The sequence below is a fragment of the Seriola aureovittata genome, chromosome 8 (assembly GCF_021018895.1).
Source record: "Seriola aureovittata isolate HTS-2021-v1 ecotype China chromosome 8, ASM2101889v1, whole genome shotgun sequence".
Taxonomy (NCBI): domain Eukaryota; kingdom Metazoa; phylum Chordata; class Actinopteri; order Carangiformes; family Carangidae; genus Seriola; species Seriola aureovittata.
This window is the reverse complement of record NC_079371.1, coordinates 4,774,106-4,918,284: the sequence shown is the minus strand read 5'-3', so window position 1 is coordinate 4,918,284 and position 144,179 is coordinate 4,774,106. Positions and strand designations below refer to the sequence as shown.

The 144,179-nt window shown below is 42.6% G+C and overlaps 1 protein-coding gene across 2 annotated transcripts; it reads right to left on the bottom strand.

Annotated features, from left to right (window-relative positions):
* Positions 1-34,829: 34,829 nt before the first annotated feature.
* On the bottom strand, positions 34,830-142,040 carry fat4 (FAT atypical cadherin 4). 2 transcript variants are annotated; one of them, XM_056382337.1, is made up of 17 exons: positions 136,482-142,040; positions 86,017-86,148; positions 79,215-79,476; positions 78,138-78,488; positions 75,120-76,042; positions 73,470-73,644; positions 61,104-61,284; positions 57,991-58,241; positions 53,303-57,652; positions 51,587-51,691; positions 50,915-51,222; positions 46,833-46,918; positions 45,212-45,391; positions 44,600-44,724; positions 43,147-43,364; positions 39,448-39,709; positions 34,830-37,651 (listed from the first exon to the last, which is right to left on the bottom strand). In XM_056382337.1, exons 1-17 carry the CDS (start codon positions 141,582-141,584, stop codon positions 35,742-35,744), a joined length of 14,922 nt encoding a protein of 4,973 aa, XP_056238312.1. In that variant the 5' UTR covers positions 141,585-142,040; the 3' UTR covers positions 34,830-35,741. The 2 variants fall into 2 exon arrangements, with proteins under 2 accessions (XP_056238312.1, XP_056238313.1); XM_056382338.1 differs by lacking the exon at positions 51,587-51,691.
* Between the last annotated feature and the right edge of the window lie 2,139 nt (positions 142,041-144,179).

Here is a 144,179-nt window from a genome sequence, read left to right as displayed (position 1 = left end):
GTAAACTAGTTAGCCAGTTTGTCATATGTCAGTTTATCTGCTAAAGTTCCCTTTTGCATTTCTAAATGATTCAGCGACAGTTTTGGGCTGTGATCTAATGGTGACATAAAACAAAGTCTGGGTTCAATGATGTGGGAAGGTTTTGCCAGGAAAGGGAAAATAGCAGCCATTGTAAGGTGTGAGTTGAAGCAGATGGAATGAAAATGCATATTAATTTCATTTTGATAAGTTTCTGGAACACATTAGTAACACTGAGAGTAAAAAAAACAAAAAAACAAAACAATATAGAGCAAATACTCAATTTCACAGACTTTGTATTCAAACTGAAATAACAGCCTTTGTTTCAGGGGCCAAGTAGCCAAAATAGGTTATTACTCAGTGATTCGGATGGGGCTGGGAAACGACTGTGTTGCAGTCAACTTGCCATGATGAACATCACACAGATGAAAGAGGAGGGGGTGGGGAAGGGGGGCGGGGGGGCTGTTTTTGTCCTGAAACGAACAGGTGGAAACATTAACTGCAGTTGGCAGGTTGTGCTAACAAGCTGGAGGGTGTTTGGAGGCTCTCTGGGATGTGTGTGTCTGCACTGTGGCTAATTAATCACAGAGCACTGACACAGTTAAAATGAGGCAAATGACTGCGCTTCTCCAGGAACACAGAAATAAATGGGTGTGCGCTCGGTAATTGATTCCTCATTTTCACAGACTTCAAAAGCAAACCGAGAGTTTTAATCAGATTACAACTTCTGGATGATTCCAAATTTATCAGCCAAATTAAGAAATGTTAAATTTACTCCTGGAGTAGGAACGCAGATCCGCCTCTTGACAATGTTGGGAATATAATGACCCTATGCTAATAATGCCCATAAAAAACAACTGATAAACCCCCCCCCCCCTCGGGGTTTCGAGAAACGCTGTTTTGGGTTAGATGGTCTTTTCATGTCTTTGGGTTTGTCTTACGTTCATTCAAAAGAAAGCAAACTTTTTAAAAAGTGGAAAAGTCACCGAAATTGTTCAGCAAAAAGTCAAAGAGAGGATGGTCTCACAGCACTTATTGAATTCCCACTTTATTACTTAGTTTACATAGCTTTAAATGTCCGCCATGGCAAACATCTGACATCCATTCAAACTATTTAGTTAACTGTGATTTAAGGCTAAACAAAAGCTGAGAAGGGGATTGGATGTCAGTTGGTCTTGGATGTATGAGGCACATGTCATGAGTAAGTACTTTTATTTAGATAGCAGATATATTTTGAAAAAGTGACCAGATGTTGCATGATGATATGAGATGGAGCTTGTTTGCTACAGTTACAGTGTTTATACGATCTTTAATATCCAAACATTTTGTTTATAGCGATTGGGATTCAATTACCTTGCTGAGTTTTCACAAATCAACCCGTCTGCTGATGCTGGACTACGATCAGTGTCCACTTTATTTTTTTGGAAATCCCACTGGGGGGGCTGGCCTAGATGGATCTACTTTATTATCCTTATTATTATTAAGAAACCTTTTTTTTTTTTTTGCATTTCAGTTGAGAATCTCTTTCTCGCTTCAAGGGCATGATTAATGATTAAGAAGAAGAACTTCTCATCTTTGAAGCTCTTAGAGACATCAAAGCTCCACAGCTTATTGTTAAACTTAGCTGTGCTTTAGGACATGAACTAACACTTGACTGCATTAAAACGAGAGTCTCATTGAATGTGAGGAGTGAAGAAAACTGGCAAGTGAACTGTAAGCTGTCAAGAATGTATTTCATTCAGTATATTTACACCATGTTTATTCAGTTGGGGGTTTAATGTAGTGTAATACTGATATGACCACATAAATGTTTATAGTCACATATACAGTGCTCCAGTAGGTGGTTAATGTTTAAGACCATTCTTAACATAAAATACAAGTCAGAAAAGACACATACAACATAGTCATGAAGTACATGTATAAAGTACCAAAAGACGGGTGCAATGTAGCGCAGTGGAAACCGCTTATAGTGATCAAAAACCGTGGGACAGAATCATTTCTACACTGCTGTTTACAGTAATCAAGTACTCTGCTTTGTGTTCATTCTGGGTCTTTTTATACATGAAGACAAATGGAAAAAGTACATTTTGCTGCATTCGTACATAAAAGGTGAACAAGTAAAGAGTATTCACTGACGAAGCTTAAAGGCTCCATATTGTATAGAGTCAGATTTCCATGTCTTTTTCGATTATAGATCAGGTCTAGGTTCTATATTAATACTGTGAAAGTATCAAAGCCTCAGTCCACAGAGAAATGCACACAGCCTGTATTCAGAAACTGATCCTTAAAACAAGCCGTCAGAACTTATTGTAACTTTGTGATGACACAACAAAGCAGTCACCGCCCTCAAGACCCCAAGGCCCGGCCCACCATCCAACCTTGCAGGATTTGGTGGCCCACCAATGCAGCAGCCTACCCGGATTTGTCCCAGTAGTCCCAATGGATCAGTCTGAGAGCTTTTTTTTTTTTTTTTTTTTTTTTTTTTTTTTTTTAAATCAAAGAGCCACATATTTTCTGATGCAGTTGCTCATCTTTTGTACTGATGAATTCAACAGACAGAGTTTCATGCCCACCCGAGCCTTGAACTGCATCAACTGCTATAGTCACCTTTAGTTATGCAGAAAATTAATGGGACTTTTATTTCCGGACCTCTGTTCACTCCAAAAAAAAAAGAGGAGTCATATGAGAGCTGAAAAACAAAGACGACCACAGTAAATAGAGACAGTTCCCTCATGGGGTCAACAGTTTGACATTTTTGTGGTAACTGCCCACAAGTAACCTTCAAGTTGGTCACAGCAACAAAGAAGCTGCAAACAAAAGTCAGACTTTTTTTTTGTTTTGTGAAAAACTTGAACACTTGAATTACTTATTGAGGAAAGTATTTTTTTTTTTTTTAAATCATTTTAGTTTTTAATCCATTTATTTGGAACTCTTTTAGCTCAAGGCTAGTCTCCCCGGAGGCCATATTAAAATCTCAATAAAAACTATCAGAAATGACAAACTTTTGCTCAGATATGCATCATATATTCAGATTATTATTAATACTTGCACACACACATCCACACGCTGTCAATCTTAAACCACACATAGCAACATAAAGGGTACATGCACTAACATGTCTGTATATAAGTGATTCACACTTTCTGAAAGTGCAATGACACAAAGTACGTTAAAGAACAACATAATGTGATATTAGTTAGGCTGTTATTGTACTGGGTTCCATTGTTTAATTGTTCTGCAAATAAAGGTTTACCTGTCCATTTCAGTTTTTATCCTCGGTAATGATTTTTATCTGGATTTCTTATATTGTTTTTGTGTTTATCTCACACATTTGTCCTGAATACTGAGTTGTCTCACCAACCCAAGGATTTATTGTTTGTACCTGAAGAAGTGAAATTGAGAAGCAGCTTTTTAGTAATATGATAATTGGTAATTAGTAAATAAGTTAATAGTAATACAGCATCGTGTAATATTACAGGATGTAATGTAAGTTTAAAGGATTTACACAAAGACCTTTTGCAGCCTGTTATCTTCAGGTGTATTTACCAGTGTGGTTTAATTATCTGTAGGAGCATCATTTTCCCTTTGCCGCCACCTATGTTGAACCCCACAGTTTGATCATCATGGCTGACCCGAGCTCAGCGTTCACTGCCGGCCTTTGGGGACGGAGACAATTCAAACCTCCTGAACTCTTGGACCCTTAACATCCATCCCCTCTTCTCTTGTTTAGTCTCTTACACAGACAGTTGGTTTGAGCCCAAACCCACGATAACTAACAACAGACTCCATTAAGTGTTTCTCTTGTATGCACATGGTGCCCACAAGCATCTGCACTCACACTGGAATGTGTTTTTAATCCAAAATAAAGAGTCAAACAAAGGTCTCTGTCTGATAAAAACTGACATTCAAAATAAGAGGCTTGATGGTCGCCTGAAGGTTAGAGAGGCGAGATTGTTGACTCAGAGGCCAGAGGTTTGAATCGTCAGAGGAAACAGTATGAGATGAATCTGACTCCGTAAAGAACGATGAACGAGGAAAGGGCCCTTGAACGATGTGTACTTAAAGGAATAGTTCACCCCACAATGAAAATTCATGCCTCACAGTATGTGGATTTATCTCATCACTCATGCCTGTGGTAAGTCTGAACAGGCACCAAGCCGAAAGCAATTTAGATACCTTTTTTTTTTGCCAAGTCTTCTCTCAAACATTAAAGTGATTGAGATCTGAATGTGAGCATAAAATAACCATCAAATATCTTTTAACAACAACAACTGCATGACAATCCAAGTGTTTTGAATCCAAGCGATTCACTTCGAGTCCAGGGGGCCGAGATTTACTGCAGCATCTCCTATTACTCTTGGAAACAGAGAGTTCAGTGTGTCCACAATAAGTCAAATACTTGGAGCAGTTGAAACAAGCACAATAACCTCTCTAATGGCAGATGAGCGTCTCTGTATTTTCTTTTTATTAAAATAACCCTGTATTCAGTATTAGTACAAGGTAATTCTGGGCTTTTGGGATTGTTTATTCACTATGAGCGATCTGGAAAAAAAATGAATGGACACCTTCATGTTCTTTGAAAAGAACTGAAACTATTTAAAATCATTTGTATAACAAATTTGTTGACGGGATGTATTCGGTTTGAAGAATATATTGGAGTCCGACCGAATGAAGCTATGATGGCCGATAATTAAAGGATTCCCATTACAACTCATTTTGGCCTCTCGGATAAATCCATCAAACTGCTTATTGGCGACCATCTGTAGCCTGAATCATAGTGAGTTACCATTTGTTTCATTCAGTCAGTCTAACATCATGTTCATATTACCTGATTTCTATTTGGGAAAATTAGTAGCAAGTGATGTGAAACTGAAGCTGGAGCAGCGTTTGCTAACAACCATTAAGTTGCTGTTTTTCCCAACAATCAAAGAAGTATGTGTTATGTCTGAGGTTTACACGCCCTGTCCAGCTACAGTTCCCATAGATGTAGCTACGGTATGATAGCTAGACGATGGCGATGTTGGGAGTGATTTACAGGTCTAGAAGCGCACTATTATGTCTGGTAGTCCATCATATGAACCTTTGGAAGTTTTGTACATAATTATGTTGTTGTTCATTAGCACCTGGTATAACTGTGTGAGCATGCCCTGGGTTATATGTACGGTGGCCCTGAGACCTCGACACATTGCAGCTTAAGAAAACTACTTTTAACTTCAAAAGTCACAAAGCATTGAACAACATGTTCATCATTTTTTTCAGTCCCCTGGAAACACTTCCGTTGTGTTGTCAGTATTAGCAGCTCATGTTGCTGTCAAATTGATGAAGATGTTTTCTGAATTTCTTTGTGTTTTGTCTATTTGCATGTGTTTCCTTAAGCTGAAGTGTGTTCTCAGGGCCACTGTACATATGTCTACAAAGTGGAAAGTGGTCAACATGTTAAAATCTCACTGGAATATTTCACTATTCGCAAAAGGACTGTTTGGAAATCTAAGATATGATATTTCTTACTGTCACAACAATGCAAGAGATATAAAATAACCATCTTAGAGAACTGTTTTTGTACAAGAGCTAAAGAGTACAAAACAGTGCTGATGGGAATGGACATAAAAAGGGCTAAATTCATAACAATAAAGCAGTGCGTTTTATCATACAAGCCTAATTTGCATGGTTGAGTTTATGAGCTGACATCATCTATGTCGTCATCACCATCATCAATAAACAAAACGGCCTCACTATGCACATTTGCTCCTCACACAAACACACACTGCCCGTGCATCCTTCATCCCCTCTAATCCTGCCAAGCGATACCACGTTCGGGTCAAAACTTCACCCCTAAACTAAGGAGCAGTTTCCCCAGGGCCGGAGCTAATAATAGCCCAGCTCGAGATCACTTACTTCCACATCTAACATAAAATGTGGCTGCGGCCCGGTTACGATCATATCTTCCCCATTTTTTCCACTATTTTTTTTTGCCATCATGAACCAATCTAAACCAAGCTGGGGAATGTTCCCTGGAATGACAATTAAACGAACAAAGACCAACCTGTGCAGTGAACCAAAACAAATGGGAAGAGCAGGTCGTTGCCAAAATCTATAACTGTGCGGTAACATTTTATGCACAGTTAAAAAAAAAAAAAATGTTTTCATCTAACATCATAGTAAGAGTGTGTTTCATCTCAAATGGTGCAGTCTGAAACGATACACTGGTGATGAACACACTGTGTCCCTCCCCACAGGTCGCTCAGCGATGGGACAACTCAGGTCTTTTTTGTCTCTAATATTCCTGAGTCCTTAATTAAATAATCCAAATAGGATTAGGATGGTGGTCTTTGAAGTCCCGTGTTCTTTGCCTCTGCTGAAATATCGAGACCCGGTGCTTCTTTTGATCAGTGCAATCAAAATCAACTTTGGACTGGTCCCCGCTGAGTTGGATCCAGTCAAGGAACAGAAGCTTCCGCATGGCTTCATCTCCGCCGCGGAGGCAGAGGGATTCCCTGATTTGCCACAAAACGTGTTATGAGCTCATAATTGTAAACTGTTCAGCTGTTGTTTCATGTGTATGAGGTAATACGTCTTTTTAATGACTAGATTTAGGTAAATTCATTTAACTGAGGTAAGCTTGTTCTTGCACTAAATTGGATGCGACACTTAACGTCTTTCTCTCTCAGATCTTTAAGAACAACAACATGTTATTTCCACTCGTCTCCCGGGGTGCATCAGGGTGTGTATTCGCCTGGACATCTGAGCTAATTAGCGCTTTCTTCCGGGGTGGGGGGAGGTTCGGGTTCTCGATCTATAGCTCGATTCACAAGCTTCACCTCTGGGGCTGTCGTGTGTGAGAACCGGCGTTTCAAACTTGTTTTGAGGCAAGTTCAAAGTTATTGAGAGAAGACGGAGCTTTGTGCTCCCTTTCATCGCGCTGAGGAGACTGAAAGGAGTGAAAAGCATCACCATGACGAGCTCAGTCATCTGTGAAAATAAGTGCACAGCATTTTCACTATAATTAACACGTAGTCACATGTTATGATGCAGGAAGATGTTTACATAGTGGAGGATGATGGTTTGATTTTGTTAATTTAGTCATTTTATTAAAGGTCCCATATTGTATAAAGAGAGATTTCCATGTATTTTTTCATTACAAAGAAGGTCTAGGTTCTATATTAATACTGTGAAAGTATCAAAGCGCTCAGTCCACAGAGTAATGCACACAGCCTGCATTCAGAAACTGAGCCTCAAAACGAGCCGTCAGGACTTCTGGAACTTTGTGATGTTACAACAAAGCAGTCATTGCGCCCAGCCATGGCCCAAGCCCCGCCCACCTGGACCCACCATCCAGCCTTGCAGGATTTAGTTTCTTCGTGTAAAGGTGTTTACCTGAAATATGCTATATTTTTATTCAATCACTCAGAAAACATCAACCTGTTGTTACTAGAGCTCCAGAGAGAAGCCTGAGAGAGGAGACTACACTAACTACACTGAGATGGTTTTTGCTTTTTGAAACCACAAATATATCTTCTTACGGATCAAGGCTTCAAATAAAACACAAAAAAGAATGTTGAAAAAGTCAATTTATTGCTATTCCTGAGGAATACAATGAACACTTATCGTAATTACCAATTATCCTGCTGAATATTTTTTAGGACTAATGGATAAATTGTAAGTTAAAAAAAATCCAAAGTGACACCTTCAAATGTTTTATTTTGTCCAACCAACAGTCAGAAACCAAGAGACGTTCTGTTAATGATAAAAAAAAAACAGGGAGAAGCACCGAATCGACTCATTAAAGAAGCTGATGAATTAGAGTAGCATACATGTTTAAATTTTTTGCTTTAATTTTTTTTGCTCTCTGTCAACTGATTAATTACCTTATTGTTTTGGCTCTGGTCTTTCTACAGCAGAGGAGATGTGGGTAAGTTTGACAGCTGCTGATTTAAGGTGTTAATGTGCCATCTTATTGGATATTGCACGACAGGATATTCAGATTAACGCCTTGGTCTTTAGCTGTGTCAAACTCTTTCCACTTGTTTAATTTCAGTACTTAAAAAAAAAAGGAAAAACTGAGAATTCAGAACAGATTTGGACTAAAAGTACAGAGGAGCGTAACATTTTCTCATTTCAGTTTTATTATAGAAACGTTTGGCACAAAATGAAACAAAGAAATGACATAATGAACTTGGGCATAAGGAAACGCTGCGGGCCCAATCAAGTTTTATACAAGCGAAAGCCCAGGTTAAGTAATGTGTGATGCATCAAAATCAGGCGAGAGTGCTCGCACATGGTGGAGTAACTGTGGTAGCTTTTGATGTCCAGAGCGCATTTGCAAGCTGATTAAACACAAGGTTTACAAGGTCTGTGAAACACTGGAGATGTCTCTCCGCAAACCGAGTGGCATGTGGTGTTGCAGTAATTAAGTTATTAAGTCCTTAGTTGAATGTCCATCCTCTGTGCAAGCTGTTGCGAGGCAAATTTATGGCTCAAATTAGATCCACAGCTTATTACAGCCCGAGTGGTATGGAGCAAATTTAGCATGGCGAGTAAGAAGTCGACCGAAATCTTCTCAACAAGTTGTATTTGTCCATATGGAGCTGTTTAAGGCTGAAATGTGCTCCTTACATAGCGCGGCGCTCAAAGAGTTATGAATTACCCTGTGACATGCAAACAGGTGCACACGGCCAGAAATATCCAGGAACTAAGCTAATGTTTACTCTGAGTGACTCACAGCAGGCAAAATGATTATCATTCCACAACCTGTCCAAGATTCCTCGCACTGTATTAGCAACATTACCAATCACAGTGTCATGCTTTGTGTTGATATCCAATCAGCTCGTTTGAATGGTATCAAGATGTGTTGTTCCCAGATACTCAAAGGGGAAAAGAAGGTGAGGGGGCCCGGTACGCAACGTGTACTGAAATCTGAACTTTCAGAATTTACCTCATCTTCAATTTGGCTCCTTCCCCTCATAGTAAAATGAAGAACAGTTTCTTACATTTTTTTTTTTTTTTTTTTTTTTTATCATTTGATGAGTTCATTTCTAATCTTTATGGTTTTGGAAATTTGGGTCAGAACCTGTTTCATAATCAAAAACAGGTGGTTGTTCGCTAAATTAAACAACAGCATTTGCAGCAGAACTCGGTTTGTTTATGTAAAGGAAACTCATCCTGTCATGCTTCACTATCCGTACGTCATTTCTTTGCACTGTGGAGAACTGGAAGGTTTTATTTCAATATCTCCAAATGTCAGTCTTTAAAAAGGAAAAAGCTGCATGAAATTCCTCCGTCAACATTTTGACATAAGTAGCCGTTTTTAAATGAAATGCAGACTAATAATCAATATTCCATCTGTAATGATCTGTCCAATAGGCTGTGCCTTGTGCTCCAGTTGGGTGCATTCACAAAACACACAGTCACTCTGACCCATGCATGGCCCCTTAAAATAGGAGAAACTGGTGAGCTGCTCTGGATTTGGCACCACTAATGGACTTATAGATAAACGTAGCTCTATTTGCTGCCTTTTAAAAATAGAGCCACCAGTAACATTACCACAACAACAAATCTGAGGGTCTAATGTCACTCATTTCAGACACCGCACATGAATGAAACGACATCAGCCCAGGATTAGTTTTGGATTGCAGTTCTTTCAAAATGTGACAGCCCTGATGAGTAGAGCTGGTTTAGTATCTCTTCTATTGTTTTACATCACTAAACTTTAGACTTTATTTCGACAAAGATTTAGATGAAGAACATTTCAGTTGCTACTCTTTGAAGAGTATTTTGATTTAATACCCAGTCCTACCTATAAATTGGGAAAAACATTTTTTTTTTTTTACATGTCTCAAATCCTGATCAGTACCATCAGGCTCTTAGCGAGAGTTGATCCATTCAGACATCAGAGGAAGTGAAGATTAATAGACGACACTTCCTGATTCTGATGGGTACTTTTCTCTCTTGGCTGCTCACTCTTTCCTGCTGCTACGATACAGCGTAGACATCACAAAAGTTTATTTTATACACAGGGAGTATCAGAGTTTCCTGCTCTCTGTTAGGTCCAGTGTTACCATTAGCATTCTCATGTGTTGACATTATCTCAGAGCAGGCTGACATGCCAGCCGAGCCGCCGCTTGGCAAGGCTGACCCAATAACCCAGACCCGCCCTTGGCTCGACGCTCGGCTACTGGTGAGCCTTTCGGTTTGAAGCAGAGATCACATCTCTGGTGAGTAGATACATGTCTCTGAGTTACAGCCAAAAGATAAGCACGTGAAAAAAGTTTTTGTATTTTTTGAAATCATACATGGTCACATTGATATTTTAAGAGGGTTTGAATGCCCCCAGGGTCACTGCATATTCAAGAAAAAAACCACAGAAACTTAAGTCAGTATTTCTAGACAAAGCACACTGCCAACATAATGTATGGATGCCTGGATGTAAAGGGTGCTGGGTGCAGAAGAATGCCGGCATGTGTCCATCTATTTGCTTTCGACCTTATCTGTCATGCCAACATCTAAATTCACTTCTGCACAGCTGGAGTAACTGTTTTTACTGCATGATGTTGCACAGCCTCCCTTGGAGATCCAGTCCAGTATAATTTTTTCATCTGAAGTGAGAAAAGCTGACTTAAGGGTTTAGTTTTTAATTCAAATTTACTCGGTTGTCTCACAGCAGTTTGACAAAATATGCTTCTGCTGTAGAGGAATGCAAAAAGCAGCACTTTCACAACTACATTGTGAAAGTCTCCTGGCGAAGCTGCGATCGTTTGGTATCACAAACGTGCTATTTAACTTCACGGGGGAGAGAGGAGCGAATTATGAAACACGCGAAATTTGGGAAGTAACAGTGATTTATCGTGACATAGAGCCTGAGGTGGAGCCATCACGGAGGAATGTGAAAGAAATACTGAGGTCGGTGTCAAAAACACGTCCAAGTTTTGAAGGCAGAGACTGCGTTGTAAATGATCTATTATCTCTGCAGTCTGGTTTACAGAGGGCAGGAGGTTAATCCACATGATGGAGTTTTAAAGATTGCTGTCCAAACATTAGACTCTTAAACTCCAGGTATCTCTGCCCACATGCTCTGAGCCTCCAAGAAAATCTGCAGCTGAAAATAAATATAAATGTATTGTGCAAACATGTGCTACAATGTGATTTTTTCATTTTAAATCAAGTAGAATTGCAAACCACATACTTTATAAGCCACAAACTTAAGGAAGGATACCGCTACCTGCATCTCAACCTGATCACTAAACATTTCTGCAGAGAAGTTTCGTCTCCATGTCCTCTTGCCTCCTGCCTGCTCTTCTCACTAAGGTTACCCTTGACATTTGGGGGGCGGGGGGGTTGTGAAGTTTTTCATGGACTCCTGGGAAAGAGCCACACAGCCCTGGACAGGGAGGGCTCCTCCAAGGTGAGGGATGTAATGCGTTTTCCAGAAGTGATGAACTTTAAACTCTAAAACAGAGACGCTGACATGCGTAAGACAGAGCTACAGCACGGTAAATAGATTATACCTTTGTTGTCTCTTGTTTTCACAGCGTTAAAGCATTAAAGTGACATTGTACCTGCACCGTCTTTGATCTTTACAGTGTTGTATTTGAGGTTTTCTTATACATATTTTTGTCTGCTGCTTTTTCACTCTTATAACGTAATTTCAAACCCACATTTTTACTTCAACCGTCCATTGATCCCTTAACTGGATATTCACATGTTTAATGTTAATGTGGTTTAAGATCTTAACAGTTTTGCAAAAAGGAGCATTTTCTGCAACTTGTGGAGCCTTGCTGTGCAGATATTTTAACTTCTGCAATGGTGATTTGTCCTTCAATCCACCAGCGCCCATATGGAAGAAATTCTTCAGCCATCTGAGAGAGTGAACACACAACGCTTTTTATTGTTAAGTTCCCTAATAGTCCTCGGTGGAATCAAACCACGGTTGAGGCAGCATGTTTAGTATTATGCCATTCTCACACAACACAGCAGATCGGTCGCTGTTGTGTGGTTTATGAACACGCATGCGATTATAGTTTAAAAAGTGAGTCAACTCACATGGAATAAATTATTATGTGAATGTAGAATATGTACGGCATCAACATTTGACATCCAGGCCCCCGTCCTCGACAGCCTCCACAAAGAAGCACCACCTCGAGGGAACGGAGAGCGTGAAGGTGGATGCAGGGGCTGCGGTTTGACATCAGTGAGTGACACCACAGCTTTCAGTAAAGTGGGAGCAGGTATGGCAGAAGAAGAGTGAGGAGAGTATTGATGGATCAAGTGCAGTGGCACTGGCAATGGGTGCATTGAATATAAAGTAGGCTATGATATCATTTTGGAGAAAGATTTGGGCTGTTTTAATGTTCAGTTTTTGTTAAAACTGTCTCAAAGAGGCATTGATTAAACTCTATGATGTTGCAGGATGTAGTTTGTGGTGCTGTTAATCTGTATTGCATTGCACAGAGAGCCGTTTCCGTTTTCTTCAGCCTTCACTCATTGATATAAATGTGAAGGACAAAATAATAAAAACACCTGTCTGTAAAAAACATTACACACAGTTTCAACGAAAACCGAACCTTCATGAAGGGAGGATTTATTACAAGACCGTCGTATTAGATTGAAAGGTAGGTGTTCCTAATAAACTGCCAACTGAGTACTAGTAGTGTAGCCTTCTGCTTTTCAACGCTTTGGCTATTTTCCACCGCCAAAATCTAAGTACAGGGTTATTTAGTGGTTTCCTATAGGCAATAAATTGGCAATCCTTCCTTTGCACTTTGTTCTGGGCTGACTTGGTGAACTGGACTTTAATGAAACAAGAACACAGTGGCAGATGTGATCTTTACAAAAGCTTTGGTGGTTTGTGACATATTACTCAGGATTAGACTGGTGCTGGTGCGCCAATGCTGACCAAAGTAGATCTCAGCAAATACAACCACCAATATTACAGAGGTACAGATGAGAATTTACTTTATGGGATTTAATTTTTATAGTTTTTTTTTTTGCCAGTTTGTAAAGCCAACAGTGCAGCCCTGCCTTGAGAAGCTGTTAGCCCACATAAAAAAAATCATTAGTTTAGTTTTAATAACTTTTCCACCCTCCAATGAATAAAAATCTAGAGAAAAACAATGGATCCCCAGAACTTTTTTTGAAAGTTTATGGCATAAAGTGGTCAGGTTTATACTAGATTTTGGCACCAATTATCAGCTTCTGGCAGCTTCAATCTTAAACTATCACTGTCAGTATCAACTTTCAAAAGCTATTGGTTGAATAATTACTGAGCCTGGCCTTGAATGTACAACTTTCCTGGTAGTCCTTTCTATTGAGTTCCATTATCACAGTTTTGGAAGTTGGAAAAAGAGTAGAGAAGCACATAAATCCTATTGGCTGGTGGCAGAAAGGCCTTGCTGACTGTGTTTTGCCACTATTTCAGCTTCCATTTATAGTGTGGCAGCACTTCCTGCTATTGTGTGCCAGGAAAACCCAGGTCCTCTTGGCTGCTCTCTCTAATGTCCTGCCTCTCTTATAGGGCCTGAAACTCCACATAGACGTAGAAGAAAAAAAGAAAAAGAAATCACACATGCACACATTGAGCTCTCTTGGTGGAGTGCCTCTCACCACTAAACAGATTTGTGAAGAGGGCTCTTGCTTGGGCACAGCTAACAAAGTGCTTTCTCAAGTTGATAAAAACTGATGTTGAACTACTCAGTGTCAAACCAGCATCCAAAGGTCCTCGACCAGGAAAGGTTCTGGATCCCCAAAGTCACTTGAGACTATAATTGAGATTGGAAACTTTTTTTCATTTGGGGAAAACTCCCGGCTTTGGATATCACAAACAGGCAGCGCTGTCAGACACACTATAGAGGAAGCATTTCATTGCTGCACCTCATCAATGAGCTGCAGAGAGCGTGGATTACAGATTTAGACTCCAGGCTTCGCTCCTTTTCAGCTTCGTTCATGTCTCATCCATCTGAGCGAATGGCAGCACAGGCTCCCATTGTCTCTGACGCCAAGGTCCCAGAGTAGGGAAAACCATCAGGACACTGTAAATCATCTTGGGGGCTGAGTGTCAGCCAAAGTATTCTCAATTACTGGACCGCATCTCTGTGGATCACAGTTGTGGTCGACTTCTAACTGTACATGTCTTTTAACATCTCTCTTGTCTTTAAGTGGAAGGTTGGCCCTCTCAGCTTGAAAATGTGTTTTTGGAGATGATCTAATTACTGTCTGAGACAGCTGATACTGACTGCAGAGTGATGAGGTGCAGCGGCTGAGATGACCGTGGAGAGAGGCTCGGGTTATGTTGCTTGACAGTATATAAAAGGTGAGAAAAGAGTGGCCGAAATTCTAAATAAATTCATTGATTAGTTGATCGAAATAAAAATAAAAAGCCACTCTTTAGATAAAACTAGTATACAAAGGCTAATTGCAGTCATTATGCATGTTTAAAATGAGTTACAATCGGAAACTCCACACAAAGTCCTCGATTAACTGCCTGTGGAGAAGGGATGGGAAGTTGTGTGTGCCGAATATAAGTAAGACAGCTGTTTTGTACAAATTTAACAAACACTTTGCAGAAAACTAAGAAACACTGTTTCTCACATGCTTTGATGATGGGTCCTGATTGTCCGCTCAGGACGTCTTTGCTCACTAGTGTCCTCCATTTTCGCAGGAAACACCATAACTGTACTAGGTCAAGCTGATAGTGAAGTTTTACAGCGCTGTTTACTGGATCACAAGGCCGACTACTTCAAACGGTCTGTTGCACTTATAGACTGTACATATTGAATTCAGACGGGACATATTAACCTTTTCCCACGTGTTCAAACAAATGTTCCAATTTTGTAGAAGAAGAGACAGCACTATGATGAGTACTTAAAAATGTATCTGTTCTACATTTGCATCAACTCTCATATGCACAGACACTATTTGAGCAATAGCAATAAAAGGTATGTGCCTGAAAGTGTTAAGGCCCAAAGGAAGGAAAAGAAAAACTGTGCAATGTCAGGCGCAAAAGTGAGCGACCATGAGGGGTAAGACGATCTCACAAGACAAGGAAATTGCGGTGAAGAGATGTAACACAACAGAGATTCAGAAAAGATAGCTTGATATTGTCTGCATGATATATGCAGGCGACCTGTGCCGAAAAGGACGGGAAAAACATTACATCCGACCAAGTATACAGATGATAATACTCTTAGCCAAATGGCCCTTCTCTATAGTCTTATCTTCATTTTTGTCTCCTCAGATACTATCAGGATACCATTGTGACCTGCTAGAGCAGCCAAACATCTTTACTTTGCTATCAGAAACCCACAGAATGCAGGAATGTAAAGTATAAGCAGCAACTTGGTTTATCTCTGTGTATGTTTTCCAAAAAGATGGTCATGCTTAAAATCAGTCACTGATCTTGATCTGATATTTTCTTTTGGTTACGCTGATGGAAAAGAAAATCTTAATGGAGATAAACAATGTCATGTTTAAGGAGTCAAACATAGAGAAGCTCCAGAGTCTTTGTAGAAGCAATACAATAAAGTATTATCAGTTATTCCAGTGAGCCAACCCAAATGAAAGATGAGAGAAATTCAAAAAGTTCATATTTTGTGTCTGGGCTCTGACATCGTCATTTCACACAAGCACATATCAAGCTGCAGCACAGCGGAGATCGGAGAAAATAAATTTCTCACCCCAAAACCCCAACACATACCAAGCCAGACACCAGCTATTATGTACAATATACTACTGTACGTGTTGGCCGGCAGCACCAACCACAATATGGCCATTCCCCTGGTAGCCATCCCAGACCACAATGCAGCATTATAATGTGAGCGCCTCCCATGTGAGAGTCAAGCCACCATGTGGTGGAATACCCCAACAACTGCAAGACATACAGCATGTTATCCAGTTAACTGAAATGGATAGATAAATATGATCTTTAAATGATGATCTCTTTTAAGAAAGTGATGTTTAGCACTGATAAGTAGGAGAAGATTGATTGAATTGAATTGATTTACAGTAAGCTGATGAGTAGAGTGCAGTTTAGATGTGATTATGACATGAACAGTAACACAAAGTGACACATCAAACCACTGAAACATTGAGCATGAACTGAGAGGGAAAATAATCAGCTGATGTGTTTATAGCCATGTTGAGTTTTCCAAAAAGCAAGTGGGCTGTGTGAAACACAACAGTCCCACTCCTAGAAACCTGCTTTGCATTCAGCCAGCATGAATGCTACCAAAACAACAGCAACAACCAAAACACAGCATCGGGACCAGACACAACACACAATAATATCACAGTAGCATAAGAGCAGAAATTAGCAGCCAACAGAGCAACAGTTTCAGCAGCAGTTTCATTGATAAAACCAACTGAACAAGCATGTTAGCATAAAGTAGCTAGCTTACCTTGATGAAGTGAAGCTGTAGCATCTCAGGAAATAGTCATTCCTTCAGGAGGACAAATTAAAGTCCCAACTTTCCAACAAGTCCACCGGAAACTCTTTGTCCTGAGGTGAAAGGTGAGTCTGAGGTCGACAGGTGAGCCCAAAACTGTTTATTCCTCCACAAAGCTGTCCTGAAGCAACATGACTAGCTTGTTTATGAAATGCTACAAAGCAGGCTAAAGCACAGTGGTGGCTAACATTAGCGGCAGGAAATGAACAGAACAGGCAAAACTGAGGGCAGGGCACTGACAATTTAAACAGTCCACCTGACTGAAAGGGTGCGTTGGATTTATGTTGCAGCCAGTAAAGTCTGTCATGTGTTGGTAGGTGGCTCAGGTGGAGCAGGCAGCCTAAGATTTCTGTCTGACCCATGGCCTAGCTGTCTGTCTTTAATTCACAGCTTTCAAGGAAAAGAGCAAATACAGGCTGTAATAGTGAAGACGTTTTATTCAAACTTTTTTTATTTATATATATATTTTTTTTTTTACATTTTTAGACTTCTTCTCTCAATACCCATTTATTGAATTTATCAATGATTGCACAGTGTGATCATTATAGAATTGTAAGTTTTTAAATGTGATTTTGGATACTTTTGTCAAATCATGATACATATTAATTTTAGAAAGAATTTGGGGATACACAGTATCATGACTATTATGCAGAACAAACTGGTGACAGCAGTTGATGGTATCAGTTATCATTCAGACATGCTGTAATTCTCAAAGTGGAGTCTCATTTATTGTCGAATAGAGTCCTCGAGTTTGGAAAGCTACAGCTGATAAAATGTCTACCAACAATGAAATGATCCGAGCAGACCTTTACTGATTGTTCCCTGGTTTAATGGCTTTGTGTATGATTGAGAATGTGAATGTTTTCCATTTTTCTTGATGTTCTTCTTTGATTTTCCACTAAAATTATTTCTTATCCACTGTTGTTCCTGCCTTGTAAAGACGGTAAAGTTTACCAAGGCTGGTTTGATGGAAACTGGAAATGGATGGCGTCAGACTTCTTGGTTAATAAAGGTCATGCATGTTAAGTAAAACCCTTTTTGGATCAATGCAGATTATGGCAGAAAAACACTTCATTCAGCTTTTTCTGAATGTTCTGTAAAACTTGAAGCAGTAATGCTGACATCAGCATCTTCTGTCTCCAACTTTGATTACTTGAATATCTACATGTCTCTGATGAATTATTTTGTTTTTGCCAGCAAAAGTAGCTTTCCATACTTATAGCCAGAGAGGACTTTGGAGGACCAGTAAACCTATCACAGTCCATTATATGTGCCCTTACTCAAGATAATGGCATGAAGCACAGGAATTTACTGCTATCTGTTAACCTCAGAGCCACCTCCATTTGCTATGTAGTAAAAACCTAAATGTAGACCATCCTGACTGTGGCACAGATGAAAATTCGGGGCCTGTCCATCTGATCAGATGATGTGTTTGCGGACACTGTTCAGCAAAGACAGGAACCATGTGAAGAAAATTTGGTGCCATGAGTCCTTTGAACCGTCTCATAAAAATACCTGAACTGAATCCAAGATTGACTTGTTCAAGTGGTGGGTACAAAAAAAAGCATTAATAGATCCCATAATTGTTGCTATATAGACTGTATGGCTTTCCGTCTCATTCAGAACTCCTTCTACAGTCCACACCCTGCTGCCAAATCTCAATAAATCTTTTTTCCAAATGGCTCCGAGGGCCCCGTCTCTCCACCTCGGCTCACCATCCCCAAAGACAGTTTTTAAGTATCAGCGTGTATTTTATATCTCAAAGAGCTGAAATCAAATAAGGAGGAAGATGCAATGTCCAAAGAAAGCAGATTGTGAGGATGGAATACGAACCAGGTGCAGAGTTTGGAGGGTCTTCACAAGACTCTCACCACTGAATTTAATTGCCTGGAAATATTCAGGCAAAGCCTTCTTAGCCGACCTGCTGAACTCTCAGATGCTGCTCTATTCTCAGAGCACTTATGAGTCAATTTGACATACATTTTGTACAGTAGGATATAATGATGCCATTACTACGGCTGCATACTTGTGCAGATAATTTAAAATCAATCATGGAACACATATGTTCAGCTGCTGTGAAAGAAACAATGTTCAGTGTCTTGTTTTGAGCTGTTAATAACTACCTATCATAGGAGCTGCAGCTGGAAATTACCTTTAGCTATGCACACATGTACAGTGCATTTGCAGTATTACACAAGTTGGCAATTTTCACATTTGACTGTCTCCAAAAATTCCTAGTGTTTTGATTTATTACCATTGTTGTAGCACACCTGCCTCTGTTGGGATTGTCAGACTTGTAAGCTAACTTAACCTTTTTCCAACTTGGACCTTGGACATTTCTGAATGGCTCACAAGGTCGGGTGAGCTTGCTACCATTTAGGAAAACTTTTCTTTGGTGCTACTTGCCAGTGAAGAAGCCAAAGTTCCACTAACAAAAGTAAGGAACTGTCAAATATTTATGTTACCAGGGAAAATACAAGCAGCATGAGAGCAGTGTTGTTCTCAGAGGGTAGTCATCGTGACATTGTGCTGACCCCATAGGAGATTCTGGATATATTCTGCAGAAAAACAAGATAAATCATACTTGTTTTATTAGATGGATAAAATCCAGTTTCATGTATTTATTGTCATTGTGCCATTTAAGTAATACATTCTGACATAACAGTACTGAGCTGTGTAGGAAAGTGGGGTTGTATTATTTGGGAGGATTTCACAGTCTGATTTAATTGTGTGGAATTAGATTAAATGTCCCATATTGTATAAAGGTAGATTTCCAGTCTAGGCTCTATATTAATACTGTGAAAGTATCAAAGCGCTCAGTCCACAGGGAAACACACACGACCTGTATTCAGAAACTGAGCCGTCAGGACTTCTGTAACTTTGTGATGTCACAACAAAGCAGTCCCCTCCCTCAGCCCTGCCCCAGACCCTGCCCACCCGGACCCACCATCCAACCTTGTAGGATTTAGTTTCTACAGGTGTTTACCTGAAGTCTTCTATATTTTTATTTGATCACTCAGAAAAAGAGGCAGCCAATCAGGAGAGAGGCTGTGTGCCTTTCTGACCCGTTGTTACTAGAGTTTCAGAGAGAAGCCTGAGAGAGGAGATGTAAAACTACAATCAGATGGTTTTTGCTTCTTAAAACCACAAATATATTTTCTTATGGATATCAACACTTCAAATAAAACACCGGATGGTCAAAACAAAGGTCAATGTACCATTAAAAAAAGAATAAAACTACTCAATAAATAGACTAAAAACCCATAAAAAAAGAATAAATTGGATTTAAAAAACATAAAACACATAACCTTGACTAATAAAACTTTAATTTTATTCAGTCCAGCTGAAATAAAAGTCTAGAAACATTCACACACACACCCCAAATAATAAGAAATGGTTTGACAAGCATTAAAAGAGATGAGTTCCTTAACTTTTATGTAAAACAAAATAAATAAATCACGCAACGTAACACTACATTACTGTGCAGCATTTAATGTAATATATTGAATGGTGAATGGACTTCATTTATTATGTTTTATATGTTTTTTATCCAATTATATAGAGTTTGGTATCTTGCTAAGGGACATTTGACATGTGGACAGAAGGATCTCTGTGACTAAAGGACGATCCTTTAGGTTTTATCACACTTTAGAAACTCCCCTCAACTCTGCTGAGGGCAAGAGCTTCAGAGCTCAGTTTAACATGGGCGTCTATGGGAGCTTTAGACAGCCCTCTCTGCACTTAGGGGGGATTTCCTCAAAAACCATAAAAAATATCAAAATGAGACCAAACCTGCGTGATACAAGACAAAATTTTCTACAATTTTTAAATAAAAATTGTCAATGAAGGTTGGGAATTGTGGGATTTAAAAGAGTTTGTCTGATTTTTTTTTTCAAGAAGATTTTCAGGGATGGCAGTTAGAGTGCATGTGATGTCATTCCGTGCAATACACACTGATTATACAATCTGAAACTGTCTAAAAGTGACACAAAACGTAAACTGCGATTTTGTGAAAACCGTAATAGTTGTCAAAATAATGATTTAACCCAAAAGAGTGTCAAGTCTTGTGACCCGTTCAAGGTTTCAACCATTCTTCTACGATGAAGTATGACGCAGCAGTAGAGCTTTGCATTGCAGGTACATAATTACCAGCTTGTGAATGAACCTGTTTCTTTCTCACCTGCTAAGAGATCCAGCCATGCGATGCTGAACAGCATGTTTCAAGAGAACATTTCAGAGCTCATCAAATATTTCATATGTTAAACTCGCATTCACTCTTACTGCACTGTATCACATATCCTGATTTTGTTTATCCTTCATATGAATGACTGTGATGATTCTCAAACTGTGGCCGTATCCTTTGATTACTCTGAAGTACAACTTTTGATTTATGGGTTGCTGAACTTCAGCGGATGAAAAGTATCCAGTTGCAGGTCTTACAAGAGACTGATACCTTCTTTCAAACTGTAAAACCCTGCATTATGGAGCCATGGAGGGAGAGAGGGAGAGTCAGGGAGGGAGGTTTTTATTCTGGATGTCATTTTATAGATCTTTCCAAAAGCTTCCCCGCTCATGGAGTTTTAGAGGAGTGAGCTTTCCCAGCTGGAGATATAAAAGGGCTCAATCCAGCAGGACCTGCAGTAATTGAGCTAAAGCTGTTGTGGCAAACTGTGTGGGCTCCGAGTCGATGCTCAGCAGAGGTGAGTGTATCAGCAGAAAACCTGGGTGGTTCACTAAGAGGGAAGAGGAGTGCTTGTTTAGCATGAATTCCATTAGTTATTGACTCTTCCCTCTCTTAAGTATCACATGCAGGATAGCATTATCATCCCATGCATAAATAAGAGACTAAAAGCGAACCCTGAAGAGGCATCTGCTTACATTGGCAGTGACTACTAGACAGAGTGGAGAGGTTCAGTGGCGGGTCAGCCATGATAGGAGCTTTGAAAAAGAAGGCTGAACTTCAGCATCTGCAGAGAGCAGGGAATCTTTTTTCCTCTTTATGCATGATTTCATGGTGGCTGATGAGAAAAAGAGAACAATGTTTGGTTTGCTTTGATTGATCAACACGGAGAGGTGGTCTGGATTCAGTGTCCTAGACGAAGACACAGCTGACCTCCGCACAAACTCCCACATGCACTGACTTCAGCTTCAGGAGGCAGACAACTTTCTGCCATGTATTTCCACCACACACTATGAAGAGGAAGAGTTCCCAAAATGGTTCTTTAATGATCTAATGATGTGAAGAGCTTTTGGTTTTAATTACTGCTAAAACCCTTCTGATTAAAGACACAAAGCTTTAAATAGATGTTTTGTCTGTTTTAAATCTCTTTCCAAGCTAACAGTAATATAGTTCTATTCTCAAATATAATAGCTAAAGCTGCTAAATAATCCACAACTAGATGCTAACTTTGCTGTTTGCCACTGAGTGCTGGACAGGTAGTGCACATTTGGTTTGTAACCTTCGACCTGGAAATGGTGTGGTGAGATTAAACTGAAACATATAATGATATAAAATCAAAAATGAGCTGAGAGTGGCTAAAATGCTCTGTAAAGCTAAAGGTAGCAGCAGTCGCGTGCTAATTCTCTGTGGGTTTTTCACTACGGGTGACACCTTTCATATTACATGTAGTCATTTGAAATATTATTCATAGAAAAAAAGTGATTAGTGCAGCTTTAAAGTCTACAACAGTATAAACAACAACAATAACTTTTTGTGTTTACACTGTTTATTACAGTCCAATTTTTTGTGCATCTTAAAAAACATTGTTGGAATTTTCAATTTGCAATACTTGAAATCCAAGAGTAAAACTTTCACAACTAAACAAAAAGTTTAAACTGTACAGAGTCAAGACCGGTTTTAACAAAAGGACCTTTACTTTTACTTTTTTGTAACCACACAACCTGCACCGACCAAAACAACCCCATGCACTAATCTATAGGGACACTTATTGGAAATCAGTGTGCTTTCCCTCCACAACTTGGATGGAAATTACAATTAAGTCATTTTTTGGCATTTTAATGGCCGAATGACATCAACAGTGACCAAGGAAAATATTCAAACTGGAGAGGAGTTGTGGCTTATTATTGTAACCTTCCACGCCTGAGACTTGCAATTATAAATTGGAATTAGATGAATCGGAGCATGTAATAAAAGCTAAACTAAAAACCACAAGAGAACAAAAGATGCCTCAAAGTCAAATGGCAGGCCGAACCTCTGGCCAGACGTGTTGAAAGTGTGTGGGAAAAGACAGTGGAGAATCACTGGGTGTTGAGGTTTTTAACCCTGAGGCGGCAAAGAAGGAAAGCTAGTTTTCAGGTTGCATGGGAATGTCATCTTTAAACCTCATTATAATCATGATGCACTGGTCAGGGACATGAAACTATAACTGGTGCAGGTTTGATTTCTGGCGGGCATTACACTGAAGCCTTAGATACACAGATGCAGTCTCAGTGTCCCTTAAGGGTTAATGGGGAAAAGCAGTGGTGAGATATTGTTTCCATTTCTGGAGATCCTGGTTTGTCTGATCAAAAACAATGTTTCAGAAGATGCTGGGAAAGAACCGTGATCCAACCTGATCCTCGTCTGCTTGTCTGTGTATTCAAAAGTGACTTCATAACCCAAACCAGACAGAGCAGACTGTCTGCCCTCTATGAGCACCATCATGCAGGATGACTGGAAAACAAAACCTTTCAGGACGACGTGTGAAACTAATTCTGGCCACAGTGCTGCAGCACTTTCCCCTCTCCCTCTGTTCCTAAATTTAGAATAAAAGCAAAAAATCAGTCCAGCTTTAATTTAATTGGCAACTGCAAGTCAAAAGAAACATTTCGTGGCTAAATAACTGCTGAAGTTGATGATCGTGACCGCAGAGGTAAACCAAAGTCATTAGTTTGACGTGTCACAGACGCTGCGTTGACAGTTTTGTGATATGGATCAAAATGATGCTGTAATGATATCACGATCAACTCGTTTCTGAGAGAACAGAAAATGCTGTTTTGTGTTTCCAAATAAAAACATGTGGATTCTGCACAGAAAAAAAAAAAAAAGCAAATATTTATGCACCAGTTTTAATTAGCAAAGCAATTTCACTATGAAATTAAGCATCTCCATCATAACTCAAGCCCTTACGCAGAAGCCTGTACACACAATACACCAACAAAATCCACTAAAACGGAAAAAAGAAATGATGTAAAAATAGCAACAATGTGGAAGCGATTTATGCTAATTAGACTTTTATTTATGGTCCAATAATTGGGTGCATTTGAATTGTTGATGATTCTTTTTCCTCCTTATTTTTCTCCCCGTGTTCCCCCATCGCTCTCCCTCTCAGAGAAGATCAAAGCCCGGTGCACTTGAATAGATGTTAATGGTGCATGGCTGTCGTCTTAGTCCTGAGTGGCTGAGATCTCCCCTAGTGAAAGAAAAATAGCCAATTTGGGGTCTACGAGGACACAATTAGCACAATTTATGTGCACCTTTCACGACGGCACTCACCGTTTAACCCACTGGAGGGGCTCAGCATTCATGTCGTAACTTTGATTTTCATAACCTTCACCTCCTGTTTTGTTTTTTTTTTTGCCTTTTTCACTGCATCTGAGAACTATAGATCAAACTGCTGGCAGATTCAGCAAGAAGCACTCGAATTGGAAGGGAAGCTAATTCAAAAATAACATGTACAATTTCGGTAGCGCTGCTGCGTGACATGATGAACTGCGTGATGAATGTTGGCATGGAGAGAAGTTGCAGCTGAGAAATGAACACAACAGCAATCACATGCAACTCATCCTTCAAAACGTCCCACCGGTCGGCCCACCCACAGAAGTTTTAGTCCAAAAATAGGGAAGCAACTCATTTTTTTTCTTCTTCTTCTTCTTCTTCTTTTTCCTTTTTGATAGTAGCATTGCTTTGCATCGCCTTACCCGCAGGCATTGCTTTTACAGTCCTTCTCCCTCCTGAATTTGAATGAGCCGAAATGGTGCAGCCCAGACTGAGCCGAGGAAACAAGGTGCATTATGTAGGTGGGAGGTAACCGTGCCATTGAGAGACAATTAGCATGAAGCCCAGACCTTTGGAAATGGCGCAGAGGCTGCCGAGAGCGGGCCTGACAGAATGAAAAGATTAAGACTTGAGAAAAGATAGCAGGGCATGGGAAAATCCAAAGAGAACCGGGCGACTGAAGTAGCCAATGAGCGAAGGAGGGACAATGAGGCAATGAACGTTTTTTTTTTTTCTTTCTCTGTGAAAATTAATGTGCTCCTATCAGCTGCCAAGTGTGTGCGCATTCCTCCATACCTAAAAAGTGCCATTTGTTTGTACGTGACTTTTGTTTCCCGCTGCATATACATGCGAGGCTGTCAGGAGGGTGAAAGACGGTGAAGTGGAGGCTATTGCAAACTATTCAACTACGAAAATTCCACCAGGTGTTTAGCAAAACTGGGGAATCTGTTATTGGATTGTGGCTAAATGGCTGTCATATATCAATGGGAAGCCCGTAGTGTGTTAATGGTTTTAATGAGCCGTCTTTTCACATGTTGCTGCATTTTCTCTTTCCTGGAATTCCAGTTTGGTGGGGCAGATAAATTCAATCTGTATAGCTCTGTAGCATAATAACGGGCGCAGCTCCAATCGAAACGCTGCCAACTCCCAAGCCACCCAGCGCAGCCAATTTGAAATTTAGGAAACAGATTATCCACGCTCGTGTTGTGGATTGTGACATTTAGACTTTGCCATTTCCTACAGGCATCACAACTAATAACCATCCAGGGTTACAGCCTGGAAACAGGCGCATGAGAAGCAACAGAGAGGTCAAAAGGAGCAGTTACAGCTGTTTTTGTGTACAGTCTGCGAGCTGTTTACTGTACTTATGCACCTCTGAGTGTGAGAGTTTATGTACGTGCTTCACACACAGTCACACTCCGGGAGAAACACTCGGGTTCCATAAACATCACAACAGCAGGCTGCAGCAAAATATGTGGTAATTATATAAAGTGTAGAGCAGCTGTTTCTGCGTTTCATAACGTGCTGTCACTGAGAGAAGACCATCGCAGCGCGTGGGCCGTCGTGCCCTGGCTGTGGGATAAATGCAGAAACACAAAGCGTGCTCAACATGGAGTAGATGTATAGCCCTGTTTCCTCAGAGAGAGCGAGAGAGAGAGAGAGAGAGAGAGAGGAGAGAGAGAGAGAGAGAGAGAGAGAGAGAGAGAGAGAGAGAGAGAGAGAGAGAGAGAGAGAGAGAGACCTTTTGTTTTGGCTGTTTATTTGCTTTTCTCATCTATCAAAGAAAATTTAAGTTATTTCGCTTTGATTTCAGACTTGATTTCAGGCAAAGAGGCCATTCAGTAAAGGGTGCAGGTTATATTCTTGTACCCATTATCATCATGGTATAAGAAAAGGTGTTTGCTTGTGACCCCTCAATACAAACAAATGTCTGGTTGTAAGTTCTTCAAAAAAAAAAGTGATTTTTCCTTCTCAGAGTGTTTCATTTGAAAAGGTTTAGAGGCATGAAGAGAGTAAATTGTACCATGTTTCATGAGAAAAACAAAGAGTAGAGAAAAATCTGCAAAGTCTGCATAATTTCATCTCGCAGAATTCTGTTTTAACTCACTTCCTGACCTTTCCGGCCCTCTGTGGAACTCCCGACCACCAGATTCTGTTGAATGTGTCGCTGTATTATTTGTAATGTGAACTACATCTATCCATAAGCCTGGTAATCAAGGAAAATGGAGGAAAAGCTTGTTCTGGCCGAGCTGCTGTGTGATACGATAAAAAAAAAAGCACACAACAACAGTGTATGTTGTCAAGATATTGTCATAGAAACAAAAACCTGTGTTGATGAAGTTCTGGGACGAAGAGAGAAACGCTGTGTGGACACACACCATGTAGCATGCTAAGACTTGTGAGTAAGTTTTTTCCAGGAACCTCATTGGTCAGTAGTTGGGCTGTTGACTGTTGTTCCGATCCTCTGAAGTTAACCTGCAGGTGTGCCAGTAGGAAGCGAACCACGGTCGTAACCCTGAAAACCCAGAGTGAAACCTGAAGTTGCCTCTCTAAGCTCAAATCCTTCTTCTTGTACAGGCTTCAGGTATGAATCACATCCAACATGTTTGTTCAACCTGAAGGAGGCACACAGTGTGTTTTGGTGGGAAACTCTCAGAGTTGTTTGTTTACAATGAAATCTCCGCTGGGTACCTTCAACAAGCCGCTGAGTCCCTGCTCGCCGCTGCTGCTGGAGTCTATGCTCTGATCCTCTCAATTTCAGTTCATCTTTATCATCCCCGCGGGGAAACTCTCCTTGTAGCCAGATGCATAAAAGCATAGAACACAAATACAAAGCAGTAACACAAGAGTAATAAATTGTATTCATCATCCATCATAAAGCAGCATTACAATAGAAAAGTTAACACTGTCCTTGATAGAAGCCCTGGTATTGTTTATGTGCACAAGGATACATATTCTCATTTACAGTGTGAGAAACACGGCAGTTGAACTGTTTGAGGTGAACTGCATTGCTACACAAAAAATAAACTCTTGTCCTCCCTCTTCTGCAGATGGGTTTCTGATTGTGGTTTGGACTGAACAACAACAGCAGCCCTCCCTCGGTTCATCGTGGATGTTTGTTTTGCTGAAGTAAGATTTTTGGCAGCAGAACCAGCATTGTTTAAGGTTCTCAGTAATCTTCTCCCTAACTCAGCACAATAAAAGAAACGCTACTGTCCCGACCAAACCTGTGGCACACACTCGCACACACGCACGCACACATGCACGCATACACACGCACACACACACACACACACACACACACACACACACACACACACACACACACACACAACTCCACAGGAAGCCTCAAAAATCCACAAGAAATGTGCCAAATGCAAGACAGAACACACAACTTACCTTTAAGGTAGAGAAGTAGAGGAGGATTTTATGACAGTTATTTGTTGTCAATAAAAGTTACGAAATTGCAATATTGAAGCATTTGGTTTCATTTCCTGTTGAGAAAAAACATAAATGATGTCGATGAAAGTTGCAGGAGTGCAATTAAATAATCCATTTCCTCAATGAAAGACCAACGCAACTAATCATGATTGAGATTCGTTGCACTGCGATGAGGATTTCAAGACACAATCATGCATCTTAAAGCTTTTATGATCTCCATCAAACTACAGCTGAGGCTTTCAAAGTGGGTGTCGGGACGAGGCAGTGGCTGGAGGAACAGTAAACATTTAGATAGCCGGTCCACCCACACCAGGCATATTCGGCCACATGGAGACTTCTATGTGTGTGTTATGTTATATTCTGGTCTTGAGGTTTGGGCCCTGCCTGTGTGATTTGCTTGTTGACCATCATCTATGCAGTGTTTTTTTATCTGTAAGCCACAGATCATGAGTGATTCGTAGCAGACCCCTCACATCAATTGTTAGCTGGAGCTGTGGTCTGAACTCCAGCGTGATTAAAGAGCAGCAGCCACACAATTTAAAACCTTGATGAAGGCTAAAAATCGAAGCGTCCACCCTCATGGACGTGGCCATACAATATGTAATGTGACGCGCCGGATCGTTATGTCAGGGCTGCGAGTGGAAACACTGACTCAGACGGGGCAGAAGAACTTGGTCGTTTCCAAGGATATAATAATAAGACTAATCTTTATTTTTCAAAATAAAATTGCACAGCGCTTTGCAGAAGAAGGGACAAAAACCACATGCTAAAACGATTAAATAACAGAAACGACTGGTTCAATTTGACAAATGCTAAAATCTTGATCCTGTAATGCATCTCAGACTCTTTTTCTGAACAGTAAAAAAAAACAAAAAAAAAAAACAATATGGTACAAATGTTTCTATCATAAGCAACAGAAACTACAGTCAGTGTCGTTAGAGTTCATTGCGGACATGCTGCATTGTGGATTTGGACAGGCCCCAGCTCTTATGGGTGTGGCACCCGTTTAGTTTGCAACTAAAGACAGGAAGATTCAGCTGAGGTTTCCGGGTCTTTTTCTACAGGTATTCACGCAGGACTGTGTGCGTAGTACAGAAAAGACACAGACTCACAATTTACAATTTACTTGATCGTATCTGCAGGGAAACGAAAAAACATGTCTGGAAATCTCAAGCAAGAAGCAGCAGCACAGACAACCAGGCAAAGGAGTGCATGGTGGCCGGGGGAGTGAATATACCAGGGCTAATGACTAATGGGAAGCAGCTGTGTGGACAGGTGGCTCGTCAGGTGATGTGTTAGTGATAAAAACACCCCGAGGACAACTGGTGGCCAGGTGAGGAATAGCTGGGGGGGTTCAGTGCTCAATAACACGCAGAGTGATGATGTGCTTTTATCCCTGTGTCATCAACAATGTCACAGAAACAGAAATAAAAAGCAGAGGGGCGATGCTAGTCTCTCATACAAGAGCGTGTATCGTTGTCATAGATGTAAATGAATCTGATGACGTAATGACACGAGAGATTTCATCAACCGTGATCATCATTTCAAAATAAGATTAGGGTCGATTACAATACAGCTGGTTGAGTTTAATATTATGAAACCAGATATGAATTTAGTCCCATTTCATTACACAATAAAATTGAGTTAGATTATGTAAATGTTGGCTGAATATTAGTAAGAACACCATACTGATGCTGTGTAGGTCTGAATGGAGCTTTAGAGCTCCAGATTCTTCTCTGCCTCATTGATCTAATCTGATTCCTCTATGAACTGCAGCACCTTCAAATTTCATCAACTTAAAATCCACCTACTTACTTGTCCTAGAGCTTTCCACCATGTCACACAGTCCTGTTATTGGACTGAGTTTGCTCAGTTGTCATGCAAATGTTCCGTTTAAAAGTTTTCACTTTCTAATGTAAAGTTTCCATTTTTGCTTTTACTTTCCTGACTCAAGTCAACTGTGTAGTAAACTGCAGTAAACTTAATGTTCTGATGAGGACTGTGTGACATGGTCAAAAACTCCTGAACATGCTGGTAAGTGGACCTTGAGTTGAGATGTTTCCAAGGTTGAGAATTAACTGAGATAAACTAAGATGGCCTCCTCGTGTGTTTTCTGGGTTTAGGACTTAAAATGAAGTCTGAAGTTCTGGTGCGACAAAAGTGCAAGATCAAACATGACTCCATCCAAAGTTGAAGTTAATGTTGCCTGGTGCAATCTACAGGGTGGACTTCTGCAAACAGTGTGTGTTAGTCACCAAAGTAACCCCTCTGTGTTCATTTTAACCAAAGTCAATGTAAACAATATCAACATCTGCTTTGTCAAAGCAAAGAGAAAACTGGTGGGACCAGCTGGGAGAATCCACTCTTTCCCGAAAGGAGTGACAGCTGTGCTTGCTGCCAAACACACAGTGAGTTAACCAGCACTTAAGTCAGCAGCATCTCCCCGAATTAGAAAACAAAACAAAACCCAGAAATCGCTGAGGCAGCAGAATGTCACACGGGGGATCAGAAACAGATGTGTTGCTCTCTGCGGAGCCTGACAGAGCGGCTCCCTGACAGCACAGTGACACCCGAGCCAGGCCTCTCATGATGACGATGCTCTCTGTTTAGCATCCATCATACACTTCTATAAATGTTCTCAAGCTGGTGGCAACCAGAGCCTCGGCTAATCCAGGCCCCTCAATGCTGGAGCGAAACCGCAGAGTTTTACAGTGATAGAGGAAGAAAGGCACTTTTCCAAAGATGGGACAGTCATCGTCTTCCTCACACACACACACACAAACACACACACGCAAAACACCCTCACACACAAACACACACACACATCTTTCCCTTTCATTTCCCAACAGCTCCGGCTGCTCGTTGAAGCTTTCATGTGTGTTGAAAGGCACCGGCTGGCTGGAGTACACACGGCATTAAAGAACACTTATCGAAGACGAGCCTCGCAGCTTTGATACAGATGTGGAGCAGAGAGCGCCCCCAAAGACTGGGTGATAATTAAGTGGAGCGTTAATGTTGTTTCAAGCCTTTCAGAGGATGAACCGGTGATTTGTCCATCAAGTTGCACAGACGTATAAAGACTCTGCTAATGAAGGGAGACATGTCGAGTGGTGCGGTGGGAGCTGAGGATGTGGGTATATACACTGTGCCGGGGCAGGAGGTGTGAGTACTGTAAACCCTCACATCTGTAAAAGTGACAAAGGCCGTTTGGTGGTCACATCTGGCTTTTAATAAAGGGTATATGCACGTGTTTTTATGCCTGAAAAAGTGATAAGAAGCATCTGCATGTCGGGTCTTTGACCTTGATTAAGGCTTTGTTGAAAAGCTAAGGCCCAAGAGGACAGTGTTGGTAAACTTTAGACACTAAATGACGGCCGTTAGATCATTTTTAAAGGGGTTCATCGCCAATTTTACACATACATTTCACTTTACTCAAGATTTATTAGGTCTGAGAAAATAACCCTGATGATGTCATCAGGGTTGTCTTTAGTTATAATTCATTTTTGATGAACAAATGTATGATAAACTAGGTGTATGGAGTTTGCAAGATAAAGGCACTCAACTGCATTGTGGGAAACTGAAAACCCAACGTTTGTGAGCTCGACTTATATCATACCCAGATAGCAAAATAAATCTGGCCCATACTTGGGCCACATGCTTGTTTTCCATGGCCCAAATCTGGCCCATACACAACATGATTGTCAGATACTACTTCCACATCTGGGCCAATTCTGACACACACAGAGAAAATCTTCTGGCTGTCAGTTAATATTGGAGGATAACAGCCGGAATCTACTCAGATGTGGAAGTTTGTGGGCCAGACTTGGGCTGAGGACCCAGGTATATGTTGGGCAGAAGTTTCATTTCACAATCTGGGTAGGGATTGAAAGTCAGGATGTCTCAGTCTCTGCTCCATTGATTTTGACTATTGTATTCTTCCTTTACGTCATAAGTACGGGAGTCAGTTGCTGGAGTATCTGCTAATGATGCACTTGTTGATATTATTAAGCAAGAAAAAGATCCTGTTTGCTGAAATAAAATTCTGGATTAATACATTTTCCCACTCAAAGGATGTGACAATGAGATGAGCAAGTAAACAGTTGACTAAACCATCTCAACTAAAGTTGCTGCTTTTTTATCAGTATTTATAATGTTTGAGTCAACATGGGTGGGAAGTGCCAGATGTGCTCTGAATCATGGGAAGTTTAAACATCCACAGTCCTGTGACAACGGAGCGAACTCAATCTGCTAATAAAAACCATGTAATACAGTCAAAAGCTCCAGAACAAGTGAACAAGTGGACCTACAGTTGAGAATGTTTTGTCAGCTGCTTCCAGAGATTTAAAAAAGAACGAACCGTTAAGCTCAATCAATAAATAATTTAAGTCATTTATCAAGCAAAAATGCCAAACATTTACTGGCTCTAGCTTCTGTAATGTGGAGATTTGCTCCTTTTTATCCGTTTTATGTGAGTTTACTTTGGGTTTTGTTCTGTTAGTCGGACAAAAGAAGCAGTTTGAGGGAATTTATCTCAAATATTAAAGATTAACAATTAATAGAAATTAAAAAAAATACTTATTGGTAATCACAAAAATGATTAGTTGTTGATTTATCTTTAAAGCAAATGAACTGTGTCCCGCAGTGAGAACATGGTCTAGAGCAGTGGTTCTCAAAGTCGGGTCCTGGGACCCCCAGGGGTCCTTGAGGGGGTCCCTGGGGGTTTCCAGAAAAAAGGGGAATGATTTATTTTCACTATAATTCCACCTGTAAGTGATACAATGAAAGTATGTATGACTATTTGGTCATGGGTTTCAAATACTCTGTAATAAAACATCTAAAAGCAGAAACCATATGGGATGGGGGTTCGTGGTCTAATTTGTGTCAGTTTAGGGGTCCTCAATGTGAAAAAGTTTGAGAACCACAGGTTTAAACGAGTCAGTCCGACTGTAACTACCATGTTTTTCCATTGATAAACAGGCCTGATGTGGTTGGTGAGCTGCCATGAAGATTTTCTGGAGCTCTTCTGTCTTGATTTGGATAGAAACAGTAGGAAATGAGGAGAGAAGAGGGATGACAGGAGTCAAACTGGCGATCTGGTGATTACATGGACACATCAGCTGCCATGATACATAAATCAGGAGTTAGTACCAGTGAAAAAGGACCCGGGTTTTGTGTCACATATCTGACTTTTAGACTGATTTTTGAACTATTAGTACCAACCAATGAGAGAAGGAGTGAAATGTGTTTTTTGTTCCAGCGATCAATGTGCTTTTAATCACGAGTCATTTACGTTGAAACTCAGAGAGGCGCTGTAGCTGTGTGATTGCGCCGAGGCTCAGAATAATCAATCTCTATAAACAAGCTTTTCGGGGGAGGAACTCTCTGTTTCGAGGAAGTCGATCACAGCTCGGTGCCACATCCTTTCATAAATAGTGGGGAAACTCTTAAGTCAACATGGAAATCATCTTAATGGGAATTATGTTTTGATGACATTTGTGGATTCAGCAGAGAAAGAAAAAAGTCATGACTCTCATGTGTCTGCGGGAGCTCCATGGGAAATCGAATGGCGCCTCTTTTGCACCTTCATTCAAGATGAATATGTTCAGTGTGCAGATCTGCAAAACACATTATGGCTGACGCTGGAAATCACTTTGTTCCAATCTGGACTTCATGATTTTATGAGGCACACACATGATTACTTTGCTCCAAAATGAGAACCATAATCATGCTTGCGTGTTCCTTGTTGTATTATTGTGTCATTGCTAACACAACCAGACTATTGCCTACTGAAATAACAACCATGTTGATTCGGCAGGGGTAACACATGTTGTATTTTTTGTGCATGGGTCCTATAACGTAACACGCGATGTTCGCACTTATAGGATATATATTGCAATTAATCCTTAAACACATCATAAGCTCCTCTGTCATTCGGTGAAGTCCAGCAACCATCTGGATATCATCCAAAAACAGCAGCAGCCCCCCTCCAACACTACCACCCTGCCCCCAAGAAAATCAGGAAGACAGATTCATGTCAGTCCTCATGAGTGTTTTACATCCGACCATACTGTAGAACAATGTGCCCTTTGTGTATACAAGCTTGTCCTGCTCACCTATAGGGAGGAGGGGGTGCTGGTGGTGGTGGTGGTGGTGGTGGTGGTGGGGGGTTTGTTCCTGAAGTTGTCTCTGCCTGGTATCTTTCAGACCCTGCCATGTGACACCAGAGGGGACGCTGTGAAGTTTATTTGAATTCATCTCCTATTTACTCGGCCCACCACCCACACACACACGCACACACACACACTCATTATCATTGCGAGTGTTATTATTATCTCAGCATCAGCGTGGTACAGCCTTCCCAAAGAGGCTTCGGTCAACAGGGGCCTCTCCGCAGGCCCACGAGCTCGTAGTAAGTTGCCCAGATTCGGGCTGTCACTCTTCGCCGGGTTCACGGCTCCCTGCGTTTTCTCTCGTGGCCTCTCTCCCCTCGATGACGGAGAAGATAAGCATGTTGCATACCGAATCACTGAGCTATGACAAAAAAAAAAAAAAAAAAGAAAGGGTTCTGCTCAATAAGCCAGATGTAAATAATTGCTGAAAGCAATATAGGGCCCTGCATCGCGGACTCCGCTTGATGTTTTGCTTGGCTGTGATGGAGGTGGCTCCATTTCACTCGGGTCCCGAAATGCCTTTTTAAATGTTTTGTTCAGACTCAGTATTATTTAAAGGCTGCACAGAGTGAGGCCTGAATATAGAACAACACCTTACCACCCAAATGATTTGGGAAAGTTGGTAATCTGAGCTCCAAGGTGGATATTTAAAAAAAAAAAATTGCCAATGCTTACATGCATCTAGATGAGTTGCTCAGTCCTGCAGGAAAAAAAAAGTTTCTGAAGCAGCTTTTAAATAAATACTTTTTTTATTCTGTTATTGGCTTTTTACAGGTACAAAGCATACAGCATGTTATAGTTTTATCAAAAGTGGAAAATACTGATGTTACATATGTAACAAATGTAAAAAATAAGTCTTCAATCTTACTTTCCCCGAAAGTAAGAAACATACATTTCAGCATATGAAAATATCCATAAAAACACAGCTTAAGTAATTTAAGTTAATAAACAGTACAAAAATGTAGAAACCATACATGTCAAAATAATGGACAAGGACACCAATGACAAATGACTCCATGATTTCTCATGAATTAAAAAAATGTACACAAGTTCATAGTGTTTTTAGTTGGGGTCATGTTTATAAGATCATCATCATCATCATACATCATCAACATCAACATTATCATCATCATCATCATTATCATCATCATCATCATCATCATCATCATCTTCGTTGCCTGAAAAACACTTGGCTGGTCAGAAAATGCAAATTTGTGACAGACAACACTAACCCTCCCCCACCCTCTCCCTCCCTCCCTCCATCCCAAAAAAAAAACAAAAAAAAAACACCTCCCCTCCAACTGAACTTAGGCCAGAAAAACAGAAGAGGAAAAAGTTCTCCCCCGTACTGAAATCCTCAAATGTCTGTAAGGCAGGAGACTCGATTAATCCTCACTCTTGGAGCATTTAGCCAGTCTTCTGTGAGAAAACACACCGGGGCAGAGACAGTCAGAGTGAAAAGGGATTATAACGTTGGTGGGGTCTACGATACCGTGCGAGCTGAAAAGCGGTGTTCTTAACTTTCACACCGAGGGGGCTGTATCCTGTCAGCTACAGGTGCAGTCAGATCAAACACACATGCTTCCTTTCAAGCAAATTAAAAAAAAAATTGACCCCTAAAAAGACGGAGACGGGGAGAGTTTTCTTTTGCTTCGCGGCCCATTGGAATTCTCTTCCTGTGAGTGTTAATGTTATCTTCCATCTTATCTCTCAGCTGTGAATGTGACAGAAGTTTCTGGAAAGGAGAGGCAATATCGGTAATACAAAACAGAAATGTTTGATCAAGATAATGTGAATGGAGCTTTGCAGTCACTAAATTGATTTCAGACAAGGACCTTTTTTTTTTTTTTTTTTTTTTTTTTTTTCATTTTTCGAGCCATTCAGCGTCAATGGATACGTGGTAATGAGGCCTCAGAGAGATGAACGCACAATTGTACAGTTAAGTTTGGACCTAGAAAAGACTGGTAAACTATTCCAAGGTGGCTAATGACAAAAATCATGTCATGTTACAGGTGCCATTTTTCTGCCTTACTGCATTGAAAGTCGTCTTATTATTTTGAATAATGTAAAAAAAACAAACAAACATGGAGTCCAATGCTCTCTCGAAATATACAGTCTTCCTTTTTTTTTTTTTTTTTTAAATGGAGAACATCACCATATTCTACAACATAATAAATAGTCTCATACATATTGCTCAGCTTCTCCTTCGTTTAGAATGGTGACCGAACCATCCCCACTGTTCATTTCAATGTCTTTTGCCGCTGCGTTCTCGGGAAGTAAGGCTAAGTCCTTGAACACGTCTACATAATGTCCAAAGCCGGGGCCCCAGTTCAAGAGATTGTCCCAGTTAAAGCCCCCGGCTTGCTGGCCCAGCTTGTGGGGCAGGGTGTAGTGCTGGTCACTAGGGGGCATCTGGGCAACGCCAGGCCCTCCTTCTGCCCTCCGGCTCGAGTAACGCCTCTGCTTGAGCCTCCCGCCGTACTCCTCGTCGTCAGCGTCTGACTCGTTGACTTGCGAGAGCTTGGGAACGCGGGAGCTGTAAGAAACCGGCTTGTCCCGGTCGTACTCCATCTCCGAGCAGGTGAAGGAGTCATGTGAGTCGCTTTCTGAAGAGGACTCTGGGGCCGGGATACCATCAGCAGGGTTGCGGACCCTTGACAGCGGCCTGCGGCAGTCCTCCTCTGAGCTGGACCGCCCGTGGTCAGCGCTGCAGATGCTGGGGTTGCGTGGGCGTGGAGTGTTCAGCCGCTCCACCTCCTCAATGGACAGCCCCACAGGAGGCCCCGTCTCCAGGGGGATCTGCTCGATCGGCTGCTTCAGCCGACTGCTGGGCCTGGAGGTGTGGCCGTGGCTGGCCATGGTCTGAGGACTCTTGCTGCGCCTCCCCAGCCGGGTGGCGTAGTTGAACATGGGCGGCGGCTGGCACATTTCGTTGTGCAGGTCCAGCGGGCTGCCCTCACGGCGAGCCAGGTTGAGTTCTCTGGTTGGAGTGTTTCGGTAAAAGGATGAGGGCTTGGTGAACGGGGCTGGGGAGTGTCTGGACAGAGGGTTCGGGGTGGGGCAGGCTGAGTGGGAGTGGCTGAGCGGGGTGGACCTCAGTGCTTGGGTGTACTGAGGCTGGTAGGTGTAGCTTGTTGCTCCGAGGGGTAAGGGCGACTGTCTGGCGAAGCCCAGAGGGCTGTGTCTCTGGATGGAGAACTTGGGCGTGTGGCTACGGAACTGCTTGTAGTGCTGGATGATGTCTGCATCTGAAGGAGCGATACTGCTGGCATTGTCTATGTCGTAGTGTTCAATATCCGCCTCTGGACCGGTGCAGGGGGCACAGGGAGCGCTGGGGACAGTCTCATTGTTGTGGGGAATGTCCGTCTCATCATAGATCAGGTAAGGGTTCTCCCTCTCAATGATGTCCGGTTTGGGGTTCCCTTCTGGTTGTTTCCGTACCGTCATGTCATCTCCATAAGGCGGGATGTTATCTGGGTCATCGAATGCTACGTTCTCGCTACCCTTCTTCTTTTTCTTCTTCTTCTTCTCCTTGGGTTTCTTTTCCTTGGGTTCTTTTGGCACTTTGGTCTTGTTGCGGTCCTTGCAGTGGTTGCACAGGATCAGGCTGAGGACCACCAAGGCGAGGACAGTGGCACAGCTGCCGACTATAGCGGGCACCGCCCAGATGGGGAGGACCATCGTCTCCGCCGTGGGGCTGGGACTGCAGACAAACCCACCGTTGTTGGCTGTTTTGCAGACGGTACCCTGAGGACACTGGACACCCAAACAGGCCACCAAGGTCTCACAAGTCTTTCCTGTGTAGAACTCAGAGCAGACGCAGGTGAAACCTGAGCGGGGGTCCGGCACACAGCTGCCATGGTTCTGGCAGGGATTAGAGGCGCAGTCGCCGGGCGGGACACACTGGTACGTGTACCACTGGTTGACGCACATCAGACCGTCCCAGCATGGACTGCTCTCACAAAGGTTGGGACCTCTGCAGCCGATCTTGACGGATGAGCTGGTCTTCGTTAAGGTGACGAGGCTGTGTTCTCCGGTGAACGGCATGTTCTCCCCGTTGTACTTCACGTACGCCAAGCAGCCATCGAAACCTGAAAATGAATAAGAGCAAAAACTGGATCAGATAAAAGGACAAACAGCCAACAGCAGCTAACAAGGACATGACAGCGGCCTGGAGGGGAATCGTTTCCGATTGCCACCAGACTGATGGGTTTTCAAAATGTCTACCGACGCTGGATCGACTCCTTGTAAATAACAAGAACTGGGAGCTGTAATCAGAGCTAAAGGAATTTTGTTTAGACGGGTAATTGGTTCAAGCTTAGTACAAAAAAAACAAGAGAAATTTCCTTGTGGAAAGCACCTCCTCAAAAAAAAATCCATATTTTAAAAATGGGCCAAATCAATCACTGGCCAATTTGAGAGGAGAAATATGATTTTTTTTTTTTCTAAAGCAGAGAATCCTTCGTCGGAGCCATTATAGCTTCAAGACATACATCTGGGTTGGATGAATGTCTCTGTGCCTAATTCAATCTTTTGCATTGTGTATTGCCTAACAGCACTGCCTCGCTAATGTAAATAGATTTTTATTGAATTTATCCCAGTGCAGATTAAATCCATTTGTGTCGTTTCATTAGCTCTTGAAAAGTGAGTACACAAGAGAGCACAACTGTTCAGACACACATTGAGGTACGAGTTGGTTAACAGGCAGCCTGCCACAGATCTGCGTGCTCAGCATATGTTTGTTTTGAAATATGCCCCGGTCCCTGTGTAAAAGAGGTCAACAAATCATCCAAATTGCTCATTTTTACCATATTAGTCCATAGTATTAGGTTAGTTTTTCCCTCCCCTGAAATTCTTAAATTTACTGTGTTGTATTACCTCCCTGTGGAAAGCCTCTCTTTCACCTTTTCCAAGCTGTTCTCAACTCGTGTTTCAGGACATCTCATCAGTGATTTAAGCCTAAACTATGATGAGAGATCCATGGAAATAAGACAAAAAACACTAAATGTCCTCAAAGGCAGGCACTCCAAGACTAAGTCAAATTAAATTAATATTTGTTTTTTTTGCCCATAAATGATGCTCTGATAAAGAAACATTTATTCAACTACTGTAAATTCATAGCAGGTAAATCTCTGCAGTGTCAAATAGAAACAGATTTCAGGCCAGTTCCATAGAGTCTTGTTGGACGGCCACCAAATATGGTCAGCAGTTTGAGCAGCAGACTATTAATTCATTTGGGGGGGGGGGGGGGGGGTTGTACTGGATTTATAACGACCCACAAGCTCATGAGTGCTGTGTCACACATATGTGCTGTAGGTGCATGTGCACACACACACACACACACACACACATACACACACACACACACACACACACACACACACACTCACACACACTCAGAATATGTGGAGGAGGTTTCCATAACATGTGAAAACGCTGCTGCATCAGTAATTTACAGTGGGTAAAGAGTGGGTGAGTTTCTTGGTCAAATGCCAGTTTTTGAGAGCTTCAGCATGTGTGTTTGACACAGCATGAAATACGCATGTAGATTCACACACACACACACACACACACACACACACACACACACACACACACACACACTCACACGTAACTATAGTGTACATACAACAAGGGTTTGACCTTAACTAAGATTTTAGATTTCTACTTCTTTGGACAGTGCAAAAATCTCTCTTATCAAATCATTGTGTCTAGAGCAGTTGGATGGTTAAGGGGCTCAAAGGTACCTCAGTTGTGGTAAAAGGGGAAAACTGCTCTTTCACTTCCCCTGCCCAGATTAATCCACCAATCAGGGATCAAATCAGCAAATTTCCAATCACAAGACAGAAAATATTTTTTTTAGCACAGAAACACTTTCCAGTCTCACCTGCTGCGGTTTTCTGCTGAGCGGGTCCAGGTGGGATCCCTCCCAGCGAAAAGGTTAAGACACTGAGACCTCCAAAGTCCTGCGTGGCGTGCTGGATGACCCTGGGGTGGCCGCCGTCCACCTGCAGCACAGTGTCTGAGCCGTTCTTCACCAGCTGGAGCGTGTGCCACTGACCGTCTGACAGCACTGCATCCCCCACGGTGCGTTCCACCTTCCCCCCGACGCCCGCATCCGAGATGTAGTGGACGTTGCCGTTCCTCAGCTGAGAGAGAGGGAACACAGATGGAGGTGCATCAGTCACACATACTCCACTCAGGCTGAGTTAAAGATGGGTTCATGGGTAATTGGTTACACAAGAAGAAAATATCAAAGCAGCCCAGTCGACTTTAGGTGCTTTGATTTTGTTGGCCAGGGTAAAAGCATATTTTACTGGGTGAAAGACAAACAGAAGCAGTTTTGAATCAGTGTCGAAATGCATGAAAAATGATTTAATCCCATTTATGGATGGGCTTTTTTTATATCACATTACCAAAGCATTAAAATCAGATGGAAAAAAGTTAAACCAGCCATGCTAGCAGTTCTGTGAAGCTGTATCAAAACACAGCGCCGCTTTGAGCTAAATGCTAATGTCCACATGCTAATATGCTCACAATGCTAACATGCTCATGTTTAGCAAGTATAATGCTTACCATATTCTGCATAGGACAATAGCTTGGTAGCATGCCAACATGTGCTAATTAGCACCAATGAAAAAAAATACACCTGCCATTAGTTTTTTGCAGGTTTTGTACATAAACAAAAGTATGGGACAAATGAATTGACCAAATTTCAATCCATCCATCAGTTTTTGAGATATTTCACCCAGAACCACAAAGGTTGCACCGCAAAGGTCACAGCTTCTTCTTTGACAGTCTTTCTGACACTTTGGGCTGTCAGAGCATGGATATGGAGAATCTGGATGACACCGCAGATTTCACGGTAGAGTCTTTGGTTACTTCAACGCCAGTGACTACCTGTCAAGCGTTTCACATCAACACTGAACATGAGGAGGCCAAAACCATGGGGGCACAGAAAAAAACAGTACAGGGATGGATGGAAGGTGCATAATACGCACCTTCAAGAGCATATCATAGATCAGAACTGACTACACAGACTGGATAAGATACTAAATAAATGGCTCACTCTCTGAATCTGTATTCTGGTATAATTCTTAATTTCATGCATATGATAAATAATGTTTTCTGTGGCGAAGTCTACATAAACTAGGGTTAAAAAGGCATTTTTTCTGATTAATGCAATGACTTATCATGTCAGCGTCAATCACAAGCGTCGAGAGGAAGTCTTCTCTCAGCCTCCACAAAACTACCACCACGCTGCTTTTCCGAATCTGCTGTTGAGGTCAGAGATTGAAAACAAAAATGCAGCTTGACGCTCGTAAATCTTTTCCCCCAGCGGGACACACCACAGTTAATCATGTTCTCACGACTTGTGTGTGTATGCGTGTGTCTGTGTGTCTGTGTTTCTGTGTGTAGCTCATGTTATTCAGTTATTCAGACAGATGACGGTCAGAGGCCTGCTTATAACAAATTCAGAGAAAACACGCTCATTCAAACACCAACTGGAGGAGACCCTTTTCCAGAAAGGAAAGGACAGAGTGTGTCTTTAAAAGAAATGAATCAAGCTCACTTTGGCATGGGCAACAAATTTGCGGCTTACACTACGTATGATAATCTCATATGTGCATTTCCCACTTCCATGGAAAAGTAATCCCGTTCTCCTCCCTTTTCAAAGACCCCAAAAATCAGCAATGATAAGTAGCTTCCGGAAGAATTGATTTAAAATGGGAAAAGCAGAAAGTCCCCCAAGCCAAAGAATACTGAGTGCTCTAAACCTGGAAAAGTAATCAAGAAGTTTATCTATTAAACATCTTGTTTTTTTTATATCTCAGTATATATAGTTCTCCCTCTCAACATATGTACATATAGTGTATGTATTCCCCTGCCGATCAACCTTTTTTTTTAAGCACTTATAATACTTTTCTTGACTGTTTAGGAAGCTGTGATGGTGATTCGATGAGCACCAGAAGCTGCTCAGAGCCGGAAAACAAAATCATAAGAGAGAAAGTCTGATACTAAAAAAAAAAAAAGTGGGGAAGGGGTTGGTGGTGGCGAGGGTGGAGGGAAGGGTCTAAAAAGGAAAACTGAAGAGGATGAATGAGCCCTCAGGCCTCTTTGGGCAGCTGCCCAGGATCAGTCAGGGGGAGGAGGGGGTGTGGGGTTGTGTGTGTGTGTGTGTGTTTGTGTGTGTGTGTGTGTGTGTGTGTTGGGGGTGGGGGGGTGCTGAACAGGATGAGAGGAGAAGAAAGAGGAATGGGACTAAAGGGAGGTGGCTGGAGAAGGACCCATGTAGTTTGCTTATAGTTTGTACAGACAGAGTGTGTGGGGTGATGATTTGTGGTGTAAGGGTTAAAACAAAGTAGGCAGACGGCGTACAGATATGTAGACATGTTTGTACTCCATCTATTACGACTTACATTCTGTACGTACAATATCAAACTGATGTTGGGATCCTGGGGTCCAAATATTCGAGGGGACCTTTCAGTAACGGAGCAACACATGCTCATGACTGCAGATGCTTTTGGTGATGCAACATATCATCTGGCAGCCACATTGTACGACTTGAGTTCTGTCATCTCCAATAAATAGATGAGCCAAGGCTGATTTATGTGCTGGCACTGACCGGGAACTGATCATGATCACGCACGCCTTAAATGTCCGCACTGTGGCTAGCAGCTGATGCTAACACTAACACTGGTTGCTTTGCAAAGTAGCTGGCTAGTTGGTTAAAGAATTATAAGCATGTCACGTAGGTGTGAGGTTATTTAAAAAGCAGTATCAGTAAAAAAAAAAAAAAAAAAAAAAAAAGGAGGAATGCCTGTGAACTGACTCCAAACCACAAAGTTTATAAAAAAAAACTCATTTTGATCCAAGTTGGATCTTCATCAGGCCAAAATGCTGATCCTGACAAAGATCTGATTTGGATCGATGGCTTGGCATCAGTGTGCAGGCGTTGTGTTTTTCATTAGCCAGCTAAATAACAAAGCCAAATATGTGATACTCGTTGTATTTTGAACTTGTGATTTGGGACAGAGCCACTATGTCGACATGGCAACATTTACTGTGTGACAGTTTTCTAAATTTACCGTAACACACAAATCACTTCACATTATTTGCACAGAGCTAATTCACCAAACTACATATGAGTGACTTGTACTTGAGTTCAATTTCAATACTTTCTCAGATCGGTGCCAAGATGTTTATTAACCTCAACTGAAAGGTCTTTCTCTGTGACACAGTATTACAGATCATGTATTAACTATGTTTAATAGGTGTTTTTTTTTAAATCTGTATTGACCATGTTGACTTTGTGTTGCTGTTGTGTGCTGATAATGCCACACGTGTACACCTGCAACAGCTCAGGGGCATTAAGCTGAGGCTTTTATTGTGAAATCACTACCTGAAGAGCTGTGCTTCGTTATTCAGAAGTAGTCTGTGCATGAGAACAGTATTTTGGTTAAAAACATACATTGAAATGCACATTATGAATTTACCATGTGAGCCATTAAAGTACACTCTGTGCATTGTAGGCACAGATAGCATTTTAAAATACAGATACGCAATCTACTCTCTTCTCTCTCACCTTCACTGTAGTGTAGTTGCTGCTCTCCTGCACATGCAGCAGGGTGCCGGTCTTGCTGCGTGTCCTGAACTTGACCTCCAGGCTGCTGGGACCTGCGAGGTCAGAGGACACGCCCTGCAGCGACTGTGCAAGCAGGACGTCACGTTTAGGGCCCGGCTTCAGGGAGTAATCCAGGCGGCCGGTACCATCCAGAGACAGAGCAGTGTCAGCTGTCATGTCTGTGGGAGAAAGACAGAGAGAAAATCCTCAGTCCAGTCTGTCTTCACACACGCTTCACAGGCAACTTAAAAATATTAAAATATCAAATATATTTCCACTCCGCTGCTGGCGGACAGACGGGTCCAAATGATTTTCCTAATCCGACTGCCATAACCACAAATTGGTCCTCACATTCTCACCAGTGGTTGCAAATATCTTCCTATAACTGCAAGATGGAAGCCAATCCTCAGAACAGACAACGTGCCATTGAGCAAGACACTAAATCAAAACCAATGCTGTCATATAGAACGTGGGCTAGGAACTTTAAACGCTTTACCTTAATCCCTGATTTGTCATTGTATTCACCAATCATCTTCAAATTTGTTTCACATCACAAAAATCAGGTTATTAGTGGAAAGGAGTCCAAAACAGACAAAGCTATCGTGGATTATTAGCTATTATTGCACCATTCCTCTTTTATGTAAAGTATAAACTGCACCACAGTTTGTCGACAGTAATGCGACAGGAGTTGTTGGTAGAAATATATCTTTGGAAAATATAATATAGTGACCAAACTACCCTGCTTGCTAACTGACAGTTAGGAAGCTCTTACAACAACACTATTAAAACATCAGTAACAAATTATTGTGATGCTTTCCAAAATGACTGTAACCAAAAAGATGACTGAGCTTCTACCTGTTAATACAGGACCTGGACTCTTTCAACTATGCTTCTTTTTTCTATTTGTTTCCTGGAGTTGATGCACATGACTCTGACAGAGTGCGCTACATTAGTATTAGAGGAAAACAGCGCTCTGATCATGTTTCGTGCCACAAAGGAAACCAGCAGATCTCCACAAAATCAAACCTGATGGCAAACAGAGAAAAATCCAGTGTGGTTTCGTTGTGGAAACCCCCATTTTTTCTCAGTATTGATCTTGTTTGTTTCTAATAACATGAACTTTGCTAAACATGGTCCTGCGCCTTAGACAGAAGCAAGGCTACAAGTTTCTGGCCGGATTTATGAGCCTCAAAGGTTCCTTCAGTCTGTTTTAGTCCTCTGGTGTCGAGTCTTTATATATTTAAATACACAATTACTTTGAAATAAAGCTCAGAATGCAGCAATGTGGCCTATATTAAGCTACATGGTGCAGTTTGATGACTCATGAGGGGAGGATCATAAATAATCATGATAGAATATTCCTTAGTAAGTGCAAGCTCAGCAATTAAAAGACACTTCAAAGGCATATACTTACATTTCTCACAGAATTTGCCTGTGAAGCCATCCACGCACTGGCACTGCTGCCAAGACCAGTGGTCCAAACAGGTGCCCCCGTGTCTGCAGGGGCTGGCGGTGCAGGCTCCTTCCAGTCTTGGACATCTACAGACACAAACCATACACAAAGTGACAATCAGACAGTCAGTTTGACAAGTCAGCCGCACAGTCAGCAGCCGGGGGGTCCGCCGAGAAAGAAACTCCAAAAAAAAAAAAGAAAAAGAGGGGAGCAGATGAGCTGTGATTTCTCTCTATGTGCGGCAATACAAAACACCCATAATGAACCCCAGAGAATTAGCATATTAAAAGATCTGTCCTCGCCTCACTATTCACTAGTAAGACAGAAAAGTAAAAGAAAAAAAATTCTCTGGAATTCTGCAGTTGCTTTCCCCCTGTCAAAAAATCTGCCATTTGTATTAAAAAAAAAACATCTTTTTAAAAACTCTCGAGAGGGTCTGAGAGTGTGAACAGATGTCCCACAGCGAGAGTCGAGGAGGTTAGAGAAGACGGACAGATGAGAAGAAGAGGGAGAAGATGGAAGAGAGGGAGAAAGCGGGAGCAGACGGGGTGGGGTTAGGTAGGGGGTGCGGACCTGTCAAGGATGCCACGCGATGCCAGCGCCTGACTGGGCTCCAGTGGGCGGCCATTGACGGCAAACTCCATGATGCAGCCGACAAAGTCGTGGGTGGCGACCTGACCGCGCCGATGAAGGACAGGTTCTATTGACCTGACGCCTCCCACCGAGAGCCTGTTGGGCTGCACGTCCAGGATCCTGCACACACACACGCGCACACACACACACACACACACACACACACACACACACACACACACGCACACACACACACACACACGAACAAAAAGCACACAAAGACTTTAATGCACAGAAATCCAAAAGCTCACAAATGCATTCATGTAGTCAGAGGTATGCTCATACATACACACTCACACACACACACTCTCACACACACTTACAACAGAAAGACACTGCGGGTCAGTGAGTTTCACAACAACATGGTCCCGAGAACCCTTACAAAATAAACCTTCTGCAGACCTTTCTGGCCACTTCCTCATCTGCCAAATCGATCTCTCTCTTTCACTCTCACTCTCACTCACATAGTTTAACACACACAAAAACACTCATGCGTAGTCTCAAGTTTTTACCCCACAAGGCCTGGCTCGGAGCTGTCTGTGTGTTCAGGCTGTGATCATCCGGTAATTTAATGAAGGTTTACGTCATATATTGTATATTTACAACAGATGACTTCATCTTTTTTTTTTTTCATTGTAAAATTATGTTGGAGAATTGCATATAACATTTTAGGCAATTTGCTTTCATCCAGATACTTTCACAATAAGGCAGCAAAAAAAAGCAAGACTAGAAGCTTTAATTTTCTATACATCTGCATCAGATTCGGTCATTTTTCCTTTATTCTATATATAATTTCATATTTTTAAAAAAACACTCACTGTAGAAAAGAAATTCGAATTTATTACACTACAAAATTTAAAGAAACAGAGAGAGCGATTCATTGGATGAGATGGAAAAAGTGGGAGGCGCCATTATACACTGATTCCCAACCTGGGAACTCAGACAACAGATCATGAGAGGAATCTGAAGGGTTGCCAGATGATCAACAGGCCAGGAAAGGAGAGACAAATGCTTTTTTTTCCCTTGTGAACTGCTACATCATTTTACTTCCAAACACCTTTAAAAAAATATCTAAATTGAACAGTTTGGTTTAAGCTGCCAAACACAGTAGACGTGCACCCAGTGATGACAGGTCAGAAGTAGACGCTGCTCTGTTTTAAGCTATCACAAGCCAAAATGGTTTTAAAGTTTTCATCCACTAATGAGAAATAGTGGATTCTGTGTTAAATTACATCTCCACACTGCTGACTGTATGGTGCTGATTCACTGCACAAAGGGATTGTTGTCAGTTCAGAGTGCAGAGCAACAGCTGTACAAAATTAGTCAAGTATGTTCAGACCAGGTACATAAAAACCTCATTGGTTCTCTATGATTTTCCATTATTTTGCAGGACATGGAAAATTTCATTATTCATTTAGTTTTCCAGACGTTGGAAGTGAAACTATCAACAGTATTTTTAACATGTACAGTTGGATGACAGAGGCAGAACAGTGTGTGTGTGTGTGTGTGTGTGTGTGTGTGTGTGTGTCTGTGTGTGTCTGTGTGTGTGTGATTGTCTTACCAGTCAGTGTGTACTGCCACGTTGCTCACAGCACAGTAGCCTGGGTCCTGGTCATCACCACACAGGTCCACGGTCAGGGATGCAGCCTGCATGATGAAAGGAACACACACACACACACACACACACACACACACACACGCATGTTACATGTGTTTTTCTTCAAGAATAACAGCTGTAAAGTCACAAAAATAACCATTTTTTGGACAACATTTCTGGTAGACTGCGGTTGACATGGCTGCTTGCAGAGCATGAACACCAACAATGCGTGTCGGTCACTGTTGTTTTGTGGCAGATGGTGACCCATCAAACACTCAATCAATATCAGTGACTCTGTTTCTCCCTCTTTATAATCGGTGCCATGTGAGAGCGTGTCTCTCGCTTGTAGTGGTTCAGTACGAACTCTGCTGTTGATCAGCTAACTTCAGTTTTAGTTTAGAAATATTCATCGTTCTCATACTCAACTTATTGGTTTGTGTCAGTGGGTGGAGCCAAAAAACGCTTATGGTGGACCTACACGCTTTCCACCAACTAAAGAAGCACAGGATAGCAGCATAGCTGAGCTAGTCCAGTCAGCATATAAACTCTGGTAACCCAGATTAGATGTAGACTAGATGTCTCCTATGCAGGATATGTTGCTCGGTACAATTTACTGATGTTTCCTGAATACCTCATGTGCAGACTATCAACCCCTTTTCTTCTTGGGGGCTTGGTTCGTCTCTCTTGACGGGGCCTCTCTGAGCTAGTCTATAAAATAATCAAAAAAATTAAACATTATTTTAATTATTGGATCTATTTAGATGTTTTTTGAGTGTGGGGGAACTCATTCGTTAAGCCTGGAGTGTAAAAAGGTATTTTAGTGACTTATTCCTCATATCAGTGCAGTAAATATGAAGCTATAGCCAGCAACCAGCCAGCTTAGCTTAGCATGAAGACTGGGAAATGCAGATAAGAAGCTAACATGGGTCTGTCATTAAGTAACACATGATATCTGGTTTGTTTAATCCAAACAAAAAAAGAAAGTGTGAAAGAAACGATTTGCCTTTAAAGCCTGTTAAAGAGCTAATAAAGATGGAAATGCATGTGATAAACCCCATTCTGTGATTCTCTCAATGAATGATAGTGAGAAAGCAGTTCAGCGTAGGTTCATCATGTGACTAGATTTAAAAAATCCTCAAAAGCCTCTTGTTTGATTCCGTGTCTAAACACAACTTTTATTGTGTGCACATCTTTAGCACTAAAAACCCTTGAGAGCGTGTCAGACTAAATATCTTCTCAGGGATTGTGGCCATAAACCTTCTTCACTCCAGGGTTCTGGTTCCACCCATTCATTTCTCACCGAGTATTTGTGTAACTAAGTCATGTTCAATGGTTAGTGTGAAGCTTTGTCCACCGCAAGGCATGCAGGCCAATTATTTTTCATCATTCCGTTACAGAGGCTGATGGGAGAATGGCACAAAAAAAGCCATACATTACAGCAAACATTTCCTATTTCCCGTTAATGGCACTAAATCTTTTGCCCAGATGTGGGATATTCTCTCTCTCTCTCTCTCTCTCTCTCCCTCTCTCTTTGCCCTGAGAGGGAGCGACCTTACTAGGAAGAAAAGAAATGGGCTGGTGAGGAAACTGTCCGGAAAAGTGTGTGAAAGTGTTGAAAAACCGGGGCAATCACGCTCCACCTCTCCTGGATCTTAAGTAAACACGGACCACACCGGCCCGGATCTCTGACACAAATCATCCGGGAGAGCACGACCCCACCAAGCGCGCACACACACACACACACACACACACACACACAACCACACTTTCTCTTTAGCACACTTGAGTCAGACACATGGACACATATGCACGCCAACATAGCGACAACAGCGAGGAACAATAGGACGTTCGTGACTCCCTCTGATGCGCCATAAAGAACCACATGAACATTTTATTAATGTCTTTTGCTGTGATCAAAGGCAGCACAGTCATGACTTACACACACTGTACTTACTGTCAAGTGTCTTACACTGTGGTGGAGAAAAAATTCAAAAATATTTTTCTCAAGAAGCCCCCCCCCCTGTTGGAAATTAATGCCGAATGTAACACGAAAAGGACGAGTGGTGTTTTTTTTGTTTGGCTAACACTGAAGGAAGTGAAGAAAACACCACTGGAGATGTTGTTTTAACTGTGACTAATATAATGGAGGGACCATAGCGTTGCTCTCTGTTGTGGTGCAGGCGCTGAGTAACCGCTGTTACGCATTTATTTTGCGCTTGTTTCTAGGGACAAATAATTCCAGCTAATCAAAAGCTCGATGATTCGCCGCTGGTGCTCATCAGGTGCAGCGAATCCTGGTCTGTCAAACTGCATTTGGGGAACCTCGTTCACAGAAGATTTGGCTGTTTGATCTGACTTATAAATCTGATTTAAAACAAACTGGGCCGAGCTCTTGCTCAGATGTTCCCAGATGTGATCTTTTATCCAGACAGTCAGCTGCTGTCACACGGTCACGCTCGTAGATATCAACGTGTCATTTCACCTCAATTATTTCTTTATTCTCCTGCTCACCCCTGGAGGCACCAGGCCATGCAGTTCTAGTTTTATTTTCATCTATCCAGCTTTAAAGATTTCTGCCTCCACCCTAATACAAGAGGTGAATGGGATTTAAATTTGTGATGCTCCAAACATTGGAAAATTACATTTGGAAAAACTCACTAGCAACCAAACTACTGGGCATGAAACAGCGAATTTAAAAAGGGAAATATCAATATATTTTTTGGGAAAAATAATTTTTCCTCATTATAGCCATTGTATTGAAAAAACTATTCAAAAAGCAAAGGGACACTGGTCAACGTCCAGTTTGAGTCCTTGAAATTTGACAGTGATGCTTTGTCTGATTTGAAGCTGGGATCGATTACATCCCAACATCCTGCTTAGCATAAAAAAAAAAAAAAAAAACATTTCTAAAACTCTCCACTCAAACATTTTCCTTGTGTGCAATCAAATCAAAGTGGTAACTGTTTTACTTCAGTCTATATTCAACCCATTACTTGTCAAATATTGGCATTTAGAAGCGCTGGTGTGTCTCAAACACGAGGTTCCGTTGTTGACAATTTGTGTTACATTTACTGTTTTGGACAATTAAAGCGATTCAGACTGTGACGTTGTGAGTCTGTGAACTTTCTGTTCCCTCTGATTACTTGGACCTCTCACGACGGAACAGTGCATGACCGTGTCTGCGGTTTCTCTCTGTGCTTTTTTTGATGCTGGCTCCGGATTTCAGGCTCAGGAACCGAGAGCGGACCTCAGCTCCGACCACCGAAAATGACCCGCAGCACCTTTCTGCGAACACAGTGATCGGGTTCGCTTTTACGCCGCCTGAGGGAGTTGGCACTTCAGGCACCATTCTTCTAAGAGATCCTAACACGACCACCTCCTCGTAACATTCACAGGGCACTACATGCAGACAGAATCACGGCTCTCAACGTGTGCTGTATTCCTTTTCCATCCCGTCACTCTGCACCATCTCAAAACTGACAATTTAACGATTTTACCAGCTTCCTATGAAACTCCCAGCGCACGGTGAGAAATGACAGATTTGAAGTCCAGCAGGAGAGCTACATTATAGAAGGTCTGACAAGGCCTGGTTGGGTTTTTTTTTTTTCCCCTGTTTCCCTGCCACTGCACTGCTGGCAGGGAGAAGCCTCTCATTCAGAGCATAGGAGACAGAATTCCAACTTTCAGGGCCATTTTGGATCCACGTATTGTAAATCACAACGGGCAATAAAATATAATTACAAACCATGAAAACCATCAAGCTGAGCTACCCGTGGTTTGGGGGGAGTTTAATTATCATCTGATGGTGCAAAAAAGAAAATATGGCCAAATTTGGATGCAGCTTTCTGGTGTAAAAGGCCAAGACATAAATGCTATTGAATGTGCAGTGCACCGTCTGAGTCCATAACATGTGGCATTTCTCAGAGTTTCCCCAATGTTTTTGCTACTAGACCCATAAGAATTACAGAGTCACTCAATGAAAAGTTTTATAAGAAAAACCACTTCGAATATGAGCTAATTTCTACCACATAAATAGGCGTCCTTACCATCCCAGCTCTCCTGGCGATGACTGTGTGGAACTGCCCGTCTGCGACTTTTATCATGGTCATCAGTTTATAAGTTCCACTCCCCAGGTTGAAGGAGAAGCGCATCCGTCCCTCGATGATCTCCAGGGCCAGGAACTCCGCCTTGTCTCCGGTCTGGTTGTCGTGGTTGTACATGAGCAGCGCGTTGCTCTTCAGGGTAGCAAACTTAATGTATATGTAGTTGTTGTTGGGATCCAGAGACGGAAACTCCATGTAGGAGAGCTCCTCAAAGCCATAGCTGTTGAGTTCGCAGTGTTTGCCGAAAACCCCTGAGGACAAAAACAGACCAGGAGAGGAGGTAATCAGGGAGGAAGCCAATGAATGATTCACAGAGATTAAAATATCTGCAGATAAAATGGAATCTTTACTGTATTGCAGATATCCCTGCTTTTTTAATTCTGCCAGATCATAATCTTGCATCTTCAAAAAAGTTTTGGGAGGCTAATTAAAGACAGAAGCAACACAGTGCATGGAGAATGGAGACACAAAATGAAATGACAGTGTCCACATTTGCTTAAGAAATCAAGAACTTTTCTTTTCTTTAGGGAGGTTTCACATCTGAAATTGTCCATCTTGCTTTTCAATTTACCAGAGCTCACTAATGCCCTGAAAAAGTTTCCTACTATTACTTACCGAACGGACAATGACAGTAATATCCATCCACCCGATTCTGACAGGACCCGCCATTAAAACACGGGTTACACTCACAGTGATTGATGATGGAATCACACGTTTTGCCTGGGTTCACAGAACAACACAAATTAAAATGGATGGGGTGGCAGACAACACAGGAAAAACCCCCGAGGGGAACACAGTTCACTCTCCCCACAGGCCAAGTCATGCAGGCCTTTCATCACCTCGCAGCTGAGAAACTGCACTGCAAAAAAAAAAAAAAAAATCTGGGCTCGAACAAATCTTTGAACCTTGTAGTCAGCCTTTCAGTCTTATTTTTTTCATCAAACAACAATAAAATATAAAATTTGAAGTTGTAATTTCACCTGTTTTAATGCGGTTAATGCACTTATAAAAATTCCTTGAAATAAGCGATGCTATTTTTGAAGACTTTGGACCAGTTTGTCAGAAGATGACATCATTTGATCCAAAACAGCGTCTTGAAACTTTCATAGGAAAAAAAAAAAAGAAATGACCTCACTCCATTGGCAGATTCTTCCCACTAAGAATAATCAGATTTTCAAAACCATTTCAAAATCAAATTACATTTGGATAAGGCTGTTTCTTCTTTTTTTTTTTTTTTTGTGCAGTGCAGCAAGACAAACAGGTGCAATGTACATGAATCGTCGCCACATATGCAGGTGAACGATTTAACGTCATGATAAGGAATGTGACACTCATAATAAAATAATGGACTTGGGGAAAAAAACAATCAGTGATTTGGTCATGGCACAATGCAAAAAAGACTGACAATGAGCAAATACATCTTAGGCTGTAAATCCTGAGACAAGTTGCTTAATGGAGATAGATTCCACCGGCAAAAACCAGGCGGGGAAAACAGGAAGTTGAGAGTTCAGCCTGAGGGCATGCAAACTACTGTAAGTCAATAGGTGCATTTCTCCAACAGGGTCATTCATCTTGATGAAACCTAAAGATCTGCGGTCATTTTTTATCGTCATAATAAAAAGGGACAGTAATGACTTGACTTGAGGCAAATCGCCTGCTTTGAAAATGTCTTTCAGATGCTGCAGTCGGCAGCTGGACAACATGCAGGGTTTAAATGACTGCTCTAAGTAATTCCACTTAAAATCCACTCCCCTTTTATCAAGGGTAATAATGCAGTGTATTAATTACATTTCCAAACTAAAAGGCCTGACTGGAGCTTTTATAAAGCTGCTCATTTGTCATACAACTCATAACAAGAGCCAAATGAGAAAATCCTTGATTAAGAAATCCTTCTGTATACAGTTGGATTAGAAATGTATCTGTGTGTGGTCAGAGCTGCATGCACATGAAGGCGTACAGAGAAATGTGATACTGGTGAACTGTGTGTGGAGTCTACACTCAAGTCCTGACTGGGGTCAGCTTCGCATCATCCTTTTTATTAAAGCAAACATGGCAGGCTGATATGCATCACAGCTGATACCCCCCCCCCCAACTAGTAATCCGAAAACCAAACTGTTTCTGGCATCCATGCTTGTATGCTATGGCTACAACACCTCCTGGAAACATTCAGAGGCAAATATTTTCCTTGGACCTAAAGCTGTGTCTGTGAGTACATTATTGTGTGTGTATGTGTGTGTGTATGTGGGTCCCCATGTGTTTTTTTTTTCTCGAAGCCTAACATGAGTGACTGTGCGGTCAGACATAAAATGTGACTCCTGCATTGTGTATTACCTGCAAAACCTGATTTGCAGAGGCAGTTGAAGCCGCCGGGGAAGTTCTGGCACAGCGCCCCGTTCTTGCAGGGATTGGAAAGGCATTCGTTGATATCTCTCTCGCAGGCCATCCCGGTGAAACCTTCGGGACAGGTGCAGGAGAAACCTCCCACCAAATTGTGGCAGGTGCCGCCATTGTGGCACGGCGACGGCTGGCACTCGTCGATGTCCGTCTCACACAGAGCTCCTGTGTATCCTGGCCTGCAGCTGCAGGCGTAGGGCTGCAGGGGGTGGTTGGAAACAAGGATCACTGGGACACTTTCCTCTGTCTTCATATCAGGCCCGACACTGAGACGCCTCTTGCAGCTGCCCCCATTCTGGCACGGGTTGTGTGTGCAAGGATCATGGTCCACCGCATCTATTTGCACCCCGCTCTGTCTATATAAAATGTCTTTGATACTCTGGAAGAATGTGGCCACGCCGCTGGGGTTGACATATTGTCCGTGGCCCCGTTTCACAGCTGCCATCAGGAAGGTCTGATTGTTGAGCTCAAATGCCCCGTAAAGCAGCACCCCTGTGCCCAGTCCTGCGAGCTGAGAGTTGGCAATGCGTAAGAAGCTGAGGTAGTGGTTCGTAAGGAAGTTTCTGACTCCTTGAGAGTTGAGTCGGATGAGTATGCTGTTGTCCACTGTGGCATTGGTGAAGCCCATGAAGAGGACTCTGGCTGTATTGCTGACTGAACCGTGGACGCCGTCGCTGCTACGGACGGTCAGTTCGAACGTTCCGTCTGTTGAGCGGGCTTTGGAGTTGAGGTTGCACGTTCCAGTCGGGATACTAAACAGACCGGAGGATGGAGGGATAAGGGAGCAATGGAACCTGTCCTGAATGTCAGGGTCCTGTGGTTTGACATCTCCCAAAGAACCTCCAGGAAACATGTTCCCAAAGTAGTGGACAAAGATTTCCATGGACCTCGGCTCTGAAGGGTTGTCATTCTGATCGTTTATTTTCACGTGGATTGTTCCTGTGGAAGACATCTGAGGCACACCAGAGTCCTTGATCACAACAGAGAGGTAAAAGTCGCTAATCTGTTCTCTGTCGATCTCCCGACTTGTCGTTAACACTCCAGCTGGACTAAGGCTGAAGTAGCTGTTGGCAGAGCCAGAACTGAGGAGGCTGTATAAGAAAGGGCCTTGGTTGGGTGGTAAATCTGGGTCAGACGCTGTTAGTGTTGTAACTGCAGTGCCAGCTCTCTGGTTCTCCATTACTTCAGCGTAAGCGGTTGTCAGAGTTGGACCGTTATCGTTGATATCTTCCAGATTCACAATCACGGTGGCGCTTCCGGTTGCAGGAGGTGTGCCAGTATCCACAGCTAGAACAGTTAGGTTATACACAGGAGTGGTTTCTCTGTCCAGCTCCGCAGCCACAGACACTTGGCCGGTTTTCGGGTTGATAGTAAAAACATTCTTATCAAACTCAGGAGCGATGGAGTAAGAAAATCTGCTCCAGCTCGGGACTGAGTCCGAGTCCTCAGCGCTCACAAAGGTAACCAGACCACCCGGTGAGAGACCTTCGCTAACCTGCACGTCATACAGCTCCTGGGTAAAAACAGGGGGGTCGTTGGCATCCAGAATTGTGATATTCACAAACACTTCGTCAATGTCTGCCCCACGGATGCTTCCTGCGTTCTTGGCCAGCACCCTCAGTGAAATCTTTTCCTCTTTCTCACGGTCTAGAGTACCTGTGACATAAATCTGGCCCGTTCTCCTGTTGATGCCGAAGCCTTTCCTTCTGCTCTTCCCGAAAATGAGGTAGTAAACCACTCCATCTTCTCCTTGGTCTCGATCACTGGCGAACACTTCCCCGACCACTGTGCCTTTTGGAGCAGCTTCAGAGATTTCAAAGTAGTACTGTTTGGAGACAAAGCGGGGTACGTATTCATTGGCTCCCTTCAGCTGAATGTTGACATTGGCGAAGCTGCAGCGCTCCTCGTCTGGGACATTGAAGGCCTTTACTGTTAAATGGTAGACCTGCTTCGCCTCGTAATCCAAGAAGCCCTGGGTGGTGATGGTGCCCGTGTTTGGGTCAATAACAAAGAGGTCGCTGTCTGATGACTGTATCACGTAAGCCATGACGGCGTTAGCACCCGAGTCGCGGTCTGTGGCGTTCATTTTGACCACAGTGGTGCCACTGGGAACGTTCTCCTGCACGATGGGGAAGAACTCGTCGGGGTCAAACACAGGGGGGTTGTCGTTCACATCGGTTACATGTACTGTGACGGAGACGTAGCTTGTTTTTGCGATCCAGCCGCCGTCAGTGGCTGAAACTCGTAGCTCATGTTGCTGCTTTTCTTCAAAGTCCAGAGACTGAGCGAGAGATAACACACCAGTTTTACTATTGAGCGCAAACAGACCCTTGTCGTTGCCTGAAGTAATATTATAAGTAATAAGGCCATTCATTTCTTTATCTTTGTCTCTGGCAGACAGGGTCCTTATTGCCGTTCCCACAGCAAGGCTTTCAGGTACGGTAGCTGAGATTTGGCTTTGCGAGAACTCAGGCGTGTGGTGGTTTTCCTCCGTCACTGCGATTCGCACTGACGTTCGCGACGACAAAGGAGGATTTCCTTTGTCGCTCGCCGTGATGCCGATGAGGAATATTTTTTTCATATCAGATGTAAGAGAGGAGGCAACAGTAATCCATCCACTTGTTTTATCTAGCTTGAATTTACTGGAGCTGTTTCCGCTTGTTATTACATACTCAACCTCTGAATTAAGGCCAAAGTCCTTTTTGTCTTGAGCCACGACCCTGATCAGTTTGGTGCCGACCTTGACGCTTTTGGTGACGGGGGTAAAGTAGTCAGGTGGATCAAACTCAGGAGGGTTATCATTACTGTCTACAATGTTTACAATTACTGTTGTCTCGCTCATCATAGGCTTGACTGCCCGGTCCGAGGCTGTCACTATGAAGCTGTGGCGGTTTATATTTATGCTACTGGCACCTGTTGAGTTCTGATACTTTAGCTGCTGCTTCACAAATATCTCTCCGGTGCTGGCGTTAATTCTGAAATACTCCGACTGGGACCGAATGAAATAGAAAATTTTTCCGTTGAAACCCTCGTCGGGATCCGTGGCAGACACCTGCGTCACCATGGAGCCCACCTCTGTGAGCTCGGGGTAGTCCAGATAGTAAGAGGGACGACTGAATCTGGGGGCGTTGTCATTGATATCCGTTATGAATATGGTGACGTCTGTGCTTACTGTCCAACCAGAGTCGTGGGCTGACACTTTGACGATGTAATGATCGGTGTCTTCTCTGTTGAGCGGCCTACTTATTGTTATGTCTCCTGTGTTTGAATTAATATTGAATGGAAGGCTCGTGTCTGTGATTGAATATCGGCTGATGGCGTTCGAACCAGCGTCCTCATCTGTGGTGGTGACTCTGGTGACAGTGTAACCCACCGGGGCATTTTCAGCCACTGTAGCACTGAAGATTTTGGAAAACCTGGGGGCATTGTCGTTCACATCCAGTACATTGATCAGCACCTTGACTGCTGTGTTTTTAGGTGGCAACCCCCGGTCAGTGGCTTTGACTTTCAGGGTGTACTGAGCCGCCTTCTCTCTGTCCAGCGGCCTGGTGGTTCGTATTTCACCAGTTGCCCGGTTGATGCTGAAGCTGTTCTCCTTGTTGCCGTCGATGAAGGCGTATTCCAGCTGCCCATTAGGTCCACTGTCCAGATCCACAGCGGAGACCATCAGCACCCGCTGAGGCGAGAGGTTCTCCAGTATTTCAGCGTGGAAAGGATCCTTATCAAACACCGGGTGATTGTCATTCACGTCCAGCACAGTTATTTCCACTTTCTCATAAGAGGAATAAGGCGGGAAGCCCTGGTCTCTGGCCTCAATCCAGAGAACATACTTCTGAATGTGCTCATAGTCCAGCGAGTGTCTGATTGACAGTTCCCCTGACAGCTGGTCAATGTGAAAAGCATTATCCAGGTTGCCGCTGGCGATGTAATATGACAGCGGTCCGCCCCTCATAGAAGACCCGGTCACCGTGGTAACAACGTGGTTTGTCGGCTGGCTCTCGGGGAAGGTGAACACGTGCTCCTTCACCTTGATGAGAGGGAAGTTTCCACCGGTGACGAAGCGGACGGTCACAGTGGTCGTATCCGTTTTGGGATTAGCGCCGCCGTCTTTTACCCGGACGGTGAGGGTAACTTCTGAGCTTCCTGTCAGCCTCTCGTTTGCAGTGATGGCGCCTCTGACGGGGTCGATCTTGAATTTCTCAGAGTTGCGCCCCATCAGGGAGTAGTGCAGCTGGGCGTTGGAACCAGAGTCCTCGTCAGTGACAGTAACAGCAAAGACCAAGGAGCCTGAGGACAAAAATAAGAATAAATTTGTTTTACTACAGATAATAAAAGCCACCATCTGTAATCTTGCACATGAATGTACTTATCACGTGCAAAAGCCCCTATTATTAATCACAATTTGTAGCTTTGCTTTATTTCGTGAGGATATAAAAACTTCCATTTGTTTAAAACTAAAGTAAAATTCTTGTGTGCTGTTTCATCAAAACATGGCAACCACATGGTCAAATTAAGCAGAAGCACAGCCCAACACTGACATTTTAATTAAACCCAGTATAAGAGCACAGTGAGAACAGGTGCAAACCATGACATTTCCGAGTGCCCTTTTTAGGGCATGTACCAACCTGCTGTGGTAGAGGCCGGGATGTGGGTGACGTAGGGGTGGTGGTGGAAGCGCGGAGGGTTATCGTTGATGTCCGCCACCGTCACGGACACGGTGGCGGAGCTGGAAAGGCCCTCGGGCTGCCCTCCATCGGTTGCCACGACCAGCAGCTGGTAATTAGCCCTGTCTTCACGGTCCAGCAGGGAGCTGGTAATAATCTGTCCCGTTGCGGGGTTGATGGAGAACTGGCCGTGTCCTCCGGTCAGGCTGTAGCTGTAGGACGGATAAGAAAAGGACATGGTGCAGTGAGAACTTTGTGAAGTTTGATGAATAAGGGAAGAAATGAATTTGTGTTGGGTTATTTGTGATCACATTAATTAACTCTTGTCTTATTATTTCTCATGAATATCCTGAACTACAAAAAACAGGTCTGACAACATGCAAAGACACTAATTTCCGATCCTGCAAATCAGTATTCTGTCCTCTGTCTTTGCAAAGGTGAATTTCAGTTTGTGTTAGTGAAACCAGCTGTAAGCAGAAGTGCATGAGAAGTGCTTATAGGAAAAGTTTTATTTTACTGCACCTTTATATATTGGGAAGTTTTTTGTGTTTCAAAGAAGTTTTTAAATTGTGAGAGGACGCTGAAAAGGGTGAAATAACACACTCTTAACACTTTTTCTTCTAGTTACATTCACTCAGTTCCTATGGAGCTACTTCAGTTCCTGCATTATGAGAACATCGTACATTACAATGAGGTAAATGTGTTATTATAGCTGTTTCTAATGTCAATACTGGCTGTCAGGTGATGCATGAGTCATTCCCCTGCAACAGTTTCTACATGATGTGTTCTGTCACTGACTGAAGGCTCTTGTTCAGTGCTGTCACAGTCTGGTCCATAGAGGGCACTGTTTCAAGCTGCTCCACAGAAAACAGATTTAATACAAAAACATGCAGAAATATGCTCAATAATGGTCACCATATTGTGCTGGCATGACATCAAATCAGCCAGTTAACTGATTGAGGATTGATCCAGCTTCATATTGTATTAAATGCAGCCACTGTTTTCTGCTTCAGTGCTCACAGAGAGACCCTGTGGTTCAGACTGCCCTCTCTGCTGAAGCTGGAGAACTCCAGTGTCCTTTATTTGATTTATCCTTTTCAGTTGAATTCACATTATTGTGGAACTACTGCTACGTATAAAAGAAAAAAAAAATCAAAAGCCATAAAAATATATATATATCACATACAATACAAATAAACAAAACATTAGGCACATACATACATAACATCACACAACATAAAACTCATCAGGACTGAGGGGCCACAGTCTCTGGCTTTCAAACAAATATCATGTTTCAGCCAGTATCTCACAAGTCTCCAGCAGGACCAGACATAAATGTAAACTGACACATACACGTACACACCAGTGCATATTTTGAAAAGGCCTCTTGAAAAAGCATCCCCCTCCAGAGATGGGACGACAAATTACAGAACAACGTGTGAACGCAGTTTGGATGCAAAGCTTTGGGACGAGTGTTTGGACCACATCATAAACATAAACTGTCCACAGATGCTTGTGTTCTGAACACCAGTCCAGAGACAAGTCCAGGATTAGGACTCGCATTTAATGGGCTGTGAGAATCAAAACTAATAACTGAAGGTAACCTGGTTCTGGTCTCCATTAAGGGCCTCGAACCCCCAGGAACCCCTGATGGGCACAACTCGTACTGTCATAGACAATTAACATCCTCATTATCGTGTTTTGGGAAACTGGAGCGCGCTGCGGTACCCCCCAATGTGTACCCAGTGGGGTTACTGAGGAGAGAGGAGGGGTCGCACTTGAGTCAGCGTCCGGCTTGAGAGAGACCGACCAGAAGCTCTTACAAGCTCCCCCGCGGAGGGGGCTGGGGGGCTGCTGCGAGTGTGAAAAAGCCGTGTCGTCCAGCCTTGAGTATAGCAACCCAAACAATGACTTCGGGGTGTTGACTACAACTCTACACTCTCGGCCTAAACTCCTGTCGTCAGTTGCAACATCGGCCTGGAATTTAAAGCCAGTGATGAGGTTTCAGGGAAGCTGCGAGTCAGGCCAAAACCTGGTCCTGCGTAGTCCTGAAAGGGTATTTTTTTCTCACAGCAAAGCAAACTAAAACTGACCTGATTTAACACAGATTGTAAAACACGGCTTAATTAGTCTTATGTGCACAAAGGATCTTATTCCAGCATTAATCTGTTATTAAGTAACATTTGAAATAAACCTTTATTTAAAATATCTTCTGTTCCCTACAGAGGTCCCTGGAAAAAGTGAATCAGTGTATGAGGTAATTTCTGTAATTTGTTATTGATGTATGATTTCTTTTTTTCTTTTTTTTTTTAAGTGGAGGCAATAATCAACCCAAAAGAGGAGATTTGAATTTAATCTCAGTAAAAACGTTTGATTTTAACTGTCTGTTCAGGAAATTAAATAAAATCTAAATCAATTCTAGGGCGTCCCGGTGGCTCACCTGGTAGAGCGTGCACCACAGAGGCTCAACCCTAACTGCAGCGGCCTGGGTTCAAGTCCGACCTGTGGCCCTTTGCTGCATGACTAAAATTCTGATTATTTTCAGATTTTATTTTTGGTGATTTGAGGAAATTATCATCTGTATAAACATTTTTGTTGATCATTATTTCATTATGAGGGTCCCCCTTATAGAACAAAACCCTTGCAAACACTTTTCCCATCACTTTTCCAACTTGAATGGTCAGAATAACAAGATCACAGTCAAACCTCTGTTTGATAGTTGATACAGAAGTTGGATTAAACGGGCAGCAAAGTTCGACAAACATGTAAACAGGGACATTTGTTGTGTGTCGCCACATCTCTGTCTCAACTCTGTAATTAAAGCATAAAAAAAGCCCCTCCACAAGAAAATATATGTATATACAAAAAACCCCACATAACGAGGTGAAAAGAAAGATACAATAAACAGAGATTTTAAGAAATGAATCATGTCTTTTATGAGGATCAAAAGAAAAACCCTCTGAAGTGAGGACATGTTGACTAACCACTGGTTCTCACAAGTAGAATGCAAAAAGGCGTTCCCTAGAAATAAAGTAAATGATCCACAGAAGTTGGAAAGGCTTCTTCATCGCTACCTTATGACGCCATTGACGCCCACGTCTGCATCCGAGCTGTTGACCAGCAGCACGTCCGTCCCCGTCGGGGCGTCCTCCATGATGGTGGTGTGGAAGGTGGAGGAGGTGAAAACGGGGACGTTGTCGTTCACGTCGTCCACCAGAACCGTCACCGTCCCCGTTCCGCTCAGAGACGGAGAACCTGAGAGGTGGAGGGAGGAAAAGGAAAAGAAAGAAAAAAAAAATTAACTACAGTACAAGTGACAATGGCAGTTTAGTTTTTCCTTCAGGAAAGCACGCTAAAAAGAAGTGAAGGAGAAATTGCCTCAGTCGCCAGGACAGAAGCGATTCATTACACTTTCCATTCACATGACAGACCTGACCATGGGAGAATTTTCTAACTGACAGGATCAGAGACTCCTTTCTCTCCACAGTGAGCTGGTAAAGGGGAGACAGTGACACGTGAGCGCCATTAAGACACATGGAGACTTATTGTACATGACGTGTCATTTGCAGCGAGATCCACACCGAACCAATTCATATTCCCTGGGAAGGTTCAGTCACAATATTCCTGCTGCATTTAACTTCGAGCAAATGTCTCTGGCCACTGGTTTGGGTTTCCATCTGTCTTACTGCCACATCAACACGCATCAGTGCAGAACACATCAAAAGGGCTCAATGTCCCTGAAACCAAATCTTTTAGGCGTCCTTCCTGGGGTCTCGGACACACGCAGATTTAATCTCCGCAGAAGAGGTATCTATTTTAAGGTGCAGCTAGACTGTGGAATCTGAGCGAGAGAGAAGTTCTATTTTCAGCAAAAATCTAACCGTTTTTTTTTTTGTTTTTTTTTCTCTCTCCCAGAGCGGGTGACGAAACGGGACTCGCCGAGGCCCCCCCCCCCCCACCCCCGGGGGGGATGGATTTAAATCAATAGCAGATGAAAACATGCCGCAATGCAGAAAAACCTGAAGAGGAAAAAAAAGACATTCAGACATTGCTCGAGCTGCCCTTTATAATCCTTCCTTAAATGGCACGTTGAACTGCCGGATCTATTCTCCAAACATAAACACGAGTTCAGCCTCATTACTGGAAGTCACAATATGGGATCTGGGGACATCTTTAAAGGCTTGGAGGTATTTTGAGCTCTTATTGATTTGCATGTGTTTTTATTGTTTATAAGGACAACAGAGAGCACCTGAGGACTGGGACTCTTCCCTACCTCTTACATGCACTCGTTCCCTCCCACAGCTCTCCCCGGGAATCTGTGTGAATGTGTCAGCTATAATACACACCAAAATAAAAACACAATCCTGAGCTTGTGTCTCCTGCGCCTGTGTACTCAGCTGTTGAAAACATTAGATGCTTGAACTCGTGTACCATGGGGGGTGGGTGGGGGGCCTGGATTAATAAAAGATAATAAAAAACATTTGGACGGTGGCCACCAGAATTCTCTCTTAATGCGGAGCTGCGCAAAATCAAAACATAAAGAATCTGAGAGGAGAGAGTGTTGAGGGGTGGAGGGGTCAGAAAGGAGAAGCTTCAGGGACGCCGAGGCTCTGTAGCTCAGCCAGCAAGGATTATCTTATAAATGGGAGAAAATCAGAACAATATGCTCATTATATTTGGTGCCAATTATTCTCATTTGAAAGTCAGATGAATGATCTTTCCCCCAGTGTAGTCTCCTGAGATGATACAAGAGTAGTGCTGATGAAATGACTCCTCTCTATCATACTGGATGTCACTAAAAGTTGGTGCAGGAGGACACACAGGTTACAGGTTCTGCACTGGGACCAGTACAGCTCTTTTAAGACCATTTAAAGGTCCCATATTGTATAAAGTGAGATTCCTGTGTCTTTTTTGATCATAAAGCAGATCCAGGTTCTATATTAACACTGTGAAAGTATCAAAGCCTCAGTCCACAGAGAAATGCACACAGCATGTGTTCACTGAGCCTTAAAATGAGCCGTCAGTACTTTTGTAACTTTGTGATGTTTATTTGTAAATGACAAGTACAGGAAAACAATGACAGCTGCAGAGGCAGTGTCTCGTGTACTGTACATGTGTATATAGCCAAAGATAATTTCCAACACCAGTCCACTTGATGGGTAAAGCAATCATTTAACTTGGTGCTAAAAAAGTACTGAGGTATACAGATGTGGAAACAGGAATTAAACCCCCTCAAACAGCGTCCCACCTGCTGAAGTGTCCTTGAGCAAGAAAAGAAATCTCCTAAAAGATCTGCAGCTGCTGTTAAAAATCGCTGACGCTAAACTATGACCTCCCCGTCGAGCAGAGAGGAGAGAGAGAGAGAGAGAGAGAGAGAGAGAGAGAGAATTTCCTCACGAAGATCAACAAATTTGAACATTATTGCGGGGGGTTTGGAGACCACCGCAGCCTCTTTAAGGAGGGCAGGGGATTCCTCACAAAATGAGATTTGAGATCGTTTACTGTAACATCACTTCACTGCCCCGGCTTTATGATGATAAACAGCAGGCATCCAGCCTTAAGCTTGTCATGTATGCAGCTTTTTTTCTGGTCAGAACAGAAGTGGCTAACATGTGCGTTCAGGATAAACACAGCTGAATTCCAGAAGCAAAATAAATGATACAAACAGAGGTAACAGTAAACAATGTTTTATCCTGGAAAGAGGTCGAGAAGCCATGCAACACTGATCTTTAGTGACTCATTACCAAAATGAGTCATGTCCTCTGCAGTTCTAGCTGAGGCTTTATAACCAAATATAGGCAATGTTGCATTTTTAGGCGATTATGCATTTCCACCTTTACAAATATTTGTGATTGAGAGAATACTGCTTATAAACAAAATACTCCAGAATCATTGGCGATTCATACAGGGAGGTCCAACTACAGGTTTGGTGTCAAATACAAAGAATTAACAGCAGGAGAAACACAATCCGGGCAGAAAATGTAAATTGTGGTATGCAATTAAGGTAGCATGCAGTCTATACAGTGTCATCACAGGGCTGTTATGTAATCAAAGGACCACAACATGTGGCTAAGATCCCAAACAAATGTATTCAGCAGGATTACTTAATCAAAATCATACTTGATTGCGGCTTTCTAATCCGCCCATGCTCTGTGGTGTTGCGTTCGAATTGACATGAATCATCATTCAGAGGGGTTGTCATAGCAACAGATTAGGACGGCTCCTCCTCCTTTAGTGGTCCTCTTAATTGAGGGGCCATCCGAGTCAGTAAGGTGTCGTTATCACGTTAAGTCAACGGGCGCGGAGCCTCTGCTGCCGCGCAGAGTGTGTTTGACAAGCAAAGATGTTCTGTTCTGCCGAGCCGATCAGTGGCTCTGAGAGCTAAGTGGCTTTGTCTACAACAGACTTCAGCTCCAAACAGGAGAATGAGTGAGTGAGTGAGTGAGTGAGTGAGTGAGTGAGTGAGTGAGTGAGTGAGTGAGTGAGTGAGTGAGTGAGTGAGTGAGTGAAGAAAATATTTGTTTTTGAATATGAAGCCAGCAGCTTTATTATGTCTGAACTCAAAGTGCCTTCTGTTACAAAGTGAGTGCGGCTGTTGCTTTTCAATAGCATTGTTTCCCCCACTAAGAGCGGAAGCAGCTACAAGGCTAGTTCAGTGTGTGTGTGTGTGTGTGAGTGTGTGTGTGTGTGTGTGTGTGTGTGTGTGTGTGTGTGTGTGTTTGGAGCACACAACTGCCTTCCTTCCAGGCGTTTCACTTTTGGACAGGATGTGATGTCACAACCTGTTTACTGCCTCGGGAGAACGAACGAACAGCCTCCCTCCGCCGCCACCATTTGTGTGACCTTTGACCTGCAGTGCCTCTGTCACCAAACGCACCACAGAATCTGAGGCGCAGGACACCATTACCCCAGCTAATCCTTAGTAAGACACCCTACCCATCCCACTTCAGTGAAGACCTACTGAGCTCAAAGCCCCTGTGATGCTCCTCCTCTGAACCTGTGCTGACCCTGCCGTTGTCGACGCGGCGTGCGCTCAATCAGGGCTTTTCTCACATCTTTTTTGCCGTATCGCTTCTCACAGCATCATGCGTGCGCCTATGTGCAGCCGTGGGACGTGCCGTGCCTTCTTAGCCCCCCGGGGTTCACTGATATCACATAACCCCTGGCAGCTGTCCGCCACCCCCCCCACCCCCCCTCCCAAAAAAAAAGAAAAAAAAAAACCTGCTGTCCAATGTGTAAATAGTCCAGATCTATCTTGTTACATCGCGTGGGCTGACAGATTTAGTCATCAAGGAACACTATATCTTCGGAGGTATGCAAATGTATGTAAATGACAGTTGTTTCAAATAGCTATGGTTAGGGTGAGACATTCTTAAGATGATTCGATGGCGGCTGTTAAATAACAGGGTCAACATCGCAGCCGAGTCCGTCGTCTGTTTCCGATTCTTATATTACTGCTGAATGCCATACCTGTAATAGAAAGAAAAACAATCCCAGAGCACTTTTTATGTACAAAATAACCTCCATCTCCTCTTTTTTTCTTTTTTTTTGCAGGGAGTGACTCAACAGGAGAGGAATGCTCTCCAAGACTGCTGAGAAATGCCAGCATCTCCTCCAAACAGTCTTTGCTGGAATCTGGCAAAGCCAAGGGAAGAGTGTCAGGGTCAATGATTTAGACGACTGCAGCCGAGGCGAGTGTCACCCCTCGTGCACTGCGGCTCAAGCCGAGGAAGGCGGGGGGGTTTAAATCTGGCAGCACACGATCTGGCGCACCACTATATGACAAAAATGACATCATTTTGCCATGGAAAGAGAGCTGGTGGAAACTTGCAGCAGGAAGTCAGCTGCCTACCAGTGGCTGCCATGTGCTGTGGTTAGCAAAGTATTTTTTCCATTGGCAAATCCTGCCCCCAGACCCTTTATTCTTTTTTTCTTCCTGCACTAGTTCTGTAAATTTTACACTTTTTTTTATAAGGTTCCATACAACCACAGCCCAGTTTTTTAATCCCTGTTTTCATCTTGTATCCAATGACATTTTTAAGGGCACAGCCCTAATGTCATTAGTCACAGCCATGCAGGTAAATGTCCATCACTGAATAAAAACATATTCCACTCGCTGCTCGTGCGTGTTCCTCAGAGAAAGAAGCGGAGAAATTTAAAATGTTTGCATTCTTATTACCATTATGCCTAAAAGAGCTGTAGTTTGTAGGTGACTCGTTGGCCAAAACAGATAAGGCAATCAAGGCACTACCTCACCTCTGTCTGAAGTTTGTGCCACGAGCATAATCTTATTTCGGGGGTTAATCTCGGGTCAGTTAGGAAAGCAAACCGCCGTGACCTGACACTAACTCTCCTGCTGATTACAGCCTCACATCATCGGTTTTTACCTCACACCGAGAACTTATCAACATCGTTGTTTAAAACTCAAGATAAACTATGTCGTTTTTTACAACAGCAATTCTGCTGTGGCTAAAAAAAAAAAAAAGTTTTGGAAGCAAGTGCCACTCATCGCTTACACTCCAGTGTGTGTATCCAAATTCATCTTATAATTGCACACAAGGAAATGGGGTTTGGGTCCAGAGGAGCATGCTCCCTCAATCAGTTAAGAAAATAGTGGACCTTGTGGTACCATGTTTCCATGAGGTGGTTTTTTTTACCCCAGAGAGCTGTGCTGGAGTCACTGAGCTCTGAAGTGGTATGGATACCATAAAGAATAAGTCCGAGCTAAGTCCCGGTGATAACCCTGTCTCCCAGACTGACATGCTTTCTCCATGGGAAGACATCAGGCTGATGGTATTCAGATAACTGTTTTTATTATCCTCCGAGCAGCCGCTACACTACGGGATGAAGCAGAAAGACGCTGGCGTCAGTTGCACCTCATTTCACACGAATCAACTCGGAGCTCAAAGCACTTGAGCCGTGCGAGGATTCCTCCCTGCCTTAATTGAATCTTGAAACACCATTACCATTTAATTAAACACAGCACAGTCCCTTCAGATCTGGGGGGGGGGGGGGGTGCACATTTGAGGCAGAGACAACCAAAACAGAGCCCTCTGCTTGATATTTCACAATAATCCCAGAAGAAGAACTTAAAGTGGTTGTTAAACTGGCGGTCGGGAGTGACATTCAATTCTGTCTGCTAATGTTTCATCGCTGAATCTGAGCTCAGATCTAAGCGGGTTGTTGTTTCAGCGTGGATCATGTTGTGGAGAAAATGGGAGAACCCAGGATAACCCCGAAAGAATCTGCATCCAAAACAACAAGCTTTCAGGACCAAACTTGACCAGCTGACCATCTGCCGCATCCTCTTCCCTCCTAAAGACCCACAGACAGTTTTTCTCTGTAAGCCTCTCAAAGCATTGTCTAGCATAAACATATGGTGGGGTCTAAGCACCTTATTAGTGTATATTACCACCGGACAAATCACATTAACCTCCAAGAAGGTGCTGTGGCCATACTTCCTGAACCGGAGGGGGTTCAAATACATGTGTTAATGACAATTAAGCTATCTGTTTTCTGACCGCTGCAGCTGCTACAAGGGCGCTCACTTGCTGTGAGAGCCTCGCAGGGGGGGGTTGGTCTGAAGGCAACAGCAGCACCCCACCTCCTGGGAAAGGCTGCGAGTTGCTCAGTCTAAGCCGTGCTAAGAAGCAGGTTAGAGTGTGAGATAATCTCTCTCTTCAATATATGATTGACTGATGTTTTATCAAAAACAAGAACAAGAGTCGAGCCGCACACAGGAAGGATAAAGCCGGGATGTCCAAACAACTGGGTTCATTAAACCAGGAAGTCCAGGACAGGTTGACTTAAGGGAAGACGGATGAATGTGTAAATTTATGAGACAGCCCATCTGTAGCCCGAAGCTTAAGGCTAAACGGTTAATTACGGTTTATGGACTGCAGCTAGATTGTGCTCTTAAGAGACAGCGTAAATAAAACATCATTACTCAGAGGGGGGAGGGGGGGAGGTGTGTGAATTGGCCCGACATCGAGGCAAAATTGACATTTTTCTGCCTCTGAGAACCTGTTGCTTTGCGACAAAGCTCCTTTTAATGCGACCCCGTCCGGCACCCATGAAAGGCCTCGGTGGAGCCGGGTGTAGGGTGCGAGCTGTCCCACTGCACCGTTTGCCAAACATAACAGAGTAAACAGAGGTTTTCTCACAGTTAACAAGCGAGAGAGTGAAAGGGATATCTCAGCAGAACACTCCAAGCTGCTATATACCCAGTGTAAAGGGGGTGGGGGGGTGGTGGTGGTGGTGGTGGGGGGGGGGAGAATATTTCTAATAATACAGAAATCTCAGAGGCATTCGTCAAATTAAACCTAAAATGTTATACAGCTTGCAAAGTTATTTATGGAGTGCTACATCTGAATGCTTTTGCATAATTTCTTCCCCATATGTTACGGATAGGATTTGGCGGTTTGAAGGCGAGCAAGGAAAGCATATTGACAGTCAAAAAGTACAGCTTTTTTTTTTTTTTCTCATACTTTAGAGCCTGTGGTGAAACTTAATGAAGTGACTTGCCTTTTGTGTTTTTATTACAATGGTGCTTTTATTTGCCGTATTGTTGAATATTTGGAAATCCCTGTTTAGCAGTGCATCTGTCGACCATTCAGCGACTGTTTTCTATTTTACGGTGACAGAGCAGCAACATCGACGGATCATAACCAGCGCGAGAGGTGGAAAACACACACTGGCAGTGTTACCCCGCTCATAACACAACTCTATAATGTTCATACATGGGTCATATAAATCTGAATATGACTTTGGAGAAGTGTTTAAGAGTGAGCGCATTGCGTACTAACACACACACACACACACACACACACACACACACACACACACACACACACGCTAGAAGAGCAAGTTAGGAGCAGCTACAACTAGTTCTGATAAAATTAGCTTTGTGGGAACATGCTGTGCTAACCAGGGTCCTAAGAGAAACAGAGCAAATAAACATCATTAAAACCTGGATCTTGCCAGTACTGAAGCTCTAATCATCCAACCCACACCACCTTTTCTTTTTTTTTTTTTTTTTTTAAACCCCCCATTACTTACCAAAGCTATTTACACAAACATTCAGATCCAGCAATTGTTAAAGGGTGTACCAGGGAGTGGAAAAGAGAAAACAGGCGATAGGAAAAAACTCTGCAAGACCACATTGTTACTGCAGCGTTTTTTAAGAGCTGATCCAGAATGTTACTGCTCTGTTAAAGTTCATTTGAGGAACCTGATATTTTATTTGGCGAAGTCCTGTGTTGCCACTAGACTGCAGACTGGCTTGAACCTTCAGAAATGGACCCCATTAAAGATTTATCGTGACAAGCGCTGGACAGTGATGTAGCGACGTTTCAACGCGGCGTTATCAGTGTTCATACAGGACTTCATTTGCTCTACGGGACGGAGGTGGGTAGATATATCCTGAGGTTAAATTGTCTTTGTTGTTCTTGTACAAAACCAGATGACAGACCGGAGATTGACAGATCATTATTCAACTAAAGCAAGACGGAAGGGTTTACACACCAGATTCATGGGCGCCATTTAAGAGAATAAAAGATCCTGCTTTTAAATAGGGATGGTCATTAAAATTCTTTATCTGCTAAGCGGTCGTTTAGCCCCCCCACCCCCAATACTTCCCCTCACCCACCAGCCAAAAGACCATATACAAACAGCGCGGCACTATGGAGCGATGTGCTGGAGGGATGTGAAAGACATGGGATTTCTATGCGACCGTATCCGCTGTAATAGACATGGGCCAAGGGATTTACTGTGCCTCCTCTTTAATAAATGTGACCAAACGCGGTGCATGTCAATGCGGCCCCCGAGGACGCTCTCACCACCACATGCAGACTCGCACAAACTCGGAGGCAGCACATGATTACACACACAAAAACAAATGCACAAAGCACAAACACAAGTGCATAAACACACAGGAAAAGAAAAAGAAAATGTGTGTGTTAATGCATTAATGCACAGACAGAAGCATGTACATACTTGCAACCTCACACGCATTACAGAAAGTAGTTTATCTCTTCAGTTTAGTCTAAACTTTCCATCAGTTCTGGTCAATTTGAACTAAATTCTCCGACATAACTTATCCCAGTCTCCTTAAACTTAACTTAAATACTTTCATTCTAATTTGAGTTATTTAAGGATTTACAAAAAGAGGGAAGTTAATGTGAGAGCATTTACTTCCAACGTGATCCAAGATGTTAAAAACCGAGACACACAAAGAACTTTCAACACGAAATTAAAGGTCCCATATTGTATAAAGTGAGATTTCCATGTCTTTTTTTAATTATAAAGCAGGTCTAGGTTCTTTATTAATACTGTGAAAGTATCAAAGCCTCAGTCCACAGAGAAATACAAACAACCTCTGTTCAGACACTGAGTCTTAAAACTTCTGTAACTTTGTGATGTCACAACAAAGCAGTCACCGCTCTCAGCTGTGCCCCAAGCCCCGCCCACCTGGTCCCACCGTCCAGTCTTGCAGGATTTGGTTTCTCTGAGTGTTTACCTGAAATCTACTCAGAGCCTCCTCTCTTCTGATTGGCTGACGGGCCTGTTGTTACAAGAGCTCCAGAGGAGAAGCCTGAGATGAGGAGATGTAAAACTACACTGAGATGGTTATTGGTTTCTTAAAACCACAAATATATCTTCTCATGGATATCAGCACAAATAAAACACTGGAAATATGGACCTTTAATGAATAAAAATCCTGTGCAAACTAACCCAGAGATTAATATCCATATCAAAATGCGTAAATATAAATACAGCAAATTGATCTGCTTGTTGACTGTTTCAAAACTGCACATAAGTCTTGACCTTACACCTAAAAATCCAAAGTGGAATAGACTTTTCCACATGAGGACACCAGTATAAAAACATGGCTCCTGGCTACATTCATTTTAAAACAGAAAGGAGATGGACCCTGTCTTTTCATATAATGTAAAGTTGTTACGGTTATCAGGACTGAAGAGACTTCTTTAGAGAACAGAAAGAATGCTAACAAAGTTTTTTTGTTCCTTTTTTTTTAAAAAAAAGAGAGAATCAGCTGCAAGAACCCACAACTGAGCAGCTGCAATGTGTATAAAAATATGTTTTCTACAACCACGGATGCCTACTTAAAGCCATTCCAGCAACATGGCTTGGCAAAAGTATTTTACTGTGCGACTCTGTTGGAGATCTCATTGTTTTACATTCTTCCGAGCAGGCATAACTTGTATGTTGCTAAGCAGTGGCTTAAAAATCTGATTTGCCTGCAGCTGATCCAGATGTTGGCTGAACGGTAAGATCAGCCAGGGACCCTGCAGAACCTCCTGAATATCTGCCTCTATCTGCACAACTGGTTTACTCAGAAATGCTGCAAACAACTTTCCATAAACAAAAGAGAGACAGAGGGGGAAAAAAAAAAGAAATATCCCAGGTCTGATCTTCAAGTTTCCTCTCAACAAGACGCCTTGTAAAACACCTTTATACAGGTTGTATGGATTTCAGAGAGGCTGTGCTGGGATTTTCAAATAATGGCAGAAGTTTGCCAAATTCGCCCAAGCCAGAGCCCATTAACGAGAACCAGCACCCGGTGAGCTCTTTTGTTTCCATCCATTTCATGACAGATTTCAGTCCACGCCACAGAGAGGCTCCCGAAAGCTCAGCTCAGGCCACGATTAATGAGTTTACCTTCACTGAAACTACCGCAAATGTCCCAGGAGGACGGGCCGCTGTGGCGCTACACACAGGCACACAAGGCCCGCCCCCAAAATGTGGAATAAGTTTTAAAAAAAAAAAAGGAAAAAGAAGCTGAGCTGAGGAGTTACAGCACATTTATCTGATCAAAAGTCTCGTTGCACTTGTGTTAAAACACAGAATTATCTCTTGTGGTCATGATGAAGTGTTTGCAGGGCACAGTGGCTGCTGCAGGACACCGCCTCGGCTTTTACATAAACACAAATCATGACAATACAACATATTTGAGAGTATTTTTAAATCCTTGGCTGGAAGAACAAAACTTTTACAGACTAAAGAGTCGTTTTTTCTCTCTCTGTTACATGCCGTTTTGGACTCTTAACTTGTCAAATACGGCAGCATGGGAAGATAAAGGCAGACTTCAACATGTTAAGATGAATGTCTGCGGTTGAAAATGGGTCATGGTAGACAGCAGACTCGGAGACATGTCTGCACCAATCCACCTTCAAGTGTGTCCTGCCAGATAGCGCCTGGGAGAACCATTTCCCCCCACTGTCTCAGCCGAGGCCTCAAAAATGTGAGAAAATGCTGCTGGGTAATTTGGCCTGTACTATGATTATGGGTTTTTTTGATATTTTGATATTCTACCCCAAATCCCTCTTTCTGTCTCTCACCAACATTGTACTGAAACGTCCTGTCAAAATATTTTGGAATTGTTGTCAGGGCTCTAAATATGGAGTCCTTCTGAAGCGCACAGAAAGGGATCGAATCCTAATTAGTATGTTCGCTTGTTGGGCAACTTTGTCCATGTGGCACAGACCTCAAAACAGTATGTGAAGCAAGAAAACCTTAACTAAATATGCTGAGAAAAAATATACTTTTATTCAGAAAATTCGATGCTGTTGAATTGTTTTTGATTAATATCCTCTTTTGAAAAATGCTACTCACACTGAAACCATGTCTCCCACAAAAATGCAAATGATTTAAACACGATGTAAAAGATTTATGTGGAAGCGTCTTACATCTTTCCGTGCAACATCTCCCCAATTCTCACCAGAGCTTGTGCACAGTCAAAAATACACAAGCGTTATGAACGGTCACATGGTCAGTCCAGGAATGACACAGAACCGCCCTCAGACCATGACGGCTGTGCCAGGGCAGCTCGAGGAAACATATACTTAACTGGAATACCATGTGATTTGGCTACACCGGGGATACGCATGTAGTCCTTTAACTGCACATTAACTGGCCTCTATGCAATAACAAGTTAACCTTTTATCTGGCTATAACAAGCTCTACCGCCGTATCCAAATAAACAGAGGATGCTATTCAATCGGACCCGCTGAAAGGACTGCCGGGGAATAGGTCAAAAAACACCCACTGTTTTGCAAGCTAAAAACTCCTGAATGTTTAGGTTATTGTGCCACACAAAAAAGAGCGCTGTGCACACTGTGAAATCAAAATGCTGTTTGTTGACATTGCTGTTAGTTTATGAAAATATTCTTGTTCAGCTCGGTTTTCAAGGTTGATTACAAAATATCTTTCTAGCTTTGCTAAAATTCAACAATGCCCTTGTAAGGACGCATGACACGGTGCTGAGTCCTCGTCGGATACAACCGGCTCAGGGAAGATAAGTTGAATGTGGTATGAGTTCAGACATAAACAACTGAAACATGAGACCGCAAAGCCTGAATAAAATCATCTTTTACTTAAGAACCATCAAACATCTCCAGGCGCCGTCGCTGCGGTCGTACCTGAGTCGGTGGCTGTGATCAGCAGGACGTATTTCCCCTGAGCCTCGCGGTCCAGAGTCTGGGTCAGGCTCAGCTGACCGCTGGAGGACAGGCTGAACGCACCCTCGTCGTTTCCACCACTTAGCATGTAGCTGAGCTGACTGTTGGCACCTTGGTCGTCATCTCTGGCAACAACCTGGAGAAAACAAAAATGGGCCTTTACACATTCACGATTATGTTTTTAATTATTAATTACTATTACTTTGCAGATAAAGATTATAAAAACCTATAACCAGCATATAAAATATAGTGTTTCTACACTTCAACCAACTAAAAATGGTTAAACGAGCTGTAGAGTAACTATCGCGATCCATTACACAACAGTAAGTATATGGTGGGATAAAATGAAAATACCTAAAGCAGGACTATGTTGAAAGGAGAAACAACATCTTCTTACAAATGAGAAGTTGAATCTATCCAGTAAAGTGGCTTGAAACTCTGTTGAAGTACAGATCTTGAATCACTGTACTTAGTTACTTTCCATCACTGGAGACAAATGTGTTTTTTTGGCTGTATAAATAAACTTGACCAAACGAATTAGCTGACATTAGCTGTATTACTGATTTTTTATTTCATTCTGGGGATGTTTCCTTTTAGTGGAGCATTCTTGCAAAGAACACGCTGCTCAAATTCACACAACCACATAAATTTAAACCTGGCTGGGAGAAAACGCAGTGTAACCACCACCCTCACTTAGTCTTTCCACTGGAGCAGCTGAGGGTTAATTATCATCACGGTGCTCAGCGGCACCATGAAGGTAATTGTTGAGGGGAGGAAGATCATTACTTATTCACTTTGTCTAATCAGACTTTCCCAGGGAATCCACAAAAAACAGAAAACCAGAAAGTCACAAACGCATCTTTAAGCTGCTCTGGGACTTAAGGACAGACATTCATTCAGTATTCAGAGTATGAAACTGTTAGTCAGTCTGATACTGAAGCACTTAACTACTACTACTAAACCACTCACTGGCGTGCCCAAATGCATTGCGGGCTCCCCAGCCCTTCCTGGCGTGCGTGCCGCAGACAGGCACAGCCATGTTAGCGCGCAGATGTGAGCTCTTGTGTGGCGAAACCCACCACGCCTGGACCCTTTCCCGCCACATAACTGTACTCTCATTTCCTCAGAAGGTACACAAGCAAAAGAAAATGGAATTGCTCCGTCACTGGAAATCAGTCCTTGCCTTCCATTTTTTTTTTAAACTGTGTATGGCTCATTTAGTCATCAAGGCGGTTAGAATGCTAATTGCCTCGTCATGCAATTTAGCTGAGTTTCATATTTCGGTGAAACCTTATAAAGCCCTAATTGTGCAGAGCAAATTGCAGTCATATATCATTTCTTTATCATTTCAGTCAGGTATTTATCATGGCATTTAGCAAAATAAGACCACCGTGCAGTGTAGTGCACTGATACCGCTCACATACCTGCACTTATTAAGTTAGTACTACAACAAATTTGGTTAAGGTATTAGTCTGTTTAAGGTCTCAGGACTGTCATTCAAAACACTGCCCTCTTTTCCCTCAGGACGGTCCTGTCTGTGAATGTTAATTACACGCTAACCTGCTTAAATGTAAATGAACGCTTTGGCAAAAGAAATACAAACACACCGACCTGCAGAATGTTTTTCGGTAGGTTCTCCTGGTTCTCCTGAACGTTGACGGTGTAAGGAGAGAGCTCAAACACGGGTGAGCAGTCGTTGACGTCCAGCAACACGATGTTGACGGTAGTGCGGTCCACCCTGGGGCTGCTGCCGCGGTCTGCAGCCTGGACCACGAGCGAATATGAAGATCGCGCTTCGCGGTCCAGCTGCTTGGCCACCGAGATCACCCCCGTGACTGAGTCGATCCTGAAGTCAGCGTTGGTGTTGCCTCCTGAGATGGAAAATCGGATCTGCCCGTTGGTGCCCTCGTCGGCGTCGCTGGCGAACACCTGGATGACGTCGGTCCCAGTCAAAGTGTTCTCCTCAATCTCAATGTCGTAGATGTTTTGTGAGAAGCTTGGCGTGTTGTCGTTGACGTCCAGAACCATCATAGTCACATCCATGGTGGACGACAGAGGGGGTTCTCCTTTATCTGTTGCCACGACTGTGAGGGTGTAGTTAGAAAGCTCCTCTCGGTCGAGTTCCCCAACCAACCTGACGTCTCCATCAACTGTGCCAATGCTGAACTTGTTACCGTAGGGTCCTCTGAGGGAGTACTCAACATAGCTGTTGGGCCCGCTGTCGGCGTCTGTGGCCTGGGACGTAAACACCACCGTGTCCACAGGCGTGTTCTCCTGGATGTAGGTCATCTTCTGGGAGGTGAAGGTCGGCGGGCAGTCGTTGACATCCAGGAGGATGATGGACACCTGAGCGGTGCTGGTGAAGCAGGTCATGGGAGGTGGAGCCAGGTCGTTGACGGTGATCACCAGGTTGTAGAAGGATTGTGTTTCTCGGTCCAAGGCCTTCTTGGTTTGGAGGACTCCTCCCTTGGTGATGATGAAATGACTCTGGGGATCGCCGGAGGCAATTTTGTAGAGGAGCTGAGCATTTGGGCCTGTAAGAAATACCAAGAGGGAGTCAGAGGAGAGTAATGATTATAATGATAGTTGATTAGTTACAAATACCAAAGACATAATGATCTTCAACAGCCACCAGTTCTATCAACTAATCCACCGTCACATTTTCTTTTATCTTTTAATACTTATGTCTATAACATACCAGACGTGAGAAGCTTAAAAATGACTAAAATTATTATTTGATTATCAAAACAACGGATTCCTTCACTTTTACTTCACAGATCTCCTTCACAGATACAGTCAGTCTAAAGTGCTTCAGACCTAAAGATACTGAACAACAATGAGACAGACTGAGAAATTAAGTTTGTATTTTGCTCCGGGACTTAAATGTGTAATTTTGTGATTGGAGAACAAATAAAACCTGGTACCAGTGTTTGATAGATGCTCTCTCTTGGGACATCCCCTACTTTGTACAGTGAGGCTGACAGTCGACATTAATCAACAAGGTACTATTTTTTAACGACCTTGCATTAAAAAAAAAACCCAGATAACCGTGCAGTATAATGGAGGTCAAATGCTGATATTCCTGACTGGAAACCATTGTTCCACATGTGATTGTTAAATCTGCTGTATATTTGTCTGAATTCGGCACCTATATGCGTTATCAACATCCATTTCCACAAATTGTACATGTGCAACAGCTGCTTCTCTCTCGTCCTCCGTGTGGACGATGCATTCATGGAGCATGACTGATTGCTATCAAAAGAGAAACACCACTGCAAACCACTTCCTAAACTGATAGTGCCGTTTGGGAAAATCCCTCACAGTTGAAGCACTTGCGTAAAATGACATAACTTCGGTGCGATCGAGGGGATGGACGCGGTAAAGTATCTAACCTTGAAATCTGGCCTAATCCGCAGCACTCCACTGGAAATGGGGGGGTTAAAATCAGCTTAAATTGAGCGTCTGTAATTCAACTCAACGGGGTATTCATGTGGAAAGCGCCAGGCACCTTCCCACACTCCAGCGTGTATTTACAGTACACAAGTAATCCCTTATCAAAAGGCTGAGTGCTACTTCCACCAGAGTTTAGGCTACGCCGTCTAGAGACAAAGTCTGGGGGTTGAGGGTCAGGGCTTAGGAAGTGCTAACAATGGCGGTGTTTTATTTTGACAGTGGAAAGCAGCAACTATATATCTGAGAGGATGACGCGGTCAGATTATGTGGACAGTGGAAGAAGAAGCCAGACTCTGGTGGAGAACTAGGCAGCATATTTCCCAGGAATGTAGGTCACTATAACCACATTAGGCCTGGGTGAAGCGGTAATTACAGCAGAGGAGAGCAGTGGTGACTGTTCAAATACCACACGGCACTTCACAAACACGAAACCCACCACCTGAAACGCAGAAATAACTCGAGCCACTTAATCATACGCTGAAGACGCTGTGTTTCATCAACTCATTCATGCGTGACGCAAAATAAAAATGAAAAAAAGAAAATGTAGGCTTGAGAGCTGCCGCGTAACCGGCTGTCATAACAAAATGACAGGCCTACATTAAATTAATCTTCTATGGCTAACTCACGCTTGATTTATACACTTTGAAAGTACATTAGTGCTTAAAACGTTCTTCCAGAGACGTTTTCTCTAAATATACTGACATCTCTGGGATACTTGACCAGGATTTAACTTGATTTAACTGGGATTTAACTACAATTTAAAATATAACCTATTTTTCTTGCCCTAATGCAACTTATCTTGATTTGGCAGCACTAGAAAATGCTTCTAAATTTAGTATATTGTTAAAAATACGTCTACTTAAACATTGAGTACGGAGTCAAAACAGTGCCAAAATTCCTACATGTGGTTTTGTTTCTGATTTTGTCTGATCAATGTCTGTCAAACTGTCAACTCACCTTACAATTTAAAAACATGATGTCAATAATAATAAAAACAATTTAAATATAATAAAACATTAAATACATGACTTTCAGCAGGTACCTTTCAAATAAAATAGAAAATAAGCCATAAGAAGTCCAATAGTAGAATAATGCTATTATTATATCAGAACCTTATCAATATATCTCGTATATTTATCTCTTGTATCTTCTGTATAATTTCCCACATGCACGTACCATCATCAGCATCCTTGGCCCCGACGGTGATGATACTGGATCCAGGCGGCAGGCTCTCAGAGACAGACGCGCTGTACGCAGTGGTGTTAAAGATGGGCGCGTTGTCATTCACGTCCAGCACGTTGAAATACACTCTGACTGTGCTGGCCTGGCCACCGCCATCCTGGGCCTTCGCCGTCAGAATGTAGTACTGCTGAGTCTCGTAGTCCAAGGGACGCGTCACGTTGAAAACTCCAGTCACCGGGTTCAGGAGGAACGTCTCGTCCTCGTCGTCCTCCTCCAGCGAGTAGGTGACCTCTCCGTTCACCCCTGAGTCAGAGTCGCTGGCCAGGATCGCCGCCACGATGGAGCCTGCGAGAGTCAGACAAGTTGTAACACAGAGGCGAGAGGTTTTACTGCCCTGTAGAACAAAACAACTTTAATATATCTGCAGGGGGTTATTAGGATTCTTTATTAATACCAGTGACTCACTGATCACTTTGCCAGTTGCTAAAATAACATAAAAAAAAAAAAACACACTTACTTAGCCTGTGCTGTTTTGGAACCAAAGGTGGTTCAAAGATGGAGATATTGCGATTACAGTGTAGACAGCTAATGATAAAGTACTTTACATGATCATATTATAATTACGTCTTGTATGATTACCAAATACTTTTGTCTCTTTCTTGTAATTGAAGCAGTGAGGGGGATAAAGAAGCTGTGCCAGGCCAGTTGTCAGTATTGCTGTAAATCCTGCAGGCTGCTGATAGATTTCCATATAAATCAAATATCCGTTACTCTGCCTTTGACCTATTAAACTCCTAATTTCCCCCTTAAGGAAGATGCAGAGGATTTTGGAGAGCTACAACAGTCGTATAAAACTGTCTTAAAGAATGCAAGAAGAAAAAGTTCTCTTATAAACTACTACAAAGAAGCCGCTCCTAATAATTTGAGGCTCTTGATGACCTTAACAGAGCAGGCTAAGTGCCGTCTGAGGGCTGAGAGACAAAAACATTGCCCGTCTGAGTCTACACGTCTACCGTATGTCTACAGCACAGTTGCAATTGGACGCTGCATCGAGCGCCACCAAGACCTTACCTGGCGCCATGTCTTCAGGGATATCAAACGAATACGTTGAGCGGGAGAACTTGGGCGTGTGGTCGTTGACGTCCTTGACAGTGATGTTCAGCCTCATGTCAGACGACTGTTTTCCATCGTCCGCACGCACCAGTAGGGAATATTTCGAACGGCGTTCCCGATCCAGTTTCTTGGTGGCGATCAGATCACCGGACTCCGGGTCAATCCGGAAACTATCGTCGGCCCCGCTGATGATTGTGTACGTCACAAGAGCGTTGGGGCCCTGTGGGGAAAACAGAAAAATGAAATGTTATAGGGTGTGGAAAATGGAAAAACCATAAACTTTAACATCAAGCAGAAATGCTGTTGTGTTTAAATTGGTTTCTCCCAACCAAATTGTTTTGATCAGTACTTTTCTTTCTAGACTCTCATGATTCACAGCCAAACGAAGAGGCCAGTAGGTCAGCTGTAGCCCGCTGAACTTTGCCTCAATTGTATGCTCTCAGGCCACGGGGAGGAAAAGTTTCTTGATTACAAACATCAAAGCAACTCTATCTGGTAGGAAATCAGATTGTTTACCACACAAGTTAGCGTGTCAGCATGTCTCCGGATCAGACTACCTCCTTGTCTCGCATGAATGAAGCCGTTCACTGTGACTTCTTCACAGAGAGACACTCCATGAAGGAAGGGCTTGTGGTTTGAAAAAGACCGTGTGATAGATTGCAAATCAAGATGGAGATAACAACGGGCAGAAGAAGAGGAAGCAGGAGATAGCAGATGTAAAGGGATTATACCGGCTGACCTGCACAAACACGGGACGAACTTCCAACTGTCTGTGATTGGAACAAACTCTATACCCTGCACAAACATGCTGACAGGAGACTGCTGGAAATTAAAAAACTAAAAATTGGTAAAAAGAATCTGTGAGTGCAAATAAAAATCATGTTGCAAATTGAAAGAAATGAGTGTCAGTATCTTGAATGAGGACAGGATAAGGCAAAATGCTGCACAAATGACAAAAAGAAAAAGATTGGTATTGGAAAAAATGATCAGTATTGGAAAGAGGGTAAGATTATGTTGCTAAAATGGTTGATTGCTTTGCTTGTTTTGAGAAAGAGACAAAAATGATTTGATATGATGGAGAGTTCAGCAGTACAGTAACCCTAAACTTTTCCTTTTGAACTCCAAAAGGATCGAAAACACAAACTGTCTTTAAGCCGCATAAAATCACATGTTCTGTATGTGATGCATCATTTGTGAGACTCATCTAAACGAGCGCTGGTCAACCTAGAAAGAGAAAAAGAAAAAGACACACAGAAGCTGAATGGCGATGTTCTAGAGAGACTCACTCTTCGACTTTGAACTTTTTGGGGGCTATAGTGTTCCTCTATAAATGCAACTAATAGATCCCCTGTTACCTTGGACAAGTACAAGCACCATGACACATGTGATAGCTATAGCATGAAGGCTTTGGAATAGGAGAGGGGGACTGAATGCGATATGACAACTGAATGAGTCCGACGACAGAGCTTGACATTTATATTTGTGCCGGGGACAATAAGAGATCAGACAACTGTCTCACTCGGTGTCTTCTGCCAAAAAGGAAAAGCAACATCAAAAAGCTACTGCTATTCATTGAGATTGAAGCGAGAGCTCTGGTTACAGCTGGTTAAGAGCGAAGCTAAAAGAGACTCTTTCAGCTATGCCTGATGTTTGTGTGATGCTTTTTGATCCTGCCAGGACAATGGGAGAGGCTTACAAAGAGAGGAGCTGCATTAAGCTGTGGCCATATCTGCATATTGACACATTTACTGCCACAGTGGACAATGGTGCTCACATGACAATCAGTGTCTTAAATAACCTGTGTGCATGCAGTAATGCTGAAAGGGTGATATTAGCTGCTGCAGCACCATGTTAGCTGTGGCTTGTAATACAGAGAGACACGGTGTCTCTCGCCTCTCTTTTAATCTGTACGCTCAGGACTGTGTTTGTTGAACACATATTACATTTATTTCAAACCCTCCAAGACAATAATGCAGTTCTCTGCTGCATATTTTTTTCTGTGGCAACACAAGTGCTATTTTTAGGACATTAGCATAATGTCAACTCTCTACTGTCGCACTGCTTGTTGCTGCTTAGCTAAAATGACTCTTAGCATCTTTGAGCTCATTGTTTTTTTTTTTCAGTGAAAAAGATCAAATAAACCTGTCCAGAACAAAACTGCTGACTAAGTTAACACCTAGCTGGTGAACATAGTGTAGCAGATGAAGGCTAATGTTGCATTGTAATTGCAGGTTATTGCTAACATGTCAACTGTAACAACTTTATAGGGGGGTTACTATGTCAACTTGTTTACTACTTGTTTACACAGTGGCTAAAAATATATTAATGGAAGTTTGAATTCTCCATTACATAGCAATATAACCTTATATCGATCACCAAGCCACCTGGAGACACCATACCATATTTTAAAGCTTACAGTTAATTCAGAGCATTTCTAAAAAATGATCACAGCGACTAATAAGACTATTGATACATACATTACATGGCCATATGCATACAAGTTTTTCATAGTATTAGCAGCTTGGAACAGTTATACACAGGGCTAGCATCCTGCTGGTAGAAGATTGTGTGGTAAAAGGGTAAAAAATCGAGTGTATAAGGAGGAGATATTTCCTTACTTCAGAGTTGGAGCAGTTTGATCAGATTCTGTCAGTCATTAAATACTCTCTTTCCCTATCTTTAACAGACTTTGTGCAGAAGTGCTAATGCACCAACCAGTCTGAACATGGCAGCCATTGCCAAACGCTTCAGACAAGAGTCAATATCATAAGGCCAAGTTCATGACTTGCTCTTATCTCTTTCCTCGTAGCCTGTTTTTACAAACGGATAAAACCTCTGTCTCCTTGACCTTGTCTCTCATTGCATTACCAGAGACCCGGTCTGAGATCCAGGCCTATTAAAAAAAAAACAAAAAAAGAAACGAGGGAGACGAGTAGGACGGAGTGAGGCTCTGCTCATCTAAGGACCCTGCTGTCATCAATCAGAGGCTCCAGATCTGGCAATCCCATCAGCCACCTGGGCTGCAGCCCGGAACCCAACACCCGCCATTTGCCAATTAATTTTCTGATAGGGTTCAAAGGCAGAGCAAGGAAGGTGGGAGAGGCCGAGCAGGGGGTCCACAGTCCAGCACACGCATACACATTATGAAAACAGGTAAGCATTTTCACCCACAAGAATACCTACAATCTCATTTTAATGCACTGATTTCACTGACTGGTCCCATCTCTATCTCTTCAGTAAACTCACATACGTAATTAAGACACACACACACACATAACACACACCAACACTGGTTGCCCTCTTGACCTCCACTCGAGAGTTTGACTACTTTATAGCTCTCCACAGACACGGCTGGTTGTTGGGGGAGGAAAAAAAAAGGAAAAAACGAAGGGCTGACCAATTAAACAGCAGCTTTCCAGGGAGCAAAGTGTACCAGACTGGAGCAGAAGGAAACTCATTTAGCAGATGAGTGGTTTTTGGGAGCACGCAGTTCCTATGAGAAGTAAGAGGTGCGAAGCAGACAGCGCCGGCGGGGATAGCAAGCTTCCTGTATACAACACCACAGAGCAAGCAAGCCAATCATAACACAGACTCCTGAAAAACAAGCAAAGTGTTGTCACCGAGAAGCTTTCATATAAAGCCTTTTGAAAGTTAAGGGATGACCCAACCGGCTTGCACTGCTGTGTGTGCCTAGAAATATACTTTAAGTGGATTTGTAGGCCTCTGGAACACATTACCACTCATTTTGAGGCTGCGCTCACTTTCAAAGACCTCTCCTGAAACACCCATTGTTGCACTTTTCTTCATTAAAAAAAAAAAAAAAAAAAGGTTTTTACCTGTGACATACTTTCCACATAAGGTCAGAACTCTAATAAAACATTCAGTCTTTCCAAAAGCACAAAAGGCAGCATATTTCTTTCAAATGAGGTGAGAAACATTTTCAGAGAGGCCTTAGCCTGCATTAGACAAAAGACCAAAGTTTTATATTGATTTTCTCTCAAACCTCATGCAAGCCTTTCATTCTTTTCGGGGTGGAAATGGGCATAGCAAAAAACGGATGCGTAGAAACAGCATTTTAATACTCTCACACATGAATCCCACATGTAGCACTGTTAAATTGGATAGGATCATTATGATGTCTGAATTCAGCCCGTCAGCTGGCCAACAGCTTGCACTCTTGGCTACTCTGCACTGGCTCACACATGTGGCTTTCTCAACAAGGGCTCCAATGCGTTCCGTACGCTTAGTGTCAGCGCAACTTAAGTTTCCTGCGCAAGGATGTGGGCAAAGACTTGGCTGGACCCGTATCTGGCTCCGAGTAAGAGCTGGAATGAAGTGCAGGCTTCTATTTAGCAAACCTATTCATGGCAGTGCTGAAGTTTGGAGTAAACATTTCTAGAATCTGTAATTCCTAAAAAGACAGTTTCTCTTAATGTCCCTGTGTTTTCTTTTTCACTTGACTGAAGGCAGAATGTGGCTTCTTTTGCAAGACAGTTCTTGAGTTTGGTCATTTTGGAAAAAAAGTGCATGCATATACTGTATGTGCATGTCAAAATGAACGCTGAAGTTTCATTTTAGGGACTACTGCTCAGGCTGACACTCCTTTTAACTTCAGATGTGAGGAAAAAGTGAACAACTGCACAGTTTGATTTCAATACCATATGCTAAACCTTTCAAGATCAAAGCTATGAATACTTTGGTGCTGAAAAAAGAAACTAATCAAATAATGTCCTTAAAATCCCCCTACTGAAAAGACTGACCTGTTTCCAGGTCTGAGATTTACAGTCAATATACTATTTCGATAAAAGAAAAATGGCCAGGAGTGGGACTTTGTACGACTTTTCTCACATTCGGAGCGAAGAGAAGGGGGTTAGGCAACAGCTGTGCAATAAAAAACGTGTGGCCTCATAAGTTAACATTAAATTTGAGTCCATATTCCTTCTTTCTAATCTCTCTCCCCTCTATGGCCTGACTTTTTCCATTCATTTCAACTGTGTCCTTTGGCATGGGCGAGGGACCGCAGACCTCGGAGATGCCGGCAGGGTCTGCGTTTTGCTCACTGCAGGATTTAATGTCCATATCCTGCCTAAAGCAGCGAGAGATGAAGCTTTTAACTAATTGAGAGTGATGCAGGTGATGTAATGTGAACTATGGGGATCGTGGAGGGACTATCGGAGCAGCATGCCGAAAAATCAATCGCTGGCTCTCCTCCGGCCTCTATGACACCAGTGGCCTCAACACGTCTCAGATAACGTCAACACACGAGATAGAGGAAAGACAATTCATTCTGTATATGTGTGTGTGTGTCTACGGGGAAAAAATGTATGAAGACTTGATTTAAAGGTGTTATATGTACTGTAAGTATTGTAGTTTAAATTATTTAAAAAATGTGTTAAAATGATCAACAGAATGTGAAGAAGAAACAGTTTTGACGTTATGTCAAAGACGTCCATGTATTGTGTTGCAGATATATCCTCTGATGTTAGCATGCTAACTGGCTAGCCCTTGTAATACCACTTTGTACATGTGCTCTAAAACAGACATTTCTCTAATGTAATATAATGTTTTCTTTTGGTTTTTTTTGAGCAAAAAATGTCCCACATGATTTCCTGGAGCCGATGGTGACGTCTTCAAGTTGTACGTTTTGTCTGACAGTGAGAAACTCAATGCAACTTCAAGGATTAATCAATTATGAGAAAATTTGTTGATTAGTTTCTGTCATGGAATGATAAATTCAATTATTGTTTCAACATTACTCTCGCGCTCGTTGTTTGACACCATATTTTATGTCCAACTAATAACTATAACCTCTAAAACCCTTCCCGTGGCTCCACTCTCACTCATATTATTTGCTCTATTGCTCATATGCACCTAATTCCCAATCCACATATATTTGTCTGAAAGTGAGTGAGGCTGGAATTGGCCTTTTTTTAAAAAATAAAATACATCATTGTTTCAATGCCAGTGAGGTATATAAGATCCTAACAAATCAGTGGCACTTAATAAAGAGACCCTGGAGAACAGTGGCCTTGTTTTACTATTTAAAAAGGCTTTAACAGGTCTGAGGTCATCCAGCCAGTATCTGTGGGATGTTTGCAGAGCCTGGATTATAATGAAGGGAGACTGTGCATTTGCTGTCTTTGGCCCCAGACCTTTGGAAAAGTTTACCTCTCTAATTCAACTGAAGTAAAAAATAATCTTCTCAAGACTCACATTTATCTCCTCGTTTTCTTAACTGATGTTTTTGCTCTTTTGTTTTATGTTATTTCTGTTTTGGTTTTTTTTTGTCTTGTGCCTGTTACAATCTTATCAGTTTAATAGTTTGACTTTGCAGCTTTTATTTTGGAAACTGTTGTAAAAACGTATATTTATTTACTTACTTAGTTTATCAAAAATAATAACATATGTGGTATCACCCTCTCCTTTATTATAAATATTACAGGCTTAACTTGTTTCCCCAGGGACAGACAAAGTTTCCTACCATGGTTCTGAATATCTATAATTTTTTGGCATGAAAATGGTCCAACATAAAGACACTAAATGTCGACTTAGCTCCATTTCAATACTGACAGCTGCATTAGCCTCAGAAACCCCTTCGATTCTATAGTGACTTCTACACTGTAGGAACAAAAATTTAGAGCATATTTTTTTAATTCAAATCACTCCCAGGATATCAATTCAGAAAGCAGCGGAGCGGAAAACGGCCACAGAAAAGTACAAAAACACTGTCAGACCGAATAGAAACTTGGGGAGCTATTACCTCGTCTGCATCCGTGGCTGTTAGCTGCATTATCTTGAAGCCATCTCCAACGTTCTCCTCAATGGTCACATCAAGAATGTCATTAGGGAAAACAGGCGGGTTGTCATTGACGTCCTGCAGCGTGATCTCCACCTGCAGGGGAAGAATAAACACCACAGTTTCCGTTAAAGCTCTGCCAAACTCAGCCTGCTACAGCTGTTAAGATGGCTGCAAACAAAAAAAAAAAATGCGTCCACTTCAGATGACGGAAACGCTGCACAATAAGTGGAAAAGTTATAATTGTCTTACTCCAGAAAGGCTAGAGAGGGAAGAAGTGTGAAATGTGTCGTATGTTGATGGGAAAGGTCAAAAGACTGAAGAGACTGAATTATTGTTTTATCCAAAGGTAATAGCAGAATAAGTCTCCGCTTCAAAGCCGAAACACAGCGACTACATATTTGGTGGAAAGACCAGAATCTTACTGCTAACTAGCCTAGTTCGGTGCTAGTTATCTCTGCCTCCGACAGTTGTATTCACTTGATTTAAGGCGATTAAGATTTCTTTTAAATCACATATTTAAACTTATTTAATTCAAGATCGATCCATTAAACTACCTCATAAGTTCAAATGGTCAAGATGTACTGTAGTATGTACTGCAGTATTAGTACTAACATAAGAGAAACTGAACAGAACTGCCCTGTGGGTCTATGGCAGGCCCTCGTATACCCCCACTGTCACTGGAGCTTATGGAAACTGTACAATTTTGCAAACTGACTCGAGGCTCTTTTCCACAGAGACTTACAGTGAGTGTAACAGAAGAGCAAACTAACAGCAGCCCAGGGATTTTCACTTTCATGTCTTAGGAACCAAAATAAACCAACATTACTTCAGACCACAGACACCCCAGTGTGGATAAACGTGGTCCCATAAAGCATATCTCCAATATCTGATTAAATGTAATACAGACACACCAGTGGTGAGAGAGAGAACGACGAGTCAATCAGCTGTTTATATAAATGATGCTGTTTCAAATAAATCAAAGTGACAATGATCTCTGAACGCTCTCCTGTCACCAACCTGGCTTGTGACTGATATGCTATATGGCCAAAATTATGTGGACACTCCATTCCAGGTGCTTTTGCTCTTTTTGGCGAGGGCACTTCATTTCAATTAAGGGAAATTTTAATGCCACAGTACACAATATTTTAGACAATGGTGTGCTTCTAATTTTATGGCAACACTTTCAGGAAGGCCCTTTCCTGTTTCAGCGTGACAATGCCCCCGTGCACACAGCAAGGTCCATAAAGAAATTTGTTCTCAGCACTTGCCCCACAGCCCTGACCTCAACCCCATCGCACAACATCAGTGGCCAACCTCACAAATGTTTATCATGACAGACATATAAAAAAAAAAAAAGAACTACAAAAGAACTAGAATTAATATATATAAGAAAAATATTAGAGCAATAGTTTGCAGCTATAAACCAGTTCACTGCAATGGTTCCAAGGGGAATTAAGGAAACCACCTATAGCAGCACGAGGAGCAGTTACACAAGCTCAGCTATGCAAATGTCTGAGGGAAAGTGGAAACCCTGGAGACAGTGAGAGTGAGACATTTATGGTTTCAGATGTTCTGTGTCTAGTGTGGCGGTATTACATTTCCACTCATATCCCACAACTTAAACTGCGATCCCCTCCGCCTCATCCACTAACCCAAATATGCATTTCAAAGCCAGTAAACACGACTCGCTTTTGAATCATAACAGACATTTTGCTGCGCATTCTCTGTTTATTGCTTCTATAAATATGGAAAAGCCGTGTTTAAATTCTCCAGTGATAGGATCTCCATTAATGTTGACAGTGATTATGGTAATTCTTGTGCCAGGCATCACAAGATGCCCCCACCTCTCTTTCACAATCCCTTGAAACACACACACACAGATGAAACTACGCGTTAGTGAGATGAAATAGGAAATGGCAAAAGAGCAGTTGTCAGAAGTCTACAATAGATGCAGCTTTTTTGAGGCAACAAGAGTTTCCCGGCAGGCATCTACAGAGACAATGGGCTTCAAGGCCGTATGACCACCAAGGTGGGTGGGGGTGGGGGTCAGATACAGCGATCTATTCATACCCAGCTATTGACAGGAAAGGCAGACTTCACGTGCCCCACAAATCTGCTTTGCAAACCAACAGAAGCAGGAAACTCTTCATAACAGCTGCCACCAACTCCTTTGAGAAAAAAAAGTTTAGTTCATTAAGGATGACCCAGAACAAAAAAGGCTTGGGGGGTGGGGGGGACGTGGCTGAAATGGTGTCAGAGTCAGACTGAATAAAATATGCTTGTTACTGTTTACTACTGTGACACCAGCACTGCAGCAGGGCAAGGTCACAATTACAACAAATCTCATCACTGAACACTTATTCATCTGATGTGGCTGCGCCTGGACGAGGATGTTGTCCTCTTATTAAACCGACTCTGAGCTGGTGTCTGTGTGTCTGCATGAGTGCAGATAATTACGGAAGAACAAGACAGATTATGTCCTGAGCACCAGCGATGCAGAAGCCGTATAAACAAGCCACAATGACAGCGGCTCTCGACTCAACTTGCGCCTGAGCCGAGGGACCGGGGCAAAGTCAACAAACAATGAATATTTATCTCCCACCCTGTGTGTCCCCTTGATGTGTAAATAATGCAAGGCCCACTTCTGAGGAGTGAACTAATTAGGGTAGAAGTGCAGTTTTGAGAAATAATTACGCCTCATGCTTCCAGTTTGCATTACCCAGGCTCCCACGGGACGAGAATATATCAAAGAGCGTTGGTGAAAAATTCATCGGAGGAAGAGGAAGCAAGGTCAGGAGGGAGGGTTGGGGGGCAGGGGGTGGGGGGGTTGGGGGGAGGCCGAGAGAAGCAGGAAGAGAGGTTTTGTTCCCTCTACCTGTCTGCGGCGGACTCAGACAGCCCTGGCTGAGGCAGGTGAAACACATTAGTTTACAAGGTAAAAGATTGTGTTTCACGAACTACTGTTTCAAGTTGCAGGTGCTGCTAACTGGCTGCCAGGGTTTTATTATTTATGGAGAGGTATGAATGATTCATGCGTCAAGTGGTTCCTGAGCGCTGTCGATTATGAGACCTTAAGTGATGGAAGGTATTTGTCCAAGAGGTTGAGGCTGGAGACTCGTGCTCAGCAGTGATAAATTAATCTTGTCGCAAAAAACTCCCAGAGCTTGCATGAAATACGAAGAAATGACAGGTGGGATAATTTAGATGTCTGAGCTCATGTTATGTAATCTAGTCTCCTTTCTCACTCATAAAAGTTAAATTTAAAGGGTTAGTTCATCCGTATTAGAAAAAGACATATTTCTCCACTAACCTCTCTGCAGATAGTTTGCTTTTATTGTTTCAAGATATCCACGTCTGAGATTTCTGCAGTGACCCCAATATAATGGTGGTGAATGGAATCTCATTTCGTTTGTGGGGCTAAAAGCATGGGAAAATACATTCAAAAAAGATATCAAAAACAACTTGTCTTCCAGAAATAATGTCCCACTTATTTTGGATAGTTTACAGAGCTCATTGGAGCTACTTTTCTCTAAAGATACAGTCCCTATGAAATCTGTTGATAAAGAGGTCTGAGGATTGCAGCACCACAAATACAATTCCATTAACCTCTATTGTATTGAGGTGGAGTAAGAAGTTTCTAAGGCTTTGGCACACGATACAAAAACTAAGATTCATCGTGTTGCTGCTTCTGTCATTCACTTTTCGTAATTCTGACACTCCACATTCACCCATCTTTAAAGAAGACATCTTTAAAAAGCAGACTACACACATCAAAGTACAGACTTTTACCTCCAGAGCAGCAGAATATACCGAAATAAGTCTTCCAAAGCGAGGAGAAACCGGAGTTGCGGTTACAGCTGAAGGTAAAAAAAGCATCACCTGCCATGACAGTGAGCAAACAACCTTTACCAATTTTCCCCACATCTGAAAAGTGGAAGTAGCACCGGTCTTCAAATGTTTCCCACTTTAAAACATCTCATACTTGCAGTCCTGCCAAATCCTCTGCAGACAGAAAGACCGGGGGGGGGGGGGGGGGGGGGGGGTCACTGCAGGAGCGAGAGATGTATTATTTGAGCACAATCCCATGTAGGCTGTGCACATATTTTGTCAGTTACCGACTCAGTTGTTTTTAATAACCGGTAGAGGGTCTGATTAATTAAGTGAGCGATGGTTTGCATTACAGATGAGTAATACAGTGCATACTTGCTCCATTGAACGCTATGAATCCCTTAGTGAAAAGGTTAAAATTCACATCATTAGTACAAACATTTCTTCCAAAGCAGAGCTTGCTGAAAAAAAAAAAAAAAAACACACACAAAAAAAAAAAAACACAATGTGACCTCTGAGTGCAACTGATGCAACACTTGGCCTGTAAACGCTGAGCTCATCTGATCGTAAAAACCGGAGCAGGGTGCGCCTCCTGCAGGAAACAATCATTTCAAAATGATTAAATGTCTCATTAGTTGCTGTTGACGAGTCGGGGTCAAGGGTTGGTGGAAGCACAGACTTCCAGCTCTCGTTATACTCGGCCTCTGAGATTGAATGATTCCACTTTGCATCATCAGTTTTCACTGATGTGCACATGAGCACGCGGGCTGGACTTAATGTGTCAAAAAGACTGGAATCGCATACGAATTCCAAATATAACACTTCATCATACAATCAAAGCCAGAATCATATGCTGTTAAAAGAAATTACTCAGGGTTTTGGCGCAGTATAAACAGTGAAATGGCACAAAGGAATTTTTGCAATGCCATAAAAGAGAGTCAGCTTTGAAACGTGCTGATTCAAAAGATGTTTAATAAATAAATAAGCAAAACTAATTCAATCTGAGGTATAATTCGCTGTTTGTTTACAATGACATGATGGTTATCTAGGGTTACATTGGTCCAAACCTCAGCTGGGCCTTGCGTAATGTGAGGACAGTGCTTTGAGACTGAGGAGGGTTGAAGGCTGGTGCAGCTTGGGCTGGTTAGCAGAGTATTCCAACAGAGGCAGAAAAAAAAAAACCCAAGCACCCAATTGCTGCATTTCCCAACAGGAGCAGGAGAGTCATCATGGAGCCTTCTCATATTCAGACTGAAAGGCTGCGTCCCTTCCAACTGCTGACTGTGAAACCTTCGAAGGAACCGCACCCATGCAGGTCAGTGAGGACTAACTCCCGCAACTGCTCCAACAAAGCTTCGAAACTTCCAGGGGTTTCTAACAAACCCTCGGAAGCTTGGAAAACCATCCTTTACCAAAAGTTCCTGCACTATTTAGGAGCCACTGTATTGTATGAAAGAAACTGTCATCCGCTCAACTTCGGAAAGGGATTAGTGACCGTCTAGAAAAAGCCCAGACCCGTGTCTGTGTTTGCTTTGCTTAATCTGAAAACCGTATGGCATGATCTGCGCACATCTGATGAATGCCCTGCTATGTAAGAGAATTTGTAAAGTGGGACTAGGGGTGACAGAGTGCCACGTTCAACACGATTCATTTCCTGCAAACTCTGGAGACATGCAGACAAAAACCATTGTTACTTCACTCCATCTTCCCTTCCCTTCCTACCTCTCCTTGTGGTTGTTTCAACTGTTTAGATAGAACGTCATGGACTCTTGGCTTTAGATTTATAGATCTTAAGAACTCGTGAGTTCTCATGGGTCAAGGACACTGGTGAAAATACCATCTTGGCTCTGTCTTTCAACAACAAAAGGACACACAGCTAAATAATTGAGACAAGGTCAAACTGATCTCTTCCGTACGGCTTCTTTAACACGTGCGCAATCGCAATGGCTCGATCTGTCAAACAAACGCCTGCGGAGTAATTCGTCTTCCAACCGCAGCCATCAGGCGCAGCAAAGTGCAACGCGCGCTCAGGAGAGAGGAATTCGAGCACGCCGGAGATGGGAATGCGCCCGGGAAAAAGCAGACAAAGCTGGAGGTTAGCCAAACCTCAGCGCACAGTGCGAGAGAGAAGTCAGGATACGATCATATCCCCCCTCTCAAGCCCCCCCAAAAAAACCTTCTGCAGTCCCATGGAAAGAAAAAAAAAAAAAAGAGCAAGAGTGAGCAAGAGAAAGAGAGAGACAAAACAAAACAGGAGAGCCTGCAAACGATCACAAAGCACCTTGGCCTTATGTAACCAACAAGGGGAGAGAGAGGAGAGACAATGTCGGACAAGTGGTTTTTATAAAGGGGATCACTGTCCTCTCAGTGGACCACTTCACCGACTGTTAAAAGATTGTTTGTCTACAGCAGGCCCCTTCAAGCCCTCTGCAAATCCTTGCCAAGCGAGGTTCCCTCTGAGCATTTCTGGTGGGATATATAATCCAACAGAACGAATAACCCACCGGGTCATCTGGACTAGTGCATTGTTTCACTAAAGCTCCGGGCTCGGAGACATCTCTGCACACAGGAGAGTGGAAACAAATCGTGATGGATTGCCATTTTTAATGGTCCCATATCCGGCCGTGAGCAGTGCAAACTGGGGGTCGTCTTCAATATGAACAGCCGTAACTCTTTCCCAATTACTCCTACCTGGGAGAGTTAGACGGAAAGTTTAATTAGACCTTGTGCAAGATCAGAGTAGAACTAATGGAGGCGAGACAAGCTTTAGCTCTCCTTGAAGCCGGAGCACAATTCAAAGCCATCATCGAAAATTACCATAGCCTATTAAATGCTGCACGTTCTGTATCCCTGGATTATAAGGTTAGAAGAACATCAAAACAAGCATTTTCTCCATCCTGTGAGATGAAAGGTAAAAAACAAAATAATTAGCCTATTTGTGAAAACTATGCTTTGAAGATGTAAGGACAGAAATGTATTTTCTTTTTTATCAGTTGTCTGTCTTTTTTTTATTTTTTATTTTTTTAAAAGGACTTTTTAAAAAATGGAAGGAGACCAGAACTGGAGTCAGCCGTCTACCGGGCTCCATGTTGGTGCCACTGACTCTGCGTGAGTCTACGGCCTTATCACTCCGCTCTCGCCACAATTACCTCCAATTACGGCATTCAAACCACGCAGACCATGGAAAGGAGAGAAACTGAGAAACACAGCACTTTGTAATTGCTCATAAAAAAAAACCCTCAAAATAGATCAAAAACCATTAGATCTTTAGATTTTTTTTTTTTTTTTTTGCCATTTCTGGGACTGAGAACCTTCAGAATTAAGCTGAAATATATTATACATGTTTCTCTTTTTCTACTTCTGATGGCCGTTGTTACCTCGTTGCCAAAAAACATTTTACATTTACCATAAGATAAGCTCATTTGCAGTTTTCAGATAACAGTGTCAACTTTTCAGGGCCAGCCTCGTTTAAAATCTTGATGGAAATATACGTTTGACAGAGTTTTACAAAGGATAAGAGGTTAGAGAATGTTCTTTTCCAGACTGTAGATGAGCGTGTAATCCTTCAACTGATATGAAAGGAGGGAAAATCCCCAACATCGGAGATACAAGCTTCAGCTTTCATCCGACAGCTGCAACATAACACATTACTGGAATTTAAACGAAGAAGTCAGAGTCATTGCAACCTGGATCACTTACAGCATAAAAATATAGCTCACAGGTTAATGCATCAATAACTTAACACTCTGAAAGGGACCACTATTCACCAGAAGTACTTGCACTTTTGATACATGAGTGTATTTCACTGCTAGATCTTACTTGCACTTAAATAAGAGATCCGAGTAATTCTTCAATCAATGGTGATGCCCGGGAAAGTCGTATTATTTTGATGCAAGCTCCATTTTATATGTCTGGAGACATCATAAATATGCATAAGCTGGGGAAGATTGTTCCACATGGCCCAGTTTGTAATGCCAGGCTTCACATCAGGAGGATTTGAACAGATAAATGCTAAATCTAAGTGAGATACAGTAGATATCAGGCATCTTTTTCTAAAGCCAGTGTTGGTTTCCAAGACTTCTAGAGAGGCTTTAAAGACTATTATGGCATCCATTTCATAGTTGCTGTCAACCACTGATAAATGCCTGAGATTTACAGGAGCTGGGTGGGTGGGTGGGGGGGAGACAGAAAAACGCATTAGTGAAAGATCTCTGTCTCGATTTGACCTAATTATTAACCAGTCACATCTGTGATGACATCTCCCCCATGCAGTAAGCTAATTCTGTAACCTAGATATCCAGGCTAAACAATTATACTACTGCAATGATGTTCAGGAGTGATTTGATTATCAATTCATTAGATGTCGTTTCCATCATGGTTAATGTTATGGTTGGGGATTCAGACAGCATCAAAGATACAGTGTGTTGTTCTTCAGACTTTGCCCCATCTACTTGTTTTGTTTGCAGCAGCGGGTTATAGTTTTGAAATCTGTCCCCTTTCAGTTTCGGGGTCGAGATAAAGACAAAGGGTTTCCGCTGTTTATTTGTATATTAGCAGGTTAGTAAGACTGATCTGCAAGCCAGTTTCTATACACATCATAAAGTCAGGTTTACATTCAGCGTTGGACTAAAGGTGAACTCAACACATCAGGTGAAAAATTGAAAAAAGACGATACTAAACTCCTGTTTACTTCATTTAAACAAGTGTTAGTAGAGGAGCGGAGGATAACGAGTCAGGCATGTGTGTGTGTGTGTGCATGTGTGTGTATATAAGGGTTGGTGTGGAAACCAACTTTAATCCAAAACAGGACTCGGAATTGTTGTGTGAAAAGCCCCAGGCACCCCCTGCAGCAGCCGTTTATGTTAAAAACCCCTGAAAACATTAACACTGGGAGGAGCAACAGAGTAGGGGTGGGCAGTGTGTGCGTGTTTGTGAGAGTGTGTGTGTGAACAAGGGGTGGGGGGGGTCAGCTCCTGCTGACCAAACTAAAAATGAGACAGTAGCTGAAGTGATAACTTGGAACAACAGACAGAAGTTTAGATTTCACAACTGTTTATTGCTTTTTGAGGGTGCTACACATTAGTGTTGATATTAACAAATTGATTTCTGTGTGTTGATTTCTGCACCATTTCATTTTATTTTACACCATGGCTCAGAACAGGCAATTCTGAAAGGTCTTAAAAGAGTTCGATATCCGGGGGAACACTCCCTCACCAAGCGTTAGATGAGATGATCAATAACTCTGGAGGTGGAGCTGAGAAACGATTAGTTTCATCAAGACTGAAAATACAAACTAAAATGTAAAATCCACCCACCCAGAACTTCTGCTATTTGCCCGACAGTCTCACAGCGATGACAAGACTCCTGGAAGTCAGCGCATCTAGCTGTTGTTAATTAATTAATATTGTTAAAGCACCAAACTCCACACACAAACTGTTTTTTTACATTTTGTCCACATTAAACAACAGAGAGACATTGTGTTAATTAGTTAGAAGCGTTTATAGGTGTATTTTTGAACTTTTAAGGGAGCCTAACTAACCATTTCCCCTTGCATCCAGTCTTCATGCTAAGCTAAGCTAATAGCTTCCTGATTCCGGCTCTGTATGTTACAAACAGAGTCGTACTGACCTTATTATCTAAAGCTCAGCAAAAAGCGAATAGGCAGAATGTCTAACTAAGTTGATGACTATTCTCAAGGGTTGGAGTATGCAGTTTTAATACAATGGCTTCCCTAATCAAACTCTTGAAAATACAGCTTCACACCACATAACTTGACTTGAGTTATTCCTCATCCAAGATATAACCCTCTCTTTTTTTTTTTGCCCCATCGCCATGAAAGCTACTGCTCTTTTTGGTGCACCATACATCTGCGGCGGTCATTTAGGCCTCAGCAGGAAACAGCTTGGCAAGAAAACCTGATCTGAAGACAAGTCTGAGGGGCAAAAGAAAAAAAAATGACAGAGAAATGTTGATGAATTTAACATGAGGTGGCGTAAAAAGGACTTCTGCCAAATAACTTGACAATGAGGGACAGTTTCCCCCTGCTGAGGCCATTCATGGAAACAGACTGGAGGGCCTTGAGATAGCTCTGCCTCTCTTTTCTCTTTCACACACACACACACACACGGATACAAATGGATGAAAATGCAAACTGTGTGCACCAATCACACGGTAGGATATGACATGCTCATTCATACATGTGTGACGGTAAAGGGCACCCCCCCCACCCCCCACCTTCCCCTTCATGCCGCACACATACCTCCGCACGCACTTCCAGGCTACACGGAGGTCTTTACAAGGCTCCACATGTTTAACTCTCTCTTATTATCATGAAGATGGGCTTTTTAGAAGTACCATCCATCTTAATTAACAAGCCATTTGTATGCACTTCAGCCCCCAAGACAAAATAGCATGGGAAGAAATCCTGTGGCCAAAGACGAATTCTAGGGCTCTAAGACATCATTAGCGGATTAAAAAAAAAAAAAAAAAACTTCAATAGCGTTCCCATGTTGCCTGCACATTTCATTATCTCCAACTGTTCATGGCGATTCCCAGCTTCATCCTTTGCGCTTTATCCAGAACTTTTCTCCACGGAGCGAGAGCCCCGCTCGTCATTCCTTTGGAGTTCCACATAATTTGAGGCACTCTCTTCTCGATTTAAGGCACGGCCATAACATCAATGCATCGCTGTGTGTAAAGCAAAAAAAAGCGACTGACACATAGCATGTCGCTCTGCGGCTACTGAAATGAGCGAATATAATTTCTGCCTTCAGACGTCAAGCACGAACAAACAAATGTCAGCCTCAATATGATCTGTTTTCTCTCACCGGTCCTGCGGCTAAACGGTCCGCAATAAGAGGAGTTGTTGAAAGATCACTATTTTATAGCGGCTCTGTTTTGGCAGATGTCTGGTGTTTTTGAAATGGTCACTTCACCGGGTAAGTGTGTGTGTGTGTGTGAGAGTATGGGGGTCTTCCCATAGGGCCTATGTCTGCAAAACAAAAAGGAAATGTTTCAAAAACAGCCTTATGGGTAATTCGCCCTCGCAGCCATCGCTTTTTTCTTTTCTTTTTCTTTTTTTTTTTTTGTCTGGCGGCACGCTTGAACGCAGCTGAATAGCCAAGAGACAATTCGTCTCAATTCCCCATTCAGGAAACCTACAGAGACTATTAATTGTCAACTCATAAAGGGCCCATAGACGCCCCCATGAGAGGAAACAGCTCATACTCTCAAGACTTTTTTTTTTTTCTCACTCTCCTCTTCCTTTCTCTCCGTCTCTTACTATCATCCATAACACCTTTGGGTTTCTCTGGGGTTTAGAGGGTCAGTGCACGAGGTCAGGAGGTGATGATTAATTCCGCGGAGCAGTTGCATTGTGGGAGCCGGGGTCGAAACCCCAGTTTAGCACAAGGGTGTCATTTGTTAGTTGACCTCTCCTGTAGCCCTGGCATGTATTTTGTGCGATTGGGAAAAGAAAAATAGGAGAAAGCAGATGACTTCTGTTCTTCATTTCTATCACTTCTTCCTTTAAATAAATCTTCCAGACTTTTACCCCCAAAAAAGTAGACAGACCGCCCAGACAACAAGACTTGTGGGTATTTGGGAATTTGACAGAAAGAAATACTCAGACAACAAAAGAGCAATGCTGTCCTTCTCGTGCTCTGACTTGGGAAGTGAAACCAGCAATCAGCAATCACTCAAACAAAGGGCCTCTTAAAACAGTGAACAACCAAAGTCCAACAAAGTTGGTGTTTACTAGCGGGGAAATTGTTTAGTCTAGGCGCAATAGCAACAGCAAAAATCAAAACTCATTATCAATATCTGTGGCAAACAACGTGGGGATGAAACATAAGATATACAGTGTATCCCAAAAATCACTCCACGCCCAGGCGAACACACAAACAGAGCCCTGACAAGTGACATATTAATACAACATTTACACAAAATTTTAAACAGTGCGTCCAGGGAAAAGGGCGCATCGTGTTCGGGACCAAAATCTTAATGAGGTATGTTTAGACTGAACAGCTTCGGGCAACACAGATACACAAATTTCTTGTTTGGAAACACGCAAAGAAGATTATCTTCAGCCGCCGTTATCCTAAGGCGCATACAATGTTATAGAATAAGTTCAGCTTTTTTTTTCTATGTTAGTGTTAGTTGTAAAAGGACGTCCTCATAATGAAAACAATATTTACCCACAAACTGTCAGTACAACTTTCGTGACTTGTTATGGATTGAGGAAAAAAAAAGCCTCCAAATGGCCGCAAACTGTGCCAGTATCACAACCATACGGGCGGTTTGTGGATGCTACGTCAGAAAATCAAAACATTGGTTTGACGGTTGCACGTCATCCAGGTCAGCAGGGGGAGAAAAAAAAAAAGAAAAAAGCTACTAACGTCTAAGCCTCTGGACGTCTGGTCGGTGTCAGTCAGTGCAGACGGGAGGATTTAAGAAGGGCTGTGCCTGGGTAAAAGGGCTTACAGTGTCACATATGATCTAGTCACCGACAGGAGCAGTCACCACCTCCACCTCCACCGGTCTGCCCCACCACCGCCGGCATGCACGGACGAAACCAACCACTTGGCCCGACGACGGGACAGAGAGAGGGAAAGGGTGGGGGTGGGGGGGTGAGAGAGTGGAAAAGGGGAATGAGGGCAGCAATTGAGAGACCAGAAAAAGACAAGTGAGGCCCTAAAGTCAATCGGGCCTCTTGTCTCTCCTCTCCACTCCTTTTCTCTCTTTATTCTCCCCTCCTCTTAACCTCCCTTTCTTTCCTCCTGAACCCCCCCTCCGCACTTTTTTTTCTTTTTTTCTCAGCCCCTCTCTCAGCTGTACTGCTGTCTTTGTTCTACAGTGTCCCAAAGTGTTAGACCAACATGTTGTGCCAATACTGGCCTTTCACTAAATGTCGGATATCAGGGGTCAAATCTTGATACGGTGGATTTTCATTCGCAAACACAGCTACAAAGATGACTCAGTGTGTTTGTGTTGAATTAATTCTGCAGTTTAAAAATACTACTCAATCACAGCTACCGTTTCTGAAGGATAGTAGCACCCTGAAAAACTTTAAATGTGCAGTATAAACTAGCATAATTTAAAAATCAAACCAACCTCTTTTTGAACAACCCCACCCTCCTGATTCAGTCAAATTAAGTTGTTTATATTTTACATTGATCCCTCATTGTATTACGTCCTGCCATACACATCCTGTTTCTACAGGAAATAAATCACATTAAGGAAGTAATACTTTTTCTTGTGACCTTAAAGGGGCACTCGTAAAACCATCCACCTATGCACGAGGTCAATTTTGTCTTTTACTACCTCGCTGCCTGTGAAAACAGCTGTGCAAAATCTGGGAAAATATCCCAGAGGATTTCAGGGTTATCTTTAGTTCGGTTTGAGACCTTGAATATTTGATAGAAAACCTGCAACTGGGAACATGGAGCTTGAAAGATTAGGGCATTTACAAACACATAGTGAGGAATGAAAGTCAGGAGTACCCCATGACGGTCCAGCTGCTGTTTCTAATGCTCGATAATGACTAAGTTCTGAAAGAATCCCTAAACATAACTTGATAATGAAGCCGTGTAGCAGAGAATGTCAGCTCTTGGCAATACAAACCTTCAATATCCACAGTCAGTCTAACTAATGGCTCATCTCTCTAGTTTTACTTTGTCCAATCCATTCACTACCCTCACGTGCACAGCCCTCTAGACTCCTCTCCCTCTCTAGGTCTTAATTCCTGTTTCTATTTTTCCACTGCACACCAGAGCTCCTCTTTCATTTGAGATTCTTCTGACATGAAGCTCGGGTTTCAAGCAAATCCAGCCCTGGGCCACAACTGTTTATACCTACCTATTTAAACAATAGTCATATTATTAAGAAAAAAATAATAAAACAATCTACCAAATATAAATGCTACCGTGCATCCCCGCCTCCTCTGTGTAATTTAGCACACCAGACGGCCACACAGCGAGGGGTTTATTTTCCGTTACAGTGATATAATTTCCATCTGACACTGGGCTCGGTTCGTCAGCGGACCAATGAATTCTTATCTTTCCAGCCAGAGAAAAGGTTTTTGCTGAGCACACAGTCACCTGCCTCGCATTCACACGGTTACACACATTCACACCTGGGAGCTGCTCAGTGCAAACACAGCCATCTACTGTTGGCAACTGAGAGGCTTTATTTGAGCACTTGTGGCTTGAATGAGCGGTTAAGTGCCTTTCTCAAGGGCGCCTAAATGTTATTTATTGAGAAGGTGTTTCTCATTCAGGTTCGTCTCTCCATGTTTTCCCAGTCTGTGCACAGGTTCAAACTGTGGACTTTGCAGTTGCTTGAGTTGTTGTAGTTTCACAAGCATTTTTTAAACTAATTTCATTGGATTTTCTTACATATTCTAACATCTAAACATAGTGAGAAATGCGAAAATAAGAGACAATGAATGAGTCCTTCTTGGTCTTTTTTACTGCCTCAGCACTCTATAGTTTATGTTATTTTTATGTACTACAAAAAAACCTTAGGCCTAACTGTGCGAAATTAAAGGACCACAGTGCTCCAAATGCAAGTACATATGCTAAAAGAACTAAAACTGTAACTGAAAAATCTTAATGAAATGTCATTTTGTAGGTCATTTATAACAAGGAATTGATATTGGAGTTAATGCAAGCTAACAACCGCCTTTCCCTTGACAGCTGTGGGCTAAATTGGCTAATTTGAGGTTAACAAGCTGGCTAAACAAGCTAAAAAGAAAGCTAGAGAGAGTGCCAGCTCTCTTTTGTATAACCAGGAGTGATGATATTGGAGATGCTACCTATCTTCCCTTGACAGCGGTATGCTAAAATGGCTTATTTGAGGTTAGCGAGCTAAACAGGCAAAAAAGCTAGCTGGAGAGAGTACTAGCTCTCCTCTCTCCACTTTGTCTTTCACATGACTTCAGTCGAACCTTTTTTCCTTTATAATAAGGTCCTTTCTATGGATAAAGCTTTAACTCAAGCAAAAAAAAAAAAAAAAATTATACTTCTGAGGAATGTTTTCATAGTTAAGAACCCAAACGGCCTTTCAGAGAGAGTCTTTCTAACCCTTTAGCTACCGCCTCCCTGTATGTCTCCACATTGTCTAGGAATGCCTTTGCATTGCACGGTAGCCCTAAGACTTGGTAGGCCAGAAAAACCTCTCCAGGCCAGATGGTTTGGCCGGACAGCCAGAGGCCTGGATTCCCACGGAGGAAACACTGAAGCTGAAGCTTTTTTTCAGTTACGCTTCGAGCCTCCCTGCAGCACTCTAATGCCATGATTCAAACCCATTGGGCTGCGTGATGTTTAATTGAACCACAAGCTGTTAATCCGAGGGAAAAAAAATCAACTAATCCAGATTAAGGTCAGACAGACGGGGGAAGGAATTGTCAAAAGCACTCCCTGGCCTGCTTGTTACCTTTACAGATCAGGCTCATTACTGGAAAGCCAAACATGCTCACGTGAAACAAACACCAAACAGACAGGGGAGGAGGGTTTGTGGCGCCGTGAGAAGATTTTGACATAATCTCACACCAATGACTGCTTGTTTGTTTGTTTTCTGCTGAACTAAAGGATCCAAATCAGGAAAAAAGACCAGTCTGAGAAACGTGTGACTGCGACTGATCCATGAATGGCATTTAAACAAGAGGAGAGTTGTAAGGTGTGAGAGGCGAGCAGACAGGGTGATACGATAGCGTTAGCACATGAAGTTGGCAGACATACCAGCTCCACTGCTAAAACCTCCTTATCCACCTCATAACGCTAACACACTTTCTCACTTAGTACTTTCTCCCGAAAACACACGTCTAAAGTTTATCTCCGTTTCTCTTTCACCGTCACCCTCTTATCGACTCTCACAAAAGGGAACGGCCGGGCCAGCGGCGCATATCTTTATGAACGCAGCGCTGACAGGCAAAATTTGAAAATAGTTCTCCGTTGCTCTGGTGACAATCCCATTCTCAGAGAAAATTGCAAGATTATGTCATTTCTGTTCATCAGATCAATGCAACAGCGGGACATTTGGCCAGGCGGTGTGTGTGAAAGCATAAAAAAGTGAATGCATTAATACAGCTGGACCATTCTTAAACACTTAAAGGGGAGGAATCGGCTTCAGAAAATAAAAACACATTCCACAAAATTGGATCAAGAACACTTTACTCTGAGCCCATTTACCACTAATGAGCAGCATTTAATACATGATATAGTGTTTTAAGTGTCTATTAATGTACAATATTTGTCAACAATTAGAATTCCTCCTGTGAAGACAAATTTTATACAATAAAAACTGTATTTTACTATATTTTCATTCACTATCTTCTGCTTACAGCTACATTATAGTTTGTTTTGAAGCACTTAAATGTTTACTTATTGCTTATAAATGCCAAGTGTTATGAGTCATCTCTCTATGATAACTTTGTTTGAGAAGAGTTTCTTCCTTCAGAATAAAACTTTCCAGTTACACTTTGGAACAAAAACTTTCCTTTTGCTTTTGCTGAAAATTCAAAATGGTCTGAGTCTCCAACCTCAGATCATCAGTTTCAGACAGTCCAATTGAGCCAGTGCCAGTGGGACATTTTAACTTACAATGGAAAAAACATCTCCTTCTCACACATAACAGCAAATCACAAATCAATATGATTAGTCGAGCGAGACTTTGCATTGCTTGTTGATGTTGATATGGGCCTATGAACTCCACCAAAACAATATATGTGATATTTGTATACTTGACTTAAGCATGAATGATAATTCTTGACCTTTTAAATAGCAGTTTGACAAAACAATCCCAACTCGAGGTTCAGTAACTAGCTTTTTTTTGGGGGACTTTCAACTGCTTCACACGGTCTTCATCGGTGCATAGAACTGGCTCAGTGGTAATGGACTTTGTGGTGATAGTACACTGTACCGCTTTAAGATTTTTCTATTGATTCTCTGCTTCAATTAACTAGTTTACTTGTTCCTACTGTGGTAAAATACTGACTAGTAGTATATTTCTGATTTAGAGCTCTGGAGGAAGAGTTTTATTTGTGATGTTGTATTTCCTACTAATGCCAATGATTAGTTAAACTTCACTTTATTAATGAATCAACTTGGTTTACTGCTCTACTGTGTCACTCTGAATAACTGTGGACCATTGCAGCTCTGTGATTAGAGTGTATCATGCTCGCTGCCAGGTTTGAAAAGGTCTCGTGGCGCTGTGAGGTGCTTTGGATTAATCTGTCAAACAATGACAAATGGCATCAAGTGCTGTACTTTACATTCTGTGGCTATTACTGCATACCAGAGGGGACTAACCAGTAAAAGAGTTCAAGTATGTGGAGGCAAGGCCATGTTAATGTAACATAGAGGGAGCCAATACTAAATGTAGGCCTTTGAATGCAACTTTATGGTTCTTCCAAGTCAGGTACAACACTGGTTCATATTACTTGTAATGTACTGTAAAGGTATGTTACAATAACTTTAAGTAGTAGACCCTGAAACAAGCTGCAACTATTTGCAGAATTTAGCTGACTCATCTCTACATGTTTTCACATAGAAAATAGTTTTAAGGCTGTAAGGAATATCAACAGATGGGACGACTGCTTGAAGATTTACAGTTGAGAACGGTCAAACAGTGTTCCAGAGGCGGACATGGATAATGCATCCCACACTGTATCCCATACAGCACTTCTCCATACACCACTGAGTGATTTCAGGTGGGCTGGACACTAACATTTATCCACAATGTCTTCGCTTCTTCTCGGGGCAGCGGGGGAGAAAAAAAAAAGAAGAAAAAAAAGGACCTAAATTTGACTAAGCAGCTGTGTTTGGGAAAGGAAACTATTTATCAAAATGGGGGATGATATATGCCATCCTCTCTGTGCTGAGGCCGAACTCTGGGCGTGCTGTCTCATCTACGACCGTTCTCATCTGCAACTGTTCTCAGAGATCCATCACGACCCTCAAGGACAGATACGTGGCGCCCCGAGGCCTCCGCAATTAGTGCGTCAACAGCTGGGGAGACCATTAGACACTCCTGGGTGTTTGCTTCATCTCCTTTGTTTAGAAGAGACTGAGCAGCATGGACAAATACGGGACACTAATGAATGGTGTCTGTCACTGCGAGTGGGAACGCCTGGGCCGAGAGTCGGGGGGGGGGGGGGGGGGGGGGTTTCTGAGGGCACCATGTGAAATTTTGGGGTAAAAATGGCGAAGGAAAGGAGGGGGGGAGGGGGATGAAGTGATGTCAAACAAATCTATGGAGAGCCGTTTGGAAAATGTTATTAAGATGTGTAATTTTTGCAGATGTTCATTATCCTTTGGCCAGGGGTTAAGAAAATAAGTGCTATTACAGTTTTGCCATTTGTCTTTGGAGAATAGATCATTGGCCGAAGTCTCAACTATGAGCCATTCGAGGCCATCGCACTGTACTGAATGCAGGCCAATTAAACCCAAATGTGAACGCAATGCTGGCGAGATGAAGACTGAATGCTGTGTGTCTATTCAGGCTCGCTTCGGGGAACTGAAGTAACCGAATGGGTCACGTTACCGGTGTTTGGCCGCTTACGACTTATCTGCATCGACGCCAAGTTCCCATCGCTGACATCCACGTACATGCATGCAGACGCACAGGTAGGATCCAACATGGAGAAAGAGTGAGAGTGTGGGAGTCTGAGAACTGTCCACCTTATCTTAAAGAATTAAGATAACCCAGAAGTGAATCACTCAACATGGTCTGAACCTAATCTAAGCTCTGGCTGACGTATTCTGCGTTATCTCACCTACACTCACACATCACCATGCGCACACACACTCACACACACACACACTCACGCACACGTATAAAAACAAACAATGATTACACATGCCATTTATCCTCTATAAGTCAAACCAAGGGCAGAGTACAGTGTATGCACAGATGATAAAACCTTTACCCCAAATACCCTAAATGTAGTTTAGTCTGCTTTTTAGGAGATGAGATAAAGGTAGAGTGTTTGCACCGTGCTGCCAAAAGAACAACAGCGATCAGCTTTTTTTTTTTTTTTTTTATTGGGCAGAGTTTATTAAAGGTTGTAAATGTAATCCATCCAGAGGAGTGCACTCCTCTTTGCAACAGACTCCCCTCGATGTTGTTATTGGCAAACACCCTGGAGCTGGCAATTGAAAAGAGTGATGCTATTTTCTGTTAAACACCCTTTTTTTTTTTCTGTTTCGTCTCTCTTCTCATCTATTCCTGAAATGTTATACAGTAAATATGTTGATTCTTTGGTCGAGTGTGGGCTGGAAATCGAAGGCCTGTAATCAGTTTTCCAAACCTCTCCGTCTTCGCTCGGCCGGGCTGTTTATTTCTATCTTGATGACATTGTCCAAAGTTGGTTCATGTTTAAGTATGAAACATAAATCCCTGCTGCTGTATTATGATTAAAATCTATGTCAGAAGAGGCCTGCACTTTGTTATGATCAAATATAAAGCAGCAGATATACACAGTATAAAGATTAACCTTCTCTCCAGGCATGATCGAGATCTATTTGCTGAGTATGGGGATGTCAGATTTTAGGGTACTACATCTTCATTTTCCATGCATTCCACAAGTGTAACACAAGTGTATTTATACAGTGCAGCACGCTGGCCATAATCTATGACATGAAAACGAATGGGATAATTAAACCACTATTGACACTAATTAAACGTTCTCCAGCATCCAGATTTAGAAGATAAACAGAGCTTAGCCAGATTTAGTTCAAATTGTAACCGACTGCGACCATCATGTCTGTAAATCAGCTTTACAACCAGCATGTGGGATTTACAACCTAACTAGTGTTACTCACCACTGGAGGCTATATGCTCATATAATACGTGCTATAAGTGTGGAGATTAACAGTAGAAAATAAAAAAGTTTTAACGCTGCAACTACCACTTAATTTTTTAAGAAATTATTTGAGATCCATGGAGAGCTTGGGAGACAACAGCTGGCTCAATTATCCATCACAAGACTGTTTATAATAGACAAAATAACCTAACAAAATAACTCATCCGTTTACTGTGATGTCAGGAGTAATTTAGTCGGAGGAAATGTGACAGAGATTTCAAATAGCGCCTTTCTCCATTTCAGAACAAGAGGTTTCAAAGGAGGAAAAGCTTTTAGCAGACCACTTTTACAAATTACTTGGAAGAACTCTCTGTGGAAAAAAAAAAAAAAAAAAAAGTTGCTTCTGACTCAAGCAAGGAAGATCTGAGATGGCACCAAGAGTTTCCGAGGCAAACTCTGCGTCTGCGTTTGCAATAAGTAACGCATAGCACAGGAAAAAAAAGGACACGCTGACAAAGAGCAGCTTTGAGACTGAAACCCTGCAACAATCCAGACTACTGCCATGTTTTCTGTCTATTTTATTGTCTTTTATACCACAAAAAAACTCTCTCCCATCCTTTTCCTTCTTTGGTCTTTGCTTCTAAATTAAGCAACAACAAAAAAAAAAAAAAAACTGGACAAACAATCAATCCCTGAGCCACAATGTGTCTGAAACAATACCCAGTGCCACTGCTTAGTGTCAAACCACTCAGGGCCAGCTCTGACCGAGGCGACACGAGGCTGAAGGAGGTCGTAAAGTTAAGTCAGCAGGAGGAGGGAAGGCAACGAAACACAAGGGTGGGGATTGTTGGAATTCTCGCAGCGCAGCCAGCGCAGCTTCCTGTTATTTGTTTTGTAGTAAATGCTGAGTCTCAGGGGGATATGACTGACCGTATACTGCTGGACACAAGTCGCCGTCTGTCCTCCGACCGCCTCTGTTGTCTGCACGGCTCTGGTGTGAGAATGTGTGTTTGAAAGCATAGATATGAATATAGGGTAACTGTGTACGTGTCTATGTGTACATGTATATGTGTCTTCACTTATTTCATGTTTTCTGAGCTGTTTGTGTTTGTTTGTATTGTTTTTCACAATAAAGGTAACATAGAAACTGTTAACAAAGACTGAGCTTATTGCTGAAATGTAACTTCTTTCACCCTGCCACTGCACGCTGCAATTTTACCTCCAGACTGAAGAAGTGAATGAATGGTACTGCTGCAAATTACATGTATGAAATACATACACACACGCACAGAGAGAAGAAGTAATCATGGTCCGACGGGCAGGATGTGCCAATCTGGGGAGCGAATGCAATAAAATGAGTGCTTCTCTGGATACTCGATGGCCTTAAACTCGAAATTACAGATGTCAAGACGCCCTTCAGACCAACTGAGACCAAGTCTAAGTCCTAATCTCTACACTTAGTCGTCCTTTGATAGACTGAACGCTGAAAACTTGGGTTGTCTGGTTTCCATTGAACCTAAATTGGTCACCAAACTGGCACCCAAGGTGGAAGACAGAACGACAGAGCTGACACCCATCGAACATCAGAATCCCTGCAGTGACATTATTGTACAGCTGTGGTAACACGCTGCTTTCTTTCCTGTTTTTGTGGTACTGGACAGACTTTGAAGTATTAATGGATAACAGTAATGCTAATTATTAGATTCCAATCATGTAAAAATCCCCTTTTCCTTCCTTTTCTTTCTCGTTGGAGACATAAGACCATGTTTCCTTCCTTTCAGACGAAGCAATTTACTGGCATTTACTTTTCTATTAAAACAGAAACGACTTTCACCCACACAGAAAATGATTAGATAAGAGTAAACATGGTTTCATGACAATTTCTCAATTGTACGACTGTATTAAGAGTGTTTTCGGAAAACCAACAACCCGTACTTAGGAAGTAAACGGGCTACACACTGCTGCCATGCTATTGTGCAGAGCTGCTCTGGTGTGCATGTGGCCGCGTGAGTCAACGTATCAATATGTTTACCAGCGAGTGATTTGACTCAACTGACTCGACGCCATAAAAACATAAAAAGTCATACAAATCTGCTGATCTACTCCATCGAAAGCTAATGGGCCGGGACCTTTCCTCGCCTCATTATCTGGTTCTGCTCCTTCTTAGCAAAATAAGAGAGAGACGGGAAAAAGAATGAAAAATAGAGAAGGAGAAGACAGATTGCGAAGGAAAGTTAAAGTTATGTGGTAGGGGAGGGATGTTGAGAACTGCAGTACAGGACATACTAAAAAGAAAAAAAAAATGCCAGAGAAATATAAGAAACAGAAGAAGAACAGAAAATGGGAAAATAAAAAATAGGAAAACGTGTGAAGGGAAGAGAGAGAAAAGTGGAAGATAATGCAAAGGAAAGAAACAAAACAGAACAGAAAGAAATAACATAAAGAGGTAAAGATAAATGAGAGAAGACAAAGAAAAATGAGGAAAAAAAAAAAAACAAAATAAGGACAAAGCAGTGCAGTGAGAGCAGGCCATGAAGGACTGAGCAGACTCCACGGCGTGAGTTTTATTGTCTAACTATTTAATTGTAAATAACAGGCCAACGCGATGTGAACGACCATTCATTCGCCCAGACAGAGTGATTAATCCATGCTGGGCTTTGGGAGAGTGGGCAATGTGTGTGTGTGAGTGTTTGAGTGTGTGAAAGAAGGAGAGAGAAAGAGAAGGGTCTTTCTTTTCCTTTCTTGTCTCTATCTCACTACCCTGCAGGTCCTAATTGGTTAATTTCATAAACTTCTCAAAGGGGTGCTCGCTGAGGCCCTCCCTCCCATTTTATTGGGGAAAAAAAAAAAAAAAACAGGAGCCGGTTTAGCATCGCTACCTGCAGCTCCTCTGGTCTTTGTTGCAGAGGGGGGTGAGAGTCAGACGGCGTCCACAGGGGTTCCTTCACAGGGAAATACAGCAGCGAGGGAGCTCGGCGCGCGGCTTGAAGCTGGTCACTTCCCAGTGTTTTGTCCATGGGAAGAGTCTATGACCTGCTCATTATTTCATTCTGGGGTTGCTGCCGTGATATCACAGCTAACAAGCTGGGCGGGAAACTGAGTAAATCACACGCAGTGAAAGGTGCTTTCGGACAACACGCTGCCTGTTTGAAGACTATTCTTTTTGTTTTGAGGGCTCTCATTGCCATGAAGTCCAAGGACTGGCTGTTCTCCTTAAATTCAAACTTAGCCTGGTTATAATCTAAGTGCTTATGAAGCAGTGATTTAAGAATGATTAAACTTTAACAAGTTGTACAGAAACTAGAGATTAGATATGAAGATTAGTTGTTGCTAAATATTTACACCTAGTAACTGCCAGTAGCTAACTTAGCTAGCTAACTGCAAAGAACTAACATTAGCTTGCTAATGTAGTATGCTAATAAAGGTAGGCTAAATGTTTGAATAGCATCGGTTACATTATCATAATTTGGTAATTTCCCGCTCAAGCTAAACTGCATGAATACTGCTAACTAGCTACACATATTTCTCCATGTGTAGGCTATACAGAATAAATAATTGATTAATTCAAATGTTTCCAAGAAACAGATTTACACATTACTTCTTTAGTCTTAGTCTTTAACTATTTCTTAAGTGTAATTAGTTCACCTTGATTAAGTAAATCACAAGTTTGAGTCTAGCTACTAAAACTTAGGAAGGATTTACAGATAGCTGGTGGAACCCAATGTACTTATATGACTGTGTTACTGCACCAGTGTTACCACAATAAATGTCTATTCTGCCTAATTCACTTGATAACTGAAATGACTCAAATTCTAATTTTGTTCCAGCGGCATTATTTTCATGCAAGGGAGTCATTTGGCTTCATGCACAAAAGTGTTAATGTTTGTTTTCCAACCGACCAGGCAAGTTGTTTCTTCTACATGAGGCTGAAAATAGATTTGATATGCTTGAAATAACATTCAATGAATGAACCATAATTGTGCATTACCAAAACAGCCCACAATAATCACCCAATAATAACTGCAATAAATGGCCGCCATCAAAATTGGTGCGGCCAGACATTGAAACGTCTACATCAGTTACTTTGCCCGCAGGAGTCGCCACGTAAATGCTGCTCTCTTGGAAGAAAGGCATTATGGAAAGCTCCCTATCACAGCTCGGGATCAGAGTCTTTAAAGTGTTTTGCCCCTAAAATGAGCAAGTGAGCCGAGGCTCTGAGGCCATGTTTACACTCCCCCTTCACGGCAAAGTGGACCCTGCATGTATGTCTGGTCCAGGCGCAGGAGATACCATCGAATCCCCTTTTTGTTGCATGCGACGGGCGTACAGCTGCCTTTCCACCCACCTTGACCGATTATTCCTTTCATTTATTTATTTACGTGATTTTGCACCGCAGTATCGAGCTTTTACGAGAGGAATTCCAGCCTTTGTACGGTGGAGGGCCCTTCACAACAGATAAAAACTCAAAGTATAAACAAGCTCCCATTAGGGAACTGGCGGCCAACCAGCCTTTACCTCAAAGGGATCTGTGTTATCTGCAAAGCTGCCTCGGCCTGAGTCCGAGTGATTCACTGCAGGGACCGCTGCAGAGGACTTTGAGATGAGCCAGGTCTAGGTGCAACTGGGTCCGAAGGCCAATCTGTCTCCATAAAATTGACTCGTCCGCCCCGAATGAAAGGACAAAGGGTGTCAGCATGTTTGGATCCATGTGCATCGTCTCTAAAAGCAATCCTACACGTTGCTATGTGTGAACTATGCGTTTTAGGAGTGCATTAAATCAACAAGTATGAGCCTCATGGACCATTAAGAGTGCAGCATTCTCATGAAACAGCAAGACACATATCTAAAAGGAATGATTCTCCCTCAGGTGGCATTTGGCTCCGGGCTGTTTCACTTAAGGGTTGATAAATATTGTCCCGGGTTTGGTATTGAAGGGGATTTTAAATCGACCCCCCCTGTGGTCATGTGCAACACTAGAGGTACTGTACTGCTGCTGCCATCCATCAGCATCACCAGAGCAGTTTACAGTTCTATAAAAGTGTTACTGTGTCTTTACCTATCTGTAAATCAGGTGTGTAGAAAACTGACATCATAAGTAACATAAGACTAATAAACCAGCAACTAGTTTCATAAATAATGTATATTAAGAAGGTACGGCAATAAAAATGGAGACTGGTGCACCATGGGAATGCTGTCCTGCTGCTGAGGCAGTTTTTTATCCCTCACAGAATCTTGTGAAAGGATATTTAAAGATTTCAGCGAGATTCAGAGGCAAAGTTGGTTTGAGAAGAGACAAAGTTTGAGACAAAGTTGGAACGTGAGCTGTAAAATGAGCTACCAGAAAAAATGGTTTGCAGGATGTGTTTCAGTGAGGGAGCCAAAAAAAAAAGAAAGAAGCAGAAACACAAACATTCACATCTGCAACTTTCTTTCATCTCAACTTTCCGTGCCGTTAGCCATGACCACTGTTCACATTTGCATTTACATATACGACTCTGCAAAAGCCATCTTATTTTTTGCTTATTGAGGCCGCTTATCAGTTGCTGTTCCCAACTCGGCATAAATCCTGAGGATTAAAGGACTTCAAAAAAAAAAAGTTTTTGAGGGTGTAGGAGGGTGGGGGAAAAAAGTGGGGGTTTCGGGAGGGGTGTGGGGGGGGGGCCGACAGGATGAAAAGAAGTTGGGGGCCCATAGAAATGCTAAGGAAGTGGCCCTCTTTTTTTCTTCCCCCAAGTTGCTCAGGGGTAGGAAGTTCCCAGCTCCGCCACTTCATTAATTCATGCTATTTAACAAGTGGGATTGTGGTGGGGCTTCTTCGGCCCCCTTCACACTGGAACCAACAACAGTGCCATCAGTAACTGACAACCCCCCGGGCGGAGGGGCTATGGCCTCCGGGGTCCACGCTGCAAACAGAGCCACGGGAAGCAGAACCTTGCCATTCAAGAGTTCAGCCTTTATTTGTCATCCCTGGTTTCTCCCCACCATACACATCCCCAATCATGGGCCTCCGGGGGTGGACGGCGGATTGGAGGATGAATCTCTCCTGTTTCCTATTAGGACAGAATAGAATAAGGCGGGGGGGGTTTGCTCATCAGAGGAATCAGTATGCTCATCCATAACTTCTTAACGTTCGCTGACCACAGGGTTTGTGAGATGCTGGGAGAGGAGGAGGAGGAGGAGGAGAGTCGAGGTGGCAAGTGCCAGAAAAAGAAAGAAAAAGAAACAAAAACGAGTGATGTGCTTACAGACCAAATCATCCAAACTTTTGTGGCAGATTTTGCTATGTTTCTGTGGGTAAATGACTCACAGGGTGTTTTTCTCTTCCAGGAGCAATGAAACAACAAGAACAGCCAAAAAAAATTAACAGTCTGTGAAAATTGTAACAGCTCAAGCTCATTTAGACAATTCTTCACAGATAGAGCTGATTACGTCCCACTTCTTAGAAATACAGAATATCGACAACTGAACTTCTTTCTTACTTGTTGGGTGTTGGCGCCACTAAAAACCAAAGTCATGATATTGATTTGAAGCTATAAAAGCCTGTGGGGTCGGGATCCCTCTAAGGGGTCACAAACTCTGTCTGGGGGGGGGGAAACACACACACCATAGCTATAAATATAAAACTATATTCCATATTTTTGACTTTTCTCTAATTGTTGCTTTTTACTGATGAAATACTGAAATAATAATTTTATGTCTAAATGCACACTAAGTGTTTGTGGTCTCGCAATTCAACAATCCTTCATCCGTTATTTTCTCACACATGAATATGAGTTTGAAGCTGGGTCATCCTCTCGGTGAATTTGTCAAAATCAAATTGCATTAATGCCTGTCAGAAAGAACGTTACCCAGAATCCCCCAGGAGAGATGCTGTCTGGGCCCCACATCACTCACCGTGCCTGAAGGTGTTGAAATTGGGGGTGAAATTCCCATATCTGTAACCTCAACCTCTAAGTTTCGGTCACCCTCAGCTGTTCGGCGATCTGCTCATTTATTATGTTGCGCAACCGTCGAGGGACGGCGACTGAAAATAAACACTGCGCATAGTGTTATATAGGCAAGTGACATTATCTCGAGTCTGTTATCTATTATGGTGAGACCATAATGAATGAGGGTTAAAGAGTACATGGATGATGTCTTCTCAGAGCCCATTAAGCCCGGCCGCAGTCGGCCGAGATCAGGGGAAAAAGGGACAATCTGCGAGGGCTGCCGCAGGCTCCGATCGTGGCTCTGCCTCATCTCTTAATTGCTAATATAGTTATTAAGGTACGCCCAGTGGGGAGACCACCAGAGTAGGATTGTCCCTGAATTATCACAGTTGCCTTTCAGGGCTGTGGAAATCCTCTAAAGGCCAGTGATTCAGCGTCACACAAGGCTTTTATCGTCTTCCCACTGGGGCCCGCGAGGATCCCCACTAAGACCTACAAAGCAGCACACCAGCCTTCAGTACACACACACACACACACACACACACACACACATACACACAACTGCTCACACATACACTGAAAACACCGGTAGGAGAATTTATACACAGATCAATGACATTCAACATATTTTCTTTCTTTTCATTTTCTTTTCAGTACGTTGTGTGTTTAGAGTTGAAATACTGAAATACTTGATTAAGCGATTAGCAGATCGTTACTTGATAACTACTTTGATAAGTGATTCTTCACTTTTCAAGCAAAGAAGGCAAAAAAAAAATCTGCTGCTATTCACTTATGTGATAACAAATTGAATATCTTTGATGATGGTAATGACATCGGACTTTGTGAAACTGTGACTGGAGTTTTTTTTTTTGTTTTTAAAAAAATATATTTTCCCACATTTAACAGATCAAACAACTCACTGATTAATTGAGAAAATAATCAGTTGATTAATTGATAATGAAAATAATCACAGAAAAAAAAACTTAGTGACGTACACTCAAAAGATATCAGTATGCAAACTAGTCCTGCTTCGTTTCTGATTGCGCTGATGATAAATACTAATCTCCCACAATGCAATGCACAAAGAAAATGAAGAAGCTATTTACAGCAAAAAAAAAACAAAACAAATATTTTAAATAGCTCCAGGTGGATCTAAGAAGTTTATCTTACCATTTATCTTTCTAAAGTTTAATTGTCAGTCGTTTTCCCTAGTCACAGTTTGATCATGTCTGTACACACTGATTTCTTGTAATGCAACTTCAAAAGCAGCATATTACAAAGACTTGTAGGAATAATAATATTAGTAGGTAGTTTAGAGTTGAGAAAGAATCTGTCAGTTCTCCCTCAGACTCTGAAATGGGATAGGGATGTTTAGTTATGAGTGTAATTGCCACAGACAGAACTTTCTAACAAGCCGAACCATCAAAGCCTCAGACAAACACGACTCTGATATGTCTCTGGAGAAGACAGCTGAAATGAATGGCACGATTTCATTTTAAGAGAGGTCATCTTTTAGCTGAAACAGATCTGAGCAGAATCAGAAGTGCTGTTTATCCTTCAGATGTACACAAAGCTGAATGGAAATGCTGCCAATTAATACACGCACACACACACACACACACACACGCACACTCACACACACACACACATCTCCTCCTCGTTTAGTAAACTTTATTCCCCTCATATCGTGACAGATGTCAGAAGAGAGAGTATCGTTTAGACGGCAGCCTCTTCTCTCCCATTTTCTTCATGTCTCAGTTTTAAAACATTTCCCAGGATGGGACACATCTTTTCTGAATGAAGTAATGAGCATTAAAGACGCCATTGCCCTCAGCAACCTCATTTTTTTCAGGGTTTTTTTTTTTTTTTTTTTTTCCAACTGGCTGATGACTTTAACATACACGGATGGGTAGAATGGGTAGACGCTACTTTCTCCCCCCCCCCTTTAGCCAAACAAGGGGAAATGCCTGGGAATTACCTGTTGGACCCAAGAGATCTTGGCAAGGCCCCCATGCCAGGGCAAAAGGGCCGCAGTGAAAACACTCACTTTAACAAACAAAGACAGAGGCAGCTCAGGTCTCGAGGGCAAAATTCGCTCATTAATTCCACTTAGCTCAATTTTGCACGGTTTTCACCGAGCACTGACTGACAGAGTTTCCTACAAAGACAGCATTGAGACATCTTCACTTGAGTGGCAAAAAAAAAAAAGAAAAAAGGAGTTTGATAAGGCCACTGTTATGCTGCTGGAGCAGAGAAGCTGCGACTTTGACCACCAATTTGGCAGGGAGAAAATTTCCGATCCGCCTCCCCCTTACGACAACTTAGGCTAAAAAGAAAAGAGTCCTTAACACACTTTTTCCAGATTAAACGCAATATGCCGTTACATCTGATTGCTGGAGCAAGCTTTGCTCAGCTGGGTTAAGTTAACCATCAAAACGGGTCAGTGCTTTTTAATGTAACTTTGTTGCCAGGAAGGACAGCAGCCCGCAATTAATTGTCAAAGGGAGAAGCGGAAATCCTGCAATAAGAGTTTCTAGGACAGTCCTGTCAATAGGCTGTAAAATGGGATGGAAAAAAGAAAAGGAGGAAAACTTTGGCTGAGCAGATGTGTTGCAGTTCATGACTCTATTCCCCCCTTGTCCGTCCTTCATTCATTCATTGTTTCATCGGAGTCATTTGTGATAACTAATGGTGGAAAGGACTGACCAGGCCTCTCTTTGAAGGTAACAAAAGCCCCCCAGGCTTGTGACATCTCGGCCTGGTAACACGTAATCTCAGCGGTCCCAGGCTGTGCCACTATTAGCATGGCAGCAGCGGTGCGCAGAGAGCCGGCCGACCCCTGCGCTTGCTCAAACCTCGGCTAAATCTGTCTGATTCTCATCAAACACCGAGGGGGGAGAGACTGAAGGACGGGGAGGGGCTGGAGGGGCTGGGGGGGGGGGTGTGAAAAAACTCGAGACTAGACTCAATACAGACACTGCACCACACAACTCGCCTGGCAGGCAAAGCTGTCACCATTCAGTTTACTCCAGTCCTCCAAAGAGACAAGCCAGCTACAAAAACAGTCTGGTGGTGCCTTGAATCATGAGAAGGGAGCGAGGGTACGGAGAGGGGAGAGACAGGAGTGAGGTAATCTCAAGTTAATGGAGTACGATAAGGAAGAAGTTTCTTTCCAAAACAAGTCAGGGAGACAATTGAAAGGTTAGTTTTTTATGGGGTTATCTCGACTTTTTGAAGAAGAAGAAGAAGAAGAAGAAGGAGGGAGGCCTCGGTATTAGTGGGTGTGACGAATGCTTGACCTCCGTTTCTGCAAAGTTTCACTACTCCTCAAGTGGGACAAGATATATATATTTTTTTTTTTTTCCCCCTTTCGTGTGACCCATTTTACCACCTCGATCCGTCCACCACGTTCGCTGCGACTGCTTTTGTGTTTTTGCCCCTCCCCTCCTCTTCAAGGGTTTAACCTCGGGTCACCACCAACTTCTTAATCAGTTCAGCACATGACCATTCCTTTCAATCCCCACATACCAGGAGAGAAGCACTCCCTGATACAGTATATTACAATAAAGAGCTCAGGACCCAAAATCGAGGGACCATACCCCCCCCCCCCCCCCCCCCATATGAAAGCCGGGGCCCTGATACATCAATAGACAGATTTGGGTGTGGGGCGGTGGGGAAGGGCTGCCGAAGTACTTCTCCAGAAAATCCACACTTCAAAAGAAGCCAGTATTAGATTGAGGAGGGGGGTGGGGGGTGGGGTGTGTTAGGCGGATAGAGTCCCTCTACAAAGTCTGCCATGCCAATCCACTGTGGTCACCAAGAGGAAAGAAAGAAAAGGGAAAAAAAAAATCTAAAGGGAACCGAGATGTTAATGTGTGTGTTCTCGAAATTCTTTGAAGGATACGGGCCCGAGTTTCAAACGGCATAATGGTTACCAGTTGGCTTATCATCATTTCTGATGTCTTAAAAGTAAAATTCATGGGCTGTGATCTCCTACTGTCAACACTGCATGATTTCAGAGTGTTGGACTCTCCATTGTGATCTCATTACGGCCCTTTCACCAAATGTCGGAAAGATGGTCCTGAAGGCGGCGTTGACTCGTTGTCAAGAGGGGCCCGGGACAATTTCCTGGGTCAGCCAAACAGCCCCAAAAGGTTAGAGGTCGGAAAGCGCTCTAAAAGGTTGGGAGCCAAGTCAGGAGGGGTTAGAGTTCAGGCTTTGCAGTTGTATTTCTTTTTCCTGCTCATAAACCACCACCCCCCCCCCCCCCACACACACACACACACACACACACACACACACACACACACACACACACACACACACACACCCCTGTAACCATAGCAGGGTTGCCTTTCTAATCATATAATTCCTTCTGTTTAGTATGCTGTCTTAATCTGTGTGCAAGATTAAAGATTTAGCTGTGAAAGGCCATGAGATAAATAACCTTAACATGTGTTGACAAACCCTGGGATCATGTCACAGCGATGAAAAATGTTAGTTGTTAGTCTGTTTATGTAATTTTTTTTTTTTTTGTTCACGTTGAGCGCTGCATCTGCAGGTGAGACGATGACACGCTGAGGTCAGGAACCGTTTTGAGTTTGCACCTAAAAAATTCAACGCTGCATTCTTCGGCATCAAATCATGTTCAGAAATTATTTTTGGCAAAGCCTCTGTAATATATTAGTTAGTGTTTTGGAACACACTTAAACACGCACAAGCAGAAATTATTCCATCCTTCACACAACCTGGACGTCTGCCCGGACTAAGCCCGCATACAGTATTTATCAGGAGGGAAGCAGAGCCAGGGCTCACTTCAAAGAGAGGCTTCGATAAGAGTGACCTGATAACCTTAAGCTTAGACCAGTGCACTACACACTCTGATGAAGGGCCAGGGTTCTTTGGCTGACACCGACTTGTAAAAACAAGAGCGAGTGCCTGAGAGCAGGACTTGCCCAGTATTGAACTTGTGTTTTATACAATTGTTTTTTTGGACAACAGCTACCTTTTGTTATTGTTTGGAAAAGAATTTATGAGTAAGAATAAGTAGTAGAATTGTTATACATTTGCAGATACTCAGTGTTTTGATCTAGAATTTTATTCTTGGCAGACTGGAGCCTTTCAAACAGCACTAAGATCATCAAGAGATGCTTATTCGTAAATAGGCAGGCTAATGAAAAGTAAAGGGCAAGGTATTGTTTTCATTTTCTGATAGTGGTGCCAATACGATATGTGGCAATACTTTTTACTTTGAGGAATATAAACATGTTTTTGTTTTTTTTGTCTATAAATTAAAATTAGCTACTCAGATGGATTAGTGTTTGAATTTGTTTTGACACAAAGCAGCCGGAGGGACTTCATGAACTGAGGTTTTTTTCTGAGGCAAGTTCCAGTGCAGCTCCTTCTACAGCGTCTGCATCGTAAGCGGTGAGTAGTGATGCAACAATCTGATGCACTGGAACGGTATCAGCAACAATATTGGCCTTATCCAATGAATAAGTCATCAGCCAGATGTGACTGAATAGTGTTTCTTAGTTGCTGTAGCAACACAATGTTATAAATTTGCAAGACCAGCATAATTAAAACTATAGACAGTTAGTCTACGAACATCTCCAGAACATCTGGATCCTACATTTTCCATACCGCCACCAACAGCGCCTGTTTGGAAACTTTCTACCTGGTAAATGCCCGTGTCCTTCAACTCTGACCTTCAGTTTCGTATCACAGAATGGTCATTAAAGGTTTGCAGTCGCTAAGTTCTTGACGAAGTCAGAAATGAGTTTTTGTCCAAAAGAAGAGCACTGGTCTTGGATCAGCCCTCAGTATCACGGTGTACAAAATGATTATGTATCTGAAACGGTATTTGAAGAGAAAAAGTGGGACCAGCGTATCCCTACTGGTGAGTCACAGTAAAAGGGCCCAAAGTACAAGTCTAACTCCACTTGAAAGAGGCTCCCTGTTTGGAGCACAGTAGGTACAAGTGAAGAGCGCTCTCCTGCAAATGAAGACCACAAACAACCTCTGCACTCGGGAGGCGATGGGACTCGGAGGGAGAGTGTCAGGGGTCAGAGAATGAAACGGCAACACCTCTGCAGCCACTTGACAGGATGAAGAAAGAGCGGGAGACAGGGGTGGCGGGGTGTTTGAGAGAGGGTGGGAGTAGCACTTGAGGCCAGAATGGAAGACACAAGCCTCCCAGCAGCAGCAGTCAGAGGCAAGGGGACACAGGGGCTACTGTTCCCATTGAGGTCTTTGTCTCCCAAGCGATCTCTTGTTTTTCCTCAGCAAACCGTGGGTACAATGAAGGCGGCATGCTCCCCTCCCCTCACGCAAAGGGCTGTCAATACTGGACCTATCAGACCCTGAATGGCCAAATCAGCCTTCCCATGAAAATCAAGTCAATGACCTGCTTCCCCTGGCTCTCCTCCTTGTGAAGTGGGTGACAGCTATAATTTCAATAAGTAAAACAGAGGGAGAGAGAGAGAGGGAGCGAGAGAGAGAGAGAGAGATAGAGAGAGCAGGGAGAGAGTAATGGAGAGAGACAGAGAGAGAGAGAGGGAGTTTTCTTACATGTTGCTGAGGGGACTTTGCCTCAGACTCGGCATCCTCATATAAAATGCATTAATTCCTTCGCTGTGAGCTCACCGTAAATGATTTGATTGTGGCCGATTCGACATACTTTTCCGAGCTTCCCTGAGCACCATAAAAAAAAAAATTAAAAAAACACATACACACAGAAAGAAAAAAACATGATGCTGGGAATGCTAAGACAATTTTGAACCAAACATTTAACTTCAGCCTTCTGACCCAATCAAGTGGAAGAGAAGACAGGCTTTGTCCACCTTGGCCCATCCAAGAAAAGTTAAGAGAAGGGCGGTGGGGGTGGGGAGGGGGGGTGGGGGGTTGGGGGGGGAAAGAGGAGGAAAAGAAATGTAAAGATTTTGCCAAGCTTTTGTCACGCCTTAAGGACTGGCTTAGTCAATTGCTGTCAGATCAAGAAGACAGAAAGAAAAACAGCCGTGGTTGCCTTATATAAAAAAACACTTTCTCTAGCAGCCAAGTCGGGAGAGTCCCCATAGACAGAATTACACAGTTACTTTTAAAGGATTTGCATTTAAAAGATTGCGTACAGGCCTGAATGCGGGTCGTTTCCCCGTGACCATAGAAACACTAGAAAAGGTGGAAAATTCAGTCCGCTGAACTTTAAACGACTTTATTAAAGTGTCACTAATCAGACGTGAAAGACACAAGGTTTTAGTGTTTGGGCAAACTTACAGAAAAACTAAAAAAAAAAAACTAAAAAAAAAAAAAAAAAAGCTTAATGACCTGTTAAGAGCATTACTTTGAAAAGCCTTGTTGATGTCCCGTTCTATAATAAAGAAAGGCCCATTGCTCACGTCGGGAAAAAAAAAAAATTAATACCCAAGATATTCCAAGAATTTGACTTGAGCGTTGTGAGGAGGAATTCTGATATCAGACCAGAGGTGTAAAAACAATCCTTTAATACCTGCCCCTCGTCTCATTTTCAACCATTTTTATAACAACAATTTAAATGCATGGTGGCGTATTTGCAAAACCTGCTTTTACATTTAAATACAGGATATCATCGCCTCCGCGAAAACAAATAATTCTTCATTTCGACACCAGGAGACAATTGAGGGAGTCATCTAAAAAGTCACCAGCCGTGGAAATGTAATCTAACAATTTTTTACAAATTACCGATGATAAATGCTTGATTCAGAAACATTCTGGCATGTACCCCCCACCCCACCCCCCACCCCAGAAAAAGCCAAATTCCTAAGCAGAAAATTGCTACCATTACAGCGTAATGGGATAACAACCCGAAGAATAATCCCTCGCTAACAATGGCGAGGTTTGAAAAGACTCCTGTGAGTCCTGTTTGGTGTCTGCCAGTGGAGCACTGCATTTTACAGCCACCAACCGGCGATGTAATCTCTGCTCAATGGAGACCTGGAGAGACAGAGCCTCCACACTGGGGTCTCTATCCGTCCATCCATTGATCTATCCATCCAACCCCTAAAGAAATGATAGACCTCATTTTTATTCAACACCAAACCGCGTGAAGAGGTTGGGGGGTCTTATGATTGGAGAGAATAAAAGTCTCAACAAGACAGGAAGGAATGGGGGGTGGCGGGGATTTGGGGGGGGATTTGGGGGTTGGTAGATGAATTAGCATCGGTGCTACAGAATAAAAAAGAGCCTCTGATCTTCCCGGCTGGTCCTAATCATATACACACTAAATGAACCATCCCGGGACTTCTCCCAAGTTAATTTCAGTGCAAGAATTAATTAAAGCCAGAGCGAGTTGATGTATGCAGAGCAGCAGAAAAACAACAATGTAAACAACACCAACAATGGGGTAATGATTGCAGGGGGCTAATTTGTGTCATAATGATATGAATCTGATTTTGTGAGAAGAGTAAGATTAATGAGGGAGACAAAAAACGCTTTTTTTTTTCTTTCTTTTTTTTTTTGGGGAGGATGAGAGGTCTCCAAATGATGAGGTAGGGATGTTGGTACTCGTTGAGTCTCATTAGCATAAATCCTGAATAACGCGCTCAGGATTGTGATACACTGGGAGAAGGTGCAGAGGTGGAGAAGTTGCTTTGTTTCACTGCTGAGAACTGAAACATTTTTTTTCTTTTTTTTAGGCAAGCAATGTGATCCTGTTTTATTGCTTGTGCCTCCGAATGCTAAAAATATCCTCAGTTAAAACCTCAACAACCTGACTCTTACAAACACACAACTGATCAAATTAATCATGTGTCAAACAACTGATTTCTTTCTCAAGGTCAAGAATGAACTCTGAACAAATCCCAACATCTACAAATTACATGGTAACGGGGCAAACTCCATCTGCTGATGAAGATCATGTAATATAACTGAAAGCTGAGCAGATCTTGTGGTGAGATCAAGAATACAAGCAAAAATCATACTTTTTGTCTGCACAAGGAAAGTTTTGCAGATGCATTTACTATTTTTGCATGGGCAGATACATTCAATATATAGTAAATGTTTCATCATTATGTTGATAAAAAACATAATTTGGAAGGAGTCATGTTTTCTCCAACACGTATCTGCCAGTGCAAACTTTCTGTATAAGTCTATAAACTCTAAAAGACAGAGTTGGTTATTGAACTGCTCGTGTGCAAGATCTGTTTTATATAATTATTCTCGAGAAAGACCTACCACACACAAGTAATAGCGAACACAACTTTTATTAACTGTCTTTACGTCAATCTGCTTTTAATTTATAACAACAAAGGACAGAGAAGTATGAGTATGACAGAGTATTATGACAATGACAACACCACCAGGCATCTACAGTAAATTTAAGACAATAAAAATTGGAATTTACTTGGCGTCAATGTCAAATCCACTTCATACTTCAACATTTGTCCTCTTAGTCATCTAACCCCATGTGGGGAAAGAGGAGGTGGATATACAATCCCAGCTCTTGTGAGAGACCGGAGTCGTTGTTGTGTTAATACCAAACAGCACCATGTCCACATATGGACGTCGTACGCTGGGGGCAGACGGGGCACTTTTGACAGTCAGGAGATCAAACTGGTTCCATATGACCACAGCTGGCATTACTCAAGGCCCGGGGGCAACTACGGCTTCCTCGCAGTCCGAATAAAAGGCTCGTGCAAACACAACAGCAGGAGTCGTGTATGAAGCCTGCGAATAAATCTTGAATTTCAAAGGCGATTCGAAACCCGATGCCCATGCCCTATTACGATTGATTTCCATGCAGAGCCTTTCAGTCCTGAGGAAAATACCCAGAATTCACAAGCAAAAAAAAAAGTCTTACTCTAAAATAAGACTTCTCGCCCAATTAAAGCTACTATGTGTAGAATTTTATGTGATTATAGGAATTTTCAGATTTTCAGAATTTTTTTTTCTTAAAAAGAAACAAACTTGATGAAAGTTGGTGATGTTTATATATTGATTTCAGTTTTTTTCATTACCAGTGTCCCAGAGCGTGTCACACCAGATTTTCTGATACAACCACTGGGGGGCAGAGTTAAGAATTTTCCAACTCGTCATGTAATGGCTTTAAAGACATGACTAATACAATAACATGTATTTCATCAGAGCAACACTGACATGCGTATGAACGTAAACGTGTTAGCAAAACATTGCTCATTTACACTCAGAGCAGACACAAAGCAACACTTGCATTACTTTGGCGTCATGCTTCAAACAATCTGACAATTTTAGCTAATTTTATCTGGCTCCACTATGTTCATCAGCTAGTTCCTGAAATTGTCTGTCAATGGTTTGGAGCTAGCAGCTAGCATACATTGGGCTACAGCTGGAAATTGGATTGGAGTAAAGTTGCGTATCTGTAAAACCAAAACAATGAGCTGAAAGAAACTAAAAAGCACCATAGAGCTGAGTCTGGTGATAATTCACACTAAAAGCTCAACAAGCAGCTAGAAAAAATGACACTGGTAGCGCATTAGCATTATCCATGAATAAAGATGTTGTGTTTTTTGGGGGGTTTTTGTACATACTGGATGTTTGTACTTATTGGAAATGTCTCAGAGGTAATGTTTTTTCACTAAGTGCAGTTTACTTAACCTTCAATCATAGATCATTAGTAAAATACAAATAACCTTTAAAGACTGTAACCATCTAAAACAATATCCCAGTCGTATAGGATGTGACAGAAGTAGAGAGGCTTATATTTTAATCTCTGACAGGATAATATTGTGAAATCACACTTGAAACCGGGGTACAGTTTCACAAATGACGTCCCATGAGTGCGTCAGTTAAGTGTCTCAACAGAGTGAGAACGTTTCATAAAAGAGCAGCAAAGTGCCGGCCTCGACAGGCAGCCCATGAGGGACAAAGAGAATATACTGCACTCTTTTACAGCCGGGCCCTGCAGTGAGGCATGATGGGAAGTAATAACCACATCATTACCAACAACGCCTCAGCCTTGTCAGACGTCAGAGGAATAAAGGAAGCATGCAGAGTTCACGCTCGGGCTGCCAGTCCACCGCGCCGTAGGACTCTGTCACACATCTGAACATTACTCACACACACATATACACAAACATCTATCGGCCCTGATGAAACACAATCACAGTTTCTAAAACAGCATATCCACACACTTACTTACTGACACACATAGCTGGTTGTTTAGCTGCCAAGACAAGAGGCAGTGCTTCCGCTCAAGTTTTGCCAAGTCAGGTCGAAGGTCACATGATTCGCTGGGAAGAGTCCTGAGAGTGTTGCTTTCCATTGGATCACTCACTCATTATCAAATAACTGCATCAAATGGCAAGAAGCCTCTGCAGGATCATGTGTAAATCTGCAAGTGGAGGGATTAGCACCGAGGCAGCTGGCGTGACTGAGGACTGCAGCCGGTTTAGGGAAAGATGCAAACACACACACACACAGACACACACACACAGTATGCACAGACACATGTCTAGCCCACTTTCTCCCTCACACACATAAGGATACTCGGCTGCTACTGCCTCTCTCTCTTTACAGTTTGTACTGATGGATAATTTAATAAAGTAATATCACAAAGTGTACAATGCAAGTACATGTATAACAATTCACCTTCAATTCAGAACAAAAAAAACAAAATATATATTTTTTAACTGTTTATAAGATCTGACTGATGATAGAAGAACTAAATATAATGGTACACTGCAAAAAGTTGTTGAGAGCAATTTAATTTTGCACTTCTATGAATTTGTGTGGCAGACACGTTTTTAAAGTGGCCAAAATCGAAGCAGTAGATGCCGAAACATCCTGACTTTTTGTCCATAGTAAGTGTCATACTTCTTACATTTCCCATAATGCACCTCAATAGTATCTTCTTTTCCTCTAAAATCTTAATTGATTGAAAAAACCTTAGTTTTATTTCATGGATACTGACATTTATTTCAACTGCATTAATAGTGGAAACAGGTTTAAATAGTCCTACCGCATTGGATTTCTATAGGGTCCAATGACTTCATTATTTATAGATTTTTGCAGTGTGAAAAGCATTTGAAGAAGATTTTGAGGAGCTAAGAAGTTTCATGTGGTGCATTGTTGTTCTATGCCTCTCTCTCTCCCTCTCTCTCTCTTTCTCTCTCTCATCTACCCACAGTCCTCTGAACTCCTCTGCAGACCTCAGTGTAAGTGAAGCCCCACCAGCGGCGGCAGCCTCCTGGAGCAGATAGAGACATAATGTAATATCTGATCACCCTCCATGTAATACCGTAAGAACACAATGTCCTGGGAGAGAGACTTCATTACGATCTGTCTGTCAACAGCAGGGCAGCCAAGTTTAGACAAAGTTTTGGATGATTCATTTTTCAGTGGGCTGTTTTTTTTTTGTTTTTTTTTTTCTTCATCTCGGTGAGCTACGTGTCAGTGCCAGAGACGCCAAGCGGGATAACTGCAGAAAAATGAGGAGAGGGCGCCAAGATTTGGTAGATTGTGCAAAAAGAATGCAAGGAACAGCTCTGTTTAGGGCTGAAGGCATGTACTGTTGTAAGGAGGTATGCATGTGAGTGTGCAGAGACACACACACAAACACACAAACAAAAAAGTCAAAATAGCTCAGTGTTTGAAAGGAAAGACCATAAAGTCAACTTCAAGGACAGCACTTTGTTAAATTACACCTTGACGTCCCCACACACAATAGAGCCTGATGAAATTAGGCCACTTCAGCAATTTGCATAGGAAAATCACAGAGTGGGCAAAAAAAAAGAGAAGAAATAAAAAGAGTAAAAATAGCACATTGTCAACGAATGTAATCGAAACCAGAGCCACAGCTTTCTCTTTTGCCCTTTAAGAGCTCAAAACAGTCAGACTTTCCTTTTCGTTTGCAGCTCGAGATATCACCGGCTTTAATAAAAACAGAGCTTTGGTCTGACAGCGGAGCCGAGGAGGGCAGCTCAGGTACCCCGATTGCGAGCAAAAGCCCTCAGTCACGTTGACTAGACCCGCACTTTGCTGCCCAGAACCCTCGCCAGCTGGTTTCAATTAAACAGGCCCAAGTGGAGAGGGGAGAGGAAGGCCACACTCACCAAAATGGTTAGCTATTTCAAGCCAGGAGTTCTCTCTGCGCTCTGTTTCTGACAGCAGATCAGTTGTTTCGAAAATTTGTGTAAACACAGTGTTTTGTTTGCTGCGGAGGGGCCAGCCTTTCGCTCGCTGCCATGCAGAGCCATACAATACACCATGCAAGATGGAAATGTTTGAAAGCAAAGCTTGCATCCAGTGTGCTTTATGATATTTCACTGAACAAAAAAAAAAAAAAAAAGATGCTTTAGGATTACTGCCCTGGAAATAGAGAGCAGCAGCGCCAACACAGAGTCCGACTCTGATCCAAGAATCTCCTCGAATGAGATAATAATCCTCCAAAGTGAGGCTCATGCTCCGCAGTTATTGTCTTGGTGACCACAAGCTATTTTTCCCTGAGACGTTCCACTCGGCTACGTTCTCAAACAACCACAGCCTTTCTGTAAAACGACCCATGGGAGGATGATGTGTACGGGCAATTTAGCGAGGGAGGAAGCTCGTGTGTTCTGGAGGTTTGCAAGGTGCCTCAGAGTCAACAATGCTGCACAGAAACACCTGATAAGAAGCACCTGTCACTGCAGCAAAAGCTTAAAGGGTCAGTTCGCCTAAATCTCCCAAAACATATATCTGCTCACTTACCTCTGATGGTATCAAGTGATGCAAATTTGTTTTTTTTTAAACCTGTTTTTGAGATATCTGCCTCCATTGTAGTAACATTAGAGTAACAAGTACCTTCAGAGGTAAGTGAGAAAAGACATTTTTGTAAATTCAGTGAGCTTCAGCCACTTAACCTTATATTTTCCTTTTTATTTCACCTAAGAAATGTCGGAATCATATACTCTTGATAATTCTGGAAACCTTGTGATCTCCACTAGAATTTAAAGATCCCATATTTCACACTTTATGGGTCTTTTAATTTAAGTTTTGATATCGATTAGAAGATACGTCTGGGTTTAAAGTACCAAAAACCATCTCAATGTAGTTTTACATTTCCTCCCTCAGGCTTCTCTCTTAAGCTCTAGTAACAACAGGTCGGTGAGCCAATCAGAAGAGAGGGGCTCTTGTGACATCACAAAGTTACAGAAGTCCTAACGGCTCGTTTTAAGGCTCAGTTTCTGAATACAGGCTGTGTGCATTTCTCTGTGGACTGAGCGCTTTGACACTTTCACAGTATTAATATAGAACCTAGACCTGCTTTATGATCAAACAACACATGGAAATCTCACTTTATACAATATGGGACCTTTAACATAGTATAGTCAGTTCTGTGGCTTTGAACAATGTGAACAATGTTTGGCTGTGGAGCTTGACTTTTAAATGACTTGCCCCTCGCTGGGTCAGTGGGGTTGCAATAGAAGGGTACGAAGAATTTGAAAACAAACATTTAAAACAGCTATAATAAGGGGAAAACCCATTAGATCACACTGGATAGGTCAGGACATTTTCAAGGTCCAGGACAAGGCCAATAAGCTGTCAAATGAAGAGCTTGAACAGAGTTACGACCAACACTCTCTGTGCATGATTTTTAAAAACTTAACAACTTGCATAGACATTGAGCGCCGGAAAAGTCATGCAGGGACATTTTGAGAGCTGAAATATTTCAATTTCCAAAATTGAAACCAGCTGCTAATCGACTGTGGCTTGGCTTATTTCTTGGAGTTTAGACCTGCACAGCAGAGAGCGAAAGGAAAGGCACATGATTTTCCAAGCTTCAGAAGTAATAATCACAACAAACACAGCTAGAAAACATAAAAAGAATAAGTTCTGTACAAATGCTAAATCACAATACGGTTAACCTCTTAATAAAGCTAGAGTGTGTGCAGGAGCTGCAGCGGATCTCCTGATGGAAAACTCATAAAATAAGAGGGGAGATAACAATAACACGGGCTCTCGCTCTCTGGTGCCAGTCTATCTTTGCTTGTCTCTTGTCTCTGACACTAAAGCCCTACTCCAGCTCTCCCTCCCTTTCTCCCAGCTCCAACCTCACTGCCTCACCCCCTCCCCTCTCCTCCCTCTTTTTCCTCCCTCCTTCTCCCATCTAGCTCCTAAATTATCTGTCCGAGCTGTGGGAGATACCCCTTTCCTGCCCGGGGTCGCTTGTCTTACCACAAGCTGGGGGTGGGAGTGAGGTGTGTGTGTGTGTGTGTGTGTGTGTGTGTGTGGTGTGTGTGTGTGTGTGTGTGTGTGTGTGTGTGTGTGAGAACACTGCAGACGAAGCAGAAACGTGCAATCCCGCCGCTCCTTCTCGTTTGATGTCCCCGGAGGCGGGAGGATCTGCAAAGGAGGCGACCGCACTAAATGTCACTTTGGAGGTGCCGTTGATGGACGGCCAGCGGGAAGTGAGATGTGCAAAAGAGCAGAAGTGAGCTCTTTTTTTTTTTTTTGAGTCAAAAAGCAGAGAGACAGGTCAACGAGGCACCGCAGTGAAGTCTGAGCTTTGAAAACAATGGAAATTTGCAGTGTGCGTTTCTGCATGTGGATGTGCTCGAGTGTTTGTTGACGCTAGAGAGCTCGGTAAGTCACGTGTAAGAACAAATCATTCTGTAGCTGGGATCCATTATTACCGCAGAGAATATGTGCCAAAATCAACCCTCCACTCTCCCTCTTTCTCTCGAACTCCCTGCGTTTTACAAGTGAAAGTAGTGGAACATTATTTTTATTTTTTTTTTTACTTTCAAAGCTGGACAGACTCGGTCATATTTTATGGTCCCTTCACAGTCAGAGCAATGCAGAGAGAAGTGATGAAGAAACCTCTGGGATGGAGTCATACTCAGGCAAAGATCCCTCTGTAGGACTTGGTCAGGGAAAATGTACAATCATAGCTATACCTGATCATTACCACTTCCAGCTACTCCCAATCAACCTTGCTGTGGTCGAGTGACTGTAAAGCTTGGAAACTTTAGATCACAGCTTCTGATGGACTTTTCTGATTGCAGCTGAAGAAATCCCTCCCTCCCGGTGCAAAACGGTAAACGGCTCCTCTTTTGATCACGCCTGATTCTGCAGACCAAAGGAGAAAGGCATTCTCTCGGCCGAGATTAATACTATTTCAGTCGCACATTTGGTCCGAACATGTGCGCTTAAGACGGAGGAATGACCCCCTCCCAAATGAGGCATGACAATCAAAGTCACAGAACAAGAGAAATGTATCTCTGATGTGAAAATAAACCTGATGATGCAAAACTCTGCGGACCATGCACAGCTATGGCCACATCCATTTATTATTCTAACCCAAGGTCCTGTATTGACTTTGCATGAGGCAGAAAAGGGGCAAAAATGGAAAAAATGAAAAAAAAATTCTTGCGGACAGTGAACCGCAGAGCTGAAAGAGTTTTCTTTTAATACTCGTGTACATTCCCTTTATAAACATAATTTAGCGGCAAACCAAGTTTAAAAATAGAGTGTGTAAATAATTTTTTGTTTTAACCTGTTTAGAGAAGCAGCAGGGTGGGGTTACCACACCAGGACAATTCAGTTTGCCACAACACACAATAGCATGAGTGCTACAAAGTTAAAACAATACCATTGAAATCTCACGGTCATTTACAGTACTTTTACTTTTGTTTACTTTTACTAAACTTAACAATATCAGTTTTGCTGATGCAGTAAAACATAACCAGATCTACAGCAGAGGATTGAACCTCAATACTTCTTTGGTATGGAACAAAATGTGACCACAGCAGCATCAAAAAGCACCAAAAACTGTGACACTGGTTTAAATCGGGATTATGTAATACTATTACTATGCAAAATCCTTATAACAGTTTGTTTTACAGACAACATTAAAGGTCCCATTTTTTACACTTTTCCTGTGTTTTATTTGAAGAAGATATATTTGTGGTTTTAAGAACCAAAAACCATCTCAATGTTGTTTTAAATCTCCTCTCTCAGGCTTCTCTCTGGATCTCTAGTAACAACAGGTCAGTGAGCCAATCAGAAGAGAGTCTGAACCTCTCTTCTGATTGGCTGACTGTTTTCTGAGTGATCGAATACAATTATAGCAGATTTCAGGTAAACACTCAGAGAAACCAAATCCTGCAAGGTTGGATGGTGGGTCCAGGTGGGTGGGGGCTTGGGGCATAGCTGAGGGCGGTGACTGCTTTGTTGTGACATCACAAAGTTAGAGAAGTCCTGACAGATCATTTAAAGACTAAGTTTCTGAATACAGGCTGTGTGCATTTCTCTGTGGACTGAGCGTTTGATACTTTCACAGTATAACTATAGAAGTTAGACCTGCTGTATAAACAAAAAGGACAAGGACATCACACTTTATACAATATGGGACCTTTAAACATCTGAGAACTCTGGCCTCTTGTTAAATGAATGTTTCTAGGAAACCATTTCTCCACGCTATTTCTTGAACAAAGACAATGGTTCCCAAATTAGGGCTCGGGATCCCCACAAAAGGTCACAAGACAAATGTGTGGGGTCTCTAAAAATGACATTACAAGGTGTTTGGTTGAACTGGTATCAAAGGTGTGGAAAGCAGACACTACTCCACTTTAAGGTGTCTCAAGCTAAAAATGTTGGGAACCACTGTCCACCATCGTTTTAGTATTGGTACGGAAATTCAGGTAACATTGTATTGACAAATTTCTAACAACACCCAGCCGGACCTATAGGTCATGACAAATTGCTTACCACAAAGGTAAAAAAAATCTTATCTTCACTCTCTACTGTATCTGCACATTATCACTTCATTTATTCAGATTTTTCTATTGCACTTTTCACTGTTTTGCAAACTGATTACAATTAAGTCTTAAACTTGAACATTTTGGACTGGCAGCAGGTTAAAATAAATAGCAAACATGATACACATGGATAATGAATTTGACTCAGTCATGTATAAAGAACTGAATCTCCTCTAAAAGAAATAAAAAATCTGCCTGGTTGGTAAAATACTGGAAGTGAGTGGTGAATTGTGGGATTTAACAGCCTTTTTGGCTTGTGTCCAAAAAAAAAAAAAAAAAAAGGTCAGTTTTGCCCTTTCATTACTAATGTGACGCTTGGCTTAACTTTATAGAACATGGCACAGCAGAACAATATGACCCTGTTTCTGACCTTTCAGCCACCGGTTCAACAAAATGTGTATCATGAGCTTGTGCTGCCAGTCGCTGCTTTCTGATGAGAGAAAAGTGGTGAAATGTGAGACGGCTCGTTGTGCACCTATGGTTAAAACTTCATGCAGTCAGAGCCCTATAGAAAAGCACAAAGTACCATGACTTTAATATTCATCTAATGTGGTCAAGCGAGCTGGAGAGCAGCCAGAAGTGCCTCACACTTTTCCAAACAAAGTTTCACTGTGCCACAAAATAAATGGAACAAGACAAACACTAACAAACAGTCTCGTGTAATAAAAAGGACATAAACCGCTAACGTCATTAAGGCCCCGAGTTTGAATCTGCAGAATATAAGTCACAAAGTAGCCCAGTGATCTTATTTGACAGTAACACAATCATAATAATCTAAATGAAACTGAATTATTTTGACTGTGGCTACCATTTAAAGTTTTCCTGCACTTGAGAAGGAGTTTGAACTTGTGATCAGTGTGTGTGCGTGCGTGCGTGCGTCTGTCTGTCTGTCTGTCTGTGCTTCTGGCAGCGTTTGCTTGCATGCATCTATGCATGACCGAACGTTTATCCAACTTTTATGGCGATTGTCTCGTAAAAAAACGCACAGACGCTCTGGGACGACCGGCGCTCCAGAGCACCGGCTCACCCACCCACCCGCAGGTTCACCCGGAGCGACCACCTACCAGGAGGGCCCGGCAGATGCATCACCTCCACCGTGTCCGGCCAGATTACTGCGTGAATTACAACCTCGGCTACGGCCAGGGACTGCAGCGATACCACCTTTTCTCAAGCACATGTGCTGAGGGAAACACTCTAAAATATGGCAATTAGACCATGAATTACAATACACAAGGATGCAGTTTGTTCTGCATCATTCCTCGTCCAGTTCTTGTAAAATGGGCCTTTTGAGGACCATGAAATTTTAATACTAAGCTTGTGTATAATTCAAATGTAATCAAGGCCTTTTTTTTTTCAATTCAATTTGATTCGATAAAGAACATTAAACGCACCTCTTAGGGGGGCTATCTGTAACACTGTTCGACCTTTCTCTGGAAGCAGCACTCATCAATATTTCAGTTTTTATTAATACTCACACACAGACACAAATGCACAAACAAAAAGCCGCATCCGTATCGTATTGTCCAGCTGTACATGACCTTCTCCTCCCTGCCTGGTCGACCTGTCTGGCTGTACAGGTTTTATATTTCAGAGGCTTTTTTTTTTTTCTTGCCCTCTATTTCCTCTGATGCCCTAATCACATTACCCTCCAAGTTCATGTTGGAGGAGGTTCAGCATCACCAAAACACAGAGAAAGCAAAGGAGGGAATGAAAGAGAGTGAGAGACAGAAAAGCAAAGAGACTTTGAAGTTGGCTGCCAACAAGATTTATGAATCAGACTGATCCACAACACAGAGAGAGAGAGAGAGAGAGAGTGAGAGAGAGAGAGCGAGAGAGAGAGAGTGAGAACCAAACAGCTTCCCAGAGACACAAAGCAGGCAGGCTGACACAAAGGAGATGCAAAAGACACGGAGATATACAGCTTAACCAAGAGGAGGATGAATATAATGGAGCTCGGGCTATCCATAGCAACAAAGATCAACACTAATTTCTATATCTGACTCAGCCATCTGCATTCCCCGACTGTGATGTACAAAAGCCCCGGGCAGGGAGATTGAGCCCTCTTGCCCCCACCTTCTGAGGACATGATCCCGAGCACTGTGCCCTCGCCTCTTCCTCCCCATGATTCCTTGCTACTATGCCTGTGTCTGGCACTTCCCCACCACCACCACTCCTCTTCCTTCATTCCCACAACTCCCAATAACACCGTCTGACATGTCCAGAACCCTCCCAGAAACACTCTTTTTCTTTTTTCCTTCAATCTCACGAGTCCACACAGCTCCGCCGTACATCCTTTACTGGTGAGGAGAAGGGAGGAAAGGTGGCTGACGGGGGCATCCATACACACTCTTAAATCTGCCAAGGAAAAGACGCTGGCACAGACAGAAAAATAACAAAAAAAAGTCTCCCGAATCATGACCGGGGCTGTTTAACACTTTATCTGCGGAGGCAAAACAAAGGAGGGCCTGCTGAACGCTCCTACTGTGTTTTCCTTCAATGGGGGGAACAATGCCTTTAAGGAGCAGGGGGCAAGGACTGATGTTGCACTTAAGGGCCTCTCTGAGAAAAAAAAAAAAAGCACTTAATTCACAGTGAGTTTAAGAAAACAGTTTGTAGCAGTCTGGAGTATAGGGGCTGGAGGGGCTGAAGAGGAGGCAGATGAAGGGGGAGAGGAGAGATAGAAGACAAGAAACAGAGACTGTTGAGGTGTCAGGGAGATTTCTATAATGTCTTTATCGTTCTGTGACGGTGTTTTATTTCTTTTGTTAGAGGAATCCTCCAAGAAAAACCTTTGTGTGGAGCTGAAAAGAGTCAACAGTAACAACACTGATAGTGGATGGCAAATATAGCTGACTACACTAGTAACACACGGTATGCTGTTTAATATAGTTGCTAATTGTCTTTATAAAATGGGATATCATGAAGGAACAAAATAGAAATCAACATAGAAAAGTATTTAGCAATATTTTGCCAAAAATCTGAGGGTTGGGAACTGACTGATGTACAGAGGAGAAAGGGATTATACTGCAGGTGTGTGTGGGAATTTTGATACCTTTCATTACACTATGAAATGATCCTATTGTATCTGTTGTGGGTCCGAGCTGATTCAGCTGCTGTTGTAGGGCTATGAGGTTTTCAGTGGAGGAACCCTTTAAAACCTGCCTCTCATGCAACTGTTTTGATAATCGATTCATCTTTTTTAATCTAATTTATCAATGTAAAATAGCGCTTAGCTGCATCCCTGACCTTTGCACTTGTTTACCTGCCAGAATCTCCAAGTAAAAATCATTCTGCACGTTGGAAGTCAATATATGAACCCAGAAGTGTCAAAACAATATGAGCTGCAACACATGCAAGACAAAACTTCCCTTAACACCATGAAAAAAATCATTTCAAGACTAAATTCACGCCCAGCCACACAAGGAGAAACTCTCTCCCTCGTGTTCTGCCTCATCACTGTCCCACTCTGTGAGGTGCAGGTGTTTTGTGTCTACCAGCTGATGGGAAACACCTGCTGTCACATCACTGATCAGGACTGTGGCCAAATGTTCAACCAACACCTGAAAGTTTCAGCTCATGGAGAGACGTCTGCCACAGGTGATTCAGTGTGACCTTACTCAGTGTGAGTTATGGTGGGGGTGGGGTGGGGTGGGGGGGCTTCCCTTCACTGCTAAATGAGGACATCGCAGGATGTGATGAATCAAAACCTTGAGTGAAATAGAAAACATCCTCCTAAAAACTATGAATGGAATATGGATTCACCAACAATGGATGAACCTGTTGCCAAGAGATTTTTCTTTCAGCATTTTTATCTCCCAACCAGTTATTAAGAGGAAAAAACACAAGGATTTCTGGGTAATGAAGTCATTTGAATAACATTCCAAACTGCCACTGAAGAAAAACAACCAAATATGATCATCTAACAACCGCTGCATAACCACTTGTTGGCTTAAAGATGACCTAGATGTGAGACAAAGGGCACATATAGTCCTGCAATGATTGATCTATTCGATAATCAGTGACAATCAAACTTTCCAAGATGCCAAAAAGGTCAGGAAATAACCCAGAATCCTATCCCCTCTTCCTGTAGCAGGCCTGAGTTGTTTAAGATCACCATCATCGATAACGCATGTCCAGCCAAATTCCCTTTGTTTGAGTCTTTCCAAAACATCACACATGGTGCACAGCAGAGGGAGGGAAAAAAAATGCCAGTTTTCCCCTCATGCATCCAATCAATGGGGAGAATGGGAAATGGAGAATGTGAAAGGGTCACAACCCCGGGGATGGAAATAATCCCCCAGTTGCTACCGGGTATATGGTGTATAAACACTGCACTGCAAAAACATTAGTCTAAGTCTGAAGGTTTACACTATTGTACCACAGTGCGCTTTGAGGTCTCATTGACAGAGAACATACAAATACTATGAGTGTATGAGTAAAAAATATAGCTATAAACGACTGCTCAAAAAAAAAAAAAAAAAAAAAGGCCATATTTCCAAATGTAGAAGGTCATTTGAATTCCTTCAAGTTATTAGATCTCACGCTTCTCATAGTGGAGAGATCGACTACTCAGCCAGGTGGTATGGTAAAGCCATCTCTCCAAGGGGTGAGAAAGTTCAAGCTAAGCATGAAAGCAATCTAGAGTTTAAAGTTTGGGAATGGAGCACCGAAGCACTATATTCTCTCATTAGCCCGACAGTAGAGTCTGCAGGAAAGCAGATTGCCATCTTCGCTGCAGGCAAAGCGAGAGAACATTTGATATTCCCATTTGGCCCGGGCAAAACCTTTAAGTTAACTTAGCTAACACGATTTTGCCAAGTAATCCTTGATTTCAATAATATGCGAGTTTGTCTCCAAATAACTGATTGCTGTATTGGATTTCAGTTTCAATATCTGCAGTGGTTGAAAAGGCATCAATAACAACTGTCAAAGGCATCCTGCTAATCTGGAAGTCTTATATCATTTCACATCAGGCATTTTTTGAAATGCAGTAACATAAAACACATTTATGAAGAGCAGAAAGAAGGTGGCACCTTTTTGGGTTTTTTTTCCTGCTCTGATGAAGTATGTGTGTCATCAAGCCTGTAATAACATGGCACTTTAAGCCCTGGTAAAAAAAAATTTCAAAGCATATAGAATCACATTTGTTTTTCATTTAGGCCTTAGGCACCCAAAACTAAGTTTAGGGTCCCTGCGCAACACTTTAGAGAATTTAACTCCATCTTTTTTTTTTTTGCAAAGCACAATGCAAACTCAGTGGACAGCTTAAGTTTCACTCTCTCTGCCCTCAGCGTCTTTTCACTGTGTCTTAAGAGGTCACCCAATTTTAATGGTCACTTATTGCCTGTGGAGCAGTTCCTGGTGGTATAAAGGTACCCCACAAGACCACCCCAGTGCCAAAACAGCCTCAGGCTCAAAGGCTCACAAGTAATACTGGTACTGATGATGCATGCCTGCACTGGAAGACCATATGAATTACTCTCTTTTTCATTTCTACTTGAGACACTGAGGTAACCATCATGGGCTTTGAACCTGAAACAGCAGCCTTGAATGATTTATGTCTACAGTGGGGAAATTAAAATGGGTCTTTTTTTTTTTTTTGATTTGTGCAGTTCATATCCGCTGATAAGAACATTTCTGTTCATGAGCGCACGAGAGGAGGTTGTGCAGAAGACATGTAGCGCTCATTTCCCTTTCCCAGACTGCTCAGATATTAGAGGAGGCATATTCAAGATGAATTGTTATGGCTAGTATGTTTTTGGAAATGGGGAACAATAAAGTTATCATGCCAGAGAACAAGGCCTTCTTACTACTGTCCAAGAAAATTATGATTTAATATAACGCAGAGCCGTGCGTGAAAAAAGGAATTTAATTAATGAGCAGACAAATGCAAGAGGTGGCTCTGTTTTTTGTGTGACTTGGACAGTCTCACTCCCCCGTTTTTTCCACTTCAAACCTTGATCTCATTTCACTTATTCCATCCAAATGTCTCTAGTCAATGCCAGCGGGTGAGTTCATGCCCTCTCCTTGCCAAACAGATCAAATAGACCAATAGTACAAAATATAAGGTGGCTTTCCAGTACCTGTAGAGAATAGAAGAGTCAGCAGTACACTAACCTCAGCACGCTGTGTTCTGGGCTGGCTGGCGTCTGTCTCGATGGCGTACACATCCACGAGGTAGAGGTCGGAGCCTTGTTCTCGGTCCAGCTCTGCAGCCGTCTGTATCACTCCAGTGTTGCGGCCGATGGTGAAAAGGCGCCCCACGGCTTTCCCACCGCTGCGCACCGCCACGATGAAATACTCCACTTTGGTGGCGGAGCCGCGTGGGCTCGAGGCGTCCAGGGAGATGACGTTGGTGCCCGGCGGCTGGCCCTCTTTGAGGATGGTGATGTATTTGGGCTGGGAGAAAACGGGCCCGTCCATCCCTTGGAGGATGATGGTCAGCTCAGTTCTGGAGGTCTTGCGGTCGGTGCCGTGGTCAGTGGCCGACACCGTGAGGGTGTACATGAGTCGGGACGGTACCAGCTGGGAGGCCAGGCGAATATCTCCGCTGTACCTGTCCATGATGAAGGTGTCCGAGTCCCCTTCCACAAGCTCATACTCCACTTCCCCATTGGACCCCTCATCGGGGTCAAAAGCCACGACCGTTGTCAGGATGGAGCCGATGACTATGTTGGGCTCAGCCACAAGAGCATTCTGGGATACAAAAGTGGGAACGTTATCATTCAGGTCTGTGACCCATATTGTGACATTTTTCAGGGCAAAGCGGCGGGATTCAACAGGAACCGCCTGATCCGTGGCCTTGACTGTCAGCTCGAACAGATTGGAGAATTCCCTGTCGATTTCCTTGTTGGTGTATATGAGCCCGGAGCTCGAGTCAATGCTGAAGTGGCTCCCCCGAGGAATCTGCTGAACTATGGAGTACTCCAGCTGCCCGTTGATGTCTGCATCTGTATCATGAGCCGTGATGGTCATGACTGAGGCTGAGATAGGAAGGTTTTCAGGGATGGATTTGAAAATGTCACCAGGAATAAATATGGGAGGGTTATCGTTAAAATCCCTGACGTGAATGACAACAGGAATTGATGAGGAGCGGGGCGGTCTGCCATTGTCCTTTGCAGTGATGTTGAGTTTGTAAAACGACTGAGTTTCATAGTCCAGCCGTTTAACCAAAAAGATGCTGCCAGTGTTGGGGCTGATGCTGAACGTGCCGTGGTTGTTTGTGGCCGTGATGCTGTACGTTATGTCTGCGTTTTGACCTGAATCTGCATCAGTGGCGGTCACCGAGGCCACCAGCTCTCCTATCCTCATGTTCTCTAACACGTCCACAGACAATGAGGATTTAGGGAAGGAGGGGGAGTTGTCATTCTCATCCAGGATGCTAATGCTAAGCATGCAAGAGGAGGACAGGGGCACAGCTCCAGCATCAACAGCTATTATTTTCAAAGAATAGGAGGATGTAGATTCATAATCCAGCTTTCCAACTAACGTAACCTGTCCAGAGCTGCTATCAATAGTGAACTGTCTCTCCTCGTTGCCCTCGGCGACGTGATAACGCACCAGTCCGTTTTTGTTCTCATCCACATCAGAGGCTGAGACTCTCAGCAGCTGTGTCATGTTCTGAGCCGACTCCGAGATGGAGGCCTGGTAAATGTCTTTGGTGAATTTAGGCGGGTTGTCGTTGATGTCTTGAATGTAAACTTGCACTTTGGCCTGGTCTCTGAGGGGCTTGGGGAGACCCTGGTCTGACGAGACGACCACGAAGCTGAAGACGGCGGCGCCTCTTTGTCTCATGAGTGACTCGCGGTCCAGCTGCAGCGTGCTGGTCAACTCCCCAGTGATGGCGTTCAGTTCAAAGTTGGGCTGCGGAGTCTCAAACGTGTATCTGATCTCACTGTTTGGGCCAAAGTCTTTATCTTCAGCGAAAACTCGCCCGACCAGCGACCCCCTCTTCTGCTCTTCCTCAAATCGAAACACATAATTGGTGCTGTTAAAAAGAGGACGGTTGTCGTTTACATCATCTAGAATCACACTGACGTTGACGGTGGCGCTGAGCGGCTCCACGGCTCTGTCTTTGGCCACAACCACTAAGTTGTATCTGTCCTGTATCTCTCTGTCCAGCTCTGCTTTGATGTACAACTGTCCGTCTGGAAAAATGCCAAACCCATCACCTGTGTTGCCACCGGCGATGTCATACATAATCTCCCCATTAAGACCAGAGTCTTTGTCGGTGGCCTCCACTTTGAAAAAGCGGCTGTTGACAGGTTCAGACTCCAGGATGATGACCTCATAAGAAAGCTGATCAAACACCGGCGAGTTGTCGTTCACATCGTAAACACTGACGATGAGGACGAGGCTGGAGGTGTGCTGGGGGACCCCCATGTCGGATGCCATGACCTCCACCTCATAAGAGCTTGTGGTGACCTCCAGCGGCCCAGTCAGTGTGATGAGGCCGTGCTTCTCATGAATATGAAACAGGCCCCTGGGGTTTTGTTTGAGGCTGTAGACCACCATGCCGTTTGTGCCTTCATCAGGATCTGAAGCTTTGGCCTGGAATATGACATGACCTGTGCTCCAGTTTTCCACTGCGCTCACATGCTCCACAGCGTGAATAAAATGAGGAGCGTTATCATTTAAGTCCTTCACAGTGATGTTAACAAAAGCCTCTCCTGTGATCTCCCCAGCTCTGGCTACAACTTTCAGCTGATAAAACCCCTGCTCCTCTCTGTCTATCTGGCTCGAGGCTGTGATCTGACCCTCGCTGTTTACAGCAAAAAGCCCCCTCTGGTCCCCCGAGGTGATCAGATATGAAATGTTTGTGTTCAAATCTACAGTGGTGGCTGACACCGTCCCTATCGCTGTGCCTGGGCCGACATTTTCAAACATGACAAAGCTGTAGGCTTTCTGGCTGAAGACTGGAGGGTTGTCCTGTGTGTCTATGACAGTTACAGTCACAATGGCTTGGGTGTGTGAGCGCAGGCCGCCGCCATCTGCTGCTGTCACCTGCAGCTGGTAAGCAGTTTTCTCCTCTCTATCCAGGGGCACAAGCGTGGTGATTTTCCCCGTGTTGCTATTAATGCGGAATTTGGAAGCATCTCCAGCTGTAATTATATACTTGACTGTGCCATTTCGACCCAAATCGGGGTCTGTGGCTGAAACGGTGGTTACATAAGAGCCCGAGGGCTCGTTCTCTTTCACATTGGCAAAATACTGCACAGGGTAGAAAACCGGCCTATTGTCATTGATATCCTTCAGTGTGATGTTGACTTTTCCTACGGAGTGCAAAGGGGGGCTGCCTGCGTCTGCTGCCTGGATGTGGAGTAAGTAGGAGGCCTGATCCTCCCTGTCTAGCTCCATGGCTGTGCTTAATCGCCCTGACATGGCATCCAGGCGAAACAGCTCCTGGACGCTGGCTGGAGTCTCTGCATCAAATGAGAACCGGATAGTTCCGTTGGCCCCGAGGTCGTCATCTGAAGCAGACAGCATCACCAGCTCAGTGCCAGCAGGAGCGTGCTCCACCAGGGAAACATGATATGTGCTCTGTGTAAATGTGGGCACTTGGTCATTCACATCAGTGATGTTGACTATCAGCTTAGTGTAAGAAATCTTGGGCTGCAGCCCCTGGTCTTTGGCACTAATGTTGAGCACAATTTCAGATGCTATTTCTCTATCCAGCAAAGCGGCGCTGGTAACCAGACCACTGTTTTCACTGATGGAGAACCAGCCCAAAGCGTTTCCAGACACCAGGGAGTAGCGCAGGTTGGCATTTTGCCCAGAGTCACCATCTGTTGCAGAAACCCCTTTAATGTAGCTGCCTTTTGGTATGTCTTCACTGATATCTACTGTGTACAGTGTTTCCTGAAATATGGGTGGGTGATCATTGATATCATTCACAAAAATAACCAGACTGGCAAAAGAGGAGCGGGCCATGGGCTTGCCATTGTCTGACACAGACACAGTCAGGTTGTAAGAGGAGATTCTCTCTCTGTCTAACACACTGGCTACTTTGATCAGACTCAAATTGGGCACAGAGGACGTGTGCACTTCAAAGTGTCTCTGCTCGTTGCCTCCTAAGATTGAAACGGATATGTTTCCATTAGCTGTGGGGGAGTCTGAATCGGAGACGGTGAGTAGAGCCACGACCGTGCCAATCTGTGCATTTTCATCAACAGAGGCAAATTTAGAAGTAGTGGGAAAATATCTGAACTTCACCACAGGGTCGTTATCATTCACATCTAAAAGTTTTATTGTGGCTTCTGTTCTGCCGGACAGAGCAGGAACCCCGTTATCTACTGCATGGATAGTCAGAGAATACTCCTTCTTACTCTCATAATCCAAACCCTCTTTTATAATAATAGTACCTGCTTTAGGGTCAATTTGAAAAGGCGTCCCCTCGTCTAAAAAGTACCTGATTTCAGCATTGGCTCCTTCATCCTGATCTGATGCTGTAATCTGCAGAATACTGGAACCTACTGCTGCATCTTCAAAAACACTGGTTTGATACTGGTCTTGCTCGAACATGGGGGGGTTGTCATTTATGTCTTGAATAGTGACGTTTACTTGCAAGTAGCCAAACTTTTTCGGGTCTCCTTTGTCCTCCACTTCAATCAGGAGCTGGTAGAAGGGAGTAACTTCCCTGTCCAAGCCTCCAGTTGAAACAAGGTGCAAGAATGCCCCCTCTCCACTAGGATTGACGGTAATATCCAAGCGGAATTTCCTCTGCTCGTTGCCTTTCACTATTCTGTACGTGGTGTGATCGACTCCGTTACTTCCAATGTCTGAATCAGTGGCAGTGTCCAGGATCACTTGCCTGCCGCTGCTGGCGTCCTCCTTAAAAGACACGACAATTGACGCGTCTGGAAACACCGGGGAGTTATCGTTAATATCCAAAACTACTATCCTGACCTCGGTGGGGTACGTGGGCTGGCTGGACAGCACCACGACGTTGATGACATCACTTTGCAAAAGCTCTCTGTCAATCACCGACGAGGTGTAAATGACTCCCGTGGTGCCGTTAATTGCAAAAAGTTTGTGGTTCTCGCTGAAGCGGTACGTGAAGCTCGGCTTGGTCTCTATCGTGCCCACGTAGGTGCCGATGGGCTGCTCCTCCAGGACCTGAAACTCTTGACGGACTTGGCTGGATGCTGAGTACTGCGACAGAGTCCATAACATCAGTAAAATCAAATGAAACCGGCCAAAACCCATACCTGTGAGCGCCATGGTCAGTTAGCCAGTCCACCTTTCTCAGACAGAGTCCATGCCTATGATGCATCAACTTTACTGAGGTCTGCCGAGACTCTAAAGCATTGTATTCCAACAAAAGTGCCGTGAAAACTCAATGGGAAACACAGCAGCAGCTCTTTCCACACTTCTTCAGTGTCCCCAAAGTGCTCCAGAAGTGTTCCTGTTTTATCCTGCGCAGCGCACTGTTTCAGCGCAACAATGTCATCTGAATGGAGAGAATGATTCCTGCAGATCAGGGAAGTTTCATTTCAACTCCTCAAACAGCATTCTCAGAGCGGAATCTCACAATTCCTAGAAAGGCAAAAAAACAAAACAAAAGTTCCTCACTCCTTGGAGATGCGTACAGAAAAAAAAAAAAAAAAAGTTTATCCAAAGTTTGGGCGCAAGTCAGCGGTGTGGAGTGTGTGCAGGCGGCTGAGCTTATACGCACCGTCCCGTGGAATAACGGTGCAGGCGCTTCAGTCATATTGTGCTCAGGAGTCCCAGTAAGTTAGGACAAAGCTGGAGTTCGGCAAACTCCCTCCCATCGCCGATCCCATTGGATAGCGGCGCTCCTGCCCGCCCTCCCACCGCCTTTCTCTCCCTCTATTGTGCAGCGCGGCTCGTTGTCCCCGCTTGCGGAAGAGGATGTCAATCAAATTAGACAGGTAACGATGCCCCGAGAGCTGCTAATTACCTGCATAACAGACGAGGTGTTAAAACAGTGTGCAGGAGAGGAAAGCAGAGTTCCTACTGAAATAAAGAAACACAGTATTATGATCATGTGATTGAAATATTTCAAAAAAATATGTAAGCATACTCATAATAAAGTCATATTACTGGTGATATATGTGGTAAAACTCATGTGAAAAGGTTACTTTAAAAACATATTTGAATATTAAAAAGTCCTATCTGAAATATTCTTTAGTATTATAATAATACCATAAAAGATAAATATCTATCTTCCATATACATATATATAGATATATATAGATATGATAAAGACTAGATCAATAAATTAAAGATATACTGTTTACCCCTCTGTACAAGTTGCAATATAGGCAGTACTCATTTGAAATATAATGATTTGGTGGTTAATTATTAAATAAAATTATATAAAATTATACATTGTTATATAATGTATAATTTTAGAGAGAGAGAGAGAGTGAGAGCCTATATTCCAATGATAATTATGTGGCTAATAAAGCCTCATGTTGATTCCAGAGGTCATCCCATCAAGTTCTTAACTGTAGGTAAATAGTTCCATCTAGTGGCTAAATCATGGTATTACTACAGTTCACTGAAGCTTTGTGAAGAGCAGCAGACAAATGTTTAAACACATGTAACTTTGGCAGTGTCACCAAAATTTAAATTGAGTATTAGGCTAGTCATTTTTAGAGCTTGAGGAACTTGTTTTATTTTTTTTCATGCAACCATACACACATGTAAAATGATGTAAGCACACAGCTGTCAGGAAACAAAATCATATACCAGAATTAGAGTAGAACTTCTCTGGTTAAGGTTATTTATTTATAAATCTACTTATGTCAAAGTAGCAGTTCATCCTGCCTGTAATGACAGATGAGATCATCCATAACATCAACGCACTGATGATAATTTTGCAACAGAAGCGTCAACACGGGATAGATGCTGTTTCTATGACCCAAAACTACAACCCCAACTAGTATGGACAACAAACCATCACGTCCTTTCAGATTCACATTCAATGGCAGCTGTTTTTGATTTTAGAAGTGAAGCAGAGATCTCAGTAGAACTATTCTGCGTGACATCTCCCAGATGTTCTTTCTGTGAGAACCAGTTATTAAATGTTCTAAAAAGCCAAGAATATGAAAGCTAATTTTTCCAACTTCATTGGCTCCATATTGAGTGAAATTCAAATATATAATGCAGAAGAGACATTTAGAGCTGGAACGATGTAAAGACAAAATTATATGTTGGTCAAAACAGTATTTGGACAAGTTAAGGATTACAATTAAATAAATTATAGACCATCTGGCCTGCAGCATTTGTGCATTTTTTATATTTTGTGATCACTTTAATTACATGCTTTTTTTTCTACCATTATTTATGCTAATCTAAATTTAGCTTTATATAAGTTTTTTTTTATAAATATATAATCACATCACTCTTAACTCTGTAAATTGAGTTCCATAAGTGTTAAAACTTAAATTAATTTAAAAAAGCATTTAGCTACTTTCCATTTGATGAACAGAACATTTTCACATTGGCATACTCTTACTCGTAATGCACTACCAACATTATCATAAGCAAATAATATAGTTTCATAGTCGGTCTTAGATCTTGTTCACCAGTATCAACTTTATAGTTTCAATTCTATGAAGTAAGAAAAGGCAGATTATGTCACTGATTTCAAGAAAATACTTGAATCAAATTCAACAAACAACCAAAAAAACACCTTCAGTCACTTCTACTTTTCCAAAGTCCTTGCATGTGCACATTAATTGTTCTCACTTCTTTGATTGCTCAGTGGGGAAAATACACAATCACATAGAAACTGATCATTTCTATATTTCATAGGCTCTGAGAAGAGGTTGGGTTCAAACAAGTTCA

Bases quoted from the DNA above. Each gene is read 5' to 3' on its own strand.
- fat4 (XM_056382337.1), bottom strand. From the start codon at position 141,584: ATGGCGCTCACAGGTATGGGTTTTGGCCGGTTTCATTTGATTTTACTG. The intron at 45,392-46,832 runs GTAAGACAATCA...GTGTGTGTGCAG, and splicing joins GTGGCAGTACACACTGACTG to GATCCTGGACGTGCAGCCCA. The intron at 44,725-45,211 runs GTCCGCACCCCC...TTGTGTCTGTAG, and splicing joins TCGCGTGGCATCCTTGACAG to ATGTCCAAGACTGGAAGGAG.